This window comes from Sander vitreus, chromosome 2 (genome assembly GCF_031162955.1).
Source record: "Sander vitreus isolate 19-12246 chromosome 2, sanVit1, whole genome shotgun sequence".
Classification (NCBI taxonomy): domain Eukaryota; kingdom Metazoa; phylum Chordata; class Actinopteri; order Perciformes; family Percidae; genus Sander; species Sander vitreus.
The window spans coordinates 32,083,753-32,227,931 of record NC_135856.1 but is presented as its reverse complement, the minus strand read 5'-3'; the positions used below and the strand labels follow the sequence as shown (position 1 = coordinate 32,227,931).

The 144,179-nt window shown below is 40.3% G+C and overlaps 7 protein-coding genes across 12 annotated transcripts; 3 read left to right on the top strand and 4 right to left on the bottom strand.

The window, feature by feature from the left end:
* Window positions 1-23,607: 23,607 nt before the first annotated feature.
* Window positions 23,608-30,087, bottom strand: LOC144528063 (uncharacterized). The gene is made up of 5 exons (XM_078266486.1): window positions 29,970-30,087; window positions 28,457-28,724; window positions 28,228-28,370; window positions 26,740-26,839; window positions 23,608-24,760 (listed from the first exon to the last, which is right to left on the bottom strand). The coding sequence occupies exons 1-5, from the start codon at window positions 30,054-30,056 to the stop codon at window positions 23,643-23,645; spliced, it is 1,716 nt and encodes a 571-aa protein (XP_078122612.1). The 5' UTR covers window positions 30,057-30,087; the 3' UTR covers window positions 23,608-23,642.
* A 1,045-nt stretch (window positions 30,088-31,132) lies between these two features.
* Window positions 31,133-38,649, bottom strand: LOC144528073 (uncharacterized). 2 transcript variants are annotated; one of them, XM_078266505.1, is made up of 5 exons: window positions 38,549-38,649; window positions 37,715-37,952; window positions 34,392-34,519; window positions 33,987-34,080; window positions 31,133-32,566 (listed from the first exon to the last, which is right to left on the bottom strand). In XM_078266505.1, the coding sequence occupies exons 2-5, from the start codon at window positions 37,932-37,934 to the stop codon at window positions 31,401-31,403; spliced, it is 1,608 nt and encodes a 535-aa protein (XP_078122631.1). In that variant the 5' UTR covers window positions 37,935-37,952; window positions 38,549-38,649; the 3' UTR covers window positions 31,133-31,400. The 2 variants fall into 2 exon arrangements, with proteins under 2 accessions (XP_078122631.1, XP_078122624.1); XM_078266498.1 differs by having other exon boundaries at window positions 37,715-38,641.
* A 53-nt stretch (window positions 38,650-38,702) lies between these two features.
* Window positions 38,703-60,436, top strand: LOC144528049 (uncharacterized). Its single transcript, XM_078266460.1, has 5 exons — window positions 38,703-39,110; window positions 53,159-53,349; window positions 53,445-53,514; window positions 53,663-56,295; window positions 56,672-60,436. The coding sequence occupies exons 1-5, from the start codon at window positions 38,840-38,842 to the stop codon at window positions 59,078-59,080; spliced, it is 5,574 nt and encodes a 1,857-aa protein (XP_078122586.1). The 5' UTR covers window positions 38,703-38,839; the 3' UTR covers window positions 59,081-60,436.
* Window positions 60,437-61,029: 593 nt separating this feature from the next.
* Window positions 61,030-94,748, bottom strand: vwa11 (von Willebrand factor A domain containing 11). The gene is made up of 18 exons (XM_078266474.1): window positions 94,621-94,748; window positions 74,070-74,259; window positions 72,044-72,180; window positions 71,781-71,925; window positions 71,537-71,630; window positions 70,616-70,750; window positions 69,003-69,189; window positions 68,709-68,878; window positions 67,162-67,274; window positions 66,936-67,052; window positions 66,089-66,265; window positions 65,844-65,976; window positions 65,577-65,729; window positions 65,050-65,142; window positions 63,813-64,084; window positions 63,523-63,656; window positions 62,338-62,497; window positions 61,030-62,249 (listed from the first exon to the last, which is right to left on the bottom strand). Exons 2-18 carry the CDS (start codon window positions 74,250-74,252, stop codon window positions 61,869-61,871), a joined length of 2,784 nt encoding a protein of 927 aa, XP_078122600.1. The 5' UTR covers window positions 74,253-74,259; window positions 94,621-94,748; the 3' UTR covers window positions 61,030-61,868.
* Window positions 79,710-89,463, top strand: LOC144528085 (prostaglandin D2 receptor 2-like). Of its 4 annotated transcripts, none has more exons than XM_078266547.1 (2): window positions 79,710-79,872; window positions 86,326-89,463. In XM_078266547.1, exon 2 carries the CDS (start codon window positions 86,354-86,356, stop codon window positions 87,785-87,787), a length of 1,434 nt encoding a protein of 477 aa, XP_078122673.1. In that variant the 5' UTR covers window positions 79,710-79,872; window positions 86,326-86,353; the 3' UTR covers window positions 87,788-89,463. The 4 variants fall into 4 exon arrangements, with proteins under 4 accessions (XP_078122673.1, XP_078122663.1, XP_078122653.1 ...); XM_078266537.1 differs by having other exon boundaries at window positions 79,710-79,876; XM_078266527.1 differs by having other exon boundaries at window positions 79,711-79,872; window positions 86,347-89,463.
* On the top strand, window positions 91,578-122,133 carry cabp2a (calcium binding protein 2a). 2 transcript variants are annotated; one of them, XM_078266567.1, is made up of 9 exons: window positions 91,580-92,911; window positions 99,725-100,025; window positions 100,565-100,747; window positions 114,704-114,925; window positions 118,493-118,523; window positions 120,285-120,419; window positions 120,673-120,782; window positions 121,320-121,467; window positions 121,714-122,133. In XM_078266567.1, exons 2-9 carry the CDS (start codon window positions 99,966-99,968, stop codon window positions 121,737-121,739), a joined length of 915 nt encoding a protein of 304 aa, XP_078122693.1. In that variant the 5' UTR covers window positions 91,580-92,911; window positions 99,725-99,965; the 3' UTR covers window positions 121,740-122,133. The 2 variants fall into 2 exon arrangements, with proteins under 2 accessions (XP_078122684.1, XP_078122693.1); XM_078266558.1 differs by lacking the exon at window positions 114,704-114,925 and having other exon boundaries at window positions 91,578-92,911.
* A 10,331-nt stretch (window positions 122,134-132,464) lies between these two features.
* On the bottom strand, window positions 132,465-141,994 carry LOC144528039 (uncharacterized). Its single transcript, XM_078266447.1, has 7 exons — window positions 141,831-141,994; window positions 141,374-141,506; window positions 139,562-139,660; window positions 138,654-139,448; window positions 135,135-135,283; window positions 133,281-133,390; window positions 132,465-133,191 (listed from the first exon to the last, which is right to left on the bottom strand). Exons 2-7 carry the CDS (start codon window positions 141,477-141,479, stop codon window positions 133,053-133,055), a joined length of 1,398 nt encoding a protein of 465 aa, XP_078122573.1. The 5' UTR covers window positions 141,480-141,506; window positions 141,831-141,994; the 3' UTR covers window positions 132,465-133,052.
* Between the last annotated feature and the right edge of the window lie 2,185 nt (window positions 141,995-144,179).

Sequence of the window (144,179 nt, the reverse complement as noted above, 5' to 3'; positions counted from 1 at the left end):
GTGGTAATCACTTATTGAACTATCTAACACATACAGTGGGTAGATAAGGTGAAGAACACATGCATAAAGGGTAAGCCAACAGTGAAGTGATACTTTAAAAGTAATTTGTCGCCTTGCTCTGCACCTTTGACGACGATGTAGTGGTCCACTGCTCTCAGAATTTCGAAACATCTGTAATCTGAATTAGGAATTCATTGCCTTACTTCATTTAGTTTCTTTTAAATAGTTATTAGTACTGTTATGCATTGAAAAACATTTGTCTCAATTCAAGTTTTTTCTAATCCAATTTTAAAATGTAACATCAAATGTTGAAACATTATTTTCATGCATAACCAAACTAGTTTATTACAAGTCTTTCAAGTCATTTGCCCATGTCCTTAACTCCGCTGTTTACTTGGATTCATACTGTTGCCTAGGGTCAGCTCTAGAGCAGGCAAAAACCTAAGGAAGAGACTGGCAAGGACCCCCTTGGTGGTCCAAGTTGTCCTCCAGTAAGTGGTTATTAGTGTTAAACGAAAAAAAGGCGTGAGCGAAAAAAGTTTATTGGAGAATCAAAATGTAGGACAGCAAATATTTTTTGACTATACCTGTCAAGATGGGATTTGAAAATAAGGGAAATAAGCGTCCGCACGTGTCTATTTTTAGGGGTATATGCAAGTGAAATACTCTGTAGAACGCAGCGCCATCCATCCTTCCCCTCCTTGTTCTTGTTTTATTGACTGTGCCGCTGACTTCTTGTCACTGTTGTAGCTAATGTTCCACATTATCTTACCGGAGGGGAGCGTAGCAAACATTTCAAATCATCGAGCATTTTTTTTAATATTTTTTTTAATAGAAATGTTGAAAATACGGAAATTTACGGGGAAATATTTAAAAAGGCATATCAGCGGGATAGAACGGTAAAATAAGGGATAATCCCGGGAAAAATGAAAAGGCCGCTACCAATATAAATTAGTTGTTATTAGTTAACGTTACACTAAGGTTAGCTTCTGCTCACCTTGTACAAATGATGTATTAGCTATGTTACCTGCTTTGTAGTCATTGTTTTCGCTGTTAGCAGAGGGATAACAGACCGTTTTGGAGAACTGAAAAAAATATATATGACGACAACGCCACATGCCCAACTGCAAAGCGCCAACTTAATCATAGACGGGTGCTAAGCCATACAAAACTATAGTGGCATAACGTAATATAAATAAAATATAAACGCAAATATTAAGAAAAGGTTGTGCCTCTAGCCTTGATAAAACATCAGTTTCCTCCTCCGGACCATCCTCGTTCAATAACCGATTTAATTGTGTGTTCATTCTGTCCCTTAGGTCATTTATTCTTGCCTTGAAACGATCTATCCTCTCAGCCATCCTCTCCCCAATGAGCGAGTTAAAAAAAATAAAAAATAACGCGCAAGGATCTGATGACATATCTCTGAAAGAAAAAGAAAAAAAGGCGAGGTGAAAACACAGGGAAATATTTAAAGCGCACATTTTAAATTAGGTAATGTTATAGTAGAAAACCGTGAAAATGACTTTAACCCTTTAGTGCCCCTACAAAACATTACATTTTTTGGTTCTGGATGAGCTACTCCCACACAAAAAAAAAAATGCCTTGATTACATTACATCAATTAGACATACAATTTTAATGAGGAACAGTTCTATAAAAATGTGTAAAATTCATGGTAATTTTGATACAGTAATGAACAATCTTTGAAAATCCTGTCCTAATGCATATCCTAAAATCGTCCAAATTTTAGTCACATAAAGGTTCAGCATATTTATATATAAGATATTTGAAAATGTGGAGTGTACAAAATTCTCAGAAGTTTGTGGGGTATTTACCAAAAAAAGCCATTTTCTTTATTTAAAAAAAGGGAATATCCTAACTGATATGATAACTTTAGTGATCAGTGTAAACACTAAATTCAGGATTTAGAATGTTGACAGAAAACACACCTTCACTGCTGAGTTAGGGACCCTAGGAAAGACAAAACACCATGTATGATGTCTATTCCGAGGCGATCTCTGGGGCCACTAAGTGGTTTAAATCATGTTGCAACCTGTTCCATGATTGTGCTGTCCAACATGTACTGGTTAGGAGGTACACTCACTCTGTCAGACCAGTCTACCAGTGGTGCCCTTACTGAAGCAGAGGCTTCTGCAGGCCCAGCACCATCTGGATCAGCATCACCTCCTATTGCTCCTGCAGCATGAATACCTCCCTCTGGTGCAGTTCTGGCACCAAAGATGTCCTGCATTGCAAAAAGCTGCAAGGGGCTCTGATGCCTTTCCGTCCGCAACCCATGGTTGTTCCATTGCTGTACGAAGGCTGTGATTTCCCTATTGATTCGTGGCAAGTAGACATACTGTAATGAAGAGCCCAAAGGTGCATCTCATTGTCAATGACCACAACACCGTCACTCTCCAGGAAATTGAAGAGGTCATAATAGACATTAGTCAACCCTTGCCACACATCACCCCTGAGCCTCTCAATTCGTTGATTATGAGAGCTCCTTCCTCGGAGAGCACTTCCTCGCTCAGAGCCTCTGAGAATGTTCATCATTAGACACACTGATGTATTCTCTCCACCGTAATCTGTTCTTACACGAGAGGGCACGCCATACCTGGTTACAGCAAGCATGAAACAGTCCATCACTGTGCTGCTGTGGTTGTTATTCAAAGCACAGAGGAAGACGATGAGCCGATTGTAGCCATCTATTCCCCCATGAACAACAATCCCCCACCTAATATATAAGAGAATAAAAAAACAAAAAACATTCACACATAGATATAGATATCTATCGACACACAGAGAGAGAGAGAGAGAGAGAGAGAGAGAGAGAGAATAAGCAATACAACTTTGCATACATCTACTTTATCAGTGTGTGGTTCCCATCAAGGTGCCACAAGGAATTTGGTCCAGCCACGCGGTATGCTCTTCGGTGCAATCTCTGCGACATTGTTCTGAGGACGGCTGCCCTTGGATCAACCCGCCACATACACTCTCGCACTCTCTCTGTACACAAATTCCCTGTGACCATAGTTGTGCCCTGACAGCCTCTGGTCCAAGTAGGTCATTCCCAACTACAAGATCTTTAACCATTTCTTCCAGGGCAGAGTCTGACATGTCAGAGTCTAGCTTTGCTAGCCAAACACTGAGCGGTAATATCTGCAAATATTGGATCTGTGAGCGCATTAATCTGCTCGGTGTGCGTCTTATAACAAACAGAGTGAGCAGCCGCTGGACTGTAACATCTGTTGATCCGTGCAGGACTTCACTGTGAGCGGACTGTTTAGAGACGAAGTGACCGGCAGGTAACCTTAAAAGTTATCTGCTACTGTAGCAGAGCTGCAAGTAAATGCTGAACTGAGCTGTGTTTTCAGTGTTAAACACTGCTGCAGGTATTCCTGCACGACTGTTGGTGATTTACAGAGATGGAAGACTTACTCAGATCATGTATTGCAGTAAAAGTAGAAAAAAACAGTGTTGTAGAGTTACAAATTACTTGTCAGTTACAAGTCCTGCATTCAACATCTTCCTTAAGTAATAGTACAAAAGTATTATCAAAATATAGTACCAAAAGTACTCATTGCTCATTATGCAGTGTAATATATCTTATTTAATTGGATTATATTATTATCCAATAAATTGTATTAAATATGACTGATAATTTAAATAAAATGTTTTATTTAATTCAAATAGCCTACTTGTACATTTTTTAGGGTTTAAAATGTATACAGATTTGACATTTTCCCCTCATACTTGTGTCGGAATGGGTACGAAGTTGGCATTGAATTTCATTTGAAATGGTATTAAAAAGGTCTTAAAAAGCCTTGAATTTAAGTTGGAGGCTCCTTGGGGTAACCTGAACGTAACCAATACCCTAGCATTGTGTATTATCAGACCAATAGCAACCACAACAATTTGTAGTTAGCTGGATAATAATTTGTCATAATAGACCATATAGCTACGTTACTGACCTACCTCGGACAGCATATCGTATCTGCGTATCTCTGCTCGAGTCCTGCAGGTCCCACAATGTTTAATTGTTCTACAGAGACAAGACTTTAATTAATACAGCTCCATTGAGTAAGTCCTCACTAAGCCTACATGAGCCCCATGGCAAATTAGCTCAGTAACGTAGCTACAGTAAGCCAACATTACTTGGCTTGGCTAGCATTGGCACGTTAGCAGTTAGCTAACGTTAAATGCTAACTTACACAGCTTGACTAGCTAGTAACTTAACACAACAAAACAACAAACATCCAGTAACCATGCTTGCAACGTAGATTACAGACAATATATATGATCAATACTTACACTTTATTAATCTTGTAGGAATCCGCTGTTTAGAGTTGTTTGTGTCCTCCAGACTCTGAGTCTCTAACGTTAGCTTAGCTGCACTGAGCTGTCACTCACATACTCCAAAAACTCATTAGCCAATGGGTACGCATCCCTGTAAGACTCGCCCACGCGAGAGCTTTGTGTCAGAATCGCAAACAAAGACTTTAGAAGCGCAAACTAGAAAGCTGGGAGCAAAACAGCAAACGTGATGGAGAGAGCAAAAGACTGATCATTGAGAAAGAAGCAGAGGGAACTGTAAACAGAAGGACAACTAATCAAACGAATAAAAGACCAATAGTTTACGACTACAGAAATGTTTTGTTTGCAAGTTTTAAGTTTTACTTTTGAGGTGACAGTTGTTTTGCTTGAGTTAGTGATTTTTGTTTGATACTTGAGAAATTCTGTTTGGAATTAAAGTCACGAAAGTAATCCCATAAATTAGCAGCCTATAAAAGATTTAAAATATTGCTTTTATTGGACGATTTTAAAGCCTTTAATTTTAAAATCCTACATCAGATTGCTCTGATATTACCCGAGTGACAGTCTGGGGTGTTGTACTATCACTCTGAAGTAAAATGAGTCTGGCTAAACAGAAGATTTTGTTTTAATAGCAGCCTGAACAAGGGTTAAAATATAGCTTTGATTGCCCATTTTTAAAGGGGTGGTTCAGAATTTTGGACCGAGGACCTCATTTCAATTCAGAGACTGTTTTCAACACTTTTTATCCAGTCCTTCCAGTTGCAGAGTTCGCTGGTGCTAGGCTAGCGACAGTCAACAGTATCTGCTAGCCTGCCACTAAAAACAGTCTTACCCACTCCACAGTACACCCGAGGCAAATAAATTATAACGCCAGACTATCGATGTAAATGTCTGTTGATAGAATAATGTTAGAAATAAAACTACCCTTGCATCTCAATGATCGCATTACATTTTGAGGGACTAGTTTCTCAGCAGCAGCGGAATTTTACTGCGCCGAAAAGTAAACAGAGAAGCGCACTACAGTCGGGACACCTAGTAGCCTACATTGGTATTGAAGCATTGGATTGGAAACTAAGGACTAGGCAACATGGTGATTCAGTGTCCATTTAGAAATTGTAAAAAAAAAAAAAAAAAAAAAAAAAAAAAAAACTGATGGGCACCACAAAGTTTCCACAAATTTCCATTGGGAGATCCAGAAAAGAACCAACTGTGGCTTCTTGCTGTTGGCTTGGAAATCAAGACACTGGCGGAGACTCTACTCAAGTGGCGAATGTGTAGTGATCATTTTAGACCAGACGACTGTGAAAAACCCAGCAATCTAAAGGACCACAAGTCACTGACAACGAATGCGGTTCCATCCATCTTTCCAGATGCACCAACAGCTACTGATGAACAGGTAACAACTTTTGGTAGGCTACTCTAGCTAATAAAGCTAGCCCCTTTCATAACGTTAGCCTAGCTGCTACTGATAGATTGAAACTGACAACGTTAGTGGAGATAACGTTACAGTTCAATGCATTGTGGAGAGTGACAACGTTAGCTAAAGTTATAGCTACACTCTTGGTAGATACCTGGCTGGGCTAACCGCTAACTTTAGATAGTTGCTGACAGAAAAGTCATATAAGCTCGGACAGTTTACATGCAAATTGCAGCGGCAGGTAAATAAACTTGCATCACGCAAGGTGATTGTCATGGAAACCGACTTCCTTGGTAGCCTAGGTAATATCACTCCGCCGCTGCTGTAGCCTATGCTACCAACTAAAGGGAACAAAGTATAACTATTGCAATGCGATGCAAGGGTAGTTTTATTTCTAACATTATTCTATCAACACAGACATTTACATCGATAGTCTGGCGTTATAATTTATTTGCCTCGGGTGTACTGTGGAGTGGGTAAGACTGTTTTTAGTGGCAGGCTAGCAGATACTGTTGACTTGCGCTAGCCTAGCACCAGCGAACTCTGCAACTGGAAGGACTTTTTAGAGCAGCCTGAAAAAGAGTTAAAATGAAGCTTAAATTAACAGCCTAAAAATAAGTTAAAATATAGCTTTATTTGGACATTTTTAAAGCCTTTAATTTTAAAATGGGATGGTGTACTATCAATCTGAAGTGAAATGAGTCTGGCTAAACAGGAGGTTTCGTTTTAAGAGCAGCCTGAATTAGAGTTAAAATTGAACTTTAATTATCAGCCTGAAAAAGAGCTATAATATAGCTTTAATTGGACAAATGTAAAGACTTTAAATTTAAACATCCTACATCAGAATGGTCCGATATTACATGAGTGACAGTCTGGGGTGGTGTACTATCACTCTATGGTCAAATGGGTCTGGCTAAACAGGAGGTTTCGTTTTTACAGCAGCCTCAAAAAGAGACGTTTTCGAAGCATTTAATTTTAAATTCCTACATCAGAATGCTCTGATATTACCCGAGTGACAGTCTGGGGTGGTGTCACACCCAAACAGGAGGTTTCGTTTTAAGAGCAGTTTTAATATAGCTTTAATTAGCAGCCTGAAAAAGAGCTAAAATATAGCTTTAATTGGACATTTTTAAAGCCTTTTGTACTAAAGATCCCTATTTTTTATCTTATTTTGACACTTGCTTTCCACCCACCTCACTTCCTGTACCTCAATACCTTTCCTCCCATCTTCACCACTGATTGGCTTTTGTTTCCATCCTAATTACCTGATTAAGTTCACCTGGTCACTCCTTATTTAAGACTGCACTCACTCAGTCTCTTTTTCACCTTCACGTGGGGTGGCAGCTGATTCTACAACCCATGGGGGTCTGGTCTGGTCTGTTCTGTTCTGTTCTCCATGATCATTTGCTTCACCCCTTCATGTTAAATAAATCTTCATTGTATCGACTGAACTTCTCTGTGGCTTACTCATGCATTCTGACTGACGCCCCATGACGATGGCAATCAACCTCTAAAACTGAACCCTACTCAACAAGGTCCCTCGAGCCGGAACTAGACTATTGTCATGGTTGCAAAGCCATTAAATGAGACTCAACGTTCTGATTGGAAAACTCAACCTCCTGCTTATCTAGAAGATTATGAAGTCCAGTATCCTGGAGTGAAAGGTGCTGCTTGCCAGAAAGTATGCCCACATCATACAACAGACACACATGGGTCGCAGGATGACGGTAAAGGGCAAGATGAGACGAATGATCCTCTTGTGCCTACTGATCATGTTGAAATCATGAAGGAAATTTTAGTGACAATGAGGGGTATTCAGTGTATGATGGATAGATCGTCTACTCCTGGTTCCTCCTGTTCATCCAGGCCTGAGTTATCTACAGGGAGCAGACACTCTGAGTGTTTGCCCAACAGCAGTTTCTCAAGCTCAACAGCAAGCTGCTGAATTTCCAAATGTTGAATTGCAATATCTTCTTCCTCCTGTCCACCAGTGACAAGACATCATCCTGTTGCGGTTTCTTCGAGCCTGCCCTATTTACCTGACTTTCCAAACCTCGATAACTGCAATTCCTTCAGCTGGTCCACCTGGACCAATCCTTTTACGAGAGCTGCCACCTCCCAGTTTTCCTGCAGCACCAGCAGAGGTTAACCTACAAAGTCTATGTGCTCGAGAAGGGTCCAGCTGCGGCTTGCGGCCGCTCACGCCACGGCCCCCATCCGCTCACGCCACGCCCCCCCGGCCGCTCACGCCACTTCCGATTTACAGCTTCATCTTGCCATTGAGTAGTACCAGGTAAGCTACTGATAATAGTTATTTACGGCTTCTTTAAAATTAATAGGCTACTATCTACAGCTATTGATTTCAGTTTGATGATAGCTTATAGTTAACAGGGTGTGTTAAAAGTATACAAATGTCTGCGTGTGTGTGTGTGTGTGTGTGAGGTACTTTGCATGATGATATTTTTTATTAAATGAAAAATGACAAGAGTTTCAGAAACACTACAAAGTGACAGTCACTTTAATGTTATTTGAGTTATTGAGAATTGGCTACATTCGAAAGTTAAAGCTTCTTTTACTAACATTGTGTTGCATCTATCATTTCTTCCTCTTCTCTTCAGTCTGTTCTGCCTTATGCAGGTATTTTTTTTGGAAAACATACAATGTGATATTAAATATCTCATGTTTTATTGAAATAACTGACTACAAATATATTTTGGTATTGCCTCATGAATGTGATGAACAATGAATGAAATTTAGGACCTACACATTAAAATACAGCAAAATGCAGTGTCACAATAGTAGTTGTAAAGTTAATAAATGTATTCAAATTGAATAAAAGCAACACAGAGTAATAATTATGCGGTCTGGCATATCTGGCTTCATTATTATTGCTGCATGACATTTCACAACATCATTAGTGCATTGTCAGATGTATTTTAAACACCAGAAGAAACAGAACTGATTACTTTGTATGTACACCCTGACACATGGTCCCCAGGACATTTACTTTGTCATTGAACTTTTGACAAATAGCTCTGAGCATCTGAAAAAGGAAAATTAGTTTTATGTAACATAAGTAATACAATTACTATTCTTTTTATGCACTCTCTTTTAGTGCTTCGACCCAGAGAGAGCCTTCTACTCAAATGTACTCTATTGTGACCAGCCCAGGAAAAGGAGAACACACATAGACAGTAGTTGCATTACCAGGACTCACCCATGCAACAAACACAGCTGCTGTCACCCACCTGTTTGTGTCCTCCAATAAGCTGGGACTTTGCTGTGACCCTAGAGACACCCTGAGCTATGTGTGCACCAAACGTTGTCAATCCATCCAGTAGATTTTGAAATATTAGGATAAGTGAACACTTTGACCTGTTGGCAGGGCTACATAAAAAGTCAGGGGATCACCAAAGTCATTAGAATTCATCTTCTGGGAACCATACCACATTTCATTCCATTTAGTAGCTGTTGCGATATGTCAGTTTGAACAGTTTACAGTACCGACTGAATGTCACTGCCATCCAGAGCCACTCTGCATTCAGTTGTTTTGAATATGGTGAAAGCATTCCCTAACTCTCCAAGTATAACACAAGTTAGGGTGGGACAAGCCAAACACTACAATATTTCTAACTTCCAGACAAAAGCCCAATAAATAAAAGTGGACACACTAGCTTTCAGCAGCTGCAGTCATCATACAACTCCAAGTGATGCAGGATCATGGTGAGAGTGCATGCCACACACACAAGCTTGCAGGCACTTAGACAAACTTTTTTTGCCGATTTAAAGCTGCAAACAATACCCAACCTCTCAGAACATTATGCTGTGAGAAGAAAATGTGAGGCAAACCAGCAATGATCTCAGCACCTTCAAAACCCTCCCAGGTAACTCTTATGTGAGCGGAAGCACAAAGCACTGAGTGACTTTAAGAGAGACGGGAATTCCTGAGAGAAGAGCAGGTTCATCTTCTCGGACCAGAGGTCAACCCAAAGAGAGATGGTGAAAAAAGATTGTTCATTGATCACCAGGATACCAAAAACTCTTAAATAAGGTTGTTCGGAACACAACAGTTACTCTCACAAAACAAGGAGGGTTTGATGGAGAACAGATGAATAAGATGAAAAAAAAACTACTAAAAGAAGGCAAATCCTACCCAGCCCCCTTCACGTCATTCTAACATGTCCTCTCATGTATTTACGTCCACATCTTCATGGTTGACTCAGTGTTCAGCACTTTTACTGCAGGAATGTTCTGGTTTCAAACCAGCGGGGGTCTTTCTGTGTTCAGCAGCATGTGTTTGCATGTGGTTGTGTTTATTTACGGTATAGTCACGATCTCTTCCATGTCTGTGTGGGTTTCCTTCCTTCCTCCCACAGTCCAGACATGTTGAACAGGTGAAACATTGAACCTAACCAGTCTGTAGCTTTGAACCCTGTCCAGCATCACTTCTCTTCTCCTAAATAGTGTTATAGCTTATTAGTGTGTGTGTGTGTGTGTGTGTGTGTGTGTGTGTGTGTGTGTATATATATATATATATATATATATATATATATATATATATATATAATGTCAAAACATTATCACAATATAATTATATTATGTTTATTACTGTGATTTCACCAGTGCCTTCCTTTGATTCGGTCCTTCCCCTTCATTTATTTATTATCCTAGTTGTGCACAACATATTGTGCAAAACAAGAACAGGCAGGTACGGATTTATTTTATTTATTATAATAAACAAGACATGAAAACAAAATAAAACACAAACATTCAGAATCTAACAACAAAAAACAAAATAAAAATATAAAAGGGATTAGCTCGAGAAGGAGCAGACGGAAGCAAATAGCTTATTTGGTCCTGCCCCTTATTTCACAAAATCATATTATACAAAGTAAAATAGATATGCAAATACAGCATACAATCTTTCAGTCTTACAATAATTTACAACAATACAATAATATACAACAATACCTTTTTAAATTACAAATTCCAATCCTATGTTTCAGTTTATTCTTTTCTGTATTGATCAAGTAATGATGTCTTTAATCTATTTTTGAACTGAATGATATTATGGCTCTGTTTGATGTCATTGTTCAGTCCATTCCATAAGGTCACCCCACAAACTGAAACACATGCTTTTAACAGTAGTTCGCACAAGAGGTTGCTTGAACATACAATGACCTCTTAGATGATATCCCGCGTCTCTTTCATTAAACATTGCACGTATGTTACATGGTAAATTATTTTCTTTAACTTTAAACATCAATTGTGCAGTTTTGAATGTAACAATGTCCATAAATTTCAGCAAATGTGAATTAAAGAACAGATGATTGGTGTGCTCATAATACCCGATGTCATTTATTATCCTAATTGCTCTTTTTTGCAATGCGCAAATTTTTTTGTAAGTATTTCCCCAAACTTCCACACAATATAACATATATGGTACGATAAGTGTGCAGTACAGAGTATGTAATGTATTTTTGTTCAAGATGTATCTAATTTTGCTCAATATACCGTCTTTATGCACAGATATTTAATGTGTGGCTTCCAGCAGAGTTTATGGTCAAGAACAACACCCAGAAATTTATTTTCATAGACTCTTTCAATTGTTTCATTATCAATTAATATTTTAACATCTCTATTTATATATAATATATAATATATATATCATGAATTTAGTTTTATTCAAGTTTAAAGATAACTTATTTGAATCAAACCAGAGTTTTAATTTACTAATTTCATTAGTGACCATTTCCAGCGTGTGTGGCAAGTTATCCCCACAACCAAAAATATTTGTGTCGTCTGCAAAAATAGTAAATTTTAGTACATGTGATGATTTACAAATGTCATTTAAGTAAAGGATAAACAATTTAGGGCCTAAAACTGACCCCTGTGGAACGCCACAGGAAATATTAAGACTCGTTGACCGGTGAGTACCCATTTGAACAAACTGACTCCTGTTTTCAATATAGTTTTTTATCCAGTTAAAGGCCACACCTCTTATGCCATACCTTTCCAATTTTTTTAACAGGATTTTGTGATCAACCGTATCAAAAGCTTTTTTCAGATCTATGAAAATCCCCACTGCATAGTTTTTATTTTCAATACAATTTGTTAATCTTTCAACTAAATCAATAAGTGCCATAGATGTTGATCTACCGGATCTGAATCCATACTGACTATCCATTAGTAAATTGTTTTTATCAGTGAAGATATCTAGCCTTTTGACAAATAGTTTTTCAAGTATTTTTGAGAATTGTGAAAGCAGAGATTTTGGTCTATAGTTATTGAAAATATGTGAGTCACCAGATTTATACAATGGGATGACTTTAGCTACTTTCATCTTATCAGGAAATGCTCCTGTTTTAAATGATAGATTATATATATATGATAGTGGGTCAACTATCCCGTCTATTACTTTTTTTACTAGCGACATATCAATGTCATCACAATCTTTGGAAGTTTTATTATTACATTTATTTACAATCTCTATAATTTCCCTGCCTTCTACAGTTCCCAAAAGCAATGAATATGGTTTATTGTCCATTAGGACCCACATTAACAAAGTAATTGTTGAATCTGTCAACCACTTCATTCATATTTGACCACGTCTTGTCATTCTCATTGAAGTTTTCCGGATAATTAATGTTATTAAGTCCTTTTGTAATAATGGTATTTATTGTATTCCATGTTCCTTTAACATTATCTTTGTTATTTTCTAGTAATTTGTTATAATAATCCTTCTTACATACCCTCATTATGGTAGTTAATTTGTTTTTATATTTCTTATATATCTAACTCTTTCGTTCTATATTTTATGAAATTCTATAAAGGGTATTCTTTTTTTTACAGGCATTTTGAATTCCTTTGGACATCCAGGGTGTTTCTGAATGTTTCCTTTTATTACAGTATTGTTTTATTGGACAGTTTTTATTATATAAAGTTGTAAATAAGTCTAAGAATAGTTCATATGCCTTGTTAGGGTCAGCGTCCTTTACTTCCTTCAAATTATACTTTATTAGCTCCATTCTAAATGCAGAAATAGTTTCTTCAGTCGTTAATCTCTTGAATATAGTCTCGTTACACTCAATTTTCCCAATAAAATTACAGTCATGAGTCACAAAGATTGGTAGGTGGTCACTTATGTCATTGATTAATATTCCACTTAAAGAATTGATTTCCATACTGTTTGTAAACATGTTATCTATCAGAGTTGCACCATTGCATGTTATTCTGGTAGGTTTTGTGATTGTTGGAAAAAGACTCAAACTATACAGTGTTTTAATAAACTCTCCCGTCGATTTGTGTTTGTTGGGATTTAGTAGGTCAATGTTGAAATCCCCACATATATAGTTGACTTTATGCTTTACTTTATTAAACATTTTTTTCCATTATTTCTGTGAATATTTCAACATTGGATCCTGGTTTCCTATATACACAACTTACTATGACATTCTTATTTTTTTTCATACATAATTCAATTGAGATACACTCCAATATATCATCCATGACAACTGTGATGTTTTCAACAACCTTGTAAATTAGCCCTTTATCAATAAAAAGCGCCACCCCCCCCTCCTCCACAACCGTTTACTCTATTCACATAATTAAATTCATATCCCTGTAACTCAAAATCCATGCCCCTAACGGCAATGATACATGTTTCTGAAATGGCTATAATATTAAAGGGTTTCTTGAACTATCCTAAATATTCCTTTATATTCTGGAAGTTTGAATACAGACTTCTGCTATTAAAATGAATGATAGATATGCCGTAATCAATTTTAGTATTATTATTGAACTGTTGCTCTGTGTAATAGCTGCAGTTATTATTTATGTTAACATAAAAGTTTTTATTTTCTGGATCAATGTTCTGTTCAAAATCAGGCGCACTTTGGTCATTGTCAGAACAACTAGAAAAATGAAAACTAGTCCTATTGTTAGACATAACAAAAAGCTAAAGCTTTAACAATGGAAAAATAAAATAATATAAAAGCTACATGAACCAACTCATAGGAATTTGAATTAGCTACTTCCAAACTTGTCGAGCTGCTCATTGCTTCTGATACACATAACTTTAGCCTGCTCTGGTGGGCCATTCAATTTAACAAACACCTTGCAGTTGGAGGACCAGGTAGCCTGAATCTTCCCTTGTTTCTTCAAGAACCTTGCCTTTCTTGCAATATCTGCATTCATTTTGGTTAGATGCTCATTGATGTAAACATTTGTGCCCTTCAATTTGCAGCCCTGTCTGAGCAGGTCAATTTTATGCTTTCTGTTAGGAAAGCGTACAATGACAATCACATTGTCTGGCTGCTCCTGATTCCCCAGCCTGGTGTCTGATGGCTGCCCTTGGATCCTGGGCCTGATGTTAACCTGCCGCTCGTGGTGGTAGTTAGGGATAGATGCCCGGTCAGCCTCTAGCTCCGCAGCCAGCCGCTAGCGTCACAGCTAACTGCTCTGTGCAACCAAAGCCGAGAGCCAAAAGACAGTGTCCAGTGGTTCTCACTTTCTCTCTCTGGCTCTCTCCGGTCCCAAGCAGAATCCTCCCAGTTCCACCCGGGTAAAAAGTTGACTTGTTAGAAGTTAAACTCGGCTGTCAGCAGTCGGTTCGTATCCGTTTTTCCAGTGGGGCAGCTTACCTACAGTATGTACCTTTGGAGCCTAATAATTACAGTAAACTAACCAATTATTATCAAGTTTTAACAAATATTAACATGTTATATTATTTAGTCCAAAGTATAAAACCTATCTGCTTTATTTTGTCTTGTCAAGTATTATGTTATGTTTTAATCGGGCAGTCCTGCATTATTTCCTGACTCTTAACAATTTTCTGTGTTTGACCTGGAGAAAGTTAACAGACTCTGTCTCTTGACTCTCTATTGATTGATAGTCTTTCTAACTTCACCTTAGAAAAATAACTCTTACTTATTAGCTTTTAACTGTGCCAAACATGTTCTTCTTGCTGTACTGTAAGTAATCTGCTGTTTGTGACATACATACTGTATGTTTTGATTTTGTTTTTGAATAAAATGTTATTAGCAACAAATTATCTCATTCAATTCAATTTTATTTATAGTATAAAATAACAAGAGTCACCTCAAGACACTTTACAGATAGAGTAGGTCTAGACCACACTCTATAATTTACAAAGACCCAACAATTCCAGTAATTCCCCCAAGAGCAAGCATTTAGTGCGACAGTGGCGAGGAAAAACTCTCTTAACCAAGGCATTGTCCCTTGTTTCTTCCCCATTGCCAAATAATCCTGTTATTTCCTTCCTCCTGTAACCAATATCTTCTTCTTCCTCCACTTCTGACCCCACATCTTTAAAACAAAGTCAAATGCATAAATTTCCAAGCATCTATGCGGTGGTGAGAGGGATTGAAATTATACCACGGATATTTAAATTAAATTTAAATATATATTTGAAGTTTTGTTGTTGTTCGCAGTTCAATGTATTGTATATTAGATAGGGATTTGCAACTTAAAATAACTAATCCAATACAACTTGAACTGATGTTTGTTGTTTGAATGATATTCTATAGTTCCACCACAAACTATAGAAAACAGGCTTTTATTTTGAAGGCGACGAAAACAAGGGGCGTGGCGTGAGCGGGGGGGCGTGGCGTGAGCGGAGGCTTGGCGTGAGCGGCCGCGAGCCGCAGCCGGACCATATTGTATTGATGTGCTCAGCCTCTTGTGTCCTTCTCCCCCCAGCAGAGGCAGTATTACCCTTTAAGGCCTCAGTCTTCTACATCCCTTTTTCACCATGAACGGAGACCTTTGGCACCCCCTACAGGCAGAACACATGTATACAAGCTTGAGGGGCCTTCTTTCCCAGACCTTACTCGAAAGGATGAAATGCAGTACAGTATGTTACAGATGGCACTCAGTGATTTACTCGACCCTAATGAAACAGAGCATTTCAAATATCATGTTCTCCTGGATCATCTCAAAGTGGACCAAGCCAAACGACTAGCTCCTGCCTTTTCCTATGCTTCTGACCCATACACACAAGCCATCAATGCTCTTGATGAACGTTATGGGCAACCTAGACAACTAGCACTGAAGGAGCTCAGGAACATCATGGATCTCCCTCCTATCAGAGTAGGTGATGGTCATGCTCTTGATAACTTTGCTCTTTGTGTACAAGCACTTGTTGGTCTACTTAGCACTATGGAAGATCAAGGACATGCAGAGCTTCTCTGTGGCTCTCATGTGGATCGTCTACTTGAAAAGCTGCAGGCAGAACACTCCACTCACTTTAAACGGCATGTCTACAGAAACCAAGGTTTCATGAAGTATGACTTGCTTGTGTTCTCATCTTGGTTGCAATCTGAAACTCGGTGTCAACCCAGGGAAGAGATTTCCATCTTCTCCAGTGAGCAAAGACATCGCCGCAAGTTCATACCTGCTCCAACCACAATTCTACATGGGACACACAAACCCAATGAATACACGCCAACTCCAGAAATCCTTCCAAAGTCAAGAGCAACCTGTGCATACTGCCGATCATGTGAACATCATATCAGCAGATGTTCTGAGGTCACAGATAAGACAAAAGCTCAAAAGGTAAACTGGATAAAGGAGAATAAACGCTGACTGCACTCACTCTCAGTCAGTCTCTTTTTCACCTTCACATGGGGTGGCAGCTGATTCTACAACCCATGTGTGTCTGTTCTGTTATGTTATCCATTATCATTTGCTTCGCCCCCTCATGTTAAATAAATCTTCAATGAATGGACTGAATTAGTGATGGGCAAATGAAGCTTTGGTGAAGCACTGAACCACTTAGAAGAATTGTTTTGAAAATGGGTTCATTACTCGAAGCTTCAGTAACAGCGACCTCGCCTGGTGAAGTGCCAAGGCTGCATCTAAATTATCCCGGCAAGACAGTGGACAGGAGGCTTTTAGACTAGTGACACACAGACACAGACACACACACAGTGTACATGTATACTAAGAATGGGATATCATTCTTTTGACAAATAAAGATTGATGAATTTGTGTATTGTGTTATTGGGTATTGGGGAGAAAGTGCTTGGGAAACAGAAGATTTGCTGGGAAAACATGGCACATTGTGGGATAGGGAACACTCAAAGAGTTTTTATTAAGGAACATTATTTTTTCCACACTTTTTGGACTGAGCCCGTTTCTTTTTCTGCTCACAACCTCTCCACATTTAGAGAAAATTCGTTCAGAGGGAACGGATGACGCTGGCTGACGCTTTAATCCAAATCGACCATGCATACATACATACATAACATACCTTATCAGGAGCGATCAGAATAAAGTTTTCCCACGTCAGAACGACCTCTCTTTCTAGATGCTTCCATAGTAGCTTAATGAAAATAAATCGATACAAACAAACTAATGCTTGTCACTGTAGAGGCTACTACGAACCAAACACAGCGCTACAATTCAGACTCGAAACGGGGCGGTGCCAGTTGCAGTGCAGCAGCTGACTGGTTCACGTGTGGCGGTGGCGCTGCGAACCACTCAGCCGATTCAGTCATATGTCACGTGATTTTTTTCCATACCAAAGCAACCTTCGGAGCAGTGGTTCAAATGGAATTGTAGTTAATGGTTTGAAGCACGTATCGAAGCTTCAGTGTCAGAGTGCCATCACTAGACTGAACTTCTCTGTGGCTTACTCATGCATTCTGACCGATGCCCCATGACGATGGCAATCAACCTCTAAAACTGAACTGAACTTAACACCTTTATTTTAAAATCCTACATCAGATTGCTCTGATATTACCCGAGTGACAGTCTGGGGTGATGTACTATCAATCTGAAGTGAAATGAGTCTGGCTAAACAGGAGGTTTCGTTTTTAGAGCAGCCTGAAAAAAGAGTACTACGTGATGTCATTTCACATGAACCGGGGGAGGGGGGTGGGGGGGAACCCCGAAGTTCAACTCCAGGCCAATACAAAACGTCAAATAAACGTATAGTTAACCCTTATGTTGTCCTCCGGGTCCCGGTGACCCAAAGGACAACACAAGGGTTAACTGTAGATACATCTAAAGGAAAAAAAAATAATAAATAATAAATCACTCTAAAGAAAATGAATCTAAGAAAGAGATAAGAAAAATATAAAAAAAAAAAAGCTGCTTGCCCTAAAGAGAGAAGGTGATCCAGTGTTAAGAGTAGATGCTACAGAGCAGATGAAGAAGGGAAAACGTCAGTTGGATCACCCCGAAGCTTTGATACAGTAGCAATAGCTTTATTTGTGTAGCAAAACAAAGTGTCAGGGACAATAGAATAAAAAGTGATAATACAAAGAGATCATAGATCCATGGAGGTTTCTAACAATGAGTTTTTAGTGGATAAAATGATGTTTTGTTGGTCCAGAGTTTAAGGGACTATATACTGTGTGTGTGTGTGTGTGTGTGTGTGTGTGTATATATATATATATATATATATATATATATATATATATATATATTAGGGCTGTCAAACGATTACATTTTCTTAATCGCATTTTTTATCACATGATTAAAATTCTATTATTTTGCATTTCAGAACTGTTTTTAAGTACATATTCACAATGGAAAGCCATTCTTACCAGTGTATCTTGATTGGGAATCAAATGAATGCAAAGAAAGTGACTTTATGAACTTGATTTTAGGATTTGTATTTGTTTATTATATATTTAATCTAGTCACACATTTGAATTTAACAACAACTTTGAATGCACCACGAGGATGTAAATTACCAGTTTCATTGAACGCACCGTCTGTGTTTTTCTGACAACAGCAGCTGCAGATTGTTACATCCCGGTGTCGGAATCCTCTATAGGGCAATACAGACAAACTTTACACCGTTTAGCGTTAGCTGTCAGCATTGTAACCGTGTTTAATCCAGCTACTAGCTAGCGGTAGGCTAACGTTAGCTGCTGTCGAGTGTAGTGTTAACTAGCGTCATGTGCAGCAATGTTTCTGTTGCCTGTAACGTCTGTTTTAGAGCATCAGAGAGAAGTGCAGACATATCAGTGGTACCAGAATGAGTTGCTAAGGAAGCATGTAAAAAGAAGAAGAACAGGAAAAGTGACCGAAAGTGGTAGGGAGGGGGAAAAAAGGCAGTGTACTGAGAGGGGTGTTTCTTCTTTTTTTTTTCAAGTATACTGTACATCACAGTGGTCCAATTAGAGGAGAAACGAAGGATTCACATAAGCTTTATACACGCTGTAGCTCATTCTTTTAGCTCATTGGTTTGAAACACGCAGACACAAGGTGTGTGTTGGCCTACAGTACAGGCACGTATTTCATTTAGTTCATTCAACTAAGAACCAACCCTTTCAACCAGCCTATCTATTATGCTCACTGCACATTAGGTATTGGGTAGGTAGTAGGTATTTCTCAATGGCTCCTCATAGATAACTTCTCTTGTTATTGGGTTCAAATATCAAACAGAAAAGATATCTAGAACAGAAGCGCTGCTTTAATCCACAATTTCGCTCAATCACACACACACACACGCACACAGGCCAACTAAAACAGACTACTGTCAGACAGTAACCATGAATTGTTACTCTAATGAAATGGTTTTCTCCTACTAAAATAAAACTACTTCTTCTATAGAGTACCATATTATCTATGCCATTAATACATTAGCAGCCAGACAAGAGGAATAATAGTGTATCATCTGACAATCTCTATCGCTATGGTCCTGATATTTTCACAAAGTTGGGTGAAAGACTGACACCAAGCGGCCAATTAAGGAACTACTGTAAAACTTGACAATGAGGTATTTTTGGAGGAGCTTTTTTTAACTAACAAAGCTGTATTTAGTCATCATTTACTTTCATCAGTTGTAATATCAATTCAATCATCACTCATGAAACATCGTCTAAGTGCTGTCAGTTCTTCGGAAGGTGCAGTTTACAGCAGTCTTAGAAGAAACAAATCATACTCAAGTTGTAGGAAAATCACACAGACCTTCAATTGGAGGAAAAACATTTTAATAGATCTTAGAAATGATACGTTTTGTGGCCTGTGGTGAATTGTAGAGTCTCGTGGGCTGGGCTCGTATTTACCAAACTTTTGAGAGTTCCGCTCAAGAGCCAACTTAGAAGCAAAACAGAGTGTGAGGAATAATTCATTTCTATTTTTAAGTCGTACAAGTTGAACAAGATGGATCACATGTTCGCTCAGAGCAGGAGCAGCCAATCAGTGGCAAATGTGGGTAATAGGGCTGAACGATTTGAAAGAATGCGGTTAGCTAATCAAATGCGCAATATTTAGTTGAATGTTTGGTGTAATATTTAGTTAAACATTTTTTTATTCCTCTGTTTATTATTATATGTACTGTTCACATTCTGGAATAATCTTACATATCACTGATTATTTACAGAAATGTCCCATTTTCAGTGGATCTTTTCATCACTTTTTTAACATGATGGTAGAAGGTGCAATATGTAGATGCTGCTGTTGAACTGAGGCATATCAGACATTTCAGTTTACAGGAAAGTACTGATATGTTTTGTTATTATATATTTTATATACTATACTTTAGATTTTGTGATACATGTTCTGTGCTTGACTGTTCAATGTTCCCTGCTTATTAAAAGAAAAAGACTTATTGCTGGCAATTCATATCTATGTTCTTATCCTTGCGTAAGAATATAGAGCAGTTTTGATGGTGTCTCGTGTTATGTTATCTGTTACATAGTGAATATTGAACTTTAAAGCGCCCATATTATGCTCATTTTCAGGTTCATAATTGTATTTTAAGGTTGTACCAGAATAGGTTTACATGGTTTAATTTTCAAAAAACACCATATTTTTGTTGTACTGCACAGCTCTCTCTCACTGCTGCAGATTCTTCTTCTTCTGTACTATCTTTGATTGCACTCGCACATGCTCAGTAGCTCAGATGTAGATCATGTCAGCTAGCTAGCTCCATAGACAGTAAAAGAAAGGCTGTTTCTCCAACTTCGGTCAGTTACAAGGCAGGATTAGCTGGGAGACTTCTAAATGAGGGCGCACATGGAAGTAGTTCTTTTGGAGATTATGGTGAACTTGTGTGTGTTGTAGCAGTGCTTTGCTATTGAGAACGAGGTAGCATGCTAGCGTTAGCATTAGTGTTAGCATGCTAACGCTACGAGCTAACGGTTGCAGTTAGCCAGCTCGTTTCGGCTTGTGACGTCACAAGCCGTGCCGATGTTTAACAGCTGACCCGGAGACTGAAGGCAGGACACATTCAGAAACCGTATCTCACTCAAAACAGCATGGATGGATTTTTTTCAAAGTTCGTATGCGTGTGGAAGCACCAGAGACACAAAAGAACACCCCAAATCCCAGAAAAAGTGTTTTTTTTCATAATATGGGCACTTTAATCAATATTTGTGAACATGAGCTACTCTCTCTCAAAGCCAGAAACCAGAGAAATAAGTCTCAAACGTGTGATGTCATCAGGTATAAAGTCTGGAGCTGCTCCAGAGACAATGAATGGAAGACTGATTTTGTTGTCTTTTGTTTTATACCCAAATGAGTTGTATCATATTGTAGTGTTCTCAGTTGTGAAACAGAAACTCTTCCCATATAGCCAGAACATTCCACTGGGTGCTCTCAGTGTCATCTATAACATCTTTCCCAATAGACCTTTTTCACGGCAGACATGTTGACATGTCATAGTAGGAAAAGCACAGGTGTATTCAAAACCATTAATGATGGCTGCATTCCACTTAGGAGAGGCCCTGGTATTGTACATGCTGACTCACTGAAATAGCTTACACTTGAGCTGGGACACTTGATGGAATTGAGCCATCGTTAAGGTCATCAATTTCAGCTGTGCTTTTCCTACCATGACAAGTCAAAATGTCTGCTGTGAAAAAGGTCCATTCATTGTCTACAGAGCAGTGCCACACTGATGGTCCGTTCATGCCACCTGGGAATATCAGGGACCGCCCCCGTGATTACGTTGTTTTTCCGACTGCCAGTGTTCATGTGATTCACTGTCTATGCGTGTTCTTCTTCTGTTATATTGGCGTTTGGCATAACAACTTGTTGCATGACTGCCACCAACTGTTGGGTGTAGCCTAGAGCATCAAGTATACAATAAAGATTTGCTGCCGTTTTCTTATGCGAGCGCCTACTTGACTTGAATTGGTTTACTTGTTACTGGCAATAGCACACAACTTTTAGAACTAAATTAAGTTACTCTGTTGAAACCAATGGACTACAACCTAAATCGATAGCACACTGTGGACATTGGGAAAATATATTACATGCATGCGTGAATTTAGTAAAAGTTTCTTACCCTTCAACACATTTGAACGATCGTCGGCCATGTTTCTGTACGTCAGTTGTCAACAATGCGTCACCAACTGGGAAACTGTTAGCAAAATCTAGCCCCAGTTTCCCACCTCTGATTCCCACATAAAGTGACGTGAATGATGACATTTTCACTGGGAACATTTTTCTTCCGATGCCCATGAACGCACGGTCATACGCCATACTTGATGACATCACAAAGTTGAGTTTTAGCTCCCTAGTTTATGGATTTGTGAGAGAGTTGTTCATGCATGCTAATATGTTTGGACTGTATTAGACCATAGGAATAACATGTATGAATTTTGAAAATGGGCGTAGTTCCCCTTTAATATCTCCAGCAATTAACGTGAAATTAACAACAAATCAAATTTATTTCCAACACATAAATACATAGATAGGGGTAAAATAATAACAAAAATAGCAAATCAAATAAATACAAAATGAAAATCAGTTTACCAACTTATGAAATACTTCAATTAAATACAAATATTAGGCTAAAATGACACCATTCTGAACTCATTATTCATCATAAGTCATGATGAATACATTGTGTGTGCTCACCGGTTTCTCTACTGCAGCAATCTAGGATGTACTTTTAACCAAGTTTACAGACCTCTGGAACTATTACGTTTCATAAAAGTATTTTCAAGAAGCAATTAACTGGGTAACTAACTTACATTTAAGTTTGTGAGTTTGAGTAAAAGGGAAGAACTCATACTATGTACCTACATACTTACATACACCTCTCACAAGTCCAAAATGTTCCTTTCAGCAGGTTGACAAATACAGGCCCAGACATAAATGTGTTTGTGGTCACAGCAGGCGTGGTGCAATTGATATCATGGAAGCATGTGTTTTGTATTCACAGAATAAGTATTTATTAACCAAGTGACAACTGATCTATCTCTGCGCGGGATTCACAACACGCTGTTTTTCGTCCTTTAATAACACTACAACACGTTACTAGATGAACCTTTCTGGAATGCACACAAGGACTTGGGACAATCACTTCAAGAGACGAGAACACAAGGAGCATTTTTTTGCAATCTCAAACATCGCAAAGGAAACACTTCATCTCTAAGGCTACGGTGACATTGCTACGGTTCGGGTTTAAAAACAAATATCTTTTGCTACCTTTACACCTCACATTCGCAATGCTCTGGCGCTTCTGAGCCCCTAAACGGGAGACATTTGAAAACACTTCTGACCCCGTTTTGGTTTGGGATCTCCGGGGTTGTGTTGCAGTCGCAAACGGCCACAAACAATCGGGAGACCATCGGCAACACCGACACTGACGCCAATGTTTCTCCGCCTGATTGGGCGTCTCGTTCTCTGAGACTGAGCTACGCATGTTACCATGGCAACTACCAGCAACAGGCGGAGTGTACATGCTGTGTGTCCTGTTTACCCCGGCACGCGCATGCCCAGTATACCAGAATGCTGATGAGATATGCTAGTGCTAGATAGTTTAAACGGAGATTAGTTCTTCTACTGGAGCTAAAAACACTTTTTTGCACGGAAGCCGCTTAAAAACCAAAACGTCGCAATGTAAATGTAGCTTAAAAAAAAAAAAAAAAAACGAAACACACCAAACGGTAAGTCTTTTAATCACTGGCTGTCCATTGTCATACATCCAGATGGATCCTCTGGTGGCGTTTCAGGTTACATTTCTGGGTGAAGCGTTTGCCGCACGCCGAGCAGCAGTACGGTCTCTCTCCGGTGTGGACCCGCCGGTGGGCCTTGAGGTTGCTCAGCTTGGTGAAGCTGCGGCCGCAGAGCGAGCAGCAGAAAGGCCTCTCGCCTGTGTGAGTCTGCAGGTGGGCCTTCAGGTTGCTGGGGTGGGGGAAGCACTTCCCGCACTGGCCACAGCGCAGGTGGTGCCTGGGGCCGGCGTGAGGGTGAGAGTCCGAATGGGGTAAGGGGTTGGCGGGGTGGGAGTTCGCAGACTGATGGGTCTTGATGCTGATCCATGGGGCGCAAGTTCGGTTATGTGCTGCGGCTTGTTGAACTCGCTGGGCTGAGTGTGGAGGAGGAGGAAGGGGAGGAGGAGCGGCTTTAGATGTGGAGGGCGTTCTGTTGAGGGGATTTAAGTGTACAGCCTGAGAGTGAGCTAATGACGGCGCCGCGGCACTACTGTCCGAGTGTGTGTGAGCGGGCTTTTTCATCGGCCTGTGGAGGTGCTGCATGGCGGCTTGCAGTCTGACACCTGTGCCCACTTTGGAATGCAGCTTCATAACCTCCTGCGCCGTGGCTTTGTGGGAAATGTGGTTCTGCCTGAGTGCTTCCGAACTCACTCTGCGCTGTTTTAATGAACATGAGAAAGACGCCATCCCAGACCTTGTCGTTTTCTTTTCTTGGGGCTCGCTTTCCACACACCCATCAGAGTCAACGATAACCTCCTGCTTGATAGTCACGCCTGACGCGTCGCTGTTTGGCGGCCTTGCCTTCGGGGACACTGAGGATGGAATCGGATCTCTCCTTGGGGTAGCCGGGACGTCGTCAGCTGCTGTGACAGAGTTTGACCGCTCGTGTTCCGTTTGCGTTAGAGGCCAACCGCTGTCCACCTCTAAAGATGGATCTGTAGCCATGTAGGTTTCCCCCTGGTCTTCAGGGAAGACATATGCAGCAGAGATCTGTGGGTCTTGCTTAATAACACCCCACAATTCTTCACTGTTCTCCTGAGTCTGTTTTGGTTGTGCCTCAGTCTTCTCAGTAGCACTGTGGGATTCAGGTCCTGCTTCACCTACAATAACGAATAGTTTATATTAATGACTTCAACAGCCTTTTTTTTTTCAATTGGTAGACAGTTACCATCAAAGCAAGTTGGTTGCTGCCACAGCTAATGCAGTCAGCTCGGAATTTTGATCCAGAGCCTGACATTGTTTTTCTTTTTTCTTTTTAAAATCAGCCTGTGTACGAGGATTGATGAAGTCCAGTGTTTCCCAGTAGTTACCTAGATTGTGGTGGCCCAAATGCATTGAAACAGCCCAGGATACACACGTGACTACGTCCACTTTTCATTGTTGTTAACACAGAGTATATACCAAATGCATGCATGTGGAAATAAGATTAATAGGATTATATTCACAGGAAGCATAAAACATGTTACCTGTGTCTCGTATAAATTAAACTGTGAGGGGAAATTACTTTATTCTTTGATTTTGTGTTGTTGGTTTGTTCCCAGCGAGATATATAGATTCATATTCAAAACTATATCAAATGTATTTATTACAAAACTACGCCGCATAGCTCGCTTTAGACGGTTGAAAATCGGCAACTTTCCCTCTTTAGCTTAGCTCAGCACCATGACAACCAACGACACTGGCATAAGTTGCTTTCCGACCGGAGGGATTTTTGCAGTTCCTAGAACATAAAATTTCTTGAACCCTTTTTTTCTCGTGTTCCGACTGGACCAATTTGGTGATTTTTAAGTCCCTCTGGCCGCAGTTCCTGTAACTCTTTCAGCTCCTACTTCAGGGCACGGTCTTTTCTATTTTTTCCCTTTTCAAGATGTGAACCTAGGTGAACGGGGGTCGGGTTTCCGGTACAGACAGACCAACAACGGGACCATTTTAACAATTTTCGCCATCTTATTCATCACTAATTTTCAACGTTTTAGGCGAGAAATTAACTGTTTAGATTTCCAATATAGGCAGTCTTGCGAAAATTGATGCCGAATTGACAATTTGCTTCAAAGTCTTCGGAGTTGAGAAGCTCCATGAAGTGAGGCGACAGCCAGCAGGCGCCTGCCCCGGCCGCTAGCTCGTCGCTCGGCCATTCATGCTCGGAGACCCCGAGGTAAGCTGGAGGTCTCTCAGACCGCTCTCGTAAATAACAGGCTTTTATTTCGCCGTTGACGGTTCGTTTGTTTAAATATCACGACACATGTCCATCATAAGATTAACGGGAACCTGTGGTTAACTGTCTTTTCGGAGTTAAACTCCACAAGCGTGTCCTGCGGCTGGCCGGCCGTCACACACACACACACAGTGTCACACACACACAGTCACACACACACGTCCACAGCGCAGCAGGCAGAGGCGGGGGAGAGAGAGATACCCGTTTCTCTTTGGGAGACTTGTTTAAATTATGACAAATATGCTATATACTTTTAGATTTAGTATTTAGTTCATACTTTTTTTGGTGTATTTGTTTTCTGATTTTAACGCTATAAAGACCGTTGCCGTGCTTGCGTCACTCCCTTACCCCTCCTACCAGTCCCTATGGCCACTTGGCCAGTGCGGATGCAATTGGAAAAAACTGTTTTGGGGGAGAGTAGTTAGTAGATCTCTTTAGAAGTGGACTTTTCCTAAAACTACGTTCCTGTAACTACTTGGGCGGAAAGCGGCTATAGCCGCGTCGTTCTCCCCAGTTTCACCCTCTTGTCCAAAAATCGCCACGTCTGGCGGCGGCCAAATTGCAAAGCGGTAGTTCACAAACCAATGGGTGACGCCACTGCTGCTCTGTCCATTATTTTTACAGTCTATGATACACACAGACAGACAGAGACTCGATCCATTAGGTAATAAGGAAACCTGATTTTATTTATTTTTATTTGTAATGGCACCTTGAGGCAAAATCATCAACAAAGGCTCTTTTTCAATAAAATGTGTCACGTGTAAGATATTATGTTTCATAAGGTTTCACTATATACAGATAAAGATGTTCAAACTTAATATGCAAAGAAAACAATGGACCTAGGTGACAAAGCACAATACTCACCCTCAATAGGACCGCTGCAATGCACAAAAGAACAAGACGGCTTATTCACTTTTTCTTCCTTCCCATCCACATCCGCTGGCAACACATCATCTTCTGTTGTCTGAAAAGCAAAGAGAACACATCAGAGAATATGGCTTCATTTTGTTCCGTTAGTTGAATGCTCTGTGCAGATTTGTCTCGTCAGAGAAGATATGCATAAAGCCTCTCAGGACAACACTAATCTGGCATCACAGAGCAATTCTCTCCCTGAGATAGTCCTGCTGTAGTCTCGCTTTGCCAGACCGTCCACACGCTGCGGAGGAGGGTCTGGCTAGTCCGCACTAGCATTCCGGGATGGGAGAAAAACGTGCTCTGGTTTATTTCCATTTATTGGGACCAATCACAATCTTCTTGGGCGGGGCTAAGCGCCGGGAAAAGCTGCGGTGCCGCTGCGAAATAGCCCCGGGAAGGATCTTGTTTTGGTGGAACATGCGTACGTTCAATGCGTTACTAAGTAATGTATTACTGTAATATTATTACTTTTCCCTGAAATGAGTAATGTAAGGGATAACAATTTCAAAACAGTATTTATATTTCAGTTATTTATCCAAGTAACACTGCGTTATCAGAAGGCGATTTGTTTTATGTCCCAGGTAGGCTTTCTTATATGATGACGTGACACGTACGCGTGTCGTGATTTAGCTCGCTGCAGGTCAGGGCCAGGGCAGGTCACATCGGCTACTAGCCATAAAAGCTAAATGAAGGATGGAAGATGACGGAGAGAGTAATACCTTCAACAGCTGAAAGTACTGTCGTAATATAAAGGCTTTGATCCGAGTGGGAACATCGATGACATCCAACATGTCACTGTGAGCAAAGCAGCGTCCCTCTCCTCCTCCCTCGAGCGAGTTAGTATGGTGATGGGAATCTGCGTCGCCAGGTCCTTTTCATAATGTAAGCCTATGACAAAAAACTATATATGTGAATTTGCTTCGTAACATAACAAGGCTGAATGCAGAATGTTTGCAGTTCCGCAGTTTGGATGATTGTTGGCTCCTCCTATAAGGTAAATTATTGTTTGAAAGTGGAAAGAAGTTCTAAAGGAGCTTGATAAACAGGTTGTGCTTTTTTTTGGGTTCCGCTTTCTTTGTGTTGGCGTTCTAAACTAGGACGAGGACTATGGTAAACTGCTCCTCAGATCTCTGCAGGGTAAATCCCGACAGCTAGCTAGACTATCTGTCCAATCTGAGTTTTCTGTTGCACGACTAAAACTACTTTTGAACGTACACATGTTCCACCAAAACAAGTTCCTACCCGAGGATATTTTGCAGAGGCGCCGTTGCTCCTTCCGGGCGCTAAAGAAACCAGAGCAAGTTTTTCTTCCATCCCAGAATGCTGTGTGGACTAGCCAGACCCTCCTCTGCAGTGCTGTGGAGGGTCTGGCAATGTGAGACTTAAAGTAAAAAGTAACGTATTACACTTCCTAAGTAACTTGCTCATGTGACCCACCTGTGATTTCCTCTCAGGGCTGAGAGTGGATGCAGCATTGTCTGCTGCCCGTGTTGACTCTGGTATGACTTCCTGCGTACGGCTTATTGTCCACCTTTCCACATAGTCACCCTCTTCTTTCACACCACAGCCCCCCAACATGTCTGGGGAAAAAATTAGTACTGAAGTAGTATATAACATAATACAGAGTTTTCGGATACCTACGTAAACACGTCTTGCTTGTTCTTACCATCCTGCTGTTCTTTGGGCCTTTCTTTTGCAGTGTGACTGGACAGTTCCACATCATCCTTGGCACAGTGGACACACCTCCCAGTTTTCCCTCCTTCATTCCCCCCTTGGTCACTTAATTTCCTCTCAGCCCATTGCAGCTGCATCCTCAGGGACTCCACCTCCCGGTTCCTGCGCTGCACCTCCTCCAACAAGCCATCCTCCACTAACCTGGTGACCTCGTACATGGCTGTCTTCACCACAGTCTCCATCACATCCAAGAGCTGGGTCTGGAAAGTTACAATGAGGGTGTCCAAGTCCGACATGATAGACTGTCGGTGTCTTTAGAGGACTTTATATTTAGCGTTAGTCTTGTAAAATGCTACCACAGGCTGTTATGGTTGTACACCATTAACGCAGAGCAGTCTGTCCAACTATACATCCACTTGTTGTTGTGGGTGTTTACGATAAGTAAGATGAGTAATACATTAACTCATTGATATTTATAAAATTATAAACGTTAAAAAGCTGGACTACTGAACGATCTATTCACGAAATGTCTTCATGTTAATTCGAAATGTCACCTAGCCAGCTAATGTGACTCTTTAGCTTAACGATAGCATTCGTAACGGTATGCTAACTAACGTTAACGGCATCAAACCGTCGACAACCCGTACGCTCCTACGAATTATATAAACCATAGTCGAGCCTAACGTGTTGATGACCTATTTACACGTGTGTTAATGGATTCCAAGAGTAACGACTGTTTCTTAGGCAAATGCGAGCTAGCTTTTCCACAATCGCTTGTGGTTATATTACATCCATGTTGTGGTGGTCCTTGTTTTTGCTCGTGACGTCACCCACAACGCAGTACGGTGGCCTTACTGTGAATAACAAAACGCGATTTTAATATAGCGCGAAGCAATTTGAACTCAAACTCATTGTTTAAAATAGGAATGCGTTTTAGATTGTGAATAACACATTATGTTGCCATACGACCACGCACCCTTTTAATGCTTTATTGAATAGAGGCAAAAAGTGAGATTACATACTTTACCCTATTTAAAATTATTTTTTTAAAATAAAATTATTCATCATTTCCATAGGATTTTGTTATTGAGTGTATTTGATACTTTCACAATCCACATCAAAACTTGGCCCCTACATTTTGATATTCATTTCCCAATATAAAATGTGAAAATGTTCATTTTGTACTTTATCTCCCTTAGATACATTTATCTGATATATTTAGCTTACCAATTACTACATTTAGGCAGATGCCTGGTAAAGTATCTTATTTATTCAGTGTTTGGCCAAATAGCAACTATTATGTTTTGACCCATGCTAACCATTTGGGAGCGGTGTACAGTCACCGCACCGTGACTGGGGACCAACTCCAGTTATGAGCTCATATGCCTAATATTCAAATACATTTTACATATTTTGTATAAATGGAACACCCAGACAAACTCATACAACCATGGGAAGAGCATGCAAACACCACTCGGATAGACCCCAGCTACAGACTTACTTACCATGATGCCAGAAGAGGGCTGATTAGATATGAAGATACCGCTCTGACGCCCTTTAAACCCACCCCGGACGTCTATCCAAACTAGCATTCTGTCCTCTCAACCACCTTCTATCCTTCTTCTAGCAAAAGAAAGGCTTCTGATCAACCCTCTACTGAAAAAGAGAAAACCACTGGAATGTCATCTAGAGTACTAATGTATCCAAGAACCCTACAAAGGTTTCCCTTGTTATCTTCCAAGTGATGTGTCTTTACTGTCACACTCATCTGCAACAACAGGACTCAGCGCTGGCTTGACCTCCCTTCGGAAAATCTAATTAAATCCAGTAGCAAGCCTGATCGATAAAATGGAATTTTCCAATGAAATTTGTTCCAAGCAAGTTTAAAAAGTGATTTATGAAGAAAGCAAATGTTAGAGAAGACATCAGACACAATTTGTAGTTTTAGTTTTAATCTGTAATGGTATCACAAGAATAGTCTCGCATTGCCAGACCTATCTCCACAGCGATGTGGAGTAATGTCTGGCTCTACCACAGATACATTCCAGGATAGGAGAAAAAACAAACAAAAAAAACAAGCTCTGGGTTATTTGCATTTTTTTAAACCAAACACAAATCGTCTTGGGCGGGGCTAAGCTCCGGACGCAGAGACGATGGCTCTGCAAAATATTCTTGGGGAACTTGTTTTGGTGAACCATTTGCACCCCTCAAAAGAAAACACCACATACAATATTACATGAAGTTAACTGTTCTTACAATACAGGAGCATGAGCTATTTAGCAATTAGCTGATACATGGTTAAACATAATTTGCTCTCAACAGTGTATTGGTTGTGTGTATTTTGTCCATAGCAAATCCCACCTATCACCAACCAAAACGTCCCAGTTAGAGAGTAAACGCCGTAAACATATTCTTTGTTAATCTTTACAATCATTCCCCAAAAGAACCAAGCACGCCTGCCTTGTTGCATGATCCATATCTTCTGCGTGTAGCGTGAAGTTTGTTGTTGTTTCCCAAAAGGAATGGAGCTTGAGAACGGTAACACACAGAGAGCGGAGGCGAGGAACATCCTGCAGGGCCTTCTCTTCTATTTTTCTCATATCCTGCAATGATCCTGGAAATGTACTGTCATTGATTCAATCTATCACAAAAATAATGTTACTTAGCCTAACTTTTACAGTAATTTTTGCAGTAACCAAAGATGCAGCAAAAAAAATGGGTACAAATAAGACGTATTTAAGAAACATGAGAAACATATTTTATCTTTGTTCTAGGCTTTCCATACCAAGGAAAGGTTTTTAAATAAAAGCCAAAGGACTAGGAATTTAAGAGAAGAAAAAACAAACATTATAAATAAAAACATTCATTTTTAAATCTCTCTCATACAATCAACAATCTTACACTTTCTGACGCTCTCTCCTGAAACGTGCCTAGTTTCATAGATTTGTCATGTGTTTCCGTTGATGTGATTTCAGATGATCCAGGCGTTTGAAGCTGAGGCCACAGACAGTGCAGCAGTATGGCCGCTCCCCCGTGTGGGTACGCTGGTGCACCTTCAATATGTCCGCCCGTGTGAAGCTCTTATCACACATAGTGCACCGGTGAGGTTTTTCCTGTGTGTGAATTCTCCGGTGCAACTTCAGATTCCAGAGGCGGCTGAACTTGTTCCCGCATACAGTGCAGCAGTAAGGTTTGTCAACCGTTTGGCCACACTTGTGTGTCTTTAGGTCAGAGAAAGAAGGGAAACCTTTACCGCAATGGCTGCAGAGGTGGAGCCCCTGCCCCGAGTGAATCCTCTGGTGGACTTTGAGGTTGCATGCTTGGGTGAAGGTCTTTCCGCACTGGGTGCAGGAGTACGAGGGCACTTGTCCGGTGCCTTTGTGTGTCTGCCTGTGGGCCTTTAGTGAGGCCGAATCCGGAAAGGACGTGGAGCACTGGTTACAGGTGTGTCTCCTCCCTCCTCTACCTCCTGCCTGATGCTGCAGCCTCTCTCCCGGGTGTAAAGTATCACTGTATGCACCTGAGGGCCCATACAAATCCTCTGTGCTGTCTAAAGACGGGTCAATGTGAATGCCCTGGCCCCTGAAGTTCAACCTGCCGCCTGGATCACCAGATACATGTTGGGGGTACAACATACTCGGGTCCTGTAGATACCCTTCTTCATTGATCAATAAACAGCTGAACTCTCCGCTTACCTCGATGTTAGTCCTCGAGGGAGAGCCTGCAGGTGAACCGTCCGCGCCCCTTCTAGTCCGTGCGGCACCCGCTTGGTAAACGTGATGCTCGACTCCTTCTGGTGCTCCCACATCCCTCTCATAGTGCCCCATGTAACTCAGATCCTCGCCCAGGTGGGATGGTGATCCTTGTAACCCATCCAAGTTACCCATGTCTATCATATTGGAGTCTCCGTAGCCAGTCTTGTCAAAGCCACCCAAATCTTCCATACCGTACCTTCTCTGGAACAGTGGTTCAGATGGGTCAACTGAGTGTCCATCTTGGCCTGATTCTGGCCTCTGATTATAGCCAGCTTCCCAGTTCACATGGCACTTTGGGATCTTCTGGTCGCCGAAACGTTTACTGGGTCCCGGCAGACCTGATGCCTCTGTTTTTGACCAATGAGAGGAGGTAAGGATTTTCAAACAGTTCTGGATATATGGCTACAGGGTATACAATGACTCACGTTCCATATGAACACTGAAAATAATAACTTTGAAGCCAATGTTGAGAAAGTGCATCACCTGGTGTATAACGTTCCTATAAACCAGTACTGTCGGACTATAAACTGATAGTAGTACTAACCTCATAAATCAAATCTTTGTGATATTTCTACATGGCAAATAATTTACTAGTAAGTGTTGTAGAGTCATAGAAAACCAACAGACCCAACAGTCATGACATGCATGCTGCTCATTCTGTGTAACTGAATCTGTAATTGAAAGGGGCATGTTCAAAATAATAGCAGTGTTGTGTTCAATTATTGAGGTGATTGATTCTGTGAAGAAACAGGTGTCAATTATGGCCCATATTTAAGGAAGGAAGGAAGCAAATGTTGTGCATGCTGGTTATAGTGCATTTCACACTGAAATACTCAGCAAAATGGGTAATTCCAGACATTGCTCTGAGGAACAGCGGACTTTGATTAAAAAGTTGATTGGAGAGGGGAAAACATATAAAGAAGTGCAGAAAATTATAGGCTGCTCAGCCAAAATGATTTCAAATGCCTTGAAATGGCATCCAAAGCCTGAACGACGTGGGAAAAAAACGGTCAACTACCATTCAGATGGCTTGAAGAATAGCCAAAATGGCAAAGTCTCAACCAATGATCAGCTCCAGGAAAATGAAAGAAGACTTAAAGTTACCTGTGAGTAGTGTTAGGATCAGAAGAAGGCTATGTGAAGCAAAGCTATCAGCTAGAAGCCCCCGCAAAGTCCCATTGCTGAAAAAAGACATGTACTGAATAGGTTGAAATTTGCCAAAGGACACATTGACTGGCCAAAGGAGAAATGGGGCAACATTCTGTGGACTGATGAGAGCAAAATTGTTCTTTTTGGGTCTAGGGGCCGCAGACAGTTTGTTCGACGACCCCCATGCACTGAATTCAAGCCACAGTACACTGTGAAGACAGTAAAGCAGACAGCCTAATATTCCCTTTTCTTCACGTTCTGTAAAGGTATAACACAAACGTGATCAATTTTGGTCATGTTTGGATTTGGAATTGAATGTGCAGTGTTCCCAATGCATTGATATTATGGAATTAAAAGCTATTCTTAGGATTTTGAGCATTATTCACTTTTTTTAAACACACTGCTAGTATTCTGAACACAACTGTACATGTGATTGAAAATGAACATGTATGAATGAATATTGAATGAATGAATAAACACGATAGGATATGAATATGGTTAAAATAGCTTTTTTGAATTTATGTACAGTACTAGTCAAAGGTTTGGACACGCTTTCTCAGTCACTTGAATGGGAAAGTGTGTACAAACTTTTGACTGGTACTATATTAACAGACTGACCATCCAAATTGACTCCCCATCCCTCTTGGGACTCATTCATTTCTGGCGTGATCCGAAGGGCTTCCTCCTTGAACAGTCTATCCAGCTTTTCACTCTGTACACATGGAGATTGGCAGACAAGCGGAAAGACAACATTACATTAATACATGAGGTTTAACTCTACTCAAGTCAAGAGAAACCCTAAGCCTGGCATTAGATCAACAGACAGGTCTGATTGGATGCTACAGCATTTTAAAGATACACACAAACAAAAAAACTAAATACTGAAAAGTATTACAGAGATGTTATTACTCAACTCCTGTGATGTGTAAAAGAATAAAATTGCCATTGACTGTGCTTACAAACATTTGAAACATTTAGACCTAATTTACTGAAGCTAAAATAGTGTAACAAACTGCCCTCTACCTGTGGTGCCTTGATGGCTCTGTGGGCCTCTGATCTTGCCTCTTCCGCGTCATGGTGTGTCTCTCCATCACTGCCTTGCAAGCTATTTATCTCTTCTTGCAACACACTCTCCTGTTTAAGACTTTTCTCTGTAGCAGAAGATAGGGAAAATGGATTTTTTTTTTTTAAATTGAAGAGCATTAATATTCCCACTTGCATTTGAAGAATTAAGAAAGGCTCAAGTGGGCCAAACCCGCGTCAAGTATCATTTCAGATAATTAATAATCAATATTTCCCCTTAGTTCTTCGAAGTTTAAAACTGATTTGCATATTGCTCTTTTGGTTCACAGCCTGTAACTTAACTGTTTTGGTACCCAACAGGCAGCCGTAATCAGCCTAAAGCAGTGTAAAACCCAGACGAAGTCAGCACATAGCTGGAAAATTTAGCAGCTTAAAAGAGGAGTTGGTAGAGGCTAAAACCAGAGTTAAAAAGGAGCATGAATATTGAAAACTTATATTCACCAGCTGGACAACAGCACTACTGCAAATCACTTTTTAAGGTGGTAATATGTCAATGTTGTGCTTTCAGCTGTTTGTCTCTGCCTTCCAGTTGTAAAAAAAAAAAACAACAACAACAAAAACAAAAAAAAACATTGCAGGTTTAAAGCAGCATGATTGATTTTGGCAACTTTTGGGGCAGCAGAAACAAGTTGTAAACAAAACATTTGCTAACACATTGTTTGCCGATTTACACATCCAGTAGACACAGGGCAACATTAGCATTCATTTGAAGTCATGCTTCTGGCCACCGGATGAACGAAAGTCTCATATTCGCTCTCTTTTTAGCTCTGATTTGGTCTCAAGAAAGCCCTAATCTGGTTCTGTAGCTGCTGAATGCTCCACTGTGTTTGCCAGCTTGTTGCTAACTGTCGGTCTGCTGTTTGGTGCCGAGCAGTTAGCATACAGTTTGTTTATCAGAGGGTTTTCTGTGAACATCTGCCTGCTGCTGCTGGAGGCCGAGTTGATAAGAGCTGGGAGTGTCAACAAAACAGTGGTGTTGAAGGATAAAATGTTCTGCAGAGCTGAGAAGACTTAAAGAAGTTGGGTGGTAAATGATCCGTGGGTTTGTCACTACCTAGCAGTGCTTTCACATCACACATAAGGTGCATCTCACATCAATTATTTGATAGCTCCTCAGCTGAACCGGAAGATGTTTTGGCCCTCCTTCGTGAAAGCCGTCTCATAGCTCTTATTCCTGCCCTAAGGAGCGAGGATCGAGATGGAATCACCAAGGAGCTACAAGCGAGGACACATGAGAGCAGCCTTCCCGGGAGCCGTGCAGCTGAAAGCCGCTGCTAACTGCGCCCATACGGCTGACGAATTCAAGTGACGCTTTAGAGGAAAGGATGTCTCATCCCTCTAAAACACATTTCCTCGTTTCCTTTCTCCTCCCATGATTTTCTTGCCTCTCTCCCGTGCTTCCTTGGTGGGATGGACTAAGACTCTGAGCCTGCTCCATAAAAATGACAGAGGCCATGGACCAATAATTGGAGACTTTGTCCAGTGGTGTGAGGAGTCACACCTTCAATTGAACATATCCAAAACAAAGGATATGTACACTGATTTTGATAAAACTCCAAGATATGAGGCCATAACTATAAATGGTCAACTAGTGGATCAAATAGAATCCTATAGATATCTAGGGACAATTATTGACTCTAAATTAAATTTTCAGGAGAATTGTGAAGCTGTCTGTAAAAAACGGACAACAGCGTCTATGCTGCTTGAGAAAATTGGACCATTTTCATATAGACAAGACTATGATGACATTATTTTATCATGCCATTATCGAATACATCGTATCTTTCTCCTTAAGGCCGTTTTACAGTTGTGCGCAAACTCCACCCCGTAGCTACAGCGTAGCTACGCCGTCGCTCATACGGCGTCGTGACCCTTTCAGAGTTCTGCGTCGAAGTTGAATGTGTTTCTTTGCATCGCGGCGCAGTTCACCGCCAGAACGCTAAGGGGTGTGTGGTTTCCGGAGGGTCAATCGCGAAACTCTTTGTTTACTTGTGCGTTGGTGTGTGCCTCGAGCCAGCATGTGTGTGTGTGGGGGGGGGAGTGGGTGATAGAGCGAGGGAGAAAGTGAGAGAGTGACGGCGATTGTCAAGTTGTGACTCTAGAGTCATAGTGAGAGAAACAATGTGTCTCCCCTGTGCTTTCTGACCAAGGTGGGAAATCTTTAGCAGGAAAAGTTAACCCTCTCCTTGATTTCATGTTGTTTATGGAGAAGGAGTACCAGGGAATGAGTCGGGGGGAAATGCAACGCTACCAAGCCACGGCCGAGTGATGTGCGTGGCCACGACGTGTAGTTACATTTTTGGAGAGGTGCACGTCAGGCTACGACGTAGACGCAGAGGGGTCTGCGGGGGTACGCCGTCCATTCTACGCACGACTATAAAACGGCCTTTAGTGTCGTGGTTTGGGTGTGTCTCAGTTAAGCAGCACCAGAATCGCCTAAATCAAATTGTAAGATGGTCAAGTAAGCTGACTGGTGAGTCCCAGCTGCACCCCACATCCCTGTATGCTAAACAACTACAGTGGATAGCTATGGCCATCTTAGAAGATAGCCTACACCCTTTGAGTAGGGAATTCCAGTATCTCCCCACTGGGCGGAGGCTAAGAGTCCCTGGTTGTAGAACTACAAGATTTAAAAACAGTGTTGTCCCAGCAGCAATCACTCTGTTAAACAAACTGTAGAATTACTTGCACACAACGCACAAGCACTTTGGTCATGTACTAGCTGTAGACTTTCTGCATATCTGCACAAGTCAATGTGGTCATGTACTGTTTTTTATCCATGTTCTACTGTCTGTTTTATATGTGTTAATGTTTTGTGTGTTGCATGTTATGTGGTGGTCTACAAAGTTTGAGGGATGTCCTGCCTCTTAGACTGTAAACCTAGTTTACTTACGAGTACCAATAAAGTAACCAGACCTGACTCGAGGAAGGGAGGCAAGTGGAGGAGCTGGGGATGCAATTTAAGGAAATATGCACTTATAGTTTCTAAATAATTGTTAATATAAATAATATTGATTGGGGCAGCTTTATAGCTGTTGCGGAGCTCTTTTGTTGATTTAATCTCATATCGATTCATTTTCTAGAAATACATTTTCTTTCACACAATGTTTTTAGGACCCCATTATCTATGGTTTTAACATTTTTAAACTCAAAAGAGCTCAGCCAGTTTAGGTACACATAAAGTTTGGTCAGCCATGAGACAAAATGCATATTTGGGATTAATAGTGGCTGAATACGGGTGAGTTAACACTAGACAGACTCACCTGTCGCTCTGGGATCCATCTCACCGGACGCCCCGACTCTTCCACAGTCAAGACATCTCCCCCTCCGGTCTCCCTCTCTTTCTCTCCGTCGAACCTCCGACAACTTGAGTCGCCTCCTCAGGGACTCGACCTGCTCTCTGCACCGTGTTACCTCGTCCAAAAAACTGTCCTCCACCAGCCGGGTGATCTCATACATAGCAGCTTTAAATACCGTTTCCATCACACCAGAAAGTTGGGTCTGAAACGTTATTATAGTTTCGGCCATTATGCCAAATATGTGTAATAGCTGTCCTTTTATTTGGAGTAAACTCAGGAACAGGTAACTTTGGACGGTCAAAGACTGTAGCAGAGTAGCAGCTGTCGGGCACAGCTAACGTGGGTCTCTTTAAACTGGATGTGCCAGTGACTCGGTTTTCAGTCTATGTAACGTTAACGTTAAACAGGTTGTAGTATCTGGTTGGTCCACATTTACCGTTTGGTTACTTCATCACACCAAAACCAGAGTCACTTGTAATCTCAACGTTAGCTAACTAGCGTTAGCTTGCTGCAATAGTTGTGATTCAGAGTTAACGTTACAGATTTCGACTACGGAAACATAAAACAACTATATTTAACATGCACTTAGTTTATGTTTATGTTTATAAGCAAACGTAATTGATTTTCTTAGCTGTAATATATCGTTAACGTTACAAATTACGTTGAGCTTTCGCATTTACTTTTCATTCCGTAAACAACCGCATTTCGAAGATTTAAATACGGGTCGTGATTTGGGACAATCTTAATCGTTTCAGCTGCACGGGTGTCTGTTAGCGTTGATGGTAATTGATTACTCACACATGTACCAGGTTCTTTCCATTTACTACGTTATATACAAAACACACAGTTTGGTCAAAGAGGTTAGATATTTAAGTGCATCACCGGATATTTGCTCAACTCCCTCCTTCCGGTCCGTGGGAAAGCAGCCAGAACGTTACGTCCTCGATGTGCGTCACACAAAGGACAGACGGAAAGGAAGCAGCCATGTTGAGCCAGCTCCTAATATCTCGCTTTTAATAACGTTGCAGTTAATTCACTGACAAAAGTGGACTTATATCGAAACTCGGACGAACTCTAAACCATACCAAAATGTCTACGGATGATTTTCAGACGAAGTACTCCTCCGTCATGGAGGGGATGCTAAAGGGTGCTATCGCCGAGACCACGAAACTTTTCGAAACTATGGTCGACGATCTGAAGGCAGAAATATCTAAAATCAAGAAGGAGAACGAGGACCTTAAAACAAAATGCAGCCAATTTGAGAATGAGAGACACCAACCCACTGTTGACACCAGAGAAAGTGAGCCTCCTCCAGGGCCAAGCGACGGGTCTGAGAAACGTGACAGAGCGGTTCAGTGTGGTGAGTTGGGATGCCTGTTAACGTTAGCTACTCACCATAAGATCGGTAGCTTAATCTTAGACCATAACATTGTCTGATAATGCTATGTGCTGTTTCAGCTAAACACATGAGTGTGTCCGTGTTATGTGGGATACGTATAGCAGCTCTTGGCTATTGATGTATCGGTAATTTAGCCTAGCTTAGTCGTATGCTTAGCGTGGGATCCAAAATAGGAGGGAAACCATACAATGCTATCGTGGCTAACGGCTTTGTAACAGCGTGTTCCAACAATACCGTCGGGATAATTTGCTTGTATACAGTACTAAACCGCTGACAAACAGTATTAATGTTACATTCATTAACAACGTAAAATGTGCAATTAATCGTGATTTTGAATTTAGGTCATACCGTGTATCCCTATTTTAAGTTATTATGAATATAATGTGTCATTTTAATAGGGTCATTGTAACTGATAATAACTTTTACTGATTTCTCCACTCCGGTTTGATTTTATGCTAACCGGTTGAACCAGCATTTGTCACTACGACACAAATTAAAAAGTGATTTACATTAGCAGCCTGTGCTGACTGCGTCACAACACTAAAGCCAACTTGAATTGCATGCAGTGTTGGGCAGTAGGGTGGCTTGTGACATGTCATAGTGTCCCTGATCAAGACACTGAACCGCAAGTTACTCCCCAGCTACTGTCTAGGTGTGCATTTCCCTACCCATTTCCCTCTACTGATTTTGGGTTTTACGTAAGGGCTGCTCGATTATGGAAAACATCATAATCACGATTGTTTTTGGTCAATATCCCGATTTATTAAACATTATTTGAACACATTTCAAAATGAGTTTACTTGCAAAACGTAATATGCAAAATACTCATTTTTTCTCGTTTACTCTGTTTTTGTGATCATTTGGAGCCAAAATCGTAATCACGATAACAAATATGGATTCCCTTCTCTGTGAACAACATTAAATCAAGGAAAGGTATAACTTTTCCTACTACTGCTTTCCAACTGGGACACTTGTTTCTCGGTTTCGATGTTTGTGTTATTTGGGAAACGTATAGCAGCTCCTAGCTATTGATGGATCAGTAACTTAGCGTAGCTTTGTCGTATCTTAAAAAGTTGCACGGGATTATGGGAGTTGTAGTTTCCAATGTTAAACACTAGGGGTCTGACGAGACACTCTGCTCACGAGATAAGACACAAGATTGGGTTAATGAGGACGAGATTTAACACTATTTTAAAGAGAACTTGAATTACGAAATAGGCCTGGAAAATAGAAACAAAATGAAGAATGAGCACCGTGAAAGGTTTTGAAGGTTTCAAAAACTGAAATGGCTTGTGTCCTGTATAACTAACCTCTTCAGACCTTATAACTATGGCATCCCTCTCTCCTCCCAAACCCGTCCCTACAACCTATAAAATCAAATTTTACCATGGTCTGGGTGAATACTCAATTCTGATTGGCTGCAGGGTGTCCATAAAAAATGTGTTATAGGACACCTACTGAAGGCGTTCTGACTGTTTACCGTTCTAAATGAATGCATTGAACGAAAAAGGAAATGTGACTCTGTTATTTCCAACACTGTGTTGTGCCATAGGATGGCGCTAACACACAAGCTGCAAGAAGTTACTTACACTGCCCCTCTGAACTGACTTTGTTTCACGACGAATAACGCTATCCCACATCCCGTTCACTGTTCAGGTCGCTACTTCAGGCTACGGCCGACAGTAACGTTGCACACTGCGGATAAAATTGTTCGTAAAAATTGTTATATTGTTTTGGGGACAGTGACATGGCTGGATAGCTATCTTGTCTTGTTGTTAACAGTGTTTCCCGCAGGTTGAGAATCTGCTTGGTTTGTCAAATGTTAGGTTCAGCAGATAAAATACCTGATTACCCGGAGCCCAAATAGGCACCTATGTATGGGAAACACTGGTTAAACATATTGTGAAATGATATACTCCAGCCCTCCATGGGGGTCCGGGGTCATTTTGTACATTTTTAAAGTTAAATGCATCAATCTGGTGCCATTTAAGAGGAACATTAAGAAGCTAGATCAATGAAGAATATGTGCTTTTATAAACATTGTTGTCTTTGAAGAAAATTAATTCTAAACAGACATTGTTTGTATAGATATGAATGGTGATGCAACAGCAAAAAAGTCACACCCACAAAGCATGGTAAACGAGACAGGGTTTAGTTCATAAATGGTCAAAACACAAACTGGACTAGAGTATACATTTAATTCAGCAAAGAAATGAAGCAGAAGTGGTCACCTGTGTTGAACTGGTTTCTCTATTACAGGTAGTGCTGGGCGTTATGACCAAAAATTTGTATCACTGTATTTTTAAGATTCTGGCGGTTTCACGTTATATAACGGTATTTTCTTTCTTTTGCTTGACTGGGCCTTTATATAGGTTTATAATGGATTATTCTACTGTCAGAAGTGCATAGAATATCACAAAAATACATTTTAATGTCATCATGTTTACTAAAAGCTTTGATTACTAAAGGGTTTGCTTGGCTCCACAACATTATACAATAACATTATATGAAGAAGAATGCATGAAACATTTACAGAATCTAAACTATTTTTATTGTGCAAACTGCAAAGTAGTAAATGTCGAATGAATACACATACAAACAACTAATATGGTTTCCCTTTCAAAACAAAACCGTTGTAAGATAGTTGTATAAACACTACCTTGGCCACAGTTAAGTTTGGTTGTTGTAGAAAAGTGGGCGACTGACCGTAGCTCCGCTGTCAGCCTCCTTCTGTGTTTGAATAATGTTAGTAGGTTGGCGGATGTATTTCAGCTAAGCAAGACATCGTAAATCCAGTGTTTTAATCATTGCCCTGAACCTGTCTTTCTCGTCGCTCTGTAGCGGGACCGTAGGTGGATTGTTCATAATGTTGCTCCGCTGCATGCTTGAAGTGACGTGTCTTTAACGTTAGCACGGCTGAGTAACGTTAGCACGGCTGAGTAACGTTAGCACGGCTGAGTAACGTTAGCACGGCTGAGTAATGTTAGCACGGCCGAGTAACGTTAGTGCGACGGGCAACAACAGTGGCTAAATTATGTCAGATTTTTTAGAAACAAAACTTTGGAACAACAGACGGCTCCTCTCTTGAGCATACGTTGTTCTGGTGTATCTCCGGTCTTTCTTCATCCTCTAACTTTCTTCTCTGTTCTTGAATGTGCAGTAGCGACCGGAGCCTCTCTCAGCTTAACAGACTGGTATACTACCTGGCTAGCCAGCAGCTATAATGTTACCCAACATGCCGCCCGGCGCTGTAAATTTGTAAATGTAAAATTATTAGTGTTAGAAATTGTTTAATTCACAAATTGTTGTTTTGCTATGGTGTTTTATCCTGTTAAAGAGTTAGTTGTGGGTTATTAATTGTTGTGTTATAAAGTTACTACCATGAGTGAGAAGGGTACGCAGTTGACAGGGCTCCCGTTCTCAATTCACTCGCAGATTACTTTGGCCGTAGCGCTCTCTGCGGCAATGCACCGGTATTACGGTATATGAAAAATTCATATCATACGGGAAATTCATACCGGTATACAGTATAAACCGGTATACCACCCAGCACTAATTACAGGTACAGGTAGAGTACAGGATATTGATCAACTTGACAAATTTCCACCGTTCTGATATACAGCAAAGGAAAGATGATTTACAGCTTAAGTCAAAAGCATCACTTAAACCTATCAAAAATCCATTAGACATCATTTTAACAGTTATTGCATTAAAAGGGTTTCTACTGGATGATACCTGACAGGTCATATGGTGAAAATAAATTACAAATATACTTTACTTGCAGGACAAAAGAGAAAAGGTAAGACAAAACAGGTGGACATTAAGATATATCATATTCCAACTCTTCTTACCTCCTTATTGACTAACTTTAAAGAATTTAGACATTTAACATTCCTGGGCTTTGAGAAGTACAGTTCTAATGCCCTCTTTTGGTTAAATTCCTCTGGGCTCGACCCAGTGAAGGAAACCCTCAGTCAGGCAGCCAGCTCTTTTCTTGCAGCCTGTTACAAAGGTCTGATTTGATCTGAAAATGAAGGTAAATACAGTTTTTATTAGCTAAATGAATGAAATAAAAGGTGCATTTAGAGCGCTAGTTTGTATGTACTCTTATTTTAGTTAAACGTCCAATATGTAATACTGACAGCTAGTGTTTAAAATAGTTACTGCAGTACAAATTCAAAATACTGGAGAAAGTCGTCTCCCCTGCCCCCTCCTGCCCAGACTTGAAGTTCACGTTGGTTTCCAGGCTGAGACGTGTCATCCAACAATGTTAGACAGCGGAGTAGCCAACGTTAGATGCTGGCTACATTGACAGTCATAAAAGCCCGTGCTCACGCCGAGCTCTGTACCCAACTGACAGGCACACCTTTTCGGCTTAGAATTACAGTAGGAACCGCTAAAAACCCGACAACCTTGTCGCCCTCTCCACACGCCAGGATAGGAACTACTAAAAATACCTCTACCTTGCCGTCCTATTCCACCCGACTGAACACACTTCATTGGCTTAGAATTGCGGCAACAATTGCTAAACACACTGCAAACTCACGGTCCTCTCTTCCCGATTCAGAGCCTCCCTCTCTTGGCTTAAAATAACTCACCATTGTACACGTGTTAACAGCTGTGGATTGCTTGCCTGGCCCTCCGGTAACGTTAGCAGTTAGCGGTGTTAGCATGGCATCGTTAGCCAGGGCCAGTCGGGATCACTTTACTGGCTGTGTCTCAATTGTTTTTACGAGTAACCAACTCGGGTACTCTAGCTATATAATTCAATGTGAGAACACAAATGTTTAAATTACATAAAATGCCCGTCCCTTGTAGCTGTGATAAATTAGCCCGAAGCTAATGCTTACCTGTTCACAGGAGTAAATTAGCCAACTCAGCGTCCTTTTGGGCTCTAAACTGTCTCCATCTTTCAAATACATCTCCAATATTTACCCGGCGTTTGTTAAGTCTCTGGTCATGCAACTGTTAGAAATGTCACGTAGAATCTATCTCCGTTGATCCCGTTCGTTTGAGTGCTGCTTTCATGGCTGTACTAACGTTAAAGTTGTAGCACGCTGGCTTTACGTTTTTACAAGTATATCTGGCAACCCGGCCTGGCTGTCAAACTAGGCACTTGATAACAACACACAGGCCAAAACACAAACAGAAATTCCGTCACGGAACGGAAATTTCAAAAGGAGAAAATACTGTCATTAGCAATGATGTCAGAAAAGATAGTATTTCAACTTAGCATGTTTCCTTAATATCTGATGACATATTGGGGTAATTTTTGGATTTATTACAGTAAATATATTACATATTGGACCTCCTAAGAAGATTATGTATTTTGTCATGTAAGTTAAGTGCAATGGAGGGAAGCCAGACACCGTTTATCTATTAACCCGCACTGCATTGATACAAACACTGGTTAAAAATTAGGGATGCACCGAATCCAGGATTCGGCCAAATATTGTTTTTTTTGACGGGGTTCGGTTTTTGCCGAACCTTATACATTTTTTACACCAAACCCTACGCTTACACTGCGCGCGCTACGCTGGTCGACGTAATGTAGGTGGACCATTCAATGCAATAGACGGTGAGAAAGTGAAAATGGAACTTGCGAGCAGAAAAAGCGCCACCCGGCAGCACCCAGCCAAAAGAAAGCAACCCAAGCTGAGCCACACGCCCAACCTGCAATGCCAACCTGTCCCGCGGCGGCAAGGTCCCCAAACAACACACTACATCGCCGCTGCCAAAACACCTGCGCATGAAACATCCGAAAGACCAGACGGAAGTTAACCAGACAGTCTCTCCCGGGCTGTCAGCCATTCTCTCGGAGTCTTCATACAGTGGGAACAGAGCAACTGCGGCTCGTTAGCTAACATTAGCTTTCTAATTTCACCCACCTAACAAGCCTTCAACATGCACAGGTTAGCGAAAATTTGCTAAACAAAATTGTCACTCATCTGGCAATAGCGATGTGCTTTCCTACGATGTGAAAAGAGCGTGTGAATTCAACATTAAGTTGTTACATTTGTATGGTATTTTATTGTGTAACCTCTCAGTTGAAGGTTAAGAGGAAGTTACAGTAAACGTAGAGCTTTTATTGTGACGGGAAAAACGGAAGTGAATAAAGTGTGGAAATTTATTACGGGTGGAATAAAGTGAGACGTGCAGTCGAGTCTATTATAGACTCGAGTGAAGGAGTAGTATTCGGTTTTGGATTTGGCAGAGTCTTAACCAGGGGATTCGGTATTCGGCCAAAAATCTGGATTTGGTGCATCCCAATTAAAAATCGGCATAGCTTCCCTTTAACGTTCGCTAACATTGTATAACGTTACAAGAAACCTAACATTACTACGTTAACGCATACATTGTTTTTACGACAAGCAACCAGAAATGTCTGTCAACACAAACGGGGAGAGGAGACTGACAGCTAACGTTGTTAGCTAACATTAGATTAACATTAAATATCAACAGTAACTTCTGCAGTTCATTGTTTGCTTTTGTACATTGATAAAATTGTGTCTTGACTTGTGGATAATTGCAGTGGATGCTGTGACGTTAGTTAACGTTACTTTACTTACAAGTGAGTTTTGGACATGGTGTAATCTTGTCTCGGGATGGAGCGGTGAACTTACGTGTGTGTGTCCGTCCGTGTGTCCGGCGTGCCGCGTACAGCGGGCAAGGCATTACAGACTGGTCTGAGAGATACTTTGCTGAAGCAACGGAACAAAACGACAGATCTCCAATGGTATTATGAGAAGCGTAAAAATATTTCCAGTGCTGGTAACCGTGGTCAAAACAATCATACTAAAATTAACTTTAGCGTATTGAACAATATCGTTAACTTATTACTTTACCCACCTAGCATTAGCGAACATTACTTGTCAACGTAGCACATTGTAGTTGCGTTGAGCTGGATCGATCGATATTGAATCAATACATAAATTAGGTATCTTCTGTATTTCTGTGTTGCAAAGTGTCACTTAAGCAGTGAAAAATTATGCTGTGTGGCAGTAAAAAAGCTGTTACATTTACTAAGTATAATTCCTGCTGTGACATTGTATCATTTATATTTACTCTCGAACGTATTACCTGGGTTCCCGTGTTTTGATGGAAGTAAGAGTTACTAGAGGGGTCAAAGGTTATGAGACTCCACTGACAGGCGACCAAACGAAACGTTGTGTGTCATTGAAATAAATTACAGATTTCTATGGGTTTGCCATTGTTGTAAACATTTGGGATAGTGTAAGACCACAACTCAACAGATTATATTACATGGATATAGTAGTTTTTAGTCATTTTAATGCAGAAATATTACATATTGTACCTTAAGCCTGGGTTTCAAAATAGGAGGGAAGCCATACAATGCTATCATGGCTAAAGGCTTAATACCAGTGTGTTTCAGCAATACTGTTGGGACATTACAGGGCTCAACAGTAACGGTTGCCCTTGGCAACCATATTGAGTCAATTAACAACCATTTTGTGGCCTCTGGTTGCCCCATTTGGCAACCACCTGTTCAATATTTGTGTTTTTTTTAATATTTTTTTATATAAAAACCAATCAAAACTTACAAAACGAGAATCTTATTTCAAAAGAAGTCAATATTTAATTTGGTTGTCTCCGTAAAGTTTAAATACTACGTTCGTGTGCAACACAACATTTCATCTGTTGTGTGACCGCTTTCCACACACGCGTTTGCCGTGAAAACATACAAGCAACGCAATTTTCTGTTTGAACGTTAACGGTGCATGTTAAAATCCAGTGCTAATATGGCACCGGTGCTCGGTATCTACCGGACGGAATAGCAACGCAGATTCAGTGCCTCATTTCGCTGCCACCTAAATGTCAGCGCTGCTCTCTGATGCTCCGAAACAGACGTTACAGGCAACATTAGCCTACCCTTAGCTACAGTAATAACTGGATTAAACACGGTTAAAATGCTGACGGCTAAACGGTGTAAAGTGTGACTGTATTTTACTGTAGAGGATTTCAACAGCGGGACAGACTGTCTGTTAGTTCATAGCTTTAGCAGACTGCTGTTGTTGGAAAAACAACACACACTGGACTAAATGTTGCGTTTACTTAAAACTGGTAAACCTCGTGGTGCATTCAAAGTTATTGTAAAATACCCTTTTCTCATCTGTTTTTGTCTTTTAACAGCAACTGTTGAAAGAAATAATTATTGTTAAGTTATTGTTCTTACATTTTGAATAATCATTTAAATCCCCCCCTTTTTTGTGCTGATTGTGACTCAAAACCGTGATCCAAACCGTGAGTTTTGTGATCCGTTGCACCCCCATTTGAGAGGGATGGGGAATTATATACACTGGTTTCCTGTTTACAAACATTACAGGATGCGTGCGCATACCAGGGGCAGAAAGCCAGATTGGTGAGCTGGTCCGCTACTGCAACAACCTTAAGTATTGAAGCTTTCATTATTGTTTGTATTTAACTGCTGACTCGATAAAACGTGATTTTAGTTGGATCCGTTTGTCTGTCTTTAATTTTGAGGTGTTACTGTGATATATATGTATGGCTATAATTGTCATTTTAGGCTAATGTAATAGTCAATGTTAGCAGCAGGGTTACCCCTGAGTGTACCCCTATGGTTGGTTTATGCCTTAAAATAATGGCCAGGATTTCCGGGAAAAGGTACGATATGTGTGTCTCCATTTCAAAACATCACTGCAGGTTGACTGCTTTTAGCAGCAGAGGTTGATTGTGGGCGAGAGGGCGACAACACTGTCGTGGTTAGCTCGCTGAAACCCTACTGCCACTGTCTCGGCAACGTTAGCTAATGTCCGCTAGCATACGTACAGGCTAACTATAGCCAGTTAGCTTTGTGTGTAACGTAATAAAAACCCACCCATCTTGTAGGAGTGAAGCTTAATATTTCATTCAATAAAATTATGGTACAAATGAGCACTAACATCACAGGTCTTATGTTGACAACGTGGATGCAGATATAAGAAACTCCGAAGGCAGTCGTAATATTTACCTAGCAGGCTAGGCTAAAGCTGTTGCGCTAACGTTAGCAAAACAAAGGCGTAGCTTTAGCTAGCCGTCTAAACTTATCTAGAGTCCGGACATTTAACTGTCTATGGTCCGGACTCGAGTAGCCTACTACAGCCCTGACAGGTAGATAGATATCACTTAGCTGAACAACTGAACAAGTAAAGTTACGTTATCCAGAATTGAAATTTGTAATATGTAAAATATTTTGAATAAAGCATGAAACATTTTAAGGAATGCTCAAGTCAAAACAATCGGTTGTTTGATGGTGGTGCTGGATCATACAATGTAGGGCTGCTTCATTATGGAAAAATCACAATCACAATTATTTTGGTGGGGTGGGCCGACACGCACACACAAACACTGAGCCTGTGCCTTGTCAGACAGATGCAGCCACTTTCCTGAAACCGTTTGCGGGACTGACACAGTGTATGGATACAGCATGCTCCGGTACAGCTCTGCAAAAAGAGATCTCATTAGCGCTAGTTTCACAGCGGAGCGTTCAGGTCCAGTCAAAACAATGCAGCTGGCTTATCAGCGCCAGCCGCATGTGCAATATTTAGTGGCTGTGGATGAGAGGGAAGCTGGCTGCTAAATTTTGGCATTCATGATATACCTTTTACTGCTGGCTAAAACCCTCTTTAGGGGGCGCCAAAACCTGTTTTGTAACCGGTCGGAACCTTGTTGGCTTTTTATAGTAACAACCCCCATTTCGTTCATTTTTGAATATCAGCAGTCCCAGAAAAGAGTAGCAGTTGCAAATTTCACTCACCTGACGAGACAATGGCAGAGGATTCAAACTTTCAATGGAAAACAAGATTTCCCCAAACACTGGAGGCTGTGAGTTTAATTCACATGATTCTGACATACAAGCAACTTTATAGGCGCGTCTGGTAAGAAATGACGGTAGAGCTGTTTTAGTGATGGTAACCAGGTTAACACACCACATGGAGCTCTTTGGAGATCCATGCACATGATTCTGACATAGAAACCTCTTCATTAGAGCTTTTGGTATAAATTGAGGCCAGGGACAACTACCATGGTTCAACATTAAGCGCAGCCCAGTCTATTAATTCGTAAACATTTGCTGTGTGATGAAAATTGAAAGAATAAAACCCGAACAGTCCTACTACACCTATAGTAACACGTATGCCTATGATGGAGGGAAAATCGAGCAGAAACAACCTAGGATTCTAAGAGTTAAACATGACATCAGTTTCTATTTGTATGCAAATGACATCCAGATTTATTTACCTGTTTTTGACTACAACAATCCATATAACACTGCATAGTGAACATACTGTCTTGCTGCACAAGTCCTTTATTGTCTGAGCCTTTCCATTATTTATATATTTATATATATATATTTATATATATATATATATATATATTATTTTTTTTTTAGCGGTCATAGGAGATCAGGGAAGCTAGCTCTTTGTATATTAATAATAATAGGGCTGGGCGATAAGGCTGAAAACCGTATCACGATATAAGTGTTTAATATTGGTCGATATCGATAATTATTAGGGGTGGGGAAAATAATCGATTCTTAGATGCATCTCGATTCGCTCTAGAACGAATCGATTATTGATTCTGATAAGTTAATAATCGATCCAATAGTGTCTGACATGCTCTGGTTTTTAATGTTTTCACTTCTTCCTCCACGTTAGCCAGATCTGCTCTGCTGAGAGTGACGATGTCACTTTCATCTACATTTAGGGCAGGCGACAGCTAATATAATGTGCCGTTATGGTTACATAGGACTCCGTTGCGACTGAAGTCCAGGCGTCACTTGTAATGGCTACATGACTGGCTTTACACATTGATTCCATTACCTTTGCTTTGGTTTCTTTGTACAATGCGGGAAGCGCAGAATCAGTGAAGGTAGCTCTTGTCGGTAGCTTATACCGGGGCTCAATTGTTTTAAGCATGTGGCGAAACCCCGCATTTTCTACCACAGAATAGGGTCGTAGATCCTTCGCTATGAAACATGCCACCGATCGTGTGATCCTCTTTGCTCTCTCGGAGTTGTGTGGCAACGTTGACACTAGCGACTCGTCAATTCTTGGCTGGGATGTCGACTTTTTGTGTTGTTGTTGAAGCCAACTCAGGATGCCAACGATCAACATGGTTCGTGAAGTTAGTTGTATTGCCAACGTGCTTGATTTTAGTGTGGCAGGTTTTACACACCGCGTAAGTCTTGTCTACTTTCCCATTAACTTCGTAGAATCCGAAATGTGCCCAGATGTCCGCTTTCCAAGCTTTGGGTGCGTTTTTAATTACCCGTCTTAAGCGGTCATCTCCCTCCGCCTCAGCCATCTTGATTGTTGTTGTTATGCCCCCGGAAATAATTGAAACTTCACAACTTTATTTTCCACTCAAGGCCAGAAAATAAACGGTGACATAATCGATTATGGCACTTTGCCGCATCGATGCTGAATCGTGCATGCCCCGCATTGCGATGCATCGCCGAATCGATTATTGTTGACACCACTACCTATTATCCACCTTTAAACATGACTGGCACGGAAGATTACTGTGAGAGAAGGTGACTTTCACAAGCATGTTTAAGGCTTAAGCATGGAATGACTACAAAACAAAAACCTCAGTAGACAAAACATTTCATTAAAACTTGTGTGTGACAAATACTGTATATGTCAAAATCTAAGCTTTGTCTAGCTGCTTTGTCTAGGAAGTGATTAGCAAACTCTGAGTAGCAAACTCTGATTTATATGTATATTTTTAAAAATCACGCATGGAAATGTATTAAAAAATTGTTTAGAATCAAATCGTTGGCCTCTGAATCGGAATTGAATCGTGAGGTGCCAATCGATTCCCACCCCTAATAATTATTGATATTTTTTTAGGACCTATTTAAAATAAGGACCAGGAGAAAAATATATTAAATTTAAACATTTTTATTTTAAACTTAACCATCCTCTGATTATAATTCCCTCAGTTATAAAGGCAGAAATGTCAACACAACCATGGAAAACACTCAAAAAATTCAAATGTAAACCTAAGTCTAAAATCACAATGAACACTTAACAATTATCTCTTCACATTAAGGTGCAAAATTAAAGAATACGTATGAAATGCTTAATAAGTAATAAAATAGTGCAAAGTGTTAAATATAAACATAGAGAAACCTGAGACCTGAGAACTATTTTCTGCAAGTTTAGTGCTAGGAAGTTCACAAGCTGCTTCACCTTCTGGTGAATGAAGTGTTTTAAAATATGTGCAGTGTTTTGTAAACATAGGAGAAATTAAAATAAAACTGAGGTAGACTTTACATCTGTAACATAAAAAACAAACCTGATACAGTACAGTAATGCCGCTTTTCCATTACGTGGTACCTGCTCGACTCGACTCTACTCGCCTTTTTTGGTTTTCCATTACGAAAAAAAAGTCCCTGGTACCTGCTAACAGGTACTTCTTTTAGTACCACCTCAGTCGAGGTTCCAAGCGAGCTGAGGCGATACCAAAAGGTGACGTGAAAGTGACAGAGGGGGGTGTCCTGAACAAACCCGCCATTTTTAAATAGTTTAGCCAGCTGTGTTTATTTTTGCTGCCTCCAGCTTCTTTTGAAACAAAATGTGTCTTCTGGCTGTGGCAACAACACATCTTCGACGGTGTGTGTGTGTGTTGCGTTAGGTCACGGCAGTTTACTGCAGCGCCGCTATGACGACCAGCCACGCTGAGGCGGTACTAAAATCTGCAATGGAAACGGACGCACAGTGAGGCGAGTAGAGTCGAGGCGAGTCGAGCAGGTACCATGTAATGGAAAAACGCCGTAACAGTTATTATTATTTTTCTCCGTCTAAAAGTCACGCTACAGCCTAAACCTTACATGGTGGTAACCTGGCTTCTCGACAGTGCTCAGCATGTTTTTGGCTATACCATATGCCACTCCCTACGTTATTTCTTTGTACCGTTTAGTAAGGCACTGATGCAGAGTACCTCTCCATGGTGGTCTGCTGCTTATGCGGTGTTGTAGATGTTGATGGACGTTGTTGGCGAATACGGCTGTGCTCCAAAGTGTGAGCGTAAGGTGGCAAAACAAGTTTGTGGTATTACCAGTCTTGGTGGGGATGACGATCTTGCATAATTTGCCGACGACATTGTTCTGACTACGGTCAGACTTATGAAATCCAAAAAACTGCCATACTGGCAGGCTGACTTTTCCTGTTTTATCAACAATTTCCTTGCTCGCTGCGGCACTCAATTTCCACTTATCACTCCACGCCGGTTCTGTTATTGAAGAATCCAACACGAGACAACGATATGGCGCAACCAAACATGATACTGTTACATGATTGGCTGTTAGAGTGTCACTCCCTACATTGCTAGGTTACCAGAGAGTGAGTGCCTTTGTTCATGCAACCAAACTTGCTTCGCAACCTCTGGTTTCTTCCGATGAAGACAAACAAGTTATCAAACTCATTTTTTATTGATATTGATTACGTGTATATCGCGAGACATATCGTTTTATCGCCCAGCCCTAAATAATAATAATGACTTTTATTTATATAGCGCCTTTCATGAAACCCAAGGACACTTTACAGAATTACTGTGGCTAAACTAAAGGAGGTTGTAGGCTGTGGTAAACGTGTGGTGTTTCAGGAGTTATAAATGTCCAGGGATGTAGCATTTCGGATATCTGCAGGCAGGGTGTTCCAGAGGGATGGGGCTGCAACACTAAAGGCTCTGTCTCCGAAGGTACAGAGTCTGGTGTGGGGAATGCAGAGCAGGCCAGCGTCTAGTTTTAGGGTGGGCTGTATGGATGGAGGAGGTCGGAGAGGTACTGTGGGGCCCTGAAGGGATTTGTAGGTGAGAAGGAGGATTGTATATGTGAGGACTTAATTGGGAACCAGTGAAGGTGGATGAGGCTTCTTTGACTTAGACCAAACAGCATTTGGGGATGTAGCATTATTAAAAAAGAAATTTAAAAATGGAAGATTCAGGACCTTATCTTAATTTTTTTTTTTGTGTGTTCATGTGTACAGACCTGGCTCCTGTCCGCACGGTGCTGGTGGAGCAATGTCAACCATTGAGGCACTCATCATTGCAAAATCAAGAGCAACAATGCCGTTATGAGGAGATAGAGTACTACAGTTTGCAGGACCACAACTACGGAGAGCCGAATACTCAAAGGCCCTTTATACTTGTCAAACAAGAAGTGTGTGTTAAACAAGAGGTATGTGTGTATCTTAGCAACAAAAACATTTATTTTCCCATTTATTTATCTATTGTTTTCTCAAAACCGCATTTTTTGTTGTTGTACCTCTGCAGCACACTTATGATGATTCTCCTATGCAGTCTGTCCTGGTGCAGGAGAAAGTTGAGCCCACTGATGACGCAGGTCAGGAATAAAACTGACTTTTATTTTCCCAACTATAGTTTGATAATTTGTAAACATTGTACAAATTTGTTAAGCTTCACAACTAAACATACTCACTTAATCTCTTCTCATGTTTCCTCTTTGATGTCTCTATCGCTGCTGTCCCTAGGTTCACCATGGGCCTCTGCTTGTGGAGCTGAGAATGAAGGGCCTCGCATTAAGGAGGTGTGTTCAATTGGAGAAATGCCCTTACATCTAAAAGATGAAGAGGACCAAGTGTCCCTCGAATTACCCTGTTTGGGAATGGATAGCGACGTAGCCCAGTACCAATCGTCTGGATTAGAGCATTCACTAGTCACCTCACTCGCTGCAATAAAAGACAATATGGAAGAAGAGTCTCAAGTCAGTCAGAAGATATCAGAAACACATGGAGAACCCATTCCATTGGAAAAACGCCCATTGGAGGTTGCTCAGCATCAACCAGAGGTTGAACCTCTTGAAAAAGAGCAACCATCAGTGGTCCCCCAACTGTGTCAAAGAGCGAAAGACAAAACATCAGTTAATAGACAGGCTGATGTGCAATCTACAAACGAACGGTTGGCACAACCTACACAACTCAAAAAAGGAGAAGCATGTGGAGAATTAAAAAGTGGTGTGGCAGTTGGTGAGTCAAGTCCCCAGCCTGAGTTGCTAGTACGACGTCGAAGAGGGCGGCCACCAAAGAAAGCCAAATGTCTGAATCAGCCAGTGAAAGAAGTTGGTTCTCCGCCTGTTTCTCTAGAATCGTCAAGTAGAAGAAGTTATTTAAGTAGAAGATGTTCCTCTACAAATGAAAAACCATCCGAATCTCGACAACCTTCCATGGAAATTGAAGAACAGGCAGTTCAGGCTCCATCCACTGAAGTTTCATCTGTAAGTGAAACGCGAAACACTGTTCAGCCCAGAGGACGCTGCAGCTCTGTAACTCTTCAGGATGCAATGCTATTAGTTGAAGCCATGAATCAGTCAACGGTAGAAAATACATTCTCCTCTCCACAAATAATGGCAGCCCCACCTCAAACCCAGTGTGCCCCCAGTATTGGTACCTTACAAACTGTGGATGAGGACCCTGCTGAGCCACAGACACCGCCATGTCCTGATGAAACTCATGAAGTTGCTGGCAATCTGCCAATAACAGAGGTGTCCACAACAACAGTGGATGAGGTCCCAGCTGAGCCACAGACACCACCGTTTCCTGTTGAAACTCATGAAGTTGCAGGGAATTTGGCCGAAACAGAGGTGTCCACGACAACACAATCAACAATAGAGAAACTTGGTGCTGCTCCTGCTGCTGAAGATGCTACCCTAACCAATAAAGCTCAGACCCACATCAAGGCTGTCATACCAAAACAACATACGGTCACTCCATCCAATGCTGCTAAATCTTCAATGCCCTCATCAACTGCTGCTGTTCATACACGTATGCAGTCACATCAGCAGCACCCTCCCCTTTCTCTGATTACATCGGTAGCAGCCAGAAAACCGGGTAAGGCAGTATCTCATAAAATACCTGCCATGCCAAAATCAGTATCCTCATTAATACCTCATAAAATAGCAGCACTGTTTCCAACCCAGCTTCCTATTGTTTTGTCAACTTCACTTCCACACTCCACGACTGCAGGTCTGCCTCTCGGAAGACTTTCCCTAGCCTCTGATCCTCAGAAAACAACACACCCTATGTCCAGTAAAATGCTTCCTGTTGTCCCTTCACAGTCGACCGCCACCTCAACAGACCCACAGTCAGGAACTCTACCACAAGCAAAAATAACGATTGTAATTCCGAGACAGATGTCAGCTGTGGCGTCAAAGAAACACCAGTCACAGAGCATTGTTCTGACAACCAAGCAGGACTCAGCCAAATCATCTGCTCCTGTTACAGTGTCATTGTCACAGTTGTCATCTCCTTCATCGCAGGAGTTAAGCATTTCTGTGGACACACAAAACGCTTCAGGTAAAGTGGGCACAAAACTGGACAGAATACTCAACTTGGAATCTCCCAAACAAATTGACGCTGGTTCTGAAACAATAAATGCACTTACAGAAACCCGTTCTAGTTTAAACAATTCAGCGGGGCTAGTGCCAACCTCCCTATTGCCAGCGGAACCCACGACTTTTGAGAAAAAACTCACTGCCGTGGTCAGATTAACCAGGCTCCCATTTCCAGTATCGCCCAAAGAAGCAGTTTTAGTCTCAAGACTGCTTACGGATGGGTCTTCTAAAACTCAAAGCAAAAAAGATACCACACAAAAGAAACCATCATCTGTGGGCATATCAACACAGCCAGCAAAGGCACTTGTATTATCCACTGATATTTGTCCCAATGTAAAAGAAACTTCCGTTACTCTCTTACTGTCTGCAAATACCTCTGAGATGTCAGAGAAGCCAAATGATATTCAAAAGAAGGCACCCTTGTCCTCAAACGACACCATTTTGGAAGAGTCATCCGACAGCGCGTATGTGCAGCCATCTACACCATCCAACGTGTCTGCAACCGTTTTAAAGAACTCCACTATAGCCATCAACACGACGGAGCCTCCAGCTGTATCTGGTACAGCTGGCGAACCTACTTTTAATATTGATGAGGAAATATTAGAAGACTGTGCATTACCTACTGACCCACCTGTAGAAGAGAAAGAATCATCTCCAGTTATACGTCTTATCTCCATCACCACCAAGGAAACACCTGAGCCTCAATTACAAATGACTCAAGCCCAGTTCCTGGCACAGCTGAGAGTGTCGCCTGTTACGCAAGAACCGAAACAGGTAATGTAGTAGTAAACAATCCTCGGTCTGTTTAGCAATATGATTGCCGTGGGGATACAATATTATTTACACATTCAGGAAGCCTATAGTGGTAGGAATAATGAGCCATGGTGGTGATGGTATTGATTCACCTTTGTGTCTTCCCCCCCCCCCCCCCCGTGTGAAATAATAAAAAAAAAAATTATACGTTACGTCTAAACTTAGTGTCTGGAATGTGACAAATGTGTACACTACCTTTTAGCTAAATAAGTAGAATTACATATTTTAAAGAGCATTAATGAACATGAATTCCACATGAATGTTTGTATTTTAACTGGACCTCTTGTATGTGTTTCTTTGCTAAATTAATTTATTTTTCTTTCCTTTTTGTTTAAAGGCCTCCTCTGATGACGATGTAGATCCCACCAGCTCCAGTGACAAAAAAAGGTTACAAAGAAAAGGCATTGTAGCCAAACTCCGAAGTCATTTCAAACCTCACTTGCAAGCAAGAAGAACAATAACAAATGCAGAACCACACAGAGAATTGGAGACCGACACTGTAAACAACAAGAAACCTAGATTGGAGAAAGACAGTCCAAATGTTAAAAATGCATCTAGAGAATCTATTCGCCTCAGTTCAAAAAACTCAGGAGCAGTTGAAGATGTTACAACTCCAGAAAAGACAACTAATGATTCCGCTTCTATTAGTCCTAGGAGATCTGGACTATCTAGAGCAGGTGTTGGACCCAAGAGGACTGGTAGAGAACCAATTTCTGTCAGTTCTAGGAGGTATAAGGCTACTAGAAAATCCACTCGTGTGAGTCCCAGGAGGTCTAGCTCAATAGAAGAAAGTGCTAACTCTAAAAACACCAAGTCCACTTTGTTGAGACCTAGGAGATCTAGCTTAATTCAAGAAAGTGCTAGCTCTAAAATCACCAAATCCACTTCGGTGAGTCCTAGGAGGTCTAGCTCAAACAAAGAAAGTGCTAGTTCTGAAAAGACAAAATCCACTTATGTGAGTCCTAGAAGCTCTAGCTCCATAAAAGAAAGTACTAGCTCTGAAAAGACACAATCCACTTCGGTGAGTCCTAGGAGGTCTAGCTCAAACAAAGAAAGTGCTACTTCTGAAAAGACAAAATCCACTTATGTGAGTCCTAGAAGGTCTAGCTCCATAAAAGAAAGTACTAGCTCTGAAAAGACACAATCCACTTCGGTGAGTCCTAGGAGGTCTAGCTCAATTAAGGAAAAAGCTAGCTCTGAAAAGACAAAATCCACTTCAGTGAGTCCCAGGAGGTCTAGCTCAATTAAAGAAAAAGCTAGCTCTGAGAAGACAAAATCCATTTTGGTGAGTCCTAGAAGATCTAGCTCAAGTAACGAAAGTGCCAACACTGAAAGTGCTAGCCCTATGAAGACAAAATCCAGTTTAGTGAGTCCCAGGAGGTCTAGCTTAATTCAAGAAAATACTTGCCCTAAAAACACCAAACCCACATCAGTGAGTCCTAGGAGGTCTAGCTCAATTGAGGAAAGTGTTAAAACCACTTCTGTGATCCTTAAGAGGTGTGAAATTGGTACTACCCCTAAATTGCCTACCAATGGAACACATGTATTCTGCCGTAGGAAGTGTACCCTCACTAAAGATGGTTCTAGCAGTCAACGGGGCAAAAGGGAGGCTAATTCTTTCAATCCTAGATATAGCATGACTACAAATTATGCTAGTACCAAAAACAAGAAGAGTGATACCGGTTCCCCAAGTGTTAGGTGGCCTAAACTGGCGAAAGGTGGTTTCAGTCCTGGTAGGACAGGGGAATCCACTCCTGCTAAGAAACCCAGATTAATTGAAGCTGGTCCTGGTCCTCAAAAGAATTTAAGAGTGGCGAATGCTAAGAAGTTGGCTAAAGCAGCAAAAGCCAAAACCATAGCAAAAATGAAAAATGCTAGTCAATTGAAATTACAGAATGGAGCTGAAACAAAGCTGTCAGCAGAGAACCGTGCTAGCTGCGAGACCGTGAAAAAAATTAAAGTTAAAGGTGTGTGGATTCCTCCGCAAATGACCGTCATTGATACGCCTCCGGCAGAAAAAAAGAAAGAGGCAGGATCCCAGGATCAGACATTAGTTTCCCCCGCAAGTGTTTCTCGCTTCCCCATACCTGTCAGAGCACCACCTATTGTATCACCGTTACAGCCTTTATCAGTCATTGGTAGACGTCTGCTCAAGAACCAGTGTGGGGAGTGCGGACGTGTCCTCAGCAGCATTGCCGCCCTGGAAAGCCACGTCAGTCTCCACAAAGGTCGTCGGCCTTTCTCATGCACGCTCTGTGGGAAGAACTTCCCAGACTCAAAATGTCTTAAACGGCATGGCCGGGTGCACCGCAATGGTAGGATCCATATCTGTCAGAAGTGCGGGAAGGGCTTTGTCTACAGTTTTGGCCTCACCAAACACCTCCAGATGGTGCACAGCAAGATTAAACCTTTCATCTGCCAGATCTGCAACAAGGGTTTCCTCACAAAACGAGATGTGGAAGCCCATATACGAATCCACACTGGAGAGAAACCATTCCATTGTGACCTCTGTGGAAGGACATTTACAAGGAGGGTAGAACTCAACGTGCATTTAAGGTGGCATAATGGAGAGAAGAGGCACTGGTGCCCGTACTGTGGGAAAGGATTTTTAGACTTTAATAACCTGAAAAGGCACAAATATACCCACACAGGGGAGAAACCACATGCCTGCCCACACTGCCCCAAGCACTTCTCGCAGTCGGGCCACGTGAAAAAACATGTTAAAAATGTACATAAAATCCAATGAGAGATGGACATTCAAGATGCATCCTTGCTCCACTGAGAATGTTAATGACTTTTTATATTGACAGATACAAAGCTGTGTGATGTTAGAGAACTTGGTGCGAAAGGGATCGGTTCAGTTTTATTCTTTTGGTGCAATGGGTTTGTAAACCTGTGTGTGTGTGTGTGTGTGTATGGAGCTGGAGCAAGGAGGGGATTAGCTAAGTGCAAGAGAAGTGAACGCAGCACATCTAAAGCGTTTGAATTGTTGCGTACAGATTCAACAAATAAGATAGGACATACACTTAATTAATTAAAGAGCTTCAGAGACTTTGGACAGAGCCAGGCTTGCTATTTCCCTCTGCTCCCAGTCTTTATGCTAAGGTGAACTGTCTCCAGATCCATATTTTATGCACAGCTGTGAGAGTGGTAACTCTCTGCAAGTAAACAAATAAGCTCATTTCCCAAAATGTTAAACCTTTTATCGTTATGAAGATTATTTTTTTTAGAGCACTATGTGCTTTTCACAGGGTAGAGAAAAGTGAAGCATGCATGATGTGTTCTGACAATATCTTCGACCTTGGTTGGTTTCTAAGATTACACACACGTAAAAGTGGCATTTCGCTTATTTCAATTAATAATTCATTTCTGTTTTCTGATTGGTTAGATCACCTTTTTTATTTTTTGAAGCATACAACAAATTGTAGCGATACAATGAAGAATTCAGTTTATTTGAACAAGTTTTGTTGTATACACAGCCCCAAGATGGAGTAGATATTGTAATGTTATTGAAAAAATGCAAAGGTAAATTAACATTAACCTCAAGTAGCCTTTATCATGTACATGAAACATCTGTTTTAGACATACAAACATCATGTAAAACACCTTAACACATTTTTACTATCGTACATGTTCTTCCATTGGTTTTATCACAATTATTCACAATGGAATCGAGTTTGACCGTTTTTGCAGTTCAGTTAATCCCCGAAAAATCAATGAATGTAACCTCATGGCCGTCGCAGCTCGGGATAAGCAAAATGTTTTATTGTTAAAAGTTAATACATTTTCTATTCGAGCAGACAACCCCCCACCCCTCTAGGCTCTATTACAAAAGACTGGCTAAATGGCATTGCTTTGATAAATCCTTCTGGTTTTTTTTCTTAAAGAGACGTTTGAAGCTTGTTTTCTGTGTTCAGTGCTAACAACATTTAGACCACTGTTGGACAAAGTTGACCCATCCATTTAGAGTTCTAACCCTCATTTCATTGTTCAAATTCTGAATTTACACCGTTTTCATTGCCATCGAATGAAGATGTACAGTATATGTTCTTGGTCCTGTCATTACAGAAAACAGGTAATAAATGTTGAGTTGTCAACCTAATCTCTTTCTTTGCAATGTTTTTGTCCGAAAACATTTGATATTATTGTTTTAACTGATTTTGGCAAATGTAGGTCTCAACTTTGTTATTTTCTCCAGTAAAAATATTTCCTTTTTACATTAATATTTTAAAAAGTATAGAATGAATAAGTACTTCTTCCACAATTCATTGTTCAGCTGTGGTTAGTTTTAGAACAGTGTGAAATGAGGCCTTGCAGTTAAAGGGTAATTTCGGTAATTTTTAAGCTGGGCCCTATTTTCCCATGCATTTGTGTTTAAGTAGTCTCACTTTGCCAGACCCTCCTCCAAAGCGCACTGAAGGAGGGTCTGGCTAGTCCACACAGCATTCCGGGATGGGAAGAAAACGTGCTCTGGTTTATTGGCATTTCTTTAAACCAATCACAGTCGTCACGGGCGGCGCTGAGCTCCGCACAGAGCCGCTGAAAAAATAGTTGTGCGAGAAAAGACTCAGATTGGACAGTCAGGCTAGCTGTCTGGATTTACCCTGCAGAGATCTGAGGAGCAGCTAACCATCATCCTCATAAATCCACCGAATTTAAAATTCCAACACAAAGAAAGAGGAAGGAAACAGACAATACATGCGCCACTGACAGGCTCAGATTGTTTATTTACGTGTCAACAAACAACATTATGGAAATATAGATATGCACTTTCTTTCAATAACTATTAACAAAGTTAGGGTAATACAGATTTCTGCCGCCATTCTAGTACAACATGATAAAGATATAACAAAGATATATATATAATTTTTTTTTTTTTAAATGGTCTACACACTGTGTTTCCAGAAATACTTCCACTATTGAAGTTTCTGTCTACAGTATAAAACTGTTGCAAATGAGGCGTGACCACTACAGGATGACTTGACTTGGATTGTTTTTGAATATCATTGTTTCCATTGATTCCACCCAGAGAAAGCCTGTCAGCCCATTTTCTTTTAATGTTATGGATTTGTTTGGAAAATGTTAAAACCCACCAAATGATGCCAACTGTCCATAATGATTGTTGCCATTACAAAAGAGCCTTTGGGAACAAATGTATTACATACAAATGGAAAATGTGTCCATAGAAGAGAATTTACTTAACATGCTTATTTGTCCTGGTGAATGAGTTTAGGGATATTTTGCTTGCTTCTTACTCAGATTATCAGCACCAAACCAGATTTTTACATTAAAAACCATGTAATACAACTATGTTTTTTTTTATTTTTTTTTTTATAATTATTCAATTTCAGATCTTAAGTATACATTCACATACATCACTTGCCTAATCAGTGCTTACATTCTGTTCAAGCAGGAAATCCTTTCATTAGATGACCATCACCAGCAGGACATTTATTTTAATCACTTTAGAGTGGTAAGCAGTTAACTGATACCTGATGCAGAGTACATAAGAGAGTGTGAATAACCTAAGGCTTTTAAAACCTTGTTACAAAGGCAGATACCAGCAGGCACAACCACAGTGGAAGCGATACAGTTAAAGCAGGAGATCCAGCAGACCTTACAATGGAATGATGGCACTTTCCCACATTTCCAACTTTATCTACAGCTACGAACTCCACTATCTGCGAGCAGCAGGAGGCTGTGTAGTTGGCCTGAATGATGGGATCACTCAGGGAGGTTGTTGTGAGGTTGCCACTGCCCTGGCGCAGGGAAATGCTGTCTATCCCCGTGCCGTTTCCGTCGCTAAGGGTGGCCGCAAACTCCCACTGGAAAGGTTCACACTGAGACACGTCTAGAGGGCATTCATCAGCCTGCACACTGACCACTTTACACAAAGGCTGAACAAAATCGGTTATCTGTACAGAGAGCAAGAAAAGAAAGGTTGGTTATTGTAGTTATGAATCAAAGCTTTTCAACTGTGCTTTCCAGGATGTGTCAGGTTACCTTGGAAACAACAGAGAATCTCAAAACGACGTAATTGGAGTCAATGCCATTGGACGACTTGGCATCCAGAGTCAGAGTGACATCAGTGCCTGATGATGTGTCGGCAGGTGGCGTAATGGTAATAGTAGTGTTGGCACACTGTCCAGTTGTCAGGGTGAGACTGAAAAAAAGACAGAAAAATACACTTTATGAATACGGGAACTGTTACTGTGAATAAGTAACATTTGGTTTTGATTGAAATATGTAAAACACTAAAGCCCTATTTGCACGAGACTAGAATTACCAGGGAACCTAGTGTGATTTCGAAATTTCACCCCCATGTCTGTGTTTCGTGCGGCGCATTCACATGGGATAAGCAAAAGTCTGTATTTTATTCGAATTGACTGACATTATCCCTCACATGTAATGCCAAGGCTATGTCAAAACTTTCACTTGTTGGACACAGCACCCCCTAATCCGACGTCGGACAGGTGTGGAGGGAGATGGTTCCGGAGATATTTTGAATGTCCAAGAAGCAGTTCTGACAGTCTACTGGCACCTTAAGCCGGTCCTTGCACACTGAGTCAGATGCGTTTTAATGGATCTGTTGCAAAAACAATACAAAACGTGACGCTGCTGTCGCTCTGCCTGCTGTCGCTCTGCCTCTCTCTCCTTCTCCCTGTCGCTTCTCTCCGCTGGCAGTAACATTACCTCTCTGCCTGTCCTCTCTGCCTGCGTCTTCTTGCATTTGGCACCGCGGCTACCTGGAAGAGTTGCGCTGCCCTCGCTGTCTGTCTCCATCACTACACTGTTGCTCTTCTTTTTCTGTCTGCGTTCTCATATTCCCGTATTCCGTTCGTCATCATCCAACTGTGTATTAGCCTTGACTAGCAGACTTTCTGAGTTATGAAATGATACGTTGCACTCTGCAAGCGTCTTTCTGTGCTGCATTTCTGGATAGGCTTTGTCAAAACACAACAAAATCTTTGTGACGTCGTTTTTATTTTTTAACGTCCGAGAATTTCGCACATAAATTTCAGACTCACTGTGCAAGGACCTTAACCTTTACTCCAACTGGTGGGTGGGGTTCCACAAAGTTACCTTCCTCCTAGTTTTAACTTTGCGGCAGGGACTTTAGATTCAGGGACGTGTCAGTATTGATACGGATATTTGACAAAAGAAATGTTTTTAGCTGCTTTCCTTCACCTGGATGGGTAGTTCATTAGGAAGTTTCTGTCATTTCTGGCGCTGATGGAGTATCGACCACCAGAGCCCTGGGTCATGACACTGAAGGGGAGCATGAAAACTTTTCCTGGCTCCACACTGCTGTCTACCACGGCCTGCAGGGAAATGAAGAAGGGAACCAAACGTAAAGAAGAGTGATATTGTTCATACACACTGCAAAAGCGTTAATATTCTTTCATTTTTACTTTAAATCAAACAGAGCCTGCATGCATATGAACACATATTGTGAAAGACAAAGTGAAGAGACAGACCTTGATATTCACTTTGGAGATGGACATCTGTGTGGTGGACTGCCTCTGGAATTCACTGTTTGACTCTTTGTCAGTTCCTTTCAGAGAGACCACAAACTCCCCCTCAGGGACTACATCAACAATCGCCAGGATGTCTCCGTTGCCCATGTCAGTCGTTGTGCTATTTCTAACAGTCTCAGGACCAGACACAGTTACTAGGGCAACATTCCCTATGGTCATCGAGGACGGCCCTTTCCGACCCATTACTGAGAGCATCAGAGTGGCTGGCTGGCCTGGGTTTCCAGAAGAGAAAGTGAAGAAGTAAGGTAAGGACAAGAATAAACTATATATTTTTTTATGGCAAAAAAGTGATTGAATGATTCAACAGTAGGCTATTACCCGTTCTCACTCGTCAAATGCTCTTGGTCAGTGGCTCTTAGTGTCGGATACAGACGCAAAAATCCCCGTTTAGCATCTGTATGGAACGCAGCAGGCATAGCAGCAGCTTGATGACGTAGTATTAAGAGTGACAACGGCAGTGAGAAGTACGAAAGACCCAACATCTGCGTAAGGAGGTTGGTTGGGGTGGTGGATGGGTCAAACAACACCGGACTTTGACCCATGAGACCGGAGTTCATGTCCTGTTCTTGTCCCACGTGTCACTCAAACGTACATTTTGTAACCCTGCCCACGATCTTTTCCTGAACGTAACTGTTTCGTTCTTCGCCGCATTTTAGTAAAACGTACGTCCCGACCCAGAGCATCAAAAAGTGACGCCGTGAGTATCGACCAAGCGCGTCTAAATATGACGCTAAAGGAGACTTTTTGCGTCGCTTTTCGGCACGATGGGAGTGAGAATGTGTTGAAGACTAACATTGGATAGTTTGGGGAATGTGTGGAGGAGGAATGCCTGACTTCATTGATCAGAACGTGCCATCAGTTGTAGGAAACAATGCTGATTATTTTGGACCCCTGTCTTAAGTCTTTTAAGGATTCAGCAGATTTTCATTCTATATTCGCATTGTGGCATCACACAATATCTCACAGACAGTAATCTGGATGCTTGGTATTTTGGGTAGGAAACATTGTTAAAACATTGACACTATCCTACAGTTCCTATAGAGAGTCTTAATTACACATTCACATTTCTGATTGATTATGACACATAATTACTTTTTTCCGTTACAATGTACAGTTAATGAGGTACATCTAACTACTGTTGTGAAACCCTTAAATTGCTTTATGGCATGCAGTGTACCTGCTTGTGGACGCCCACTGAGTACTGCATAACCTGGGTGAGGTCCGGCGAATCTTTCGACAAACTCATAGATGAAGGTAATAGTACTCTGGCCTGGAAACACAAGCACAGATACAAATGTTTAAAAACAGGATTAAGTCTGACAACAGCTGTGTAATAATTGTGTTAAATTAATTTGACAAAAGAAGCAAAATGAATGTACATGGACCAAGACGCAGTGGGAATAAATGTGAAGTAAAAATGCTACAGATTAAAAAACAATTAACACAATAAAGGGCAGTGCAAATATGAGCTTGGATTACCTTAAAGGAATAGTTTGACCTTTTGTGAAATACTTTCATTTGCTTTTTTGACAGAAGTTACATTAGAAAGGCAATACCAGATTAGTTTAGCTTATGCCTGGCCGACACTGAAAGATTTTTCAAATCTTAACAGATGATGTGAGTGTAAGTTGAATATATATGGATAGCTTTCACTCTCAACAAGAAAGCAAATAAGCATTATTCTCTCAATGTTGTGTATCTGACCTGTGACTTTAAGTGTGTATGGTTGGTTGGAGTTGATGTTGATCTGCCAGGTTCCTGTCTGTATGTCAGCGTTAAAATGGATTCTCCTCAGGTTGCCCACTGTTTTTATGGTCCCCAGTTTACCGGTGGCCTCATTGCTGCTCTGGCTCACACCTGGAATTTGTTATCATGCAGTTGTCACAAATATGTATCGCATAACAATAATATTGTCAGCAACAAAAAGGACGAGTCTCTAGTGCAGACACTGCATTGGGAATGGTATGTTACCTGCAGGGTTGGTTAGTGTAAAGCTAATGGATGTCCCTGTGATGTAGACAGTGATATTCTTTAGAGATTCATCCAACATGAAGGGGAAGGTCTCCTGCTTCCCAGGGTTCCTTGCTCGTTGAAGAACTGTCACCTAAGGAAGTAGCGAGAACAAGAAGAGCATAATGCTGCTTTATTTTGTCATATTGGTCCAACCCCTGAACGAGTGCTACATGCCTCAGATAGAATGACTTGAACTGTTTTACCAGAGCTGAAGTGGAGGTGTCAAGGATGACATCTGTGGCCTCAGGCAACTGCGCCTTAGACACCTGGATGGCCTGGCCTCCAGAGGCCAACGCCAGCTCAATGTAGTCTTCGAAGGAAGAGGCAGCTCTGAGGGAACGCCGGCGCCTAGCACCAGCCTCGGTAATAAAGAATGACACCTGTGGAGATCATTTGATGTTGAGATTATAAACCAAGCCTTTCAAGATTTACTTAAGGTAAACTGATGCGTCTGAAATTTCATACTAGCATGCTTTTTAGTAGGCTGAAACAGTATGTGAGATTTTGTAGTACTAGTCTGAAATCTTAGTATGAAACCAGTAGTACATGACTTGCATTCTATTTCCAGTGAAATATTACAGTATGCAAACACTGGACACTACGCCGGCATAAGTATACCACAATGCAATGCGGAGTAATGACGTTTAAAACAGACAAACGGACCGCAACGATGGCAACTCTGTAACGTCCAACATTTCTACATATAAAAATCTGTAATTTTGTCAACTGAAACTGTTGATCTAGTTACTTAGCTTTTTCAGTAATTTAAGCATTATCTTGCGATGCCAGTAGAGCTAAGGTTGGCAGGGTTTACCATGGTTACGCTTCCCCAACCGGCAAGGAGGCTTTCAGGAAGTGACATATTGAAAATTACAGCTTAGTGCCTCCAAAAAGATACACACTACTGTTTATTTACACAAAAGTATGTTGATTGAAAGTATACATATTGAGAATGTAGTGTGTTGAGAATATAGTGTGTTGTATGCGATTTCGGATGCAATCTCAGGTTGAGTGAGCATAGGGCATGACAGGGTGTCAGTCAGTATTTACCGATGACTTGGAGCTCCTGATGAGAGCAACAATAGTGTCCTTGAGGGCGATGTCTTTTGCTATAGCATCAGTGAAAACATAGATGTGGGAGGAGGCAGGGGCATTGGTCAGAGCCAACTGGAGATATAAAACAATGGACAAAGTCAATTATTTCTGAATCACCACAGTCTTCAAGGGGTCCATAAACATATTCAACCACCCTAGTTAGACATCATAGTTTTGGTACCTGAAGTCCAGACAGACACATCTCAGGGACATCACCACCTCCCGTGGCTGTGAGCTTAGCCACTTCTTCTTTCATCTTATTAGGGTCTGTTGTCCTGATCGGTGGTCCAAATGCTACATATAGAGCACAGAAAATGGGCTAAGTGCTAAGACTAACCTGTGTTTTTTGGACTAAATGTCTATACTACAGAACTATTGAGTCTATAGCAGGTTTGGAGCGGTGGGTGACTTCTGTTGTAATGCTAGAGTGAATATATTTGTATCACATGACACTAGACAACCTAAAGAATCCAGTGGTACCCTGTCATGCTAGCTTGTCGGGAATAGGGCTTAATAATGCTCAAAAGTAGGTTAAGTTGTTTATTTAGGTCCCTAAACAGTCTTGGAATTGCATAAATTGGTCTGACTGGAAAGCTGAGAATCTTCTGGATTTAATGAGTCCAATTGTATTCACGTGATGATGTTAGTCCCCATAGTAGCCATTTCATTGTTGTTAGACATTTGTTTTCCAATGGTGTACAGATTTTTAGGCATTCTATTATCAACTTGCATGAAAAATTGTGCATAAAGCTGCCATAAATGGGAAAGAAACCTCCACTAGGGAGCATGGCTCCGGGCTCCCCTAGGTATGGGGTGAGCCCCGATTGTTTACAAAATCTGTCTCCTTCCCTGGTCTATATACAGATTTACAGTATGCACCACAGTTTGCCAAATCTACTTTACATAAGAGCATACACTTTTACGTAACCTCATACGCCTCCTTTAGTTCAGTTAAATTGCACAAGAGTTTGTTTCCCTTCTTGGTGCGGTTCGTTTGGGCAGCTGTTAATGCGACAATCGCACACAGGTGTGCACCAAAAGCAGACCAAACCACTGTACCGAGATCTCCTTCATGGGGTAGTCTCAGTACGCTTTCAATCGAACTCTGAAGTGGTTCATTTGTGGTGAGAATGCGATCCGAGCTTGAACCGCACCGTGTACTTCTGAGCTCATGTAGTCAGGTGTGCTTGGCAATCTGTGATGCGGCAGAACAGCAAACTGTAGCAGCTTGCAATGTTTCTCTCAGAAATAGACTACAGTCTAGCTTGTTGTCACTCCCATTTTCGTGGTCAAACCAGCCGCCCCTAAAGTTGGAGACAGACACCGGCAGAGCACAGCAACGTCTCGGTGACCAGAGCAGACATAGTAAGGTCGCTTGCGAAACAATGTCTGATTATTTAAATGAAATGAGCTGGTTTGACCATGGAGATGGAAGAAAGGTGCACTAGTCCAGAGCACAGGACCTTCTTCCTGTATTTACTTTCTTGCTCCCGCCCAAGACACATCTGACCAATAAGCGGAGTGAACCTGCTTGCGGGGTTTGTAATGACGAATTTTGGTACGTTTGGATTTTTCCAGGGTGAAACAAAACTGAACCAAGGAGAAATCGCTCAAAATTTTCAAACTCATTAACCGATTCGGATCAGAACAAACAAACTATAGGTGTGAAAGCGCCTGTCTCGACTCATGGATTCCTTAACGTGATCAGTAAGGTAGAAGAGTTCACACCGGGGTCATTGAAAGGCACCAGAATGTACTCAGATGGCTCGTCCTGTGTTCCTTTTTTGCGGTCAATGATTTTGTTAACAACCGCCCTGGCTTCAGCAATGTCATCTGACATACTGCCAGTGGTGTCAATAACAAAGCACACGACAGATGAGCGGGCGATCCCCATCATTCTGTGAGAAAGAAAGAGAGAGTGAAGAATTAAAGGTAAGGTAAACCTTGCATCCCTCTCAGTCCTGACAGTGACATTGTACTGCATTGCGAACTTTGCAATTCAAGATCAACTCAGGATCATACCTCAAAAATTCGTTGTCCCCGGCAGATAACCGGATGTCCTGCAGCAGCTGGAGGCTGGCCTCTGTGGCTGCATTTACAGCAACATTGTAGAGGGCCACGTTGTGCGAGTGGCGCTCATCTTTGCTGATGCCTCCACGAGGAACTGTATTGCTAGTCTGGTCGGTTGCACCGCCATGGCTGCATTTACCTGGCAAAGGGCAGAGGGAACAGGTTTAAATTTGTATAAATAGTGGACTTGCGCCTGTTATGTATTCAAGTGTGCTTTCCTAGGTAGACTGTATTACCCGGCAAAATTGTTCATGTTTGTCTTGTACTCAGGGTAGAACACTTATGTTTTAAATAACATCTGAGTGCTTCATCTGGATTTTAATTTTAAATGTCATTAAAACCCAATTAATACTGGGCATTTTGAATGTCAGAGTTAGAGAATGATGTGTGTTAGTTATTGGTGAAGCATAATATCTATTTCCTTTTTCTCTAGTTTGATTTTCAGTTTCTTGCTGAGAGTTAGCCATCTTGCAGACCCTCGCTGGCGGACAGCCGTCTCACGGAGCCCGGGCATTTGCAAAGCTCCACAGGGGGGCAGCCTGCTTGCAAAGCTCCACGAGTTCACAATCTGCAACTATAGTTTCGGTGTGCTGTCTGAACCAGGCATCAGTCAGAGTCTGTTGTGTGCCAAAATTGGCGAATAGAAGACTAGTTAGCATCTTTTTTGTTAGCTTGTTAGCTTGTAGTCTCGAATTGCCAGACCTTCCTCCACACACAACAAAAGCGGAAGGTGACGGACATCCGTCCGAAATGAGGGACATCCGGAGGCACCTCAACAATCTCGGAAATGAAACGTCGTCGAAATAGTTAGCTTGTAATTGGCAGCGGCTGACAGTGCAAAGACAGCGTGTTTTCGCTCTGTCTGTCTGCTATGTGCTGGGGGTTTAGGTTTAATTGCTAGCTTTTGCATATTTAACAGCAATGGGTTTACGTATTAGTGACATCCATTTGAATGCTAGATTGAACGGAAGGGCACAGACATCTCCTTCAGGAGAGGAATGTGAAAACATATCTCTAGTGACAAACTTTGCACAGATTCAAGTCAGTATGGTCAAGGTCAGGTCAGCCATTTTGGCTGACATAAACAAGGAAAACATTTTTGAGTGGAGGGAGACTTTAACCATCTCACCCTAACCATTCAAGGTCAATGCCTAAACTCAACCATCTCGCGAGAAAATCCTGGATTACCATATACTGTAGACACGACCATATTGAACTGACAGTGAGAGTAGTATCAATCTTCTCATCTAATCTTGGCAAGAAAGCAAATAAGCGTATCTACCAAAACCAATCTACTTTAAGGTGTAGGACTTGGCTGATAGTCTTCCTGCTTTTGGATAAATGAATGACTTCATTCTAAATGTGGCCTCTTATATAAATCAGCATTATACCTAAATGAAATATAGTTTGCCAAGTCATTCATGGAAGAAATAATGGTCTCGTGTAAATGTTTACATACAGTATTTTGACTAGCTGTGAAAGTTCATTTTATTGATATATGAATATGGTTTAGGCCCCATGTTCAAATATTGTCCAAACTTTGGAGAACTTTTTGTCTCTGATACCTTTGGGCTTGGCATCAGAGAAGTTTCCCATAAAATAGTAGCCTGATGTGAGTTTCTTCTCCTGCAGGATGTTGGGGAGGATGGAATTGGTGCATGTTCCACTGAGACAGTCCTTACAGGTGGGAGTGTTGACATCTACACACGCACACAAGATGCACAATCAGTAAACGTTAGGTTGACTTTTGCTTTATGGTATATGTTAGAACAGTGATAGGATGCTATGTCAGAGTGATATGGTTATCTAAAAATAATGCAGACCCAGCAGCCAATCAGGATAAAGCCAAAACCAAACTCTGTCATTCTCACTGCTCTTTGGTCTATAGATATAATCCCAGATTGAGTTTTACCTACAATTATACGGGTAATTCAAGGAGTGCTAGAATAAGTATTCTGATCCTTTACTTAAGTCAAAGTACTAATACCACAATATAAAAAGACTGTTACAAGTAAACCTCCTGCATTGAAAATGTTACTTAAGTAAAAGTATGTATCATCAGGAAAATGTACTTACTCAATGCAAAACAATTCTTACATTTTAGAAACTGGAAACGATCAATACAAACCCAAACACAAAAGTGTTTAATCGTCTAATCGTCCAATCATCAGCTATACTTGTAGGTCTATATATTGTTGGGTAGTTTCATTTTTTAATAAAACATTTTATTAACTGCATTTGTATGTAGTGGAGTAGAAGTAGAAAGTGGCATGAAAAGACACAAATAAAGTACAAGTACCTCAAATATGTACATAAATACAGTACTTAAGTAAATCTACGTAGTTATATTCCATCACTGAATTCAAGACATGTTACCCAGTTCACCCTCCTATGTGTTTGACACACACACACACACACACACACACACACACACACACACACACACACACACACACACACACACACACACACACACACACACATACCTGCCAGGTCTTCCAGAGGAAGGTCTGGGCGTATGAGATTGATGTATGGCTCTTTGTATCCTAGCTCCACCCAGTTACTGTGGCTGTAGAAGTCCTGACAGTGAATAGAAACACACACATTAACACTTTTATACATGCATATAGACAGTGACTTATGATTTCTGTAGAAGCTTTCCCCCATCTAGTCTCCTTTCTCGCTCATTCTACCTCCTCTAACCTAGCTGTTTCTTTCCACCCATCTCACCTGTAGTGTATGAAGGACTCTGCCCAGTGTTTCCCTGGCGGCCTGGAAGTTCTGCTTGCGAATGTTAGCCTTTATGGCCACCATACCCTCAGTGATTAGGCCACGTCCCTCCAGAAAGGCCTCTGAGTTGAAGTGGTGTGGAGCACTGAAAGAATGTTTCACAAGTTATAACTAAGTGTAAGAGCAAAATCATGTTTAAAGCTTGGCAACACACACTTTTTATTTCATGGATTTGTATTTTTTTTTAATTTATTTTTTTAAACCTGTTAATAAAGTCGCGGTCTACCAGTCCATTCTGGTTGTAGATCTCTTGTAGGGCAGAATGAAACTTTGCACCGGACACTAGTCCTGTTGCTGTGGGACCTAGACAGGCCTGGACCAGCTCTTCAGGAGACGAACCCTGTAGTCAGAGGTTTGAGGTTTCAGTTCCAATATGGAGCTCCAGAATGGAGCCATGTTTGTCACAAAGTGTCTAAGGCTACATTTACACTGCTACATTTTGGTTTTTAAGCAGAGTTTTGAGCCAAAAGCGATCTCCATGCACAAAAGTGTTCTTAGCTCCAGTAGAAGAACTAATCTCCATTTCAACTAACAGGCCCAAACCACATATCTCATCAGCATTCTCGTATACTGGGCATGCATGTGCCGGGGTAAACAGGAGGCAGTATGTATACTCCGCTCATTGCTGGTAGTTGCCATGGTAACATTACAGTAGTAGCTTAGTCTCAGAGAACGAGACGTCATGACCAAATCAGGCGGCGAAACATTGTCGTAAGTGTTGGTGTTGCCAAAGGTCTCCGTTTGCGGCTGTTGTGACTGAAACACAACCTTGGAGATTCCAAACCAAAACAGGGTCAGAAGTGTTCTTTCTCCAGTTTAGAGGCTCTGAAACTCCAGTGCAGTGTGAATGTGAAGTGTAAACGTAGCAAACGATATTCGTTTTTAAACCAAAACATAGCAATGTAAATGTAGCCTAAAACAAGTCTACGAGCTCTAGGTCAAGGTGATTAAAGAAAATTTTTACCGATGGTATCATCCACATGAGTTCCACAGAAATGTCAATGCAGATGGTATGTTTATTGAGTGAACCATGAATGTCTGTAGCAAATGTCATGGCAATCCATAGTTGTTGAAATATTTCAGGACCAAAGTGATGGACCAATAGCCTGGCATAGCCAGACTAATTTGCAAATGCTAGTTAGTCTGGAACCTCTCAGTTCATTTTTCAATTTCAAAGGGACATTATCAACAGTGCAAACCCAAAAGCCTCTGCAGGCTATTGAATAGACCTACAACCAATCAGAGCAACGGAACATGACCTACAACCAATTAGAGCAATGAAACGAGCAACTGGGGGCAGTGCTTGGTCCGTATTAAAGCAGGAAAAACTGTCGGATGGGTCACAAAATCTTCTCAAATTATAGCTAAACAGTACACTAAAATGTGTTTCTGAAAGCATTTGAGGCAAGAAATATGCAATACATTAACAGAATCATGATTCGTATTTGTTCAGCGCTGCATAGTTTGACAGTTTGATCGGAGTTTTGTGAGCCTGGTGCGTTGTGCTGGACGAAGAATGCCAGTTACGTCCAGTAACTACGTTCGAGCATGACGCTCCTCTGTCCAGCCTGTCTCACTCAGAAAACAACTAAATGGGTTGATTATGCAAGCAGCTCATAACAACCCGCAATTACGTTTCTAGTTAGGTGGCAACCTCCCATGGCTGTAGTTATTTCAAACGAGGAAGTGAAGTGACAAAGTTTAAGAAAGCCAAATTCAAAGGAGGGAGGCAGTGGGTACCAAAACTCAACTGTCATTTTTAAAGTCTTACGGACCTTAGTCCATAACACAATGACGTCTGTGAGGTCACGTTACGTCCTCATTTTAATAGTTTTACATGACTCATTTTAAGGCAGTTCCTGATGCTTTACCAACCATTTTCATTTTTGTTGCCTAAAGTTAACTAGCTAACTGTTTCAAAACGTGTTTAAAACTAATCCTAATCCAGACCAACATTAACATCCTTAGAGCCACAATGCTAGCATGGCTAAAACAGTGGCTTCAGTATTGTTTAAATGCAAAAAAAGTAATCTTGTGCAAATATGGCAAACTATAGTGAGCATTTATCCAGTATATGTGTTCCATGTGTTGTATTTTATTTCCAGACTGAACCCCCTGCTGAATTTAAACGCACAAATGTGCTGAAACAAGGGTGGTGTGAGTATTTTGGGGCGTTCTGTGTGACTGTTTGCGCTGTCTTGCACAATCACAAGTTATCTTCCATCCTACCGTGGGTTTGAACTCATGATGAGCTGCCTCAGCCACCGCACGACATGTCTCCGTCACTTTTTTCAATAGAGCTGTTCCTGTAATGCTGACATGATTGGACGCCCCACCCCCAATGGGGACAAAGGCCACTGTGGGCCCTGATAAGACCAGAGACAGCAGGGTTATGCCCAGCACTGAAGTCATAATCAATCTAAAGGAAGACAGAGAGAAAATGATTAGCTATTAGTATCAGGTTGGTTAAATTATAAATGATGAAATACAACTGTGAATTCAACTGCTTGATGTTGACAGATGTTTCTGGAAGATATATTAGAAGACACATTAAAATCAGATAACGACACAGAGAATGGAAAATGCTCAGGAACAGAGTCTTTTTTTTTTTAGAAAATAAGAATTTCTAACAGTAAAGTTATTCAATGTACTGAACTGAACTTGACATAAGGAGTTCTTAAAGTAGGCAAAGACCATAAACGGACGCGTTTTGTAAGAATGTGCCACTCCCCACCAAGCGTATTTTTTTGCACTTTTTGCTTTGTCCTTTATTTGGTATTCAGACACATTTCTCAGTGATGATTTAAATAGTGAACTGAAAGCCATCTGGAAAAAATGTTCCAACTTTTATGTTTAAAAAAAATTGTATTTAGTCAAATAAAACAGTAGAATAAGGTGCTGAAACAAAATAAATTACCAATTTGTTTTAAAAATATTAACAATACAATACAAAATACAAAAAAGTAAATGTACAAATAGATTTAAGCAATTACTTGTAGGTTAATTTAAGCAAAAAAGACAAGTTTGATTTTAATATAAATACAGATTCCTTTTCCCTACCAAAGAAATACACAATCTGATAAAACATAGCGCCTATCCTTTACTTGTCAATTAAATTAACAAAATGTAACTTTTGAATACAATCATACCTTGAGGTTTCTCAGTTGTCTCCAGTGACTCTTAAAGAAGTGTAGCATGCAGCACCACCACCCCTCTTTATCTGAATATATATGTGTGTGTGTGTGTGTGTGTGTGTGTGTGTGTGTGTGTGTGCGCGCGCGCACATGCGTGCTTTCTCCCTAGTCATAAAGACCTGGATATCATCATAAAACTAAAGAATATGGTCACACCTTGAGGACCCACTTTACAGCAACTGGGAAGGGACGCACACTAAAAACATGATATTTCATCTTTATACATACACATGTAGAGTGGAATAGCTTAGATCTGGGGTGTCAAACCCTGGCCCTAGGGCCAGAAAGGGTCCGCCAAAGGGTCTATTCTGGCCCAGGAATTTAATATTTGGCAACACTATCAGACTCATTTCCTTTTCCATCCTGACCAGAATACAGTTGAAAACTGAAACATATTGTTGAAATTGCACTTATTTTTAATATATCTCAGGTTGCTCATCATTTGTTTTGTAAATATATTGTTCATTATGTACTTGTAACCCTTTACACTAAAATAAAGGGACAAATACGTAGTTTAATTGGTTAATTATGGAAGGGTTTTACTGGCTGTTTTGGCCCATGAACTAAAATGAGTTTGGCACCCCTGGCTTAGATGTTTTTGCCATTTGATTCCTCTCACCCTGACCTGTACCCAGGATATACAGGACTTAGTCAAAGCTCGCCAGAGATCTGTGATGGATTATAGTCTTAACTGTTCTGAGGTCAGAGTTTCACATTTCTCAAAATTGTTTTGTCCTTTTCTTTACTGCCAGACTAATAATAAATACGCCAAATAAAGCAATAAAGCCAAACTTGTTACACTTCAACCATAGCAATAATCACTGAACTGTAAAATGTCTCTCAAAAATAAGGTGATGCACAAAATGAAGTGCCCAAAATGAAATATGAAATACATTTTGTCCCCCACTTTACACTCATTCTTAGATTTCATTTGTTGAGACATCCAGCATGTACTCATCTATCACTTCCTGAAACCTATTCCCACTAGCTCACTAAAGAAAACAATGTATGCTTTTATTATGATGGTACAGTCTTCTGTGGATGTCAATAGGTGTTCCAGGAAGGACTGTGATGCCACAACAATATGCAACAATTTGCATAGTAAAATAGTTTCCTTTCCAGGGAAATCACTTCTATATGACAGTATCACACATACAATATGAGGCGTCCAATAAGGTTAGGGATTAATGTAAATGAACTGGTCAACTGGAAGGTTTTGTCATTTAATGGTGGAACACAACTCGATGCATTTGACAGTTTCAGCATCAAGACATGAACATTGTCAATCCAGAAATGATAAACAACATAAAAAAAAAAGATAACATAAAATGATGGTTCTTATAAAAGGTAGTAAGATGACTCAAGTTACATTTATAAACAAAGTACTGACTGAAGAAGCATATAAGTACCCAAGCACTCTCAGTTCTCAGGTAAACCCTTTGCCTTTGTGTATCCTCTGAGACATTGTGTACTCTGGTCCTGGGAAGGGCAGGAGGTGCTGTAAGGCAGCAGCACCAAAGGCGGAGTTCCTTACAACATTTCTGGATGACGCATAGCACCCTGCGATAAAAATTCTCTGATTTGTACAGCTATCAGGCAACCAGGTGAACCTCCTCCCAGATCTACAGGTCTAAAGTGTACAGAGGGTGGGGGGGAAACAGAAGACGAATGACAAATGAGTGTGAGATAGGAGCAAACAGATTACAAAAGTAGGAAGAGGGAGAAGGAATGACAAACTAAGAACACTGATGTGCTAAAATGAAAGCCAATATTTGGGGAATTTGCTGACTTCGTGAGAGTCAGAGAAAAAGAATATTCTATCCCTGTGCGTTTTTGATGAGTAGCCTAGCTTAGCAAAAAGAAAGGAAGCAGGACAGCTAGCATCAGCCTCATACATCAAAAATGGCCTTCAAAAACTCTAAAGCTTTCTTACTTACCAACAGCAGTAAGCTTACTTTTTGGCACTTTTGATCAAAAATGGACGGGCGCATGGCTGCATGCAGCATGAAGTCCTGTTACGTTTTCAGCTTTGTTCAAATCTGAAACAAATTCGACTGGCTATTTGTGACCTGCTTGATCACTTATAATGTAAAACATGTAACTTTAAAACAGATGTAGTGTTGCTGGAATGTGTTGTTTACCTCTGCTTTTTTATGCTAAGTTAAGATACTAGTACTTGTGTGCTTTACTTACCAAATCATTTAAAGACAACGTCAAGTTTGTGGGGCCTCAAAAAACACTGCTAAATAACCATTAGCATTTCTAGCGCTGCGAAGAATGAGTTAAGAAATTTATAAAAACCTGTCATGAGTCATTTTCATTGCGTGCACGCCTTTGTCAGGCGGCTGGCTTTATCGTGTGTCTAACATGATGTGTCTGGGTATGTGCAAGGGTGATGACAATTCAGTTATTTTTACATGGACTGATTGAGCTGACCATGAAATAAGCTCACCGTTGAACTTTATTAAACTGCTATGCTAATATGCTATTACAGCTACATGTTATATAATTTTTTTTCTATGTAGGCTGTACCTTAAACATAATGACATTTACAGTATGGTTTGTGATATCTCAATCTCTTTGATCTCCTCTGTAGAAGCACACCAAACAAGTTCCTGCAATAGAGGAAGCTGCAGTTTCAGGTAGTTGCAAGAATAGTTACCGGTACCCTAACCAAAACCCTGTCTTTTAACCTAACCCTAGTTTAGATCCACGACGTTCGATTTCTGGGATTGGTCCGTTGCAGCCGGAAAATCTGTCGAATGTCCGTCATCTTCCGATTTCTTTGTGTTGGCATTTTAAACTCTGGTGGATTTCTGAGGACTATGGTTAACTGCTCCTCAGATCTCTGCAGGGTAAATCCAGACAGCTAGCTAGACCATCTGTCCAATCTGAGTTTTCTGTTGCACAACTAAAACAATCTTTGAACGTACACATGTTCCACCAAAACAAGTTCCTTCCAGAGGCTATTTTGCAGCGGCACCGTGGCTCCGGTCGCTGCCCAAGATGATTATGATTGGTTTAAAGAAATGCCAATAAACCAGAACACATTTTTCTCCCATCCCGGAATACTGTGTGGACTAGCCAGACCCTCCTCCGCGGCGCTGTGGAGGAAGGTCTGGCAATGTGGGTTCTACTAATCTTTTATAATAGGTATGTTTTGTTTTTTTTTGTCAATGAAACGGCCCAATTGTGTGATGTGATGTGATGTGTTCTTAAACCCCCCGACAAAGCACAATTAGACTTTATATTTCACAGTTGCTGTTTTCCGTCAGATCGTTTATAGATCTCGACGTTTCCGACCACACTTGAAGGCAGCTTTATTTCACAGGAGAGAGAGAAAGAGAAAAGAGACGAGCGAGACATAGCGAGTGCTTTGTTGTTGCAGGAAACATTCAGCTGTTACACAAACTCCCGGGGCAGTTCAGTGCTTGTGTTTAATTTTTTACCCTCGTAGTGTCTTAAAACTTTCTTGTGGCAGCGATAGAGGCAGTGATGTTTCCTGTTTCCTGTACGGGACTCTCACACCGCCTCAAAACACACCGACAAGCAGGGGCTCGGGAAGTAGGGGTGCTGGAGGTGCTGCAGCACCAACAGGGGGTGCTGCAGCCCCCTGTTAGCAAACTGCGATCACAATAAAATGATCGCTTATAAATATCTCTGGTTGTTGTTTCTGTTCCACGACATTTTGTATGTCATGTTTGGGGTGTGGGATGAAGAGAGGGATCATTTTAGTAACAAGAGGGCTTTTCACCGGGGTGGAACAGCTGATCTCTTCACCATGGAACAGCTGATCCACTTGTGCCTCTGTTTACCAGTGTTTACTGCTATCTCCGAAAGGTCTTTCTCAGCTCTTCGCCGCCTGAAAACCTGGCTCCGTAGCACTATCACTCAGAGTAGACTTTCACATACCAAAGACATTTTGGATGATCTGATATTCACGGTCTTATGGCAGAGCGCAAATCTTTTTAGAATTTGTCACATACTTCGCTGTTCGTTGTTCTGAGTTCGGTGTGCAGTATCAGCTCAGCTGTACTTCATGGAGGGGAGGGGAGAGGCACAGGTAGAGTGGTCTACACCCGCACTACCCCCCATTCAAAATGAATGGAAAGGCCTGCGTTTTTGCAGGACTTTTGGCCGGTTGACGCAGGCGTTCTGAATGTTCACCACCAGATGGCGACAAAGGCATTTTTTAACCCCTGCGCAAAACACAGTTTTGTCCACTTCTCTCTTTCCTCTGATAGATACTGTGAGCTGTCACATAAGTCATGTTTGAATGTTGTCATTCAAGTTGAAAGTAGATTAAGACTGTTGTGTTAACTGCACGGAGGATGTAAGGCTGAAGATGTGTTAGTAGGCTACCTATATAGATTTTAGATGTTTTAGATGACTTGTTTGTTGACGCAACGTGTATCATGGTGGAAGCTGCAGCCCAGTATTTGAAGTGTGGGAAACTAGTTCACACATGTCCAGCTATGGCAGGATCATTTAAGATCACATGCTCAGAGGAGGGGTGTGTGTGTGTGTGTGTGTGTGTGTGTGTGTGTGTGTGTGTGTGTGTGTGTGTGTGTGTGTGTGTGTGTGTGTGTGTGTGTGTGTGTGTGTGTGTGTGTGTGTGTGTGTGTGTGTGTGTGTGTGTGTGTGTGTGTGTGTGTGTGTGTGTGTTTGGCAGCAGCGATTTAGTGGGTGTCTCCATAACAGGAGAGCTGTAGAAAGTGACAGAACTGGAGGGATGAGTGTTAGGGACAGTAAGACAAAGAGGAACTTGTAATGAAAGATTTAGACTAACGTACGTTGCAGACCTACTTTTTTTCCCATGCTGCCCTAATACTCCCACAGTAGGTATGTTTTTTTTCTATTACATTTCATTCATATCATGTCTTTTAAACATGGGGACATTGTAGTCAAATGTCATGCTCATTTACTTCCAAAAGGTGCTAGCAGGGTTATTGATTTATTTCATCATACTGTACAGCTCTTACACTTAAACAGCTCTATGTTTTTGTTTGTTTTTTTAAATGTACAAAGAATGGAAGATACTGTCTCCTATCACCAGCTATCACGCTCTACTTGTCAGTGGTGGAAGAAGTATTCTGATCCTTTACTTAAGTAAAAGTGCTAACACCACCCTGTAAAAGTAGTATTAAGTATTAAAAGTAAAAGTACTCATAGCAGAAAAACCCACACAATTTAGAAACTGGAAACGATCCAAACAGGTCTGTTAATCAACTAAGTGTTTAATGGTCTAATCATTTCAGCTGGACTTGTAGGCCGTTATATTGTTGGGTAGTTTAATTTATAATAAAACATTGTACATTATAAACTACAAGTGTTTTTTGTGCAAAATACTTAATTTATATGTAACTAGTAACTAAAGCTTTCAAGTTAATGTAGTGGAGTGAAAAGTACAATATTTCTCTCTGAAATGTAAAGGAGTAGAAGTAGAAAGTGGCATGAAAAGAAAAGAGTCACGTAAAGTTCAAGTACTTGAAATGTGTACTTAAGTACAGTACTTGAGTAAATGTACTTAGTTACATTCTACCACTGAATTCAAGACGTTACCCAACCCACACTCCTGTGTGTATGACACACACACACACACACACACACACACACACACACACACACACACACACACACACACAAACGCAAACGCACAAACTCAACTGCCAGGTGCCAGACGATTTAGAGGTACAATATCATAGTTGTTTAATGTGTAAATGCAATCTGTGGCCAGTGTATTACCAAGTACATCTGCCTGAACATATATGCAGTCTAACAAAAAAAAAGCCCTACAATAAAAAGTAATTTGGTATTTTTGTTGAAACTGATTAAAAGAGATTCAACTTCATGGTCATTGTAGAGGCTGTTTTATGGTGCTGTTACATTGTATTGCCTCATACTGAGATGTGTGTTGCTAGGTGCGCCAGCTGATTGGCCATATAAAATGCAAAGCGGTTACAGTGCCAAAGTAGAGATGTGGAGCCAATTACAGCAATTTTAATATCATCTCAAACATGAAAGTGCACTGCTACTGTGTACGTTGACAGTTCGCCACGAACTGACAGTATACCAGGCATTTATGTCAGCACATTCAGCCATAATACACAACTCTTTATTCATGTAAATTTAATCACAAAATGAAAGCCTGAATACAACCCACAGAACGTGTCAGTCTGCTTCAGGGTTCAACAGTTCGGTGCTATGTGCTGAGTGGCTTATTTTGACTTTTATTCCTCTGTACTGTGTGTTCAGCGTTTCTAAGAAGCATCTGCTTCTCTTTACCTGGTTATTTAAGTGCTCAATGTATCAATATAATGGCAGCAGTCACACAAAGACATTCATAATCTTAAAATAATCTTCGAGCAAAAACACTGTCTCATATATGCAATATACAGTTAAGGGGAATACAGTCACGCCAGCATTATGTCATGGATACATTTACTCATATGTCTACATTCCTGTGCAGACATGGTGCTGTGTTTACCTAATCTTGGCACTCAGTATGAGGTGAGGTGACTAAGTATGTAACCATGGCTGGATGTAAGAATACAATGACAACACTCAAATTGAATAGTTTTAATCTAAAGCAGGGGTCTTCAAAGTTTTTTTAGGCCAAGGACCCCTTAGCTAAAAGAGAGAAGGAGCAGGGACCCCCAACTGCATACATTGCTTGTTTAATAGCGTTGCATATTAAACTGGGCCGGATTGATATTCATTCATTATTTATACATCAAGTTTTATTGTCTTACCGTTAGTAAGCCTATCAGCAATAGTGTGTAAATGAAATGTTCTTTTTAACCAAAAGGGCTTTGCTAATAATGTGTTAGATTCATGTTAATGTATATTTTCAGACATATTTTAATTTTTGTATAAAACAACTATTAAAACATGATTAAACAATAATCAGGTGGCCCCCCTGCAGTAATTCTGAGGACCCCTCAGGGGTCACTGACCCCCTGTTGAAGATCTCTGATCTAAAGTATTTAGTCATAACTAGATGTTCTGCATGTCAGCTATTTCTTGTGTGTAACTATAAAGTGTAGCCCATATAACCATTACTTAACTAAGCTGCTGAAATATAAACAGTTTGAACCCTTCTGTAGCAACTGAGAATACGTTCTGCATTGGAGAAATATTTGAGATTTTACAACCGAGAAGAACACTGGGAGGAGGTAGTGAAAATCAAACTAGGTCAGGTATCTGACAGCTCAGACAATATAGCACAATGAGCAGTGGGGCTCAGTTCAATTGTTCACAGAATGTTTTACTCTTTAAAAAAATCTTCCTTCTTGGTTTAGATGTTCAGTTTGAGCTAATTAAAGTATTTTCTTAAACATGTGCTTATTAGTTTTCCATTGCACATTTTTCAGGGGATTTTCATAGGCTGGTTTGCTTGCAGCTTTGTCATTGATGTGCACACACTGTGACAGTACAAAACAATGGGGTTTTTTGTGCAGTTGGGTTAGGCCAGATGACACAATAGACAAACAACCTCCATATTAGCTCTGATAATGTTAGATCATATTACCACAGCTATCAAGCTACTTTAAACAGATACACTTGCATCTTTTATCAACCAAACTATTTCTGTTGTTTAAAGTCTCCATTGCCACATGTTCCACTCCCTAGGAAGAGTACGAGAAACCAACAAAAAATGTTTTCTGCTTCCTCTTAGTGGGTAAGCTAAGATGAGCTAAGCATTCTTGCTAAGTACTGAGTAGTTTCATTCTTTAGAGCTGTGTGTAGGGTTGGGCATGTTTAGATTTCTACAATACTGATGTCAATTCCGATTCTTTCTTTCGATTCCCGTTCTTATCGATTCGCAATTCCGATTTTTTGAGGGGTGGGGTTGCAACGGGCCACATGCTAATTTCACAGATAAGAGTATCAGAGTATAAAATAAAGCCACACTTCACGCGCCGCTTACTGTGCTCCATGGCTGCAATACAACAAGCACCTGGAAGTTTGGTAGCAGCTACGGAAACCAAAACTTAAGTTAGCTAAAAGCTGTGTTCGAAACCGTTCCCTATCATGGAAATAGGGCACTACATAGCGTGTTCGTCATTTTGTAGTGTTGTTCGAATTCTCCGCAGTTCATTTCATTCACAGTCCATTATAAAATAACCAAAATGCACAGCTAATTTGAGTGTACATATGATGTACCATACATTTTAGTCCTGTACCCCACATGCAACACGGTCGTGTTTTCCGTGAAGAAGCAGAAGTAACCGCGGAAACTGAAAAGAAAAAATGGAGCGGGCTTTCGTTTTTTTAAACAGTGGAAATGTAACATGCAACATATATACAACATTTTACTATTCTCCAGAGCACTCTATTTGTTTCAGGGATGTATTAGAAGTATTTTTGTTTCGGTTTGTTTACATGATGCTGGGCGCGCCAGCCTCCGTCACACAAATAACCGGCTTATCTCTTGACGCAACGATATCTTCAGTGACTGTCTGAAATCTCATTTGATCGTTCCCTATATAGTTCACTATTTAATAAACACTATATAGGGAATAGTGAGTGAGTGATTGAGGGAACGGTTTCGAACACAGCTAATGTGTTTAATTTGGAACCGATGATCAGATTCTAAACCAGATTTTTCAAATGATTCCAAAAAAAAAACAAAAGAAACAATTGGAATTGTAAGTTTTGAAATGATTCCAAGTTTGAACCCTAGCTGTGTGTGACATACTGCCACTGCCAACCATGCAGCTCGGGAAGTGCTAGCCAGCGTTGCAAGCTCGCGGCTTACATCCTGTCCTCAGTGATGTAAGCGGACTGATATCCATTAAAAGGAGACTGTCCTCCCCCTAAAAAACCCTCACAGAGGTTGTTTATTCAAACCTAAACCTAAATCCTATATTTACGTCTCTAGTGGTGGCGCCCCTTTAGTGGCCGTAGTAATTATGATCGGCGCAAAGCAGGAAGTAAGGTGACGAAGTATAAGAGCAGGGGTTCGAGTCACAATCGTAACCTTCAGGAAGTGAAGTAACGTCAGATTTTTACCCAAACCATGATCAGATTTTAAATAGTTTTGGTGACTCGACAACCAAACTGCGACCATTTCACAACATTAACGGCGTTCTTTGCGTATTATTTCCGCCACAGCTAGTAGCGGTATTTAATGAAACGCCCCTGTGGGTCGTATTGGAGGGCAGGGAATAAACGAACCACATCGTCATATGGTTCGGAGGACTTGTTGATGAAAAGGTGTGGAATTGAGGTTGAAAACCAACATCTCAGCAAATAAGGCTTGACTACCTTTATTACTTCCACTCATCAACGTATGTGTCCTGGTAGTTTCATTGCTTATCTCAATGAGAAAGAGATCTATAGATAAACAGCATGCTGGTATCTCCTTGGATTCTTATGTATTCCCAGACTGTATTACCATTAAAAGAGCTGTAATTGCCCAAGAGCTGGTATGTGCTTAGACAGGAATTGACATGTTAGACAAATAGAGTACTTTGTTTCTCTTTTAGGTTTCAAAAGAATGTAGGATAATAATTGTGGTTTTTATTTTATTTTGTATTGTGTGAGATTGGGGTGCACACCTAACTGCTGGTATGTCAAGTAGATTTTCCTCTCCACTGCATGTGGGTGGTTGACGTGACATGGCCTTTTTGTGGTTCCGGGCGTCAAACACAAATAAATATTTGGTGTGACAATAAAAGGCTTTGTTTGTGATAAATCATACACATCTCAATGGAAGATATAGAAAATAGCATCAGTAACAGCCACAAGCATTTTCTTAGATTTATAACCGGGTTTGTCAGAAATAATCTAAAATATATTAACAGATTGAGGACAGATGTCTTACTTTGCACGACGATAAAAAATACGAAAAATAATACAAAATGTAATACATTTGCAATTTGAGGAAATGCTGGATCTCAAGGTAGTTATGTTAATGAGTTATGATAAAGTGAGTTACTTAAGAAAAGTACACTCTATTTTCATGTTATATACAATAACTTTCATGTCACACCATATGACAATTTTAGAAACAAATTTGAGAATGAATTCAGAATCCTATACAAAATCTAAAAGACCACATATATGTTTGGAAAGCTAAGAGTTGGTACAACACAACTTCATACTTTTGATGTGTAATATTTTAAGTTTATTAAAAAAAAAAAAAAATGTTTAGGCTTATATGTCAACCACCCATGTGTTGCCCAAGGACAGTCATTACAATAATGTGTCATTATTCAACTTGAAAGGCGGTAGCACAGGACGTACATATTGGACAATACATGAAATGAGAGTACTTCTATTGCCAAGAATAAAACTTTTCAAGAAGATTTATCACCTGTAATCATCATGTCATGTTGCGTTAGTTACTACAAATGTCAACGTAATTGCCTTTGATTGCCTTCCCCAGCAGCAATACAGGTTTGTAATTGATCAATTATGAATAAAGCTTTAGTGCGTAACTGTTTTGCGGGGGGTTGGGGGGGGGTGCGCGTGGTCATGGAAGGCTTGTATCATGTGGACGCCGACAGTTTTGTTGACATTACTTAGAATTGGGGAGACAGAAACTACGCACTATGGCTTTAACAAGTGAGTTGATTTTGGTGCTCATTTGATTTAGTCACTGTATGATGAAACAGAGTGCTGATTTGTCAGCTGTCTACAGACAAAGACACATCTATTATTCATATCATCATCATCATTAGCAGAGACACTGTTTTTTTCCACTGTGGACCACCCTGAATGTGCACAGACAAGCATCAGCTACAGCAGAAGATAACAGCTTAAGATAACAGTGTAACAGCTTTCAAACAAGAACAATCATGTGTGCAATAGGGCTGCTCAGTGTATCCTTTTTTTTTAATCATCATTGCGATATTAACTAGTGCAATATACACATTGCGAAAGGCTGCGACGTATCCCGAAAGACACTCAGAGATCTTTTGTGTTATTCGAAAGAGAGTATCTGTAGAAATCTGCACTTTAAATGTAACTCGTAAGCCGTTCTTTTTTTAAGTGGTGCCTTTTATATTCAATTCAATGTTCAATTTGTTCCATAAAAGAATGTTGGAATTGATTTGTTTTAAATTCAACAAGCATTTGTTGTATTTTAGCTGAATACTAAAAGCAGCAGAAATGCAGAACTGTGTATACTTTAATATATGTTTATTTATCACAAGTAATATTGTTATTGCGATATTCAGCACCGTTATTGCGTATTTTCCACATATCGTGCAGCCATAGTGTGCACCAATACCTCCTAACCCTGACTCTGATTTTAATTTTAATCCACTTGCTTCTTCTTTCAGTTTTTTATTTTTTTCTTTCAGAGCACTGATGTCAAACATGAACCTCGCCTCAAATGCCTCGGGGGGACAGCTGATCTGCCCCCTGCTACAGATGATGAAGGAGCACAGCCCCAACAACAACACCCAGGCCAATATGGTGGTGGTTTGCATCCATGGTCTGGTCTCCTGCCTGGGGATTTTGGAGAACGCGCTCATCCTCTGGGTGGTGGGCTTCCGCCTGCAGCGCCGCACGGTCGCCTCGGTCTGGGTGCTCAACCTAGCAGCGTCCGACTTTCTGGCAACTCTGACCCTGCCCCTCTTCACCTTCTACCTTTCCTCGTCACATAGCTGGGAGCTCGGCAGCATACTTTGCAAAACCCAGGCTTCCATCTTCTTCTTGAACATGTTTGTGTCGGCCTTCCTGCTGGCAGCCATTTCAGTGGACCGTTGCCTTCTGGCGGCCAAGCCAGTGTGGAGCCAGAATCATCGCTCAGTGGCGGGAGCGTGGAAGGTGTGTCTGTTGGGCTGGCTGTGGGCAGCGATTAATACATTACCTTACTTACTGTTCCGCTCTGTGACTGAGAAACAGGATGGAAGGAAACTGTGCTATCATAATTTTGCCTTGTATTCATCCTCCCAAGACACTCTGGGGACAGATTGCAAAGTGAGGCAGGCAGCGACGGCCATCTCCAAGTTGCTGCTGGCATTCCTGTTCCCCCTGGTGGTGATAGCGGGTAGCTACATCCAAATTGTCCTCAGCCTGAGGTACAGGAGCCGGAGGAGGAAGCAAAGTGCCGGCAGGCTCACTGATGCTCGAACAAATTTGTTGATTGTGTCGAACAAAGATGGGGCATCAGGAACTACAAGTACCCCTACAACCACGAAAACCACTAATATCTTTCTCGAACCTCCGACCACCGGTCCATCTTTATCCCTCACACCTACTACCTTGTCCCCCTCTACCCCTAATCCGAACAGTCAGCTGTCCCAGAGCTTCACCAAGATGGTGACGTTTGTGATCGCAGCATTTGTACTGTGCTGGGCCCCCTATCACATCGTCTGCATGATCGAAGTGACAGCCGAGTACAGGAGCCAGAATCTCCACCTGGTGGAGGTAGGGCTGCCCCTGGCCACAACCTTTGCCTTTTTGAATGCCGTGTTGAACCCCATTCTGTACGCCTTCAGTTGCCCGAAATTCAGCGTGAGAATACGACAGAGTCTGGGAGCAGTGTTTGATGGTCTGGTAGAAGAAGGAGGAGGGTTGCTGATGGCGCCAGGGAAAAGTTTAAGAGCTCATATTCGGCGGAAGAGCAGTCGAGATGTGAGCCTTGCAACGCCAGGGTCACAAAAGGGTTCGCAGTCACCCTGTCAATCACCTGACATCCAGCACCTCTTCCCACTGCCTTCGCCCTCTGAAGGCCTCAGAAACACTCACATGGAGCATACCAGACAAGAATCAAAAGATGAGGAGGAACAAAGCTGAGACGCTGTATTTTTGGCTTTGTGTGTGGTTTAGTGTAATGATTTCAAATATGTCTTAATGTACATGTTGGCCTTATTCAGTGGACACTCTCTGACCCTCTGGCGACCACAAAACATATGTGGAAAAGGAATAAGTATTACAATTGGATACAGTATTTTTAGCCATGCTAGCAGCTGATTTAAGGGACAGCAATGTTGATCTGTCACTTTATTCATCCACTACGTTGTTCCTGACTGAAAATTGGAAATTTTATACAGATATATATATGGTACACAGAAGGAAAATTTTATGGACTTTATGGTGATCCCCTGACTTTTCCTTTAACACCACCATGAGGTTAACATTTTTGTTTTTTATTGAAATACCTTGAAAACTATTGGATGGATTGCCATCACATTTGGTACAGGCATTTACGTTCCCCAGAGGATGAATTGTAATCACTTTGGTGATCCCATGACTTTTCTTCTCTTAAAATTGTGTTTGTTTGTTTGTTTGTTTGTTTGTTTGTTTGTGTGTGTGTGTGTGTGTGTGTGTGTGTGTGTGTGTGTGTGTGTGTGTGTGTGTGTGTGTGTGTGTGTGTGTGTGTGTGTGTGTGTGTGAGAGAGAGAGAGAGAGAGAGAGAGAGAGAGAGAGAGAGAGAGAGAGCCCACATTTCATATCATAATAAACAAATACATGTAGCAGAAGAAGTGCTCAGATCTTTTACTCAAGTAAAAGTAAGTCAGGTTTATTTCTTGAGTCATTTGAACACAGCTTAATCTGACCAAAGTGATGTACAAAAAGCCCTAAGGTGCTGTATAAAAGAACATTAAAAATGTAAAAAAAAAATAAAAAAGTAGAAAGACAACACAAAAGAGAACCTACCAACATCAACAACAAGCAGCACTTCAAATAATGAATCATAGACACACAAAAAACTGATTGAGGGATTAGTGGACTACAAAGGCCAATGAATACAAAGTTGGCTCTAGCCTAGATCTAAAAACAGAAATGTGGACGTAAACAGTCAGTCACGTGCGGAGGAATGTATTGCACGCTGCATGTTAGCTGCTAGCATCTGACTTCCCTGCTTGTTGGGGGTGGAACTGTCAAAGCTGAATAAGGAGGAACGATCTCAAAACAGATCCAATATTGCCAATAAAACCTATATTTGTCAATAAAACCTATAGTTTTGCTACTTTTATGTACCTATAAAACAAGCAATACTACAGTAAAGGTCCTGCATTCAGATTCCCATTTCAGAATAATATAGCCTATTTTATATTTGTATTATAATAATTGATGCATTAATGTGTTTATCACTTTAATGTTGCAGCTGGTAAAGGCGGAGCTCATTTTAATTACTATATATAATGCTGGGTAGTTTAACCTTTAACAGTACATCGTCATTTATGACATTGTTTTTTTGTGTGTGAATAACCTCAATCTGCAAAGTATTATAAGTAAAGTTGTCAAATAAATGTAATGGAGTAAAAAAGTACAATAGTTAAGTATAGTGCCTGAGTAAATGTATTCTACCACTGTTAACATGAATACATTTAACTGTGTTTCTAACTCTGGTCAATAAATGTTTAATGATAATGTTTCTATTTAAAGTGACTATATACATAATTCTAAATGTTTCTGAAACTATGTAATTTTTCAGGTGATGATAATAAATGACCTGTAACAGCGAACGAGACTAACGGTGAAAAGAACGGAAAAGCCAGGTAAAAGGTAGCAGGAGATGTCTTTATACAGGCCTGATTGCATTTTCATTTTATATCTGTTGTAGTTACAGAAAAGAAGGAAATTAAACGAAGAACAACTAACGGTAAAAGCTAAAAGTGAAAGCAATATTGGTCAGTTTTTTAACAGATGGAGACAATTACGGGATGGTAAATTATTCAAAACCCACCCCGAATTGGCCCTCAGGTATGTAATATGTCTATTTCATTCATAAAATAACTTGACAATGGGCGATGTGGTTGTACGTCAGTAGCCGACATTAAATTGCATCCCCCTTTCATTTAGTGCCCGGTTTTTATTTATTTTCAGTCTGTGTTTTGGCCTACTCTTTTCATTTCCCTTGTCCCCCTGTACTTGTGTAAAGTGTCCTCTGGTTTCATGCACAAACTGAATGTTACAAATAGCCACTTTAATACTAATTACTTAGAACTATTAATATTATAACATCATAATTCTCTATGAGTCGCTTAGTCTTCTTGTTGTAGGAACCTACTCCAATATTTGCATTTTGATGGCATTTTAATGTTCTGCACAACATTGAATGGCCTCAGTCAATGCCATGAATACACATGGTTTTTGTTTGCCTTTATCACTTTGGTATTAAATTGAAATGCATTTTGTACGGACATAAATTATTAGTATGGTTTGGTTTTCTTTTCTTATACTTTTTATTGATTGGGGAAATTACAATTCACACTAGAAATCACTACACACAGGCCTGAAATACACACACACATGCTCAGGACCTATTCATGCACAAATGGAGAGATGTCAGAGTGAGTGGGCTGGTAAGTGCTGGACCAGCGCCCTGTGCAGTTGGGGGAGTACCATGCCTTGCTCAAGAGCACCTTGGCAGTGCCCAGGAGGTGAACTGGCACCTCTCCAGCTACCAGTCCACACTCCGTACTTTAGTCCGACTTGAACAAGCGACTTTCCGGTTCCCTACCAAACTCCCTACGGACTGAGCTACTGCTACCTCTAAGTCAATTCAGTCAATTCAGGCAATTCAGTCCCTTTTTTCAGTAAAAGAGTTAACGTGAAGACCTTTTAGTGAATTCTATTAACATGTTATCATTTGATTTTTCTGCACTGAAATTTCCTTATCTTTTCTCTCCTCACAGTGAACTGTACATATAGACAGAGAAAGAAGTGACATAAATGCACCCGCAAGATAAATGTGAGGGGTCATGAGATGAATAAAGGCATTGAAAAAAAAAAACAATAATAATTATGCGGCACCAAATTATGTTTATTATTTAAAATGTTATTCATGGGAAACAAGAGAAAGGAGAATTGTAAGCAAACGCCAAAAGCCTTCTAAGGGCTCACAAGCCAAAAACTGCTGGAGATTTGATGTTCATGCTATACAGATTCAGCCAGCAGAGAGCAGTATAGCACTGATTACATAAATAGATGTGAAATGATAAAGTAGGATTATGCTTTTCAGGTCGTTTAATCCAGGCGCACTTTAAATATGAACTCCTGAACGTCTGACCACCTTTTCTGAGTGATTTGATTTTTATCATATCTGATATCCATCTTTGATTGACTCTCTCATCACCGCAATTGTCTGGTTCCATCCAACTCAATCAGACACACCCACACACACAGGCTGAGGTGTAATGTAGGCCACAGCGGCATGGGATTACCATGGAGGTAGTTGTAATTTTGGAGAGAATATTAGAGAGTGAAGATCCAGAATATAAAGACAGAGCAGGATTAAATCTAACGGACCAGACTGACATACAAAGCTCCACTTTCCTTTTAGCAATTTCAGTTCCATCAGATTATCGCTCTCTCTCTCTCTCTCTCTCTCTCTCTCTCTCTCTCTCTCTCTCTCTCTCTCTCTCTCTCACACACACACACACACACACACACACACACACACACACACACACACACACACACACACACACAATTTTAAGAGAAGAAAAGTCATGGGATCACCAAAGTGATTACAATTCATCCTCTGGGGAACGTAAATGCCTGTACCAAATGTGATGGCAATCCATCCAATAGTTTTCAAGGTATTTCAATAAAAAAAAAAAAAAAAATGTCAACCTCATGGTGGCGTTAAAGGAAAAGTCAGGGGATCACCAAAGTGCAGCAAAGCCTTTTCTTTTGAAGTTATGGAGCAAACACAGACACTTACAGTAAATTCCAGTGAAAGTCAAAAAGAAGAAGAGATTAAAAAGATAGAGGAAAAAGGTTATTACTGAGGAAGGAGACGTGTCACAACATGCAGCCTGTCAGAAATGTTTTTTCAAAGTATGTTTTGCAAACCTCTTTCAGATGTAGGTGCGTTGCAAAGTACCACTTGAGTCTTGAGAAAAGAAGATTCGGCACACTGCTGCTCTTGCTTAGCATCGCAATGTATTGACCATACTAATGTCAGGAGTCAAGAGTCTTGGCAAAGGTCCAGAGGGGTCCAAACGTTTATATGATGAATAAATTGGGTTGCTGAGCCAGAGCGGTGTGCAGGATCTTCCTTTTCTCAATAGCAATATAAAATATGGGGATTGCAGAATGAGAATGGTAAAAATGATTTGAGGGGATCTCCTAAGGGACTGTACTAAAGTCGTTATGCGGGCTTTGTCTATGCCGGGAGGAGGATGGTCTGAATGTTTTTGGCCTTTACTTTTGTTTTCTCACCAGATTCTATTTCAGTCTGCAAGATTTATTGCAAAAAAAACGGAACAAACAGTATCAATTATTGAGAAGAGGAAAGCATTTTAAATCCTGCAAGAGGAAATTACACTTTTTCCCTCTGTTGTTAGTTACACACAGGCCCGAAATACACACATGCACAGGACCTATACATGCACAAATGGAGAGATGTCAGCGTGAGGGGGCTGCTCATGATGGTCAGGCGTCCCAAGCCGTTGGGGGTTCGGTGCCTTGCTCAAAAGCACCTTGGAAGTGCCCAGGAGGCACCTCTGGTCAACTGATTTTGATAAACACAGAATACACTGTATCTTTATGGATATAAGTGATTGAACATTATATCTTCTAATAGTCATTCCCCTCTTAACAACGCAAGGCGAAACGGGAAAAGTGTCATATAAAGTTCAGCATGACACATTGGCGGAAAAGCGGAAGTTAACATCCGGTGAAAAAGGACATCTGGTGGAATGTCCAGCAGGGAGCAATCCCAAAAGTAGAACATCCTGGATGTAGACTGATTCCGAGAAAACATGTTTTTAAAACCGGAAAACAAAGAAAAATGGTGCACACTGTTTTGGGATTGAATGTGCCCCAAGTGTGTTTATTGCTTCTAGGAAATAGGAAATATATAGTAATAAATAGTCTCCCATCCTCGTGCTTCTTTGTTTGTTCAGCAATGCAACAGCACCATCATTTCCATCCTGAGTTGTAATGCTAAAGAAAGCCATGGCTGTAAGTGTATTTATTTATTTTTTAACTTTTGTATCGAAGCCTGTATTGAAGGGTATTTATGACAAGTGATGTTTGACACCACTGTATTTGTGAAGGTTTAGTTATTCACACGTAAATGTGTTGCTGCATAGATAACCTACAGTGAATATGATTTGAAGTAACACTAGCCAAGCCTAAGCATGTTGTCTGTATATTGTGCCATTTATGTTTCAGTGTACCGAAGAATTGATTCATTGCTCTGCATTTATTTGTTCATAGCATCTATTGTAAAACACAGTCATTTGTGTGTTTCCTTTTTTCTTTGTAGTTTCACTTTAATGTTCAAGAGCTCAAGTGCTAACTTCCTGACTCACATGTCATTATTGAATGGAGTTTGGCTGACTGTCTGTCTATGTTCCATCATCCATAAACACATAGGGAGGACAGTTGCACTATTCCTTAAGTCTGTCATTGTTTACAGTTCGAGATGATACTATTTGCACGTGTTTTAGGTCCAGACATTTCAGCTAATTTCTATTAACAGATATTGGCAAAAAAAGGCAGATACATTTTTAGAAAGCTAATAAAAAGCTGAAATGTCATTACACGATATCCAATGGGTTCTGAGATGACATTTTGGGCCAATGCGTTTTGAGTATTTTGCTCTCAACACTGACTGTTTACCTGCATGCTCAAACTTGATTGGTCAATACTACTCAGACTACAAACAGAAACCAAAACACTTCATATAACAGATCAAAATCTCATTGCCGGTATCTGTCTATAGAGGTACAGATATCTGTCTATAGAGGTTAAGGGGAGGGTGCTGCAGTTTTTCTTTATGTCAAGGGGACGATCTGATGAAAATATTAACTGAGGAGGGAAACATAAGGTCCACCTTTGTCCACTCCAATAATTGTTACACAGTTAGTGGATGGAGTGGACAATGTTAAGGCCAACCTATATGGATTAACTGAACAGCCTTAATATTTATTGGTGTGATTCATAGAATCTCTCTGAGATACAGTAAAGATAAGATGTTTACAGACACTTGAGTGCAGAAAAGAGAATCCCATAAATAAGGATAAAGATAATGAAACAGCAGGAGAACAGTGAGAACACTGACGACGTAAGATGCTGAGAAGGCTAAAATCAGAGGGATTATATAAAGCACTGTGAGAGATAAAAGAAGATAGGAGATAAGGAAAAAATGAACGAGAGAGTAGGGAGGGGTGGTAAGTATTGCTTTAAAAGGGTTTAATGTTTTATGTGTGTGTGTTATATTTATATAGCATGCAAATGCAGCCAAAGAGATCAAACATAGCAGCATGTGTGCACACACAACTGTGTATCATGATATTAATTTTTGTAAATAGAATAGTCTAAACTACATAACTAATACATATAGCTCATGATCTGTTTTTGTTGTGTTTTTTTTTAATATCTTTTACTTATAGTTAAATAGATCCCTGAATGTTAATTTAAACCAACAGGTTGATATTGTACACTTTCTGTAGAAAGTTGTTTGGAATAAACGTGGCATCACTAACATATGAATGATCCAAACTCAAACTCATCCAGATGAGTTTGATCCATAATTTTTGATTCTGTTAAACAGAGGTAAGCGCATGTTAGCAAACATCAACTCTTTATAAACACATGTAAGCACTCAAGATCCCTTAAGGAAAGTAATAAATCAACATTGGTGTAAATGTTATTATTGTACTTACCCTTGTATTCCAATTCCAGGATTTCTTTTGCATTCCAGTTTGTGAAGATAATTCCGATACCGAGGGTGTGCCTTACAGTCAGATTATATAGGTGGAGCAGTGTGTGAAATTGTTTGCCACTGTGACTTGACATGGTTTTAAAGGAAGTGGGAGTAAACTTTATAAATTTCCTGTTTTCTGTTTAATTTTTTCTGAGCTATTGATGTTCTAAGTTGGTTGTTAGGATATTGGCAAATCTTGTACAACTGTTGTGCAACTTGTGTAATGCCACATGTTGATTCATGAGTTTAATACTGCTGTACCAGTTTCTGACAACTTTGGCAACGGTGGATCTGCACAACAAAACTGTTGGCGCGTCCACGTGATACAAGCCTTGCATGATTGCGCATATATGTCATATCTTCCAGTTCCTCTCCGACAAGAGGCCTATACTACGAAGCAAGATGTTGGGTTACAGAGGTAACTTCAGGTTCAACCCAGGGCTTTGTGTATTACAACGCTGGGTCACTAACGTATGCTGAACACCTAAGGTGCTCGGGAGCAGGTTATGTTCGAGATTAGAGATCAACCGGTATAAAAACATCACCTACTGACCAATTAATCCTCGATTGATAATCACGTTACCGTTCTTAGAAGATCTGGTAGAACTCGGTCCGCGGATAGCATGGATGTATTAAGAGAATGGTAGATAGTGAGAGGTGCGATCTGAAAAGCTAGAATATTTAGAGACTGACAAAACACGTTAACATTTTCTGATGGGTATCTTTATGAAAGACATAGATTTTCAGCGGAGAGAATTACGTATCTTTGTCAACTTCTTTAGCCGTATACGTTGTCAATGCGACACATCAGTTTGAATTATGTTTTTATATTTATTTATTTTTTGCTCCCAAGATCGCTTACCACTTAGTGTTGATGAACTAGAGCCGGTTAATTAACCTGACTCATGTCACTGAAACGGGAGAATCGAGTGCCATACGTCAATGAACCGACTCACTCCTGTTGTTCTCTTTTACCTCATTCGTGCCGTTGTGTGTAGCTGGTATTCTTCTGCTACTGTGTGTGTAGTAATCTAGCTCATTAGCGCCTCCACTGGAGTGGTGGTGGTAGAATCAATCAGGAAATGAGCTACCTAGACCGCGCACCAGGCTACTGAACGAGACCGAATGTAACCGTGCAACCGGCCGCTCGAGTCTATCAAGCGCTGTTTTGGTTCTCGGCAAGTTTGAGTTATTAACCAAGCCTTGTTTCTGGTGCATCTTAGATGATTGTGTTCATGGCAATTCATACATTATCGATGGGGAAGTACATCACATACAAATACGCGTCATGTTATCTTGGTAGTTATGTTAAAAGTTAGAGAAGTGAATGTTGCTACATGGAAGGTAGGCTGTCACGAGGAGACCACGCACCAGGCCACTGAACGAGAACGTAAGGATCGTAACCGAGGGTACTGCATGAGTCTATATTCAAACGGGTGTCTAGGTTCTCGGCAAGTTTGAGTTATCAACCGATCCCAGAAGCCTTTATTTCTCGTGCATTTTAGAATTGTGTTCATGGAAATTCATAGGCTACATTACCAAGGGGAAAGTATTATATCACATACAAATACACGTAATGTTATCTCGGTAGTTATGTTAAGTTAAATGTTAGAAGTGAATGTTGCTACTTGGTAGTTAGACTGTCACGAGGAGATCGCGCACCAGGCTACCGATTGTAACCGTGGCCAGTGTGTGAGTCTAGTGTCGGTCAGTATGAATGTGTAAATATGTATGTCGAGACCGAATGTAACCGCAACCGCTCGAGTCTAATGTAATTAAGCGATGTCTTGGTTCCTGGCAGGGGAAGTAAACGCGCGATCACCCCTCCCCCCCACGGCAGAGGGCACGTGAACCGGTGACCAAATCTGTTAACTCGGTAGGCCAACCAACGACCGTCCAGTTGAACCGACTCGCGTAAAAGAGTCGGTTGTCTCATCACTATTACCACTGCCAGGGTCTGAAATAACTGAATACATAGGCTACAGCAACGAACGTTTATGGAATGCAGGCAAGTGTAATTATGGTCAGATCTTGTTGTGCCTGACCGATGGAGCAGTGCTATTGATAAGCCTTGTAATTTACGCATTTACAGCGTCGGCTGTAGGATTATAGTTTGCTCTTCTTGTGTAAAATATGCGGCTCTGGTAGACTTGTCCATGTTTGCGATTGGTCATATTGAGCAAACACGTTCGTCATGCAGGTTGGTGAAGCCAGGTAATGGAAATAAATCCAGGGCATGTTGATCTTGCTTCATAGTATAGGCCTCAGGTTTATGGCATTGTCTGTTTTATGGTTTATAATAATCACCTTTTGGGTTTTTTTGAGAGTATGATACCAATCCAAGTCATAGAAATGCTTCTCCCCCAAAGTTCTTTACACAGGATTGTACCTACAAAGAACCAGATATTTTCTAACATAATTGTTCACCCAGGAGAGTTTGATGCCAGTCCAAGTCGTAGTGCTTCAACTGTGAGTCCGTGGGACTTTTACTTATAACTAATCTGCAGAATCTGAAACACTGTGGCAGTGAGCCAGCATGCACAAAACCAGGACCCTGAAACCAAAGCAGCTAATTCTCATTCATTTTATTATTTACACTTTTACTATTGTCACCAGTCAACATGTCTTATGTGAAGAAGGATTATTGCTGAAACCAATTAAATACTAATTATGTTAACAGTTATGTTTAAGTCCACCTTCAATATATCTGTATTTATTCAGCACTTGGCTGCATCCATCGACCTGTCAGCTCTTGCTCTGCTGAGCCCTTCCTTCCTCTATTTGGCAGACAGGTTATGTGAATTACTGCTTAAGAAACACTATACCAAAAGTCTGTTCCCATCGCAGCTTTTTCACAGTAAAACAAATCAAATCAAGCAAAAGGTTCTCTGGCGGGCATCATCTTACGAACGTTATCTTTCTTTAACAGATAACCTTAACTTGGTAATTGGCAGGGTCGTCTATGAAGTCCTTTGTTCAGGAAGTACTCAGCTATTCATGGATTTGTTTCTGATTTGTGCTTGTTAGCCAGACCACATTTAGTACAAGCGTTGTGTGAGAAAAAAGTGGTAAATCTACCACGAATTGCAACAGCAAATTTGACTAATGTTCATCACCCATAAATGTCTCCTCTATAACATATAAAAAGTCCTTGTGTTGGAAAACTATGAAAAATATTGAAATTGGTGATGCCAATTTCCCATTGGCGCCCATGTTAAGGTGAGACAGTACAGGCGAATAGGGAAAATAATTTAACTAACAAATCACCATGAATCTTCCCCAGTTGATTATTTACATTACAACAACATTTTTTTGTGTATTATAAGTTTCCTGAAGTTTTGTTTAATTATACAAATGGGGCAATATCTAATAAAATATGTGCTAATTTAAATAAATAAAGTTGTTTTGGTATTTTTCATCTCGGACCCTATTTTCCCATGAATTGGTGTCTTTAGTGACTAATGTGAACCAAAATCTTTGAAATCTGAAATATTTGAAATCTTGGGTCCAGTATTGAGCAAATACGCTGCCCCTAACCAGCAGCCACGAACTGGGAAGTAACAAAGCTTTTGCTCTGGTCAAGCTTTACTAACTAGTGTTAAGGATTTTGGAGTAACCAAGTTTTCACTCTTTTTTTTTCATCCATTCAACTTTTTTTTTTTACTCATGATTTTCAACCTCAGAGGGCTGCAAACATTACAAAAGATGTGAGGGATTTGACAAATTCCTATAAGATAATGATGTGGCCGACAGTTTAAATCATTTAATCTTTGGCTCTGAGAAATCATGTTTTGTCCATCATTTCAGCATGGCAGACAGGTCTAAGTACTACAATACCCATGGGCCTCGGATGGCGTTGCTATGGAGAAAACGCCAGTTGCAGATTTGTTTTAGGCACAGATTGTGTTATCAGTTTTCTCAACACTGTCATCTTTAGCTTTCACCTGCAGTTAGTGACAAATTCTTGCGTATGCTGTGTAATTGGAATTTCTTGCATGCACAACACCAGGACCCTGAAACCAAAGCAGCTAATTCTCATTCATTTTATTATTTACACTTTTACTATTGTCACCAGTCAAAATGTCTTCTGTGAAAAAGGCTTGTTGTTCAAACCAACTAAATAATGAGTTATGTTTGTTACCTTCACTTTCAATATATCTGTTATTGCATGAAGTTCCATCGTCCTGTCAACTCTTGCTCTGCTGAGCCCTTCCTTCCTTTCTTTGGCAGAAATGCCAAAGTTGATCCTTGAAAGGCTTTACCGAAACTCTAACTGTTCCCATACTAGTTCCCATACCACATATTAATATAACAACATTCTCAGACTGGCATCGTGTGTGTGTGTGTGTGTGTGTGTGTGTGTGTGTGTGTGGTTTACTAAGGGGAGTGGTAAGCTGTCAACCTTCTCCTCAGGTTGATGTTTAAATCAAGCAACTTAGAAATGCTACAACAACCACACCCCTACCAATTACTAAACAGGTGAGTTCAGGCCCAGAGGCCTATAGGGCCAGGGGCCCTGACTCACAAAATGCTTCTACACAAAACGACAAAATGACTACAGAAAAGCTGACGACCACAAAGGGACGCTAAATGACTTAAAAATACTAAACACAAAATTACCAAAAACATACATGCAACCACTAGAAAGAACTCTGACTACAAAGACACAGAAAACGTCTAAAAATAGATTCAACACGACTATTCAAAGATGCAAAACCACCACAGAGATGCAAAGACAAAGAGACACAAAACAACACACACACACACACACACACACACACACACACACACACACACACACACACACACACACACGTGTGTGTGTGTAATTTGGTGAATGCAATGGGAAGCACTACAAAGTGCAGAGGATTAAAAACCCACAGGTTTATTAGAAATGTCACATACGTGGACACAAAAGTGTCAAGATAGGTGTTCAAGTGACACACAATTGTTTTGTTTATTTATTTTATATCAATTAAAAAGCCAGCTAAACATTTTTTCCTTGTGCCTAAACATGTGTGTCTGAATGAACTAGCATTTGTGTGTGATTGCAATATTTACAGGGGGAGAGGCCAAGAGAAGAGGGGGATAGCAGCCGACAGATGAAAAAGTGAGTGATGGATGCAAATATAGGAGGAGGGATGAGAGAAGGAGGGGCAACAACAGTAGGATATATGCCTCAGATTATCAACCAGTGTCAGATGCTCTAGAGACAGATAAAGAGGAGTGGACCAAAGCGTGACAACAGGAGAGACGGAGAGAAAGAAAGAGGTTGTCTCTGTGCATGCAAGCTGCGTTGCAACGATGACCGACTCCAAAACCGTATCATCCATTGAGGTGCCAGAGGGGAAGTTAATAAAGAAGGTCAGTGGATGGATGCCAATATATGACTTTGCAGTGTCCTAAATTCTGGCACTGATGCTCTTACAAACTCAACGAGATGTACTGTGGGGACCGAGCGTTTGTCTTCTAAGGCCTGGCTGGCACAGACGTTATTATTAATTTTCTATTAACAAAATTATGGTTTCATTTTTATTTATTTAAACATAATATCATTGTTACTATGTGTGCAAGAAAAACTGACAAATGCCATCAATTATGGTTTATTAATGGTATGGTTTTCTGAGACTGTCAACTTTTTCTGAACTGGTGCATTAAAAAGGTTATGTTAAATGATAAATGCTGTTTTTGTGACTCCAACTGCACCTTCAGTAGGTGTGAGTGTATCTGTGCTGCTGTGGCTTCTTTACCTCAACCTTTTTTCTGATACTATCCTTTCCAGGAATTCATTCATAATCTCTTCTGCATGAAAAATCATCTCTCACTCAGTCCTCTTTCTCTTGGGTTTCTTGTGAGACAACATTCCCATTTCATGTTCTCTTTGTTCCTACACCGTTCTCCAGGGTTCCATCAAGAAGAAGATTGAATCATTAAGGCGATGGAGTTCAGCTAGTATAAAGAGGCCTCCAAAGCCTAAGGCCAAGACCATGAGTCTCTCTTCCCCCGTGGGAGACCCCGATGACGTCTGGCTGCCAGAGGGAGAAAAAAGGAAGCTGCGACCCATCGTCGACTCAGTCTTCGGACAGGTAGGACACAGAGCTGGGCATAACATGTACCCCAGGTGTCTTTGTATGTGAGTGCATGTCTATGTTGTGGTGGTGTTCACATGTGTTTGGCTGACACACGTACACTATGATTAAAATGTTCTTACATCTCATACTGCTCGCTGCTAAAATACATTTAAATAGCTACAAGCACAGGGCCACATGTCAAGGTGTCCCTGACCAAGACACTGAACTAGAGCTGGGCGAAATGGAGAAAATCAAATAACACAATATATATATATATATATATATATATATATATATATATATATATATATATATACTATATATATATATATATATATACATATATATATATATTATGATTATTATTTTTTTAAGATTATTTTTGGGGCATTTTAGGCCTTTATTTATAGAACAGCTGAAGACATGAAAGGGGAGAGAAAGAGGGAAAATGGCATGCAGCAAAGGGCTGCAGGTTGGAGTCGAACCCACAGCTGCTGCATTGAGGAGTGAACCTCTGTATATGGGCGCACGCTCTACCATGTGAGCTACCCAGGCGCCCAATACTGCAATATTTTTGACCAAATACTCAATGTCAATATTGCAACGATATTGTAGGGTTGACTATTGGTGCTTTCACAAAATATTGACATAATGAGATTTTTGAAAAATAATCATCAGTAATGTGGATATAATGACTAAGTGGTTAAAGGCATATAATAGAACAGCTAGAACAGTCTGGTAAGTTCAGAAATTACATCACATTACAGTAATGCAGCCTTTAAAACCAGGAACACTCAAATTCTGATATCCAAAATCTAAGACGATATCTAGCCTCATATAGCTATATAACATCAATATATTGCCCAGTCTTACACTGAATCCCAAGTTGGTCCCTGGATGCTGTATGTATAGCTGTCCATTGCTCCTACTGCTTAGGATTTGTTAAATGCAGTTATTCAATTTCACTGTCAGTTGTTGTCAGTTGTATGTGATGATTAAGAATAAAGTTTTTTTTTTATTAGAGGAAGTTCGAAAACTATCAAACTATTACTTGCTTTAAATGTACCCTGAGTTTTTTACCACTAGCACTGGTGCAGCCGTAATCCTGTACGCACCATGCGTACATATACAGTATATATATATATATATATATATATATATATATATATATATATTTTGTATGCATCTGTTGTTGTTGTTGTTGTTGTTGTATTTAACCGGTGAATGAGAGCCCTTGTTTTCTGCGAGACATTGTGGTACATCTGTAAGTTTTCTCTGCACTGTTTTGAATGGTTTAATGAACCTGTTAGAATAACTTTACTCGTGTCTCCGACTCATAGTGGAACATTACAATGAGCATGTGTATCCAGAACTGTGAATAAATGAATCGCCGAATCCAGTGTTACACAGCACACTGGACATTGGTTTATTTTTATCCCAGAAAAGACATCCGAAACAGGTGCACCTGTTTGACAATGGTGTGTGTGTGTGTGTGTGTGTGTGTGTGTGTGTGTGTGTGTGTGTGTGTGTGTGTGTGTGTGTGTGTGTGTGTTTCTGTGTGTGGTGTATTTGGCCTTCTGCAAATATGAGCTAGTGTATGAGAGCTGCAGTGATGACTGTGTAAACCAGGCCAAATCATAAGAGTTACAAGAGTTATCTAGAGACACTTGATTGAGTAGGTCTAGACCACACTCTATAATTAACAAGACCCAACAATTACAGTGATTCCCCCAAAGAGCATGCATAAGTACTAATCACATTTTTATGGTGGTGTTGTATCAGTAACATATTAATCTCTTTCTCTCGCTCGCTTAGTAGACTGTGTATGTGCGCGCATACCTACAAGCGGAAGGGCGGTTCTTGTGTGTACTGCACGATAGATTCCTGTCGGCCACTAGTAGTGATATGGAGCAATGTTTTGATGAGTGGGTCCCCATTTTGTTTGTATCTCGTGAGCGCATACACAGATGCACATGCACACATGTGACACAACACGTACTGTAGTCCAGCTACCAGGTTCATGCTCTTCCACTGTTAAGCCCCTTTAGACATGCACTTCTTTTATTTTTTTATTTTAAGATTTGTTTGGGGGGGGGGTTAGGCCTTTATTATTGAGGACAGCTAAACATGTGAAAGGGGTTAAAGAGGGGGAATGACATGCAGCAAAAGGCCACAGGTCAGAGTTGAACTGAAGGACTGAGCATTTGTACATGGGGCGCACGCTCTACCAGGTGAGCTATCCAGGCGCCCCAGACATGTACTTCTGCACAAGTTTACATGTTGGTCTCATGTTTGAATAAGCACGTAATTCACTTCTACATAGAAATCACAATGGCAGTCTCACTAGGTTGGCCTAGTAACAGCACGCCCTATTTATTCATCCACTGTGCTGTAAATGAATATCCAGTAAAACACTTTACCTACAGAAATTACATGTAATGTTTGTGCACTGTCAGATGTAAAACAGGCAGCAGAATTTTCTCTCTAATAACTTTAAATAATGAAATGAATGTATCAGTGGATTCACTGTGAAAATGGGTGATGGTGGTCATTAATTAAGGCTTCAGTGGAAAAGTATGTATTCAAATCCATCAGTGATGCACCCTGCGAGAACAGAAAATGGTCTTCTTCTTTGCTATGATAAGATATTTAACTCACCACTGCTGTGTCTTGCACAACTGGGCACTTTATTAAATGTTCTAAATAAAGCCGTAAGGAACATTAACGTAAAAAACAACTATATTTGAATGACAAATAGCCACAAAATTAAGCCAGAAATGTGTCATATTCCATGTCTGACAAGGGCTATTGACAATCATAGTGACGTGCCAAGAAATGCAAATGTTGCATGGGGAAGGAGACACACTAAACATGTGTGTTAGGCGTCACAAATACACACAATCGCCTTTGTTTATGGCAAAACATTGCAGTTTTTGTTTTTTTTATCTCAAAGCAAATAACAAGAGATGAGAAATTGAAGGATTTTCCCTTATTACAGTTTTTAGCACTATTCTTAAGCACTATTTTGAAACCAGGGACCGTTTTTTTCAGAACACCACACCCATTTAGCACAACCACACACCCAATTAGCAGAACACCTCAGACCCTTTGCAAAATGAAACACTCTTGCAAAAACTATACACTAATTTATAAAAAACATATTTTGTTACCATATGAAACACACACGTTCCATATGACTTAATTCAGTTTGAACCAGTTACACACTGCTGTTGCTAACCTAAAAGACGTTTAGCAATTTGACTTCTCAGTGATTAGAGTACTGTAAATGAAGTACACAGAGAAAGTGCAAATAAGTTCACCAAACACTACACAAGACCAATGCTGCAGACTGAGGAAAATACAATTCATTTCTCAACATGTCAACATGGAGAATCACAACAAATGTCCCAGTTTTCATACAGCTACTACAGTAGTGTGCATAACACTGTTAGCTCAGCAAACACCAGACAAACATAATAAACTGTATACAGTACAGGTTACAATTACAGTAAAAAAAAAAAAAAACAACAAACAAAAAGAAAAATCTGAAAAAAACTGAAAATACAGTACAGAACATGCTAGACTTACCTGCTGCATTTTTATAGTGCTTAAACCTGATTGGTGTGTCTACAATTAAGCAGTCATGTGTTTGCGCACCTGATGGCTGTGTTTCACAGATTGGCTCATAGGTGTGGTCATTTGACAGTCAGGAAGTGACATCATGATATTCTTCTGTGTCTAATGTATACAAGTGTGTTTAGTGTTTTGCAAATCACTGTGTATTTTTTTGCAAAAAGTGTGAGGCTGATATTGTGCTTATAGTGGTGCACATGTGGGTCAATGTTTTGCTCCTTGAGTGTAAGGTTTTGATAATTGTGTAATACTTTTGATTTCAGTGTGTAAGCAATTGGCAAAAACTGTAAACTTTTTTCTCATGTCTTCGTAAGAAATGAGCTCATATGAGACCCTTAAATATGAGAATGTGAGAATATAATGCACCCAAATACAATAACGTAGCTTTCTTCAGTTTTCCAAGATGATAATCTAGAAGGATTTACGTAAAAACAACAGCACAATAAGCTATGATTTGTAGATCACGGTTATCACAAGCCAGCAGCAATGAGGAGTACAGGGGTATGAACTGTAATGTCCTGACAACATTCCTGTGACCCGAGTGTGATCGTGTCGAGGGAATAAAAACATACGAGCAGTAAGGATTATTTTTTCATTTCAAATCAAGATCATGTTAACAGCTGAGGGGATTGACACGTAATTACTGTAGATTTCTCATAGGCTGAGAACAAAGCCATTTCTGAGGCTCAGTCCTGCGGAATACAGTGAAAGACAGTATACAGGTCAGAAAGAGGAACAGCAGAAAGGGGAAGTTCATTCTAAATGTGAGTCAGAGAACACTCACTCACTCAATATGATTATTGCGATATTCAAGCGTTATCACATATGGCATATTTTCTTCATATTATATTGTGCAGCCCTAATCCCTGCGCAAGATCATTTTAACATGTTGAAAGTTGGTTTTTTTTAGTCACTTTAGGTTGTATAGGACTAATGAATGACATGCTGTTACCGTTAACTCAGTATCTTAACATATATTTGCCATAATGTAGTCTGCCCCATGTTCCTTTCTCCCCTGTGTGTGTGTGTGTGTGTGTGTGTGTGTGTGTGTGTGTGTGTGTGTGTGTGTGTGTGTGTGTGTGTGTGTGTGTGTGTGTGTGTGTGTGTGTGTCTTTTTTCGTCATTTCAGTCTTACACACCTGGCCACTATAATCAATCAACTTTATTTATCACATGAAGTCGTAACACATTTAGAAGAAAGTTAGTTGCTAGTTTGGCAGATTCTGTGTTGTCTAATATCTAATATCATGAATCATATCACAATCGCAATATCAGTAAAAAATGATTGCGATTAGATATTTTCCTCACATCGTGCAGCCCTACCGTAGTTCCTTTCCTGCTTCTTCACAAAGTCCACTATGATCTATCTCTTTGTTCTTGCTGACATTCATGAGTAGGTTGGTGCAGGTCCTCTACTTCCTTCAGCTAGGCCTTTCCCCTGACTACGTTTACATGCACACAATATTCAGTTTTTTTCCCTTATTCCGAAATAAATAACTATTTTATTTATGGTTCATCTTTCTTTATTTCTGTCTTTCCTCATGGTCTCACTCTCAAAGTGTTTCTGGATCTTACACAGAAAGACCATTTGCTGATTTGATGTTAGACAGTCGGCCCACCTCTAAAATAGTACCTGTATCTGATTTTATTTTGAACTAAGAAATTATGATTATTCTATTTGTCAATGGTTGGCTTTGAATGCATTTTCCCCATGTTCCACTTGCAGTTGGACAGCTGCATTCATAGAGTTTTCTTTGTCCACTTGGGGGCACCAGAACAAGCTGTTAACACAACATTGACATATTAGCAAATAATTGCCTATTTACACAGACAGAGCAGAAATAGCATTCATTTGGAGTTCTGATATTCTCTCTCCTTTTTATCTCTACTTTGGTCTCCACTAAGGCCTGAGTAAATATTTGTCTTGTTAACTTGCTAAATGCTCCTCTATATTCACCAGCTAGTTGCTAACTGTGGATGGAAACAGGACTGATGACAACTAAAAACAAAACGCTTCGTAGAGCCAAAGGTTGTCTCACTTTGCTCCTCAGCGGAGCAGGGTCTAGTCCACATAGCATTCCCGGATGGGAGAAAAATGTTCTCTGGTTTATTGGCATTTCTTTAAACCAATCACAATCGTCATGGGCGGCGCTATGCTCTGCACGGAGCCGCTGTAAAATAGTTGTGCGAGCGAAAACTCAGATTGGACAGATAGTCAGGCTAGCTGTCTGGATTTACCCTGCAGAGATCTGAGGAGCAGTTAACCATAGTCCAACACACAAAGAAAGCGGAAGGAAACGGACATCGGCGAAAATACATGCATCCGTTGGAATTATCGACAATGAAAATAATACTTAGTTGCAGCCTTATACCCTATACCTCAGCTGGGATTAGCTCAATTCTCCTCGGGCTTGATCACCCTCCCTGCAATTTATTTCACAGATGTCTTAGCAGATATAGTGTATACATGCATTTGCTAGAGAGATCTGCACACATTCCATGTCAAAAGGCACAGATGGTTCGGAGTATAAGGACAAAGACTAAATAAGGGGATAAGCGCTTTATATTTCTGACGTCAAACAGGCTCAGTAGGCTATACTACACATAAGAGCGGTTGTACCTGTCTTTAAAGCACTGGGATTATGGTAGTGGGAGATGCAAGTTGTGACCATTTTATATCAGTGATAGTGTCTGTGCAAGCTGTAACTTGTGCATCATCACAATATCAAAATGTGTGCAGGCTGTCCTTCTTCTTTTAGATTGTGGTTGGTTGAAGAACAGTATCTGCATAGGTTTGTTTGTTACCCAGTTTTCCGCACATAAACTGATTTAAAGCATTTGTGATACATTTGTGTTTGTGTGTCAACAAGCATATGTAAGCATGCAAATACACATGAACACACCCCATCTCCGCCAAAAATGTTTCCTCTGACCTACACCAAAGCTGGCATGCAAAATCTTGACTTTTGGAATGTGTCCATGTTGTTTACTGGATTTTCTGTTGGCCTATCTTCTATCCTTGTCTTTCAGGCATCTGGTGTGCTTTCTGTTGTCGAGTAATAGAGCACAAATTCTCACCCAGCTGCCCTGTTTTGGGTTTTATGGCTGAAAAGCTTTATGTTCACTCCGGGCTGTTGATTGCAAGAGTATCTGCCTGCAGTGGGGTTTTTTTTCCACTGAGCAAGACAGAAACTATTTAGCTTTTTCTTTCCGTGTCCATGTGTTTTACTGCAGGTGTATATGTCTATACACTATACACATTATGTTTCCCTTTGTATTTGTACAAGAAACACCACGCTGCTCTACCACCCTAAGGCATTGTTGTAGTTACATGAAATATGATGAAATGAATGTAAAGCATTCTGGCGAAGTGTGGCGTGGACGGCGGCCTTGGTGTTGGGATCTAGAGAAAAAAAAGTACTAGAGTAATTTTTTTTACATTTTTTAGCTGTCCCTCTCTGATCACATACACCAGGGAGGAACATCTAAACCTTCACCACCCACTAGTCAACATTTAGTTGTTGAAGGAGCAGCATCTCTTTATAGGATTACCAGGAGACGCTGACTGATGACATGGATGGGTTTTACTAGAGGTTTAATAAGCCAACATTTACACCCTTCGACCATCTGCTTGACCTATGTCTTTGTCTTGCTCGGATTACTGCTGCCATTTCACCAGCAGGCGTATTGTTGTTGGCTTGTGGCTGGTTTACACCTGCTTTTAAGAGGCAGAGAATTTTCAACGCAAAATAGAGCCGCGCTGTCACGGGCGGTTTTTGTACATACCGCGGAATGCATAATTAGGCGCACTTTACGCTTCCCCTCCCATCTCTTTATGGGAAACTCCAACTTTTCCCTTGACCCTCCAGTGAATGCATATGTATGACACAGAAAAGCGCTATTTGCCATTTTCAGTTCCCGTGACAGGCAGTCTGCGCTTTTACCTCAGTGCGCCCTGTTTGTACATACTTCGCCATGCTTTTACGCGCACATTGTGAAACAAATACGCCTAAAGTGGGCGCAAAAGCGTTGGTACATCTGGCCCTCAGCGTCAGATACCGACGCTAAAATCACCCTTTAGCGTCTGTATGGAACGCACCGGGCAGAGCAGTAGCTTGGCCGCTGCGCTGTAAGATGACGTAGTATGAAGAGCAACAGCGGTAGAGAGTAGTATGAAAGACCTAAAACCTGCATAAGGAAGCAGGTTGGAGTGGTGGATGGGTCAAACAACAGGACTTTCACTGGAATTAGTTGAAAGCCCCGTGCTAAAGGAGACTTTTTGCATCAGTAACTAACGCCAAAGGCCCCTGACCAGGCATCATTTTTTGACGCACTGGGAGTGAGACTGTGTCTTTCGACCAAACAACCAGACACAAGAACAGTTTCTTCCCACAGGCTGTCTCTATAATGAACACCAGTCCACAGTGACAGGATCAATCCTTGTGCAATAACTCTGTAACACCAAGCATCCACCTTTCAAGTAAATTATATATTTAACAGTGTTAAACACATGCTTTAAAGCGCCCATATTATGCTCATTTTCAGGTTCATAATTGTATTTTAAGGTTGTACCAGAATAGGTTTACATGGTTTAATTTTCAAAAAACACCATATTTTTGTTGTACTGCACAGCTCTCTCTCACTGCTGCAGATCCTCTTTTCAGCTGGTCTCTGTTTTAGCTACAGAGTGAGACCTCTTTTCTTCTTCTTCTGTACTATCTTTGATTGCACTCGCACATGTGCAGTAGCTCAGATGTAGATCATGTCAGCTAGCTAGCTCCATAGACAGTAAAAGAAAGGCTGTTTCTCCAACTTCGGTCAGTTACAAGGCAGGATTAGCTGGGAGACTTCTAAATGAGGGCGCACATGGAAGTAGTTCTTTTGGAGATTATGGTGAACTTGTGTGTGTTGTAGCAGTGCTTTACTATTGAGAACGAGGTAGCATTCTAGCGTTAGCGTTAGCACGTTTTCACGGCGTGTGATTTTGAACAGCTCATCCGGAGACTGAAGGCAGGACACATGCAGAAACCGTATCTCACTCAAAACAGCATGGATGGATTTTTTTCAAAGTTTGTATGCGTGTGGAAGCACCAGAGACACAAAAGAACACCCCAAATCCCAGAAAAAGTGTTTTTTTCATAATATGGGCACTTTAAACATGTAAATATCTGTTAAATATACACTTTATATACTGTCATATCCACCTACCTCAGATATATAAGCAACCTGTTATGTTTATTATTCTATATTTATTCCATTTGCACTTTTGCATTGCCCTATTGTCTTACTGATTTATAAACAAACTTATCTGTACCTTGTAATCGATTGTTTATGTCCACCTTGTCCAGCTTTGGTGTCCTCATTTTAAGCCATGTGTCTATTTCTGTGTATGTTCTGTGAGAGCAATGAAAAGCTGGAGTCACATTCCCTGTATGTTTACACTTACTTAGACATTTAAAGCTGATTCTAAAGCTGATGCTGATGTCTGTGAAATATATAATGGGAAACAGTGCAGGAAAAAAAACATTACAGGACTAAGGCTTCCATTTGCTAATCTGGTGGGTGTCCAGCTGGATCAGTGGGTTAAGGCACATACTTTTATATAATCGAGACACTGGATTCAAATCCTTTGTTGCAAGTGATCTCATCACTCTCTGGCCTCTTTACTTAATAGATTCTCAGTAGATAGGTCAGACTGCAGGATCAGGTGGAGAATCATGTCTGTGGAGCTGCTAGATTCAGTGATCTGAAATCAGGTTTCCCCACTGACTCCTCTCTTTCTTTCTCTTTTAGTGCTCTGTCCAAAAAGACGCACAAATCAGTTCCTGAAATGGGCCAGTACTCACCAGTACTAGGTACCAGCATTTGTCCAGAGAGTACCCTTACTTCTAATTGTTTTTAACAGTATTATTAATAGGCTGACATTTATACCAAAATGGGCTATATATTATGATTTATTGGGGAAAACCAAGCAATTTTATGCAAAGTCAGACATTCAGCCCCCCCATATAGCCCAAATGGAATGATCATTTGTTTGTTAACCACATTTTCAGACACTGCGATGATTCGACTTTGAGAGTGACAGTCAATACAGGCTCTTTAGATCGAATCATTGCATAGTCGTCTGTTCGGGGTCACCCCTACTAGATATACGTATGAATATAAATATATCCATGACACATGTCATGCAACTGCTGAATTAATTAATTTTCTGTTCCAATTCAGGCAGTAACACAAATGTTTCTGTAACTAAAATGGATGGACTTTTTTGACAGCAAGGCAAGAGGCTGACATCTGGCGGTGGTGCATACGTATTACAGCTGAGCACAAGTTAAGCACCAAGCAAAGCTTTGCTGCACTCTTCTGGTGAAACACTGACAGTGTAAAGCAGAGATATTCAACAGGGGGTCCGGGACCCCTAGGGGGTCTTTAGAGTCACTGCAGGTGGGCCTTCAAATTATAAATTTTTGAACGTTTTTTGAAATTAAAATGTCTTAAAATGAATCTAACATATTATTAGCAATATAAATCTCCACTGATGATAGGCTTACTGGCCTATATAAGGTATTCACTAAGCTAGCTATCCACAGATACAGTTCAACCTGAGGATTCACTGTGCCACATGTATGTGCAACATTAAACGATGATTTATAAAATCCTGCCGACAATTATTATTTTTATAGCTTAGTATTCTATGCACTAAAGAGGTATGTAAAGGCTTTAGGCTGCCCTACAAGTTATTGTAGGCCCAGATTAATATGCAACTTCATTTTATACAATTTTAATAGTAGGGGGTCCCTGCTCCGTCTCTCTTTCTGTCATGGGGTCCTTGGTTTAAAAAACATTTAAGACCCCTGGTGTAAAGTATCCAAAAGCTGCTCATGGATAAATGTTTATATCCTGCAAAAGTACCCGATGAATTAAAAAGTGTGTAAAGGTCTGCATTATGTGTGCTGGCTTGACCTGTGTGAGTTGATTCTGAAAGCAGTGGCGAGCTTGGAGAACAAAGTGACATGAAGCAGGGTTCAGTTCACAATGTTCTAAAGGTTTAATGAGACACACAAGGATATATGCATTTCATTGAAAATGAGGCTGCAGTGTTTTAAAGAAATGGAGGTATACTGTAGTAACAGAGAAACATATAAAGGGGTGAAACTCAGGAAACAGACGAGATGTCCTGTAGAAAGATATGGAGAAATAAAGAGACAGAAAATGTGTTAGTTCTTCTTAATTGACCACGGAGTGTTTGGGCCTCTAGGCACTTAGCGTTGGCCTTACACATACTGCGCTAATCTCTGGCACACACACAGCACCACATGACCAGCATCACAGTGTGGGTTAGAGGGAAGTATGATACAGTTACAGTACAAGATACAGTTCATGAGATCCCATGTATTAAAGCATGTTCCTTACTGTAATTTTGAATTATTTGAAAGTGTATAACATAATCGTAGCAGTGATCGCAATGCAGCTGACCAGTAATAAAAAAAAAAAAAAAAGGTTTTACATGGAAAAAAGTCTAGCTTTAAGTACCTCGTATCTAGGTAAAAGATAACAATCCACATGTTGGTTTGTTATGGAAACTTAATAATTATTCAAACAAAAACCTGAACGTATTAAATTTGAATTAAAGGAATTTAGGATTCTCTACTATAATTACATACCTGACCAGACCATATGGAAGATAATATTAACAGGACATATAACTAAACAGTTGAATGATTGAATACAATCTTTTTTTAATACTTAGAAAATGTAATTGAGTTTGGTTGGGATCGAGTCAAAAATGTCTAAGTAAATGGTTCAGATATTCAAACTAAATGTAACAGCCTAATTAAAAATTAGCACAAATTTAAAATGAATTATGTAAAATGAAAGAAATTTAGTATTTTCCACCAGAAAAGAATGGCACCAGACCATAATGTAGGAACATGATTCATTCAGTAAATGTAATGATAGGGTAACTACCGTTTTTTCAACTTGGACCCTATTTTCCTATGTTTCACTGTCTAAGTGAACAACAATCTTTGACATTGGTCCAGTATTAAACATAGACAGTTAAAGAAATGGACCAACAGATCCCGTTGCTCTGGACTGACACCAGTGAAGTCTATTAGAAGCACTTTTCCGGTGAGGGCTGAGCGTTACTGCGCAGCCTCCAACTGAGAGAGACGACGTAGCTGTGACCTGAGCAACCTGTCTGAAAGTTGGAAGTCTTCTGGTAGCTGTGCCAAGAGAAATCTCAATCATTCCCAATCTTGCAGAGACGGAGAGCGTAGGTATATGTAAGGAGATAACATGGACACAGGCTAATTATTACTAACTAAAATGCTAGTTAACATTAGTAATTAAACTTAAACAGCTAATGTAAGTCAAAACTGCCTGCGAGCTTCTCCTGTACGATACGGTAATTCCTCTACTATGCGACAGAAAGTCGCGTGGTTATGACACAATCGTTAGCCTATTTTTACAAAAACGTCTGCTATGGAGCCATAACGTGAGATACAAGGTAATGGAGCCTTTTATACATTGTTGTGTTTCTTGTGACGTCAAAATGAATGGCAGTCAATGGAATGCTAGCGGCGGGTTAGTGCTTATTAGCATCAAAATGGCGCCATAGGAGCTACGCTTTGTGGACACTCACTTACCCCCTTGGTATTAAGCAAGCTCGCTGCAGTTGGCAGAGGCGAAACAAGCTACAATGTAAGTTAAAAGGGCAATTGTACAGCTTGTATTGACCCTCACAAAAGTGCTCGTTTTGCCACTGACAGGCTCAGATTAATATATTGTAGCTTGTTTCGCCGCTGTCGACTGCAGCGATCTTGCTTAATACTGGACCAATGTCAAAGATTGTTGTTCCCATCAGTCCCTTATACACAAAAACATAGAAAAATAGGGTTGAAAAAATGGTAATTACCCTTTAAAGAGTAAGACTAATGAATAAAATGTGATTTTTTTTTTTTTGAAATACCAATTCTAGTCTTTGTTTTACATTCACTGTCAATGTTATGCTCCCCCTCTCTAAAAACTTTAAGGTCACATATTCTTTTCTTTCCACTTTCATCTGTGCCACTGTTCCCCCTGTTTTTGTACTTTAAAGTAATATTTATATATTCTTCTATTTCTCCCACTTCAAGCCCATACTCAAATATCCTGTCAACATAACTCTTTCCCTCTAATCTGAAATACCAGGGATTAAACAGGCAGTCAGCTCTTCATCCATTAATCTACCCTTTCCTCCTCCTTCTATCTCTCTTTTTCTCTCTCCCCCCCCTCACACACACACACACACACACACACACACACACACACACACACACATACACATACACATTCTAAAAACACTGAGTTCTGCCAGACTAGTCATTTTGAGACCATAAGCACAACATTTTGGGAGAGGCAGAGAGAGTAAGGTAGGCGGGATGGATTAGATTAAGTTGGTCCAAATTCAAGGGATCACTGTTGGCGAAAGAGGGTGACAGATATATGGGGGCAAAAAAGTGTGTGTTCATGTGAGTGAGAGAGAGAGAGGCAGAGAGAGATATAAAGGGAGAGAGAAAATGGTCGAGTCATGTAATCAGAGCCCGAATCTGGCAGCAGCAGGCTGTTTAGCCCAGATATGACCCGGCTCTCCCACCCCACCCCAGCCCACCCCGTCGGTCTCTAGCACCCTGCTGCTATTCCATAATATTACACTGCACGTCTCAAAGCTCATCATTACAGCTTCCAACAACCTATGGGATTGATAGTGATTTCATATGCCTACCTTGCCTCTCACTTGACCAAATAGGATTTCGGATTGCAGCTCGTGCACTGCCAGAGATCCTCACTCGTTTTCAGTAGTAGTGGTGCCTTCGCCTCACTGGGTGTGAAAGACATTGCCCCATGGAATGCACTGGATTGAGTATGGATTTTGGACTGTTATGTGACAATTGAGCAGAGAGGGAGAGGAAGAGGAGAAGAGGAAGAGAAACAAGGGAGAAGTGTGGGGACAGGAGGAAGGTAAGGTGGGAAGAAACGGCCAGGGAGATGGGAAACATAAACAAAGCATCTAAAAAGAACAGTAAAAGGAAGAAGGTAAGGATTCATTAAATTCCTTTCAGCTGAGAGAAATAGATTTATCAAAGTGAGTTTGAACTGATTAAGATATGTAAGATAAGGCTTTGTAGATTTTGTTTCTAATAAACAAATACATCTTTTTTTATTTTTTTTATTTGACTTATTACTGTCAAAACAGTGCAAGAATGTATGAGTGAATTAGCCAGTTGCATTGCAGTCAGTGGAATTGAAGTCGTAATTTTATCTGGGTCCTAATACGGTTGGTTCACCTCCTCTAAGGGGGAGTTGCCCATTGGACAAAGCGGCGCCCCATTGGCTGCCGCCATGCTGAGGGGCACGGGGGGTGCAGGTGAGGTAGACACGGATGACGAGGATGAAGGAGGGAGCGAGCGGGACTTTGATGAGCCCCTGTGCGCTCTGGTTAAGAACTGCAACATGCTGCACCACTTAGTGGGGCCTGCTTGTATCTTCCTCAGACAGAGCTTCGCACAGAGCCAGCTTGTATGTATGACACTACACACACACATACACACACACATACACACACACACACACACACACACACACACACACACACACACACACACACACACACACACACACACACACACACACACACACACACACACACACACACACACACACACACACACACACACACACACATACATACACAGTACAGAATTATATCATAGCCAAAATCCCTTATAAATCTCATCATCCATGCATTTTCACAGTGCCATTACTGTACAAGGGAAAGGTATCCATGAGTCCAGTATGACATCATCACAGCATTCTAGCCCATCTCCACCAATGAGAATGTCTCCCTGTGAGTGTCAACCCCCCTCAATCCCTATACACACCACCATATCACCACATTTCATAAGAGTTTATGTGATTGTGCTAGAAGACCTTTGTTGCAGAATATGATTTATTTTGGGGAAAAAAAAAACTATATGAAATGATCCTATATAATCAAATTGGTTCAACCAGAAATTATTTTTACAATACATTTGTCAAATGATGATGATATTGGCACAAAACAACTGTAAAGAAAGAAGGAATTGTTAGAAAAGATCTGTTTCACATACTGTACATCCTATTTGTATGAGTCTGTAAGAGAATGGGTACTATACTTTAATGTCAGAGTAACTGATTGTAATTTAGATCATAAATTCACTTTCTCACAGTGCTGGAGATATCATGCTTGCCTCTTATTTCAGATGAATGCCTTATGGAGAGATGGGGATATGGCAGAGATCAATGACAGAGTCATTTCCTGACTGTGCAGCTAGAAGAAATTAGCTAAGCTAATTGAAAAGAGCCATTAGAATGGTGGTGTATTAACTGATCACAGGTGCTTTATCCAGCTACTGGAAGACCTTGGGCTGAGTGTAGAGGAGAAATGTGAATATACTGAGAGATCATAGGGGCTAGATAGCATTTATCATGTATTTAATGTCATTTACATATACTATATTCTTTTACTGCATTTTGTAGTTGACCTCGGTGTGTTTTTGGATAACGGATAAATGTAATTCCATTGGCAAAAGTTGAAAGCATTCTTATGAACTTGGGCCACTGACACTATTCCTGTCTACGGCCTAGGAGAGTTAATGTCCTTCTGTAGAGATGAATGTACAACTCCATACAACATGCAATAAACCAATCAGAATGTCATCTCACATTCCTTTTAAAAGCCAGGCACGTTTGTACCTTGGCGCATTGCTATTATGCTGGCGGATTTGCTAAGCAGGAAGGACAGATTTTCAGGAGAAGAAACTCATCTGCTCTTGTGTGAAGTGAAAGCGCGCGAGCAGATCTATATTCAGATCTAGATTTTACCCGGTTTGCTGCTTTCTTTTTGGTGCTGGAGGGAGTGCACCCAGTGGTTGTTGACAATTTTCACATGATTTAACTTCACTACCGAGACTTAAAGTTACGATAATATCAAACCCGTTTTATTTAGTTGGAACGTCAAGAAGGGAAAAAGACTGACTCGGACTAAGTTTTATGACCACCTTACACCAAACAATTGAAGACGGGAGCCCCAACTCTAGCAAGACTCTCAGGATTTCATTCCGATATTGGAAATTTGTCTCTGACAGTGGAATCGCTTGAAAAGTCTTTTGGTGTAAGATCGGCATCTAGCTGGTGAACACAGTAAAACATTTAGCAGCTAGCCAGATGTTTAACTCAGGAGTTAGTGGACACCAAAAACTGAGCTAAAAGCAGAGTAAATACGTGTCCAATATATTTTAATTCATGATCAAATATATAAATGAACAATGATCAGCCTCAGCTGGACTTTGTGTTTAGGGTTAGTAAATGAGGCTAATTAGTAAATGTTAGTATGCTAACGCACTAAACTAAGATGATGATCATAGAAAACATTAGGGCTTTCCAACCAGCAGGTATGTTTCCCACTTCAGCTGAACAGCATGTTAACAACATTTTGCCTGTGAGCAATATTCAAGGCATTCTGATGAAGGGTTTCATATGATATCATACTAAAACGCATGCACAACAATTTGTATGATATCCTACAAAATTATGGCAACTACCGGCCGGCCATTAGCATGCTGACCTTAGCCTTCATGTCAAAGCTGTATGGCTTTAGTCTCTAGTTGTTGTTGAATGATCAGTGTTAGAACGTTCTCACATCGATCCAGTGAGCCACCACCACAGTTTGGAACTTTCTAATCTTACAGATATGGTTCGAGGAAAAAGATGAAATTCCGCGACAGACTACACAGCTTATGAGATCGATAGGGTGAGACTGATATCCTTTACTGGTTATTAATCCCATAATCCCCTTTGTTCTCTCAAATGGCAAACTGAAATTAAGCCATATAGGAGCACAGTATGCAATGCATCTAGTTTGCATTTATATCCTTTTTCCTTTGGTGTTGGTGGCATCTACATTCTACATCTATCTCATTACTGGAATCCTTCCTAAAGGATATTGCGGTGCCAACATGTCTTTTCTTCGAAAAGTTTAGTTGCTGGGCCGCTTTCGTTTTCGAAAGCCACCAGTGGTACTAGTAGTTTGGGAATGGAAACAGAAAAATAACAAAACGGGAACAACGAGGAACATATTTGATTCCCTACCTCTGTGTTTGAACCTTTAAGCAAAAAAAGACAAAATGGTACATGGTGTGTTTGCTGCAGCCTTGAGGTGTGGAAATGTTTGTTAATCAAGACCTGGCGGTAACACAGATGCAGATACAGATCCAGATGCAGATGAAACAAATCAGCGGCAGATAGAGAAATAAAAAAGCAATAAGCCTTCATGATTTGTAATACAATTTACAGCTGTAATCTTCCTGCCACTGTTCTCTCTCCACTGGATCCTCTAATCCAGGCTTGTATTATTCCTGCTGCTGATGTCACAACATGTCGAGAACAAATTTCTCCTGGCATCACCTCATGCCAACACACACTGAAGCAAAACAAACTCTAAACTGTTTTTTGTTGTGTGCCTGTAGCTAAAAGTGTTATGGATTTACAGTTGAAACTAATTTTTAAGATATTTTAGGCTATATATTATCAACTGGGGTGGGTTTCTTTGGGTTACTCAGAATTCTTTCAACATACAAACCATTTAATCAGCTTCGTTGCATGTGTGCATGCATATAGACTAGTGTGCCTTATTCCTGTTTTTTTTGGAAAGGGAGAGAGTTTTTTTTACGATGCATTAAAATGCTTTTTTTGGAGCATATGCACAGCAGACTTTCAAAGCTTCTCCGCCAGTCCAATCAGATTGGACACAAGCTTGTGTAGCAGATCAACTAAAAAGGTTATTAGGGTCAGTCAGATCAAAACCCAAATAATCCAGCAATAGAATCTCTGCTCAGACGATTAACATGGAACAAAAATGTCACAGGAGCAAAGGAACCAATAGAAGCCAAAGCACTAAAATGTTTCCTGCATGTTTTGTCTCTGTGAATGTGCGTGAGTGGGAAACGGAACAAAACTCACAGAATGAGATTGAAAGTGTGTGTTTAACCTGACTGGCTGTCCATTTTCTCTGTATGTGTATTCTGTCTTCTATCCGCACCGACGCAGGACAGAGATCTACGACCAGAGGAAATGGAAGGTACAGAGATGTCAAAAGCTTAATCCAAATCCTTGCTCCCTGAGTTGTTCCCCGGTCTTCTCCCTGAACTGCCTTCCTTTCAAACCTCAAAACCTTCAGTTTGACGGTAAAAAGAAAATTACAAATTGACAGCGGAATTTAGACTTAAGACTTTCCTGACTTTACTGTCCATTTGAATGTCGGCAATGTGTAATTCTTTTTACGTGAACTGTGGAAGATCAAAGTGAAGGATTATTATTCAAAGGGAAATATTATTATTCACAATTTAATATTAATCCTCAGGTCTGGTTCACACTCTCACACTCTACATTCCCAGGAACGTAATTTGTGAGTTCACTGTGGAAGAAATGACTACTGTAATTTGTAGATATTTGTAAATGTAGAAGCTAAAAATAATAGATGAACTGAAGAAATTACCTTGACTGCTTAAAAACACTTAACTTTGGAGAATCTACAGTGACCAAAACAAATCAGGGTACCACATTCAAATAAGGCACGTTATAACAACACATTCTCACTCACTTGGTCAGGCCCTTTGGCGTCACTTTTTAACACTCTGGTTATCCCTTTTGGCATCATTTTTTAACATGCTGGGTAGTCCTGTCAACAAAACTACTTGGTTAAGTTTAGAAAAAGATCCTGGTTTGGGTCAAAATAACTACATTAGTTATGTAACTTACAGTTGCGTAAGGAATGTTAACTTATGTAGCCTACATAACTTAAAAAACAATCAAAGAAGCATTGTTTCTTAAGTAAGGTCTTATAGTGACTTTTAGTGAAGGTAATTCATTGTTTAGCAATGTTATAAGCCATTCATAAGAACAGATTTGGTACGCCAGTTTGTGTAAAACCATATTTGCATGTGTTTATTTTTCCTATTTGGTAATAATGCAGTCCAGCGATTTTAGCATTGCACTCCTATAATACTGTCAGACTCAAGAACTTTTTAAAAAGAAAGCACACACACACACTCAGAGAGACAATGTCTATGTCCCAAATCAGGGGCTGCAGCCTTCGGAGGCTGCATTCGTAGACCAATTGTGTCACACCGGTATGACGAAGGCTGTCCCATTTCATTTAGTTTCGAAGGCTCCTTCAAATGCGGTCCACAAATGCGGCCTCCTTTTACAGAATTCGGAAGACCCAACTGTTGTATCCTTCGCAGCACCAGGATTCCCAGCATTCATTTTGGCATTCAAGATATGTGGCCGGCCAGTCAGCTGTGAGCTGACTAGCTCTGGGTCTCAGAGACAAGAGATGTTCATATGTAGGCTACATCAGGGTTTATTATTTTTCTCCCTCTCTCTTTGAGACACTTGACCAAATGGTAAAATACAAAGAAAAACTTCTGGCTCTATTTCGGTGCTGTAGTTAACGTTTTGATCACTTATCGGCTACAGCTGTCAAGGTTGCTAGGCGACAGGAGCGACGCAAAATGGAAATGCTCTGCAGACCAGACCGCCTCATTTCGGAGACCGCTCGGTTCAGCCTTCGTGGGCTTCGAAGGCTGCGGCCAAGGTAGACTTCAAAGGCTGTGGCCTCTGAAGGCTGCAGCCCCTGAATTGGGGCGTAGCTAATACCATTATCACCAGGATTGTCTCATTTTCCTACAAAAACTTAACCATCAGATTAATTTGAAAGATGCGACAATCAAGTCAAAATTCTAGAAGGCTTTAACATAAGACCTATAGAGTATACACGTGCAATATGTCTATCTTTCTCTAACTCAGTCACTCTTCCTCACACGCATGTTCCCTGCAGAGCTGCGTGAGGCATTCAGGGAGTTTGACAAAGACAAAGATGGCTTCATCAGCTGTAAGGACCTGGGCGAGTGCATGAGGACTATGGGATACATGCCGACAGAGATGGAACTGATAGAACTCAGCCAGCAGATCTGTGAGTCCTGCATGCAAACATCAGCACACAATACACATAGAGAGAGGATGCACAGTTCACCCAGTATGCCCATAATGCAGGGCCCTTTAGACTTTGTGTAGCATTAAAACTATTACTTCCCATAAACACTGTGCATTAGAAAAAAGTGTCACATATCACTTTGGACACTAACTGATCAATCTGGTTATCAAATTGTTTGCTCGTTAAAGACACAAAAAGAACACTTAACAATGTGTTTGTGCGTACCCTTTAGGTGGCGGCAAAGTGGACTTTGAGGACTTTGTGGAACTGATGGGTCCCAAAATGCTCGCTGAGACTGCAGACATGATTGGAGTCAAGGAGTTGAGAGACGCCTTCAAAGAGGTCTGCAATATAATTTGTTAACTTAGAGCCATAGACTGTATAAAAGAAGTGGACATCACACGTTGGCCTGGACAGAGGTAAAGACTACAACTGATCGTTTTGTAACAAGTAGTTTGTAAAAATGGGCTAACCAGCCTTTCCTTGCCTCGCTGGCCCCACTCAGCAGTTCTGTTGCTTGCAACCTCCACGTAGGAAAATATCTATTTGCATTGCAGTTTTAGCTTTTAATTAATTTGATTTCAAAAAATGCATTCACAAGTTAGCCAGGCACAAAAGCGTTGCCTTACTCTAAATAGGACCATACATGTACAAAATGAACACAGACAGAATGCAGGTTTAAGGCACATTGGCTTTACTTTTCAGACCCAGAAGCTATGTCCACTTCTTTTATACAGTCCATGCTTATGTCCAAATAGACCACAATTTTGTCTCTGAGGTCCCCTGAATCACCCCTTTTACCCACCTTTCACTTCTAAAGCATTTCTTTTTATATGCTTTCAAAAAAATTATCTCTACCCCATCCAACATGTTTCCCAGTTTGACTCTGATGGCGATGGCCAGATCAGCCTTGGGGAGCTGAGGGAAGCCATGAAGAAGCTAATGGGGGAGCAGCTAAACCACCGCGAGATAGACGAGATCCTGCGAGACATTGACCTCAACGGGGACGGACAGGTGGACTTTGAAGGTGAGGGATTAATACTATAGCTAAGGAAACTGAGGGGAAAAAGAAAAGAAAAGAAACAAGGGAAAGTGTCTGCAAATATCACTAGAAACTGCTTGCAGGTGGTAGTAGGGCTCAATAGAAAATCAAGTTCATAGGTTCAGGTTAAGGAGAGAAGGAAAAGAAGATGGTGGAAGGACGAATACAGTTAAAGGTGATACTTTACTTTTCCCTTAACCAACAATAACAACACGTCTTTTCTTTCTACAGAGTTTGTGCGAATGATGTCTCGCTGACTCTATTAACTAACAGAACATGGACCAGGCTGCACACTGTTTATGTTCTTGTAATTCTTCTAATCTTGATGTACACAGACTTATTGGTGTCTGTAGTTTTTCAGTTTTCAGTTACTTCCATCATCTCTCAAGTATAAGAGAATCCCTTCAATGTGTTACTGTTGTATGAAATGTAATATGTATTTAACATGTAATGAGAGATTATAGACTCATGACTCAGCAGGGAGATGGTTTAAACAAATCTCTTTGGAAATGATTTAAATTAGAATATATTCGAACTGAGAAATATATTACTAGCGGCATATATTTGGGATTGGAAGATGCACTGATTAACATTGGTGCGCGGGCATAAAAGCGCATGATGCGAGTGCACAGATTTAAAAATAAATAAATAAATAAATAAAAAAAGTGTGCACCGGATAGAATTTGGGATGGACTCGCGATGCATCGTTTCTAACGTCTTTGCATCGGTTAAATCTGATTTATTTATATTATTATTAGTTATTAAAGCCTGTGCCTTTTATTATTTTCTCTAAACTGTTTCACTGTCTCGGGCGAGCTGTTTCATCTCCGCTGCTGTGGCCAACTGCGCTGGGGCCGATGTGTGTCCGGCCGCGTCACATTAGAGATTAACAGGGACCGGCAAGGGCTACATGTTCCAACCAATTCCTAAAAATCACCGCCAGCTTCCCTTTACCTGTACACTCTGCCATTTCTCCTCTATTCTTCCCTTGTGTCACTCAGCACTGAGTGTCAGACCTCCACACACAGACACAGACACATAACTGCATTTATTTTGTTTTGTTACTAAGACTATCACACATCCACACATCACGTTGTGGAGCTTCACATAAGCTTACATTAAAAAAAAAAGACCTGGCGACACCGATTCCAATAACTATAGTAACTCACAGCTAAAGTGAAAGCGCAGAGAGTGAGACGCTGTGCTGCTCTGCTCACAGTGATATTTTGGATGTCATCGATGTTCCCATCCTGATAAAATCCCTTATTAGAAGGACAACTGTGAGACGGTCCACTTTTGGCAATGCATGAGACTGAGACAAAGTGAGATACCCTGTATAATACTCAAGTAGAAGTCAAAATGACCATTTGAGAAACAAACTCAAGTAACAGTAGAGAGGATTCTGATTGATTGATATATGAAAAGAATTTCTGTTTGTATATCATAATTTCAAAGTTCCAAACCAAATATTCTTTTAAATACGCCTTCAGTGGAAGTGTATAGTAGTATTTCTGCCAACTGGTCAAAGCGCTATGAAGGAAGGAAGAAACAAAGAAATAAAATCAATTGTATCATATTGAATTGCATAGCATTATATTTTTTGCATTGCATCATATTGCATAGTATCGCATTGAATCACATTGTGTTGTATTGAATCCTGTTGAATCCCACTGCATCGCAGTAGGGCTTGGTCATATCGCATTGGTATTTGCTGCATATGTATCTTTAATGTATCGGATCGTTTGCAATGCATCGAGATGTATCACATCGGCCTCAGACCGGAGATGAACATCAAGTTAAAATTAGGAGTTAGGTTTAGAATGAACCCTAACCCTATTCCAGGTGATCAATTGCCCCGTTAAGATTTCCAAGAGTAATTTGTGCGAAATGACCCTTTAAATATGCAGTTTACTACATTACCTGACTTGAATCTAAGGTAGCGTGTAACATTAATATGAGGATTTATTATCACGATTTCAATAATGCCAAATCTAAAATCTTCAATTCAAACTTGAATTTGAATGCTATGACTGTGTTGTGTTGTGTTGTGTAATTGTAGTGTAGATAGCAAAAGTGAAAGGAGATTATACATACACCTTTATTGTGCAAACTACCATGTAAAGTCATAGCAATTATTTTTGCATTACATTCTGTTGTATTACATTTGATATAATTCAACCGATGCAGTCAAATCAAATTCTTGCAGATACTAATAACTTGCAGACATTTTCAGAATCAAACATCTTTTTGATACAGATTTGCTAACACTTAACAGGATGATGTTTGGTGTCTGCGACATATCTGTGCACATTATGTTCTGTTTCCCTATTCAGGTGGATTTTTATCGACAGACTTTATCAAAGTGCATATTTATTTAATGCAATCATATATACATGTTCAATGTTTTATTTGGACAGGGTTCAACGAGTCAGATCTTTTAAAAATGAATTGTAAATATAAAAAAAAGTGATAATAAAGAGTGACAATAAAGTTTTCACTGACCAGATAGCTCTCCCTTCTTTATTTATTTGTTTCAAAAATAATTTGATTCCATTGTGTTGATCAAATTGAAACCTGCTCTTATGAATTGATTCTTCGTCCACTTCTCTGTTTACATCAATTTCCTGCATCATCAGCGTTCCAGAATCAATTTACACTGCTGATAAAATACATCAGATCTCCTTTTTTTTGGCCCTTTTTGAAGTCCCCTATCTCTTTTTCAAAGCATGCACAGTCTGACTGTAGTTATTCTATATCGACTGTTTAATTTCCGGCATTGTTCAGGTGCTGCCGGAGGTTCTGCCGGATGCCCCTGATTTCAGTCGGATATCCGTCACCTTCTGCTTTCTTTGTGTTTTAAACTCTGGTGGATTTATGGAACTCTTCACTCCCAAACTCCTCAGATCTCTGCAGGGTAAATCCAGACAGCTAGCTAGACTCTCTGTCCAATCTGAGTTTTCTGTTGCACGACTAAAACAACTTTTGAACGAGCACATTTTCCACCAAAACAAGTTCCTTCCAGAGGCTATTTTGCAGAGGCACCGTTGCACCGTCCGGCGCTTAGCATTTGGATGATTGTGATTGTGATGGTTTACAGAAATGCCAGTAAACCAGAGCACGTTTTTCTCCCATCCCTGAATGCTGTGTGGACTAATCAGACCCTCCTCCGCAGCGCTGTGGAGGAAGGTCTGCAGATGTCTGGCATAGGAATGAGAATTGCTTGTCAAAGGTTCTGATGTCTTTGATTGATGATTTCATTTAGCCCATCTGAAATCCTCCTGGGGACATCACCACACACAATTTTACAATGATAAAATATGTCATGGTACTGAGCAGTTTGGTCAGCATCTGAGACTTGGATGAGATCATGCTCCCCAGCCTGATGAACAAAACCAGGGGAATATCAGAGAGCATGATTCTTTCTTCAAAGCTTAGCTTTCTCAATGCCTGGGTGGAGGGTCTGAAGGTTCGAACAATTTCCCTCATGGACCACAGCATCATTGTGATTTCTCTTGTGTCATAGTTGGGCCGCAGGAGCGGACAGCACACTGGCACAGTGCCATTTTCACAATGTCCTGCTGAAGAAATTCGTCTGAACAGAGAAACAATACAGTTATCAGGTCCAGCGTTGCGTTGCGTTTTTCTGTGTCCACATTGCTGCACACACATTTGACACTTCTAGCATCATAAGTTTCTTAAAAAAGGCCTTAGGAAGTGACTCTACAGTTTTAAGTTGGTTCTCTGGTGTATTTTGATTCATCTCCAGAACAGTGCTGAGTGTGAGCTTGTTGTCATACTGGGCTTCAAGTCCGATCTTCAACTGCACCTCCCTGACACATGGCACTATGAATCAATACAAATAGGCCGATGAATGTACACAATGTTACATTTTGCTCTTTATCTATTAGTTAAATGGCCACTCCGCACAAAAGTAGGCTACTCATGAAGATCAAATCACTCATTATGGAGAATACTACTCCGCCTGTCAAATCGTATAATGTGGAATACAATATCATGTTTTCTGTGACTCTGAGGAGCTTTCTCGCAGAGCTGCTAGCTCATTTCCTAATACAGTTACACATTGACCCTACTCTCCAGCATAATCACAATAGTTTCAGCCGACGACAGACTTTTATCGTAAACTTTTGAAATACCAAAACCCACTGCAGGGGTGAGGAGGAGGGTGTGTTCCGGTAGGTAAGAGGGGGCCCTTTAGGGTGTTTGTCCTGAGGGGCCCGTCATCTCATTACTCTGGATTCATTACTGGTAGAATCCAGCATTTTTGAAGCTTGACTCCATGGACGTTTAATATTAAATCCCTGGCTTAGACATTTAAGGCCATGTTTACACATGGTTTTAAAATGTGTTTCATGATCCTAACACGAGTGGACAGCCGAGTTCACACCTGAACTCAAGGGCCCCTCGACCATCCCCAGCTCTGGACCACTGAGTTCAGCTTCACTGACAGGAACTTTGTCTTTCCAGGAGGGGGCACCACTGACAAACATAAGATAGCATTTGTGCCACTTAAAGGGGCCACTGGAAGAGTTCTGGGATCTTTAAATAGACCTGACACTCCCTTCACCAGTGAAGTCATACATTTTGGATGACCCTCCAAAATGATTTGAAAAAAAAGGTTTGAGCTTGGCAAAGACATACAAATACCCATTACTTTTTTACAGCCATGACTTCTGTGACTAAACCTCTGCATTCTCATCTTACGCATCCCACTCCTCTGTTATGGTGTGGTGGCCATTTCAGTAGATTTACTCATTAACATAGTTGTGGAAACACAATAAGCATGGAAACTAAATGCACACTTCCTGCATTACTGCATTACTTCAAATACTAAGTTACTCCTCTAGTAAACTAGTATTCACATGAAATAAAACAATAAAACATTAAGACCATTCAACAAAGGACACTGGGGAATAACAAATTCAACACTGGTTGCTATGGACTCGTCACAAGGCTTTCTCAGTCATTGTATATTTTGGCACATAGGTAAAGCTGCCGAAGCTGAACATTATCCAAAACTCCATTTCTCAGACGAGCGTCAATTTGGGAGCTTGCATGCCACCACTCCTTCCTCCTCAAATGCCTTGAAAAGGCTGTCGTTTGCACAATTTCACAAATAATCACCGGGACCGAAAGGATATTTGAGTCGGGTATGGCTGCAGCCTGGAGACCTCCTGTTTCATGCCCTCCCGGCTGGTGCAGTCCACGAGCTTCGACTTTTCAAAATAAAAGCTTGCATCTGGTATGTTTTCCTACGGTGTTATGGATGTTTTTGAACTAAACAGTACGGCAGTCATGCTAATGAATAAAATTATTTTTTCAGCAGATGTCTTAGTTACAACACGATGCTTTATGTGTTTATATGTGCGAGCGGGATTTATTCAGTTTGGGAAATCCCACGGTCTCTAAAGCTACAGCTCAAATTGTCTGGCTGACTAAATAGGGAGGGACCCATCTGCTAGCGATAGGGGCCGAGACTGAGAGAGCTACATGGATAAATATGCACCAAACAAGCCACTTTGAAATTTTACTGTTCTCATTAATACAAAAGTTGGGTGACCCCCGTAGACTGAAAAAAATTTGATGACCCTCCCATCAACAAAGAATAAAAAGACATGACCCTCCCCTATTTTCCTCCGGTGGTCCATTCCATAAATACCGAACAGTCCTTTAGGTAATATTTTTAAAGGAATATTGCTGGTAACAGAATGTTGTTGTTTTTTTACAGTTTGGAATTAGAACTTTTACCTAGGCAAAGAATTTGAATACTTTTTCCACTATAACTATCTGTTAAACCTTATTGAATTGACTAACCCTAATGTAACAACTGTCACGGTTTCAGCAGGAGGACCCAAATGCAAGACTCTTTCAGGCAGATGTGCAGAACAAACACACTTTATTTTGACTCTACAACTTACAAACGAACAGGACTCACAGGAACAAACAGAGAGAGACGAACCGACAAGACTGTACTTTTCCGTAGTGCGGAGAAGGCCTCCTCATTGGGTTCTCGAGTAAAATTAACTTTAATATCTCTTCAGTGGTCTCTGTCTATCATTTGATAATGTAAATTATTCTAACACATACACAGGGACATGCAAATACAGTACGATGAATGCATTAATGTTATTATAAATGTCTCATGCTACCACTCTACAAAATTAAGGATTCTCCACTTGACATTTAGATCAAAAGGAATTCTACTTCAGCCTTTTGTGATGCTGACACGTTTTAAATGTATAAGTGCGTGACACATTCTCTTTCTTCTGTTACGTGTCCACTGGCAAGCGTCATATCCACACTTTCCATTCACTGTCAATGTGAGCAGCCGTGCAATGCATAGCGTCGCGGCGACTTTTTCGAGAAGCGGAGTGTCGCGTTGCCCGCTCCTCATTTGCATTCCTCTTTTTTTGAGGTCCAGGCTACTTTATGCAAATCAGGGGCGCCCAGTTCCACTAGCCACCTCTCGAATTCCTCCGTTGTTGATCTAAAATGAAGACAGATTCAGCAACTGCATAGCTTATTTCTCACATTGAATGTTTTTAGAAACATATTTTGGTGAACTATTTTGGTAAAATAAGAGAGTTTCCAAACGAGCCGCCATGTTGGTCTGTTTTGAAATCCGGGAGCAGACAGCCCACGAGTAAAGCGTTTATCCAATCAGGTGCAGCCATCACGGTTGGAGGGTGTAGCCTGTTTTCTTTGCTTGTCAGTGGTCATTGAAGAGAAATTAATAAGTGAATGATACATGTTTCTAAGTTGATGCCAGTAAGAGGGGATCAGATCTTAAAGCTAATGTTTTGAATTGATTCTTAGCAAAAAACCTTTTGTTCTTTCACAAATTGTGCATAACGCTAGAACGACATCTAGGATACTTTTCCTCGCGTCAATGATGAAAAAGGATTGTCTATCTTGTAACATAAACATAATCATATGTGTTGTGATTTCCCTGGCAGACAACCCATGTAATGGAGTTGTAACACTGACTAGGCTAAAGCTAAGACAGCTGCGTGTAAACAATGGAGATACTAAGAGCTCATTTTGGTTTCGTTGACATTGTTCATACTGCTCAGAGAAATATATTAAAAACACAAACCTCCGTTGCTTTTCTCCTACGCTGTAAACATTGCCTTACACTATTAATCTCGTACAATATACAGAACAACGATAGCACTGATACTTTACTAACATTAGCTTGTATATGTTTGGGAACCTGATAGCTGATGTTGCAATGAAATGGTACCAAAATAACGTAAAACTATTATTACACTGGAAGGAACACTCACGGACAAAGTCGTACTTCGTGAAATAATACAGCCACCATAGGAGTTAAAATGTGCTCGGAATGGGAGGGGCTAGAAAGTAATATTCAGTTGGTTGTCATATACAATTTCAACAATATTGTGTTTCTGATAACTGACTGTAAAAAATTGGAAAGAGAATGATTGAGCACAAGTTGTGTGTCAAAGTGTTTTAGAAGTATGTTAGACAGAGACATTTTTTACCATTCTGAGGAGTGGTGTCAGTGTACATGGAGCTGCACCCACACAGCAGTAGTGTATGGCCAAACCGAGAACTCACCACCTACCTGTTTGAGTGGGTGGGGGAGTACAGATTCTAGATAGACAGACAGATGAATACACACCAAATAGAGGGAAAGTGTGTGTGTGTGTGTGTGTGTGTGTGTGTGTGTGTGTGTGTGTGTGTGTGTGTGTGTGTGTAGGCTGAAGATTACATTTTACACACCCTAAACTGACCTCCAAGTGTCTATTTGAGTCCACACACATAATACCAAATCTGGGAAAGATTACCTCCTTACTTTTTGAGAACAAAAGTTTTTGTTCTGTTTTCCATTGAGGTAACGGGCCAGCCCTTTGTTAGGGAAGTTTGGAAAGTCTTATGAATGCCACACATCTGACGCTTGGCTCCCTTGTTCTAGTTGTGTGTACCACTCTCAAAATCCCTTCGCTGCAGGAAACAAAAACAACAACAAGCTCTGAGCTCCCAAGATGCACGCTGAAAATGGAAAGTTTTGGAGAAGATTCGAATGTGCGTAAGGCAGGCATGTTTCTTTCGCTGAATAATTGTAAAGATTTACAAAGAATATGTTTATGGCATTTACTTTCTAACAGGGACGTGCTAGCATGTTTGCCCACCAGTTATGGAAGAAGCTCATTATGCAGGGCAAGATAAAGATCCTACATTTTCCACAATGCGACACAATAATGTCTTTTCCTTTGAAATGTCCACTTCTCTCAAACCCCACAGCTCCAGTTTTCACCGAAATTAAAAAGCTCCTAAATCCAATTTATTATAGTTCATAGATGGTGATTATTGTAAATATGTAAGAACATTTGGTGTGTGTGCTTGACTGTTCATTATAATTAAAGTGTTTGTTAATAAACTAGTGTGCACACTAGGTGAAACATTTAATTTAGTCTTCCAAAAGGAATGAAGGAGGAAGGTAATGGAAGGAACACCTACAGCACTCAGAGAAATGAGAACACACTCTTCGGCTAATGCGAAGGCGGTCTGAAGAGGAACGTGTAGGATTCATGGCTATGGGACTCATGCTCTTTGTAGTGTTTTACTGGTTTATTGTGCAATGCTGTAGCTGGTGATCCGCTCATGTTTAAAAAAACATATTTGGGTATTTAATTATTGACAGTTTAACATTTAAAAACTCAGCTGCTTGATTGGGACTGGTTTGATCAGATTTGACCATTAGCTGTCATCAGATTTTAAGTAAATTTTTCGAAATCCTAGTTGTAGAATGAAAGTACAATATGTGACATAACCTTTATCCAACACAACCCTTACCCACTTCAAATCATTGACGAGAGAACAAAGGAAAGATGAAATACCCTAAAAATCTATAGTCTCACACTGGCAGAAATAGTGATCATGCGTCCTTGTACTTTGTCATGCTGATACCTTGTACATTAGAGTCTGGATCGGGCTGAATTTTTCTGTCCGAACCCGGCCCGTGTCCGACAGAACCGTGACTGAGCCCGGCCCGAGCCCGACTGGCATCAACAGATTTATGTCCGAGCCCGACACTGTTAAAATCTCTTTCTCTATCTCTCTTCTGACCAGCTTCCACATAGACACATACACACACAAACACATGAGCTCTCTTAAAGGAGCCGCAGCACCATTTTACAACAAATGTATTATCACGCTGATGTGACCCGAACCCGACCATAATTTCAAAATATCTGTCCGAACCCGGCCCGGCCCGTCGGGTATCCATGCCTTATTGTACATCATGTGTCACCTTGTACAAACTGTATTATATACTGACTAATTAATAAACTCCACCATTTACTAATATATTACTGAGTGTAATCTGCGTCATGAGTTTTCTTTCAAATCAAACGTCTTAAGATATGACTGGGAAGTATTTTTTTTCTTCTTGTAACATTTTTTGACCTAAACGTACCTTAACGGGGTCATGTGATATTATGCTACTTCTAGCAACTATTACTATTCAACTATTACTGGGACAACTACAGACAATTGCAGATGGACATTTAATATCCATTCACATTGGCACTACCATTGACTATCCGTCACTGACGAATCGATATCACGATGCATTACAATGCGTCACCTCCTCATTATTATATATTACTACTAGTGCTGTCAAACAATTAAAATATTTAATCGCGATTAATCGCATTAATGTCAGAGTTAACTCGCAATTAATCGCAATTAATCGCAAATAATCGAACATTTTTATCTATTCTAAATATCCCATGATTTCTTTTTGTCCCATTATTTCCCATTTTAATGCTCTTATCAACATGATACGATACTTTTAAACTGAAAAGATTGCCTGAACCGAAAGATTTATATTTATATATATATTTAAAAAAGGAGCACCTTGTTCAATTGTATTTGTCTGTTCTGTATGGTCAAAAATATAAAACAATAAAAAGTTGATCTAAAAAAAAAAGAGCACAAAACGGCAAAAACAACCACTGGATGGGAAAAGGGTATTTTACAATAACTTTGAATGCATCACGAGGCTGGCGAGGCGAGGCTGAGTCTGTGTTTTTCAGACAACGGCAGCTACAGTCTGGTGTTAGAAGCCTCTCCAGTGAAATACAGTCACACTTTACACCGTTTAGCTGTCAGCATTTTTACCATGTTTAGATGACAGTCGTTAAGGCACCGGTGCCGTATTAGCACTGGGTCTCGGACCCCCCCCCCAAATAAAAACTCTTCGGATCTACACGATTCACGTGGATGACATTTTCCCATTCAAGACGGTGATTTTCGCCGAAAAAAGCGACTAGTTTGCAGGTATGTACTACTCTTTGGCCGGCTTGCAAGCCCAAACAAGTGTGTCTGTTGTTTAGTTTCCGGTCTAGCTAGATCCGGTGTGGTGTTGTAGTTTTTCTAACGTTACTAGTTGTTGCAACAGCATGTGAAAAAAACTACAAAGTTTGCTAGGCCAAAAATAACGTTAATCTCGCGATAAAAAAATTTACGCCGTTAAAATGGGTTTGCTTTAAAGCCGTTAATAACGCGTTTAACTAACAGCACTAATTACTACACATGGTTTTCATCGCCAAATTTAAGCAGTCAGACATATATGAAATCCCCTTTTTATTGTATCTACTCATGAAAAAGACACTTCCTGAATGTAGCGAAGTCTGAACACAACAGACAAAAGGCAAAAACAAAAAAAGCAGCGAGTGGAAAATCAACAAGCAACATCAGTAGTCAATAATTGATTATGGTCTGTCACTGCATCGATGCAGAATCATCCACGTCCGTATCGCAGCGCATCGATGCAAAAGATTAATTTCGATGCCCCTACTGTCTGTATAACAATTTGGCCACAATTTAGCACATTGACCAGCCACATATTAGGTTTTGACCTAGTCATGTTATAGAAATGGGGCAACCATCCAAATTACTGGAGCATACTGACAAACTACATGAGTGTGATCCACTAGTGGCACAAGGTGAATTATTTTATTTAAATCACTCATTATGCGTTTACATGAATCAATATATAAAATGTGTTTATAAGAAAAGAAAATAAGCAACAACAAAAAACATTTCAGTTAAAACGTAAGCAGCCTTTTTTCACGTGTTAATTTAAATAGTTAATGGTTGTTATATATTGGGTTATGTGTGAATCTCTCAATTTCACCATGTTTGCCTCTCTTTTAGCTGTTGGCAGACCAAGGCCTGGAGCCAGAAGACACATTTTTCGATTAAACTCCATAAATGAGTTATACCGCTAAAATAATTGTTTCTACAGTATGTACAGATATCTTAGTCCCCTTTGACGCCAGCTGGTTCCACATCACCAAGATAGTTTGCTCCAGCACAAGATAGGCCATCTGCTAAATTTAACTTGATAATACAATACTCATAAATCATAAAACTGTACATTTCAGGCTTTAGCTGTTAGCAATGCTGTGTGTCATTGTGTGTAAATTGGTCATATAAAATTGACACTGATATTGCATAATGATCATTAGTACCAGACAGTGGTCAGCATGGCTAGCCAAACGCCTCTCTGTACAGGAAAACTACATCTCACAGATAAAATGTTGTTCTATGTTACAGTTCTCGTCATTCCAGTCCCCGTATCCTGTTGCACGGTGCCAGAACTCCACACAGTCCTGGTTCCTCCCGCTGTAGCTGTTGGGCTGGCCTTTATCCCAGTACCTGCCGGACAAGGAGAGACATCCAACATGAAAATAAATACTGCTTTATCCTGTCCTTACAGGTTCTAAGAGATGAGTTTAGTTTCTTACGCTGTGGTCAGTGTTGTCCCATCTACCCATACCCAATGCCCTTCTACTCCTTCATCAGTCAATCCAATCCAGACTTCTTTATCACTGGTATACAAACCATTGATGAAGCGCTATAAGGAAACAAACAAAAGTTTTTGCTCAGGTTTCTTACACAAAACTTCACAATGTCATGAATGCAGTTATTATTTGGGTTTGAGCAGAACAAATGGCCTAAAGCTGCAATATTTCTTTATTAACAATGGATGAAATGATTTTGCAGCAAGCTAATAAACATAGTGGTGATATTTCCCTCAGGGTTGGTGGAGACCAAATACTGAGTTTGCTATGTATAAAATGTTTCCAAACACTTTCACCATATACACTTTATGGGGTTATGTCAATACTGTGGCTGTGGAATACTGGCCCCGAGGTCTAAGCTATTTTTTTTTCTATCTTTGGTTCGCCTGGCTTCCTTGTGTAATAATGCTTGTATATCCTCAACCCTTTTATGCACAAACAAGTTATAGATAGCATGTTTTTCAGGGCAACCTGGGCTATCTGGATATGTATGTTGCAGGGAGGTCACGTAAATGTATAAATTATTATATGACTATAAATTCAAGTCAAGTCAAAAGAAAAACTAAACGGAAATAAAATCTCATAGAAATGTATTGTAATTACACAGAGAACAATGCTAAAGTAGGCTTTTGGAAATTGTTATCTCAAATATTGGCAATCAGGGGAAACAAAAATAAACACAGTAACTAACATAAATATGAAACTATTTATATTTCCCCCCCAAAAAAAGTCCATACGCTTTTATCCAAAAAGTTAGTTGTGTCCTCTCCAATGCATTTTCTGTCTGCTTTGAGACATCAGGAGGCCAAATCACATTCATTGACACATCCAGGGCTGCCTGAATGACCTGCCTGTGTCTGTCTGCAATACACTCACAAGGCCCTCCTGCTTGTATCAGGTTAGGGTTATCTACTGGCTGCCTGTCTCCTGACATGACTACATGTGATTAGTCGACACAGCCATCAGTCAAGATGGCGGTGGATAACAGTAAAAGATTGCTCTTTCATGTGAAAAGATGACTAAGTAGCTGTTCAGTTGTGGATTTATCGTTCTGGAATAATTGTGCAAAGTCTCTGATAAGTCCCTGAAGTTTCAGGCTGGATGAAAAGCTTCTAGAAGGGCTACGATCGCACATAAGCTCTCTTTGTGTTACGGATATATGGGAGATTACGTGACTTAATTTTTGGATTAATAATGATTTGTTTATTTTACAAACATGACAGACACTGTAATTCCATGATGGATTAAACAGCTTCTGGATGGTCTACAATTGCATGTAGGACCTCGTTGAAACAGTGTATTTCTCTGCTACAAAAAAGTAAGTCATTGCACTGTATTGATCTGGAGATATTCAATATGACATAAAACATGTAGTTTGGACTCAGGGTTAATGCAGCTCTAACTTAGTTCCAGTAGTGTACCTTTCAAGGTATTTTCCTCATAAATGAATAGGTGATTGAAAACTGTATTGTATTGTTTAAAAAATGTTGATGTTCTGCCAAACGTCATTGTGTTTGAGGAGACTTGAACCAAAAGAGTAAAGTTGCAGCTTGTAAAGTCAAAACTATTAGCAGAAAGATGCTGAAAGGCTTTGTGGAGCTGCAGAGTCGGGTAATAATTATTTGTGGCTTTAACACTACAAGTGACCCCTTTTCACATTATACATCGTCAACTGATCCATTAGTAATGTGAAAATATCATATATAGTGAAGCTTCGAAGAAGTAAAATGCTCTGAAGAATGTGATTCATGGAGCGTTCATGCCCATTTCTATGGAGATATGCAGATATGCACAAACCCTTTCCTCTTGGCTTTTTATGATTGCCAGGTCTGCGCCTTTGCTTTGACAGTATTCTCTGCTCCGAGTCCAGTTTTTCTTGCCAACTGAGGTGAAGTAGCAGCTGTACTCAAACCTGGTCCAGCCAGTGGGGCACTTCCTAGCTGAAACTGCAAAATATTCACAAGCATTTAGTTGGTGTATATTTTTAAAGTGATGGTTTGTCTGTGGTACAAAAAAGGTTTGGAGTTTGGGTTTTTAATTTCATCGGATGACATGGCTAACAGAACTTTCAGCCACGGGAGAAGACATTATGCAATATGAAACATACTCGATGAGTATGTTTACATGCACACCAATATTCCACTATTATTCTGAATAGGACAATATTCCGAATGTGATACAGGTCACGTAAACAGCATATTCCGCCTTTTTCTGAATTTAGCATTTTCCGATTAAAACATGTTATATGCCGGTATTATTCGGGTTTTAGAGGCATTCTTTGGACATATTTGGAATATGCGTCTCAATATGTGTTTTTACTAGGGCTGTCAATCAATTAAAAAATGTAATCTAATTAATTACATACTCTGTGATTAATTAATCAAAATGAATCACATACATAATTAACGGTGCCTGAACCCATACTTTTTAACTTTACACCGTTTAGCGTTAGCTGTCAGCATTTTAACCGTGTTTAATCCAGCTACTAGCTAGCGGTAGGCTAACGTTAGCTGCTGTCGAGTATAGTGTTAACTAGCGTCACGTGCAGCAGTGTTTGTGTTGCCTGTATCATCTGTTTCAGAAAAGGGGGTAAGCTTCTCCTCACAACACGTACCTCCTATGGCGCCATTTTGATGCTAACAAGCACTCACCCCCCGTTAGCATCCCATTGACTGCCATTCATTTTGACGTCACTTTGACAGCGAATAACTTTACATCTGAAGCGTTTAAAGACTTTATTTTTCCATTGTTTATTTCTAAAGAAACACGACAATGTATAAAAGGCTCCATTACCTTGTATCTCACGTTATGACTCTGTAGCAGACGTTTTTGTAAAAATAGGCTAACGATTGTGTCATAACCACGGGACTTACAGTCGCATATTAGAGGAATTACAGGAGAAGCTTGCAGGCAGTTTGGACTTACATTAGCTGTTTAAGTTGAATTACTAATGTTAACTACCATTTTAGTTAGCAATAATTAGCCTGTGGCCATGTTATCTCCTTACATATATCTACGCTCTCCGTCTCTGCAATATTCGGAATGATTGAGATTTCTCTTGGCACAGCTACCAGAAGACTTACAACTTTCAGACAGGTTGATCACGTCACATTTACGTCGTCTCTCTCAGTTGGAGGCTGCGCAGTAACGGTTGGCGCTCACTGGAAAAGTGCTTCTAATGGCCTTCACTGGTCTCTGTCCAGAGCAACGGGATCTGTTGGTCCATTCTATATACAGTCTATGGTTTCAGAGCATCAGAGAGAAGCGCAGATACATCAGTGGCACCAGATTTTGGTAGCCAGGGTTGGCAGGAAGACGATTTTTACAAGTAAATGTTCCAAAAATGATCCAGGCAGCACATTCTCCTCTCCCTCCTTCATTTTACATTTGAATGGTGGCCAGAACGGCTCCGGGTCAAACGTCAATATGGAATGGATTAATCTGCGTTAATTTTTTTAACACGTTATTTTTTCTCAGATTAATTAATCGAAATGAACGCGTTATTTTGACAGCCCTAGTTTTTGCCGCAGTTTACAGCCTCTTTCCTGTTTATGGCTTATTGCCAGTTCTGTGCTTTGCTATGATTGTTGTACACCAACCAACTAGCCAACAGTTTGCAAGGCTGAATTTTAAACTTTATTAAAGACTTGGATATCAACAGGTTTTCGGAGATGCACAAACATCACAACTCCGACCTTTTCAAGACAGTGAAGAACTGAATTAGCACTGCTGTGTTCACAAGTCCCCCACCAGTGGAAAACTATTAAAGAATCCTATTTTGCGCATTGCACATTTTGGAATATTCACTTTCAGTAGCCATGTAAACAGCTTATTCAGAATATTGTCTTTTTTGCAATAAGGGCAAAAAACGGAATATTATGAGCATGTAAACATAGTCAATATGTACTTTTTGTCTTAAAGGTCCTATGACATGCTGCTTTTTGGATGCTTTTATATACAGTCATGTGAAAAAATTAGGACATCCATGCTAAAGTTGATTAAAAAGAGGAATAAAAAAATCATCTCTTGCAAATTGATCTTAATGCCTTAATTAAAAAAATGAGGAAAAATCCAATCTTTAAGGACACCAATTGTCTTTGTGAATGAATAATGTATCGTAAATAAATAAATGGTCTTCCTTAAAATACAGGGGGCATAAGTAAGTACACCTCTATGTTAAATTCCCATAGAGGCAGGCAGATTTTTATTTTTAAAGGCCAGTTATTTCATGGATCCAGGATACTATGCATCCTGATAAGTTGCCTTGGCCTTTGGAATTAAAATAGCCCCACATCATCACATACCCTTCACCATACCTAGAGATTGGCATGGGGTACTTTCCATAAAATCAACTCTCAATGCAAATCAAACCAGCTATTAGGCTAACTGAAATAAAACCATGCCAATCTTTAGGTATGGTGAAGGGGATGTGATGATGTGGGGCTATTTTAATTCCAAAGGCCAAGGGAACTTTATTAGGATGCATAGTATGGAGGGTGGGGGTGTGGCCTTGACCAACTGCCATGCTTCGCTTGTTTTCAAGCCATGATGTCTCTCTCTTTCTCATGGGCGGGCCAAATTCTCTGGGCGGGCAAAGCAGAGAAAGAGGAGGTAACCTTTCCCCTTATGACATCATAAAGGGAGATTCCAGATCAGCCCATCTGAGCTTTCATTTTCTCAAAGGCAGAGCAGGATACCCAGAGCTTGGTTTACACCTATCGCCATTTCTAGCCACTGGGGGACCATAGGCAGGCTAGGGAAACTCACGTTAATGTTAAAAAACCTCAAAAAGTGACATTTTCATGCCATGGGACCTTTAAAGTTCTCATATTATGCTTTTTGGCTTTTTCCCTTTCCTTTATTGTGTTATATATCTTTTTTGTGCACGTAATAGGTTTACAAAGTGAAAAAGCCCAAAGTCCACCCCAAAGGCACTTATCATCTCCAACAGAAAACACTGTTCACAAACTACAAAGTGACGTGCGTCACTTTGTAACCCACATTATAATGCTCGCCTAGCTGCTAGCATGGCACTTCCTCATACTCTGCTTCTGACTAGCTTGTAGTGCTGACCTAGGCACTGCGCATGTGCAACTCCCAACAAAGATGGAACAGAATTGTGATTCCTCACTCTGTAGCTAAAATAGAGAGCTCAACACACAGGGTGAAAAGAGGAGCTGCAGCAATGTGTAGTACAACAAAAATATGGTGTTTTTTGAAAATGTAACCATGTAAACTTATTCTGATATAACCTCTAAATACAATTATAAACCTGAAAATTAGCATTATATGAGCACTCTAAGTCTTTTTGCTTACCTGAAGCTATTTTCTTCAGTTTCTCAAGCTCCACTTGCAGCTCGTCTCTCTTAGCAGTTAGGTTGCCATTTTTCATCTGCAACAGGTCTCTCTCCACAGTTGCATTCTTGCAACCGCTTTCAAGCTCATTCTTTTCCTGAAGCAAGGATGCGTAAGAAGCCCGCAACTTATCTGTCGCTGTCACCAGCAGGTTGTACGTGTCCTGCAGAGTGTCTATCGATATCGTCAGGTTGTGGTGATTCCTTGCTATGGTGTTTTTCTCATTGGTAGTGAAGTTGTATCTGTCCTGCAAATGCTCTACCTTCTTAATCATGTCGTTGTAACTCATCTGCAGCTGCTCCTTTGTTCTGGTTACATTATTGATTTTGTTCTGTAAATTGTCCCTGTCTTTGGTCACTGACTCATAATTGGCCTGTACCTCATTTTTGCGTTTGAGCACTATATCGTAATTTTTTTGTAACAAGTCTTTGGCGGCAGTCAAAGCATTGTTATTAGTCTGTAACTGGTTATTACTGACTTTTAGCTGTTGTAATTCTTTAGTGGCAGCATCATTACTGGCCTGTAACTGGCTTTGGCTAACCTTGAGTGTATTTAAATCTTTGGCAAGTATATTGTTATTTTTCTGGATTCGGTCACTGATTTCAGTTGCGCGATCGTTACGTTGCTGTAACCTTTTGAGGTCTGTCTCAAGAATATTTTTATCTTTTGCCATCGTCTTCAGGTTCTCCTGTAGTTTCTCTCTCTCAGTACTCATGGCTTTTTGGTTGTTCTGATGGTCTTCCTCTACTTTTCGATCTGCAGGAGATAGGGGATATCAGTAAAAAGAAATCTGTTATTTTACCATGATATCAGGCAGCTTTCTCAAACATGGGAATGTTTGACAGAGTAAAACAAAGAGGTGGACTCACTGTGCACACTCTGACCTATGACGCCAGCCAACAGGAGAACACACAGCAGCCCAAGACCCACTGTAGCAGCCTTGAAAGGGCTGTTTCTCAGTGTATACACTGAATGACAGCAGAAATAGAAAGAGAAAGTTAAAATGAATGAAGTGTTCTGAGGAACTTGTGGTTCATTTGCTTCATCTGTATTACTGTATTATGGAGTGATGTTGCAAAATACTATACAAAACATTCGTTCAAGTGCTGACCATTATTATTTTGAAAACAACATGTTACATATACCAACATAAATCACATAATTTGTATAATGTATAAAAAACCACAAACTTATAAAAATGGTGGCTGAAAAAAAGTTGCTGAATCGTTGGGTGGAGTTTGGTGATGCGGACAAAATCTTACTTCGCAGTATATTTCGTTTTATATTGATTTATCTATTAACGTTAAATTGAGAAAATGGTATAAATCAAAACTCGAGTGTCAACTAACTGAACAATCATAACACTTCATCACATTGATGCAACAATTATATAAATCTCATAATGTAATTTATCAGTCCTGCTCAGTGATTTGCAACGTTGCCTCAATATGAACACATATTTGGCAATTATTTATTGTAAGTCCAATATTCACCAACTCCTGAGGGAAATATCACACTTTTTAGCTGCCAGAAGCTCCACTGTTTTAATTAACTTTGTCTGTCTGCTGTATAGTGCTGGGCAGGTAGTGTGCAGTTGGTTTATCAGAATCTTTCTACCTGCCTGGTGCTGGCTGTTGCCATTAAAATGAGTCCAAATGGATGCCAATGTTGCTTTGTATTGGCTGACTGAATAGGCGTTGGTTGCCAATATGGATGCACAATCCGCTACAGATATCAGATATCAGATCATTACTGACTCAAATAGCTGGATCGGTGACATTGGGCCATCTGTTCAATTGTTTTTCTATGTTTATATTATCTATAATGTAATTTTAAATCCTGTTTTTAAGTTTTGATGATTTTGTTGCTACATTTAAAATGTTTCATTTGAATTGGAATTGAAGATTTGTTTTAGCAAGTTGTATTTATGTGTTACATTTTGTTTTACAAAGTTAGGAAAGCAATGTTCAAATTAATCCTGATAATCACTTCCACACAGTGAGGTACACAGCTTATTAATTAAACACTGGCCTGAAAAAGTCGGATAGTTGCTAACATGTTCACCCTATAAACTTTAATGCACCATATAAACTTAATTATGTTGACTTTTTTAATTTACTTCTTATTCTGTTGCCCCCAAGTGGTCCAGAAAAATCAGTTATTGCAGGTTCACTTACAAGTTCCAGAAGTGTAGCTTTTAGGTAAATAAGTTGTTGTTGTATCAAACATAAGGTTGGGATAGTATTTCAGATTTTTGCTGATGAGGGCAGCGAGACAGACTGAACTAAAACATTAAAGTTGGAGGCTGTGGGCGCCCAGATAGCTCAGTTGGTAGAGCGGGCACCCATATATATAGAGGTTTACTCCTCGATGCAGCAGGCCTGGGTTCAACTCCAACCTGCAGCCCTTTGCTGCATGTCATTCCCTCTCTCTCTCCCCTTTCATGTCTTCAGCTGACCTGTCAAAAATAAAGGCTGAAAATGCCCAAAAAATAATCTTAAAAAAAAAAAGAAGTTGGAGGTTGTGAAACTTCAATCAGTGAGCAGAAAAATGTTTAAAGCCTTAGTTTTGTGGAGCTGAGGGGAACTGATGACTGAGAATTTGTTATTGTCTCATGGTTTATATAGTTAATATTGTCACATCAGCCAACCCTATTTGGAATGAAGTTCTTATTTTATTACCTGAAAGCCGGAGCTTGCTGCCATCTCCTAAAAGTTGCTTATAGCCAACTTTACTGTTGTCCATGTCCATGTTTGTCACTGTAGAGGCACTGTACTTAACAGCCATCTTTGCATCTGCTTCATCAGCTGAAGTCTTACCATTAAAACAAAACAGTAGTATTAGCCTTAAGAGCTACTGGGTTTTTCAATAAGGTTACTAAAAAAATCTGTTCCCCTTTTAATTAGTTCCCTTTAAGTAAGTTCCTATCCTGAAATAAAGATCTACAAACCTTGTATTAACATTACCAGCATTCAAACATCTGCATATGTTGTTAAGCTGCTGAAACTCCTACTTCTTTTGTTCTCATTGTATAAAAAAGTTGGTTGTCTAGGTTTAGCATATTTGTAGTGCAGTAATACCAGATTTATATAAAATGAATGCAACAATATGTATACATAGAAACAAAATAAATCTTACCTCTGCTTGTAGACACGATGACACAGTCAAAGAATTGGAAATATTAAGGAATTATTTTTTGAGCAATCTCGAAGAGAAAAACCTAACCTATTGACTCCCTCTAACTTCAGTCCCTTAAAGTGTTGCACTTTGATATGTTACACCAACTTTAAATGTGTTTCTTCAAACTTGTGCCCGGTGGGGCAGAAATTGAGGGTTGGTCAGTAGGCGGAGCAAGAGTCTCCTTCCTTTCTAATTGTTACTGAGTTAGTCAGAGAAGTCCGATTAGGTTGAAGAGTTGAAATTAAACTCAGTATACTCTTGGCCCCTCCTAGATTGATCTTGACACTGATTGTGCATTATCAACACACTTTGACACACAATTAACTCATTAGTGAAATCAGACAGGTTGTGTGTCTGGTTGAAATAAACACCGGCCTCTTGCAAGGCCATGAGGACATGAAGACTATTTGTTTGAGATCATGGAAAATAAAGCACTTTCAGTTGGTGTGATTTACATAGAGTAGCAAGACAAGGCAAGTTTATTTATATAGTCATTCAAATCATAGTCATTGCTTTACAGGCAAAAAAGACAACAACAACCACAACAAAACAGAAGTATGAAAAGGGATAAACAAAAGTAGAGACACATTTTATAAAGGTACAGACAAGTTTAAAACCACATTAATAAAATGAATAAAAGTACCATAAAAACGGATCAATTAAAAGCTTTGGAAAAGAGAACAGTCTTTAGCTTAGTTTTAAAAATGGCTTCAGTTGGGAGAGCAGATTCCAGCTGTGGGCAGCTTAATGGCTAAAATCAGTTTCCCTTCACATGAATTGAACTCTGGGCACCGTTAACTGCAGTCAACTGACTGCAACTATTTGCCAATTTCACAACACAAACCACATGTTGACATGAACGGATATGAAGAACAGATTTCACAAAACATGCATTCACAAGATGCTGAACGTGCAGTTTTCATGTCAGCATACTGTGGAAGTCTGAGTCAGGTTGATTACTTAAGTCTGGTTCTAAAATGTATTTTCAGCAAAACGTTATGCACTGGGCTCATAAATCCATGCTACATGCATTCTATTCAGGCTGTTCTCATGAACCATTCATACATATCGCTGTGATAAGTAATGCGCTGTAATTTGTAAGCATTCCACGTATTTTTTTGCTGCATGCACCACAATGACTGCTGCTGTACAACAGTTATTGTTACACACTGCATATACCCTCAGCAGCCACTATATTTGAAAGACCTCCCGGTTAAACTCACTTTTGTGGATCACAACAACAGCAACAAGTCCCGTTGGAACAATGCAAGCTGGAGCGAACAATTCAAAAGCTCTAATGGGTCCATAGCTTGTCAGCCCTTCAGGAACTCTGCTTAGTCAGGTTCCTGTGTGAATATCACATGCTTTAGGTGATACAGCAAATCATCAGCATTCTCTAAATGAAACAAACCATCCTGAACATGCAGTATACAGAGAGAAAGGGCCAGGAAACACACACTCTAACTGGCTCTATGTTGCTTCCGCGTTCCCCTAGCGAGCTGGGCCGTAGCAGTAAGCCTGTTTATGGGGAACTACGTTGAAATAGGTTGTTATTATTATAGGTTTATGTGGATTGACACTGTTGTTACACAGGGTGCTGTTCATTGTTGATGTGGAGTACAGTAAGTAGAAAACGTTTTTAATGACATTTCTACAGTAAATACAACTGACCTGAAAAGCAGCAGTGTCCATCTTACAGTCAAGATGGATGATGAGTATGATTGATTTCATGTCCTGTTGGTGTTTTATCTTTTATGTATTTATTTGATTGTAGTTTCACATTGCCATGGTGCCGCTGCAAAAATAGCCTCGGGAAGGAACTTGTTTTGGTGGAACATGTGTACGTTCAAAGGTTGTTTTAGTCATGCAACAGAAAACTCAGATTGGACAGATAGTCTAGCTAGTTGTCTGGATTTACCCTGCAGAGATCTGAGGAGCAGTTAACCATAGTCCTCAGAAATCCACCGGAGTTTAAAATGCCAACACAAAGAAAGCGGAAGGTGACGGACATCCGGCCGAAAAGAGGGACATTTGGCAGAATCATGAACACTGAAGGACACCAACACTGAAGGACAGTCAAAACTTTTAGAGTCATTGCACATTATCAAAATTAAACTGTGATACAACAACCTCTGGGTAATTTCATAACTTTCAAACCCAACATGTCTCTTCTAATGGTAAACTAATTTCAAACTATTTCACAACATCTCTCTATACAAAACATATCTTTCTCAACAAAACAGTCTTAGCCACCACTCACTTGACCAGCAATCTTTGATGGTGGACACTCATTTATGACCTGTGAGA

What these genes read in the sequence shown, in the direction of transcription:
- cabp2a (XM_078266567.1), top strand. Translation starts at nt 99,966, where the DNA reads ATGACCGACTCCAAAACCGTATCATCCATTGAGGTGCCAGAGGGGAAG. An exon ending in AGAACTCAGCCAGCAGATCT is followed by an intron (nt 120,420 to 120,672) that starts GTGAGTCCTGCA and finishes CGTACCCTTTAG; the next exon opens with GTGGCGGCAAAGTGGACTTT. An exon ending in CGGACAGGTGGACTTTGAAG is followed by an intron (nt 121,468 to 121,713) that starts GTGAGGGATTAA and finishes TTCTTTCTACAG; the next exon opens with AGTTTGTGCGAATGATGTCT.
- vwa11 (XM_078266474.1), bottom strand. Translation starts at nt 74,252, where the DNA reads ATGACTTCAGTGCTGGGCATAACCCTGCTGTCTCTGGTCTTATCAGGG. An exon ending in TCAGGAGCTCCAAGTCATCG is followed by an intron (nt 66,266 to 66,935) that starts GTAAATACTGAC and finishes TGATCTCCACAG; the next exon opens with GTGTCATTCTTTATTACCGA. An exon ending in CAGTGGGCGTCCACAAGCAG is followed by an intron (nt 64,085 to 65,049) that starts GTACACTGCATG and finishes CTGGAAACCCAG; the next exon opens with GCCAGCCAGCCACTCTGATG.
- LOC144528039 (XM_078266447.1), bottom strand. Translation starts at nt 141,479, where the DNA reads ATGGCTGTTAAGTACAGTGCCTCTACAGTGACAAACATGGACATGGAC. An exon ending in CATAGGTCAGAGTGTGCACA is followed by an intron (nt 139,449 to 139,561) that starts GTGAGTCCACCT and finishes TATCTCCTGCAG; the next exon opens with ATCGAAAAGTAGAGGAAGAC. An exon ending in ACTGAAGAAAATAGCTTCAG is followed by an intron (nt 135,284 to 138,653) that starts GTAAGCAAAAAG and finishes AATATTTTGCAG; the next exon opens with TTTCAGCTAGGAAGTGCCCC.
- LOC144528049 (XM_078266460.1), top strand. Translation starts at nt 38,840, where the DNA reads ATGTCTACGGATGATTTTCAGACGAAGTACTCCTCCGTCATGGAGGGG. An exon ending in TGACAGAGCGGTTCAGTGTG is followed by an intron (nt 39,111 to 53,158) that starts GTGAGTTGGGAT and finishes TCATGTGTACAG; the next exon opens with ACCTGGCTCCTGTCCGCACG. An exon ending in AAGTGTGTGTTAAACAAGAG is followed by an intron (nt 53,350 to 53,444) that starts GTATGTGTGTAT and finishes GTACCTCTGCAG; the next exon opens with CACACTTATGATGATTCTCC.
- LOC144528085 (XM_078266547.1), top strand. Translation starts at nt 86,354, where the DNA reads ATGTCAAACATGAACCTCGCCTCAAATGCCTCGGGGGGACAGCTGATC.
- LOC144528073 (XM_078266498.1), bottom strand. Translation starts at nt 37,979, where the DNA reads ATGGCCGAAACTATAATAACGTTTCAGACCCAACTTTCTGGTGTGATG. An exon ending in GAGCCATCAAGGCACCACAG is followed by an intron (nt 34,081 to 34,391) that starts GTAGAGGGCAGT and finishes CCATGTGTACAG; the next exon opens with AGTGAAAAGCTGGATAGACT. An exon ending in ATGGGGAGTCAATTTGGATG is followed by an intron (nt 32,567 to 33,986) that starts GTCAGTCTGTTA and finishes GGTCAAAAACAG; the next exon opens with AGGCATCAGGTCTGCCGGGA.
- LOC144528063 (XM_078266486.1), bottom strand. Translation starts at nt 30,056, where the DNA reads ATGCTAGTTTGGATAGACGTCCGGGGTGGGTTTAAAGGGCGTCAGAGC. An exon ending in AGCCCTCTTCTGGCATCATG is followed by an intron (nt 28,725 to 29,969) that starts GTAAGTAAGTCT and finishes GTAACTTTCCAG; the next exon opens with ACCCAGCTCTTGGATGTGAT. An exon ending in GCCCAAAGAACAGCAGGATG is followed by an intron (nt 28,371 to 28,456) that starts GTAAGAACAAGC and finishes TTTTTTCCCCAG; the next exon opens with ACATGTTGGGGGGCTGTGGT.